General features: G+C 42.4%; 9 protein-coding genes across 14 annotated transcripts; 3 read left to right on the plus strand and 6 right to left on the minus strand.

The window, feature by feature from the left end:
- Positions 1-461: 461 nt before the first annotated feature.
- On the plus strand, positions 462-13,251 carry clcf1 (cardiotrophin-like cytokine factor 1). Of its 3 annotated transcripts, none has more exons than XM_034093337.1 (3): positions 462-730; positions 10,153-10,307; positions 11,263-13,251. In XM_034093337.1, the coding sequence occupies exons 1-3, from the start codon at positions 712-714 to the stop codon at positions 12,541-12,543; spliced, it is 1,455 nt and encodes a 484-aa protein (XP_033949228.1). In that variant the 5' UTR covers positions 462-711; the 3' UTR covers positions 12,544-13,251. The 3 variants fall into 3 exon arrangements, with proteins under 3 accessions (XP_033949228.1, XP_033949227.1, XP_033949229.1); XM_034093336.1 differs by lacking the exon at positions 462-730 and adding an exon at positions 6,956-7,024; XM_034093338.1 differs by lacking the exon at positions 462-730 and adding an exon at positions 7,121-7,214.
- A 22,430-nt stretch (positions 13,252-35,681) lies between these two features.
- slc43a1a (solute carrier family 43 member 1a) lies at positions 35,682-58,278 on the plus strand. Of its 2 annotated transcripts, none has more exons than XM_034092709.2 (15): positions 35,682-35,855; positions 40,584-40,747; positions 41,580-41,763; positions 42,607-42,662; positions 44,017-44,093; positions 50,647-50,739; positions 51,207-51,340; positions 51,467-51,600; positions 52,688-52,834; positions 52,935-52,964; positions 53,062-53,197; positions 53,486-53,615; positions 54,285-54,358; positions 54,763-54,886; positions 54,981-58,278. In XM_034092709.2, exons 2-15 carry the CDS (start codon positions 40,594-40,596, stop codon positions 55,176-55,178), a joined length of 1,671 nt encoding a protein of 556 aa, XP_033948600.1. In that variant the 5' UTR covers positions 35,682-35,855; positions 40,584-40,593; the 3' UTR covers positions 55,179-58,278. The 2 variants fall into 2 exon arrangements, with proteins under 2 accessions (XP_033948600.1, XP_033948601.1); XM_034092710.2 differs by having other exon boundaries at positions 40,589-40,747.
- A 716-nt stretch (positions 58,279-58,994) lies between these two features.
- med19a (mediator complex subunit 19a) lies at positions 58,995-62,254 on the minus strand. The gene is made up of 6 exons (XM_034093109.2): positions 61,901-62,254; positions 60,956-61,078; positions 60,324-60,457; positions 60,086-60,182; positions 59,908-60,002; positions 58,995-59,140 (listed from the first exon to the last, which is right to left on the minus strand). The coding sequence occupies exons 1-6, from the start codon at positions 62,118-62,120 to the stop codon at positions 59,075-59,077; spliced, it is 735 nt and encodes a 244-aa protein (XP_033949000.1). The 5' UTR covers positions 62,121-62,254; the 3' UTR covers positions 58,995-59,074.
- A 98-nt stretch (positions 62,255-62,352) lies between these two features.
- pmf1 (polyamine modulated factor 1) lies at positions 62,353-66,175 on the minus strand. Its single transcript, XM_034092327.2, has 5 exons — positions 65,967-66,175; positions 63,790-63,895; positions 63,574-63,674; positions 62,885-63,080; positions 62,353-62,511 (listed from the first exon to the last, which is right to left on the minus strand). The coding sequence occupies exons 1-5, from the start codon at positions 66,161-66,163 to the stop codon at positions 62,446-62,448; spliced, it is 666 nt and encodes a 221-aa protein (XP_033948218.1). The 5' UTR covers positions 66,164-66,175; the 3' UTR covers positions 62,353-62,445.
- Positions 66,176-66,253: 78 nt separating this feature from the next.
- Positions 66,254-70,684, plus strand: tmx2a (thioredoxin-related transmembrane protein 2a). The gene is made up of 8 exons (XM_034092326.2): positions 66,254-66,540; positions 66,652-66,712; positions 67,338-67,451; positions 68,183-68,259; positions 68,927-69,033; positions 69,688-69,753; positions 69,875-70,004; positions 70,082-70,684. The coding sequence occupies exons 1-8, from the start codon at positions 66,352-66,354 to the stop codon at positions 70,259-70,261; spliced, it is 924 nt and encodes a 307-aa protein (XP_033948217.1). The 5' UTR covers positions 66,254-66,351; the 3' UTR covers positions 70,262-70,684.
- On the minus strand, positions 70,684-82,346 carry zdhhc5b (zinc finger DHHC-type palmitoyltransferase 5b). Of its 2 annotated transcripts, XM_071204632.1 has the most exons (13): positions 82,056-82,346; positions 79,232-80,641; positions 78,684-78,805; positions 78,383-78,540; positions 77,630-77,802; positions 77,387-77,489; positions 77,171-77,262; positions 76,287-76,419; positions 75,209-75,326; positions 74,932-75,038; positions 73,247-74,172; positions 73,133-73,156; positions 72,711-72,776 (listed from the first exon to the last, which is right to left on the minus strand). In XM_071204632.1, the coding sequence occupies exons 2-12, from the start codon at positions 79,378-79,380 to the stop codon at positions 73,138-73,140; spliced, it is 2,100 nt and encodes a 699-aa protein (XP_071060733.1). In that variant the 5' UTR covers positions 79,381-80,641; positions 82,056-82,346; the 3' UTR covers positions 72,711-72,776; positions 73,133-73,137. The 2 variants fall into 2 exon arrangements, with proteins under 2 accessions (XP_033948214.1, XP_071060733.1); XM_034092323.2 differs by lacking the exon at positions 73,133-73,156 and having other exon boundaries at positions 70,684-72,776.
- Positions 82,347-86,476: 4,130 nt separating this feature from the next.
- On the minus strand, positions 86,477-89,995 carry clp1 (cleavage factor polyribonucleotide kinase subunit 1). Of its 2 annotated transcripts, none has more exons than XM_034092749.2 (6): positions 89,924-89,995; positions 89,024-89,298; positions 88,755-88,862; positions 88,526-88,645; positions 88,208-88,345; positions 86,477-88,057 (listed from the first exon to the last, which is right to left on the minus strand). In XM_034092749.2, the coding sequence occupies exons 2-6, from the start codon at positions 89,294-89,296 to the stop codon at positions 87,371-87,373; spliced, it is 1,326 nt and encodes a 441-aa protein (XP_033948640.1). In that variant the 5' UTR covers positions 89,297-89,298; positions 89,924-89,995; the 3' UTR covers positions 86,477-87,370. The 2 variants fall into 2 exon arrangements, with proteins under 2 accessions (XP_033948640.1, XP_033948641.1); XM_034092750.2 differs by having other exon boundaries at positions 89,928-89,992.
- A 749-nt stretch (positions 89,996-90,744) lies between these two features.
- On the minus strand, positions 90,745-93,714 carry selenoh (selenoprotein H). Its single transcript, XM_034093179.1, has 5 exons — positions 93,650-93,714; positions 93,207-93,324; positions 92,217-92,359; positions 91,395-91,509; positions 90,745-91,009 (listed from the first exon to the last, which is right to left on the minus strand). The coding sequence occupies exons 1-4, from the start codon at positions 93,663-93,665 to the stop codon at positions 91,403-91,405; spliced, it is 384 nt and encodes a 127-aa protein (XP_033949070.1). The 5' UTR covers positions 93,666-93,714; the 3' UTR covers positions 90,745-91,009; positions 91,395-91,402.
- Positions 93,715-124,947: 31,233 nt separating this feature from the next.
- Positions 124,948-130,042, minus strand: rtn4rl2b (reticulon 4 receptor-like 2b). The gene is made up of 4 exons (XM_034093256.2): positions 129,907-130,042; positions 128,507-128,733; positions 128,162-128,392; positions 124,948-127,481 (listed from the first exon to the last, which is right to left on the minus strand). The coding sequence occupies exons 1-4, from the start codon at positions 129,953-129,955 to the stop codon at positions 126,624-126,626; spliced, it is 1,365 nt and encodes a 454-aa protein (XP_033949147.1). The 5' UTR covers positions 129,956-130,042; the 3' UTR covers positions 124,948-126,623.
- Between the last annotated feature and the right edge of the window lie 13,403 nt (positions 130,043-143,445).

Here is a 143,445-nt window from a genome sequence, read left to right on the forward strand (position 1 = left end):
ACACTAACCAAAAACCATAAAAACTAAATTACCAAATACAAATAGATAAGAATAATAAACACAGACAAATTATATAGGAACATGCTGATACATATAAATGCATTTGAGAGGAAAGTAATTCCTTGTTTCCTGGGTGATTTGAGAGTGTTAGGGGTGCCCGGTCCTCCTGACTTGATCCACTGTATTACGGGGAAGCAGATTAAGATCAAAGGGCCGCGGTCAATCCGTGTTCAATAGGACGAGGAGCGATATGAGCGGTGACAAGTCCCGAGGTTCAGCCGCTCCGTCCGCCTGAGCTGTGATGCGTCAACCCGGTGAATCACGCGCAGCACCGGGGAGGAGGATACCGACACAAGGAGAGACAGGGATGGGAAGGAGGGGAGGAAAAGGGGTAAAAAAAGAAGGAGGAGGTAGCTACAAAAAGGCTCCGCCGTCATTCAGTCTGTCACATAGACCACACACACCCAGCCAGCGGAGCGTCAATATTCAACCTCCATCATTTCTAATCGATACTTTCATTTATAGGATTACATCGACATCACCTGCATTTTCATCATTTTTTGTCCAGAGAGAGGAGAGTGATTTATGAAAAGTTTTTAGGGGCGAAGTTTTCCACAAGAGGATATTATTATCGGTTTATTTCAGCCTTTAAATTCACCAGTGGATACACTTGTGGGAGCAAAGTGAACGGAATTCCGGAATTGGGAGAAAATGAAAATATTTTGCGGAGGTAAGTAGCCAAACATCATATTTAACTTTTGAAAAACAAACATAAAGACGTAGCCGGACCTATGGACTATACTTTCATGGTCATCTTTCCTTCTCGAATTATAATCTCTTATTGGGAGTTGATTCAGTTGCAATTGTCTTGTCGTTCATAATTGGAAGCATTCTCTTTCAAATCCAATTAGTATTGAAAAATGTGAACCTTTTGGTCAAGCCGTGCTGTTTTTGCAAAAATTGCAATAGATATGATTCTTTCTTGTGGTTTAATTTTGTAGGGTAATCTTTGTAATTTAATTACACATTTAAAAAAAGTTCTGGAAAGAAAGAACTTAAAACGTATACGTTAACAACCAAAATTATTTGTTAACGTGGTTGTAAATCATGTCTTTAAGATGTATGATGAAGAAACAGTGGGTTTTGTTGCTCATTGACAAGCCTCAAACGTTTTTAAAGAAATAATAGACAACAAACTATTACACATCAAGCAGACTTGTCTAACACAAAGGCAAACTTTGTAATCGTTTAAGAGATTTAAAAATATATATATTTTCAAATAATGTCAATGCAGAGGACTGTTGGGTTACCAGACCCCAACAGAGAGTGAGTTTAAAGTGTGTTTGTGTGTGTGTGTGTGTGTGTGTGTGTGTGTGTGTGTGTGCGTGCGTGTGCGTGTGTGTGTGTGTGTGTGTGTAAAAGAAAAGGGGGGCTCTCTTTTTCACAGTAAAAAATGGCAGGGTTGAGGGGGTCAGAGACAGCTAAAGCCCCTGTCTAGTTAGCTGTCACCGATATGAGAAAGTACATGATTCACGTTAGTCAGGGTGTGAGGGCTTACACACACACACACACACACACACACACACACACACACACACACACACACACACACACACACACACACACACACACACACACACACACACACACACACACACACACACACACACACACACACACACACACACACACACACACACACACACACACACACACACACACACACACACACACACACACACACACACACACACACACACACACACACACACACACACACACACATTGTTCCCCCTAAGACTGGTGCGGCTGCTGCTCCTTGTCTATAAAAAGAAGGAAAAGAAGGCGACAGAAAGATGGCTGTGTGATGAAATGATGCGCTGAACCAAAGATCCCCAGTAATTCCTCTCTCTCTTCCTCTTCCTCTATCCACTCCTGCCACCCTCTCACCCTCACCCTCATTATCCCCTCTAGGTGGTCACGCCGTGAGTTCAAATTTGCTGACGGTTCGCCGGGGGGTTCACACACATGTGACCACCTAGACAGAAGAGAAGAGGAGAGCTGAGTGCAGAAAAAACTGTTGCTCCATCTGATACTCAGAGCAAATCAATACAAAGAAACCTCACACACACACACACACACACACACACACACACACACACACACACACACACACACACACACACACACACACACACACACACACACACACACACACACACACACACACACACACACACACACACACACACACACACACACACACACACACACACACACACACACACACACACACACACACACACACACACACACACACACACACACACACACACACACACAAAGTCAAGGCTTATTATTGCTGGGAGGGTTGAATTAGTGTCAGTGTGTTTCAGATAAAAGCGTCAGTGTGTGTTGGACCAGTGAGCTTAAACACACCCAGCAATAGGAAAAAACAAAGGAAGAGAAGAGAGAGGGAGAGACGGGGAAGTGGAGAAGAGAGGAGAAAGTGAACCTTTCACATCTTTTGATTCGCTCAGCCCCATCCTCAATTCTTCACGGTATATATATGGATGTCAAGAGGATTTGTGGAGGAGTTGGGGGGAGGTTGTGTCTGTTGGGGAGTAAAGAGAGAGCCTGATAAAAGTAAATAAGAGAGAAAGAGAGAGGAACTGGCGGTAGAGGGGTTAATGCGGTGCAGATTCCCGATTGACAGAAGTTAGCAGCACCCAGAGGGGAAGAGAGAGAGGAGAGTAGGGGGGAATGATATAAAATGAGACGGTCACGCTTTGAACAGTTACACATGCTGTTTACATTTTTCTCAAATTAACATGGCCCCTCGCTTCAGAAAACTCTCTCTCGCTCTTTCTCCTTTCCCTCTCCCTCCTTCATTTCTAATCCTCTCTTCCTCCTTCACCTCTGTCTCTATCCTTCAAGACCCTCAAATATTTGTTCTCACTCTCCAGATTAAGATCCATAATACCATAATAGACAAGAAGCGTAGATACTACTGTTGAAAGTCCCTCAGTTAAAATTTTACTTTAGAAAAAGTATATTGAATCATCAGTTAAAACATATTAAAACATTCAAAGTAACTTATCATGCAAGAAAAATTGCGCCTGTACATGTTGATTAAATTACTGGATTATTTTCACTTCACACAGTTTTTTATGTTGTGGCAAGTCAGCTTGTTTTTTAATTTGTATATATTCTTGGTGTAAATGGATCTATTCTAATATATTTTTCTTATGCAATGTGACAAGCTTTCAATAATAGAGTGAACAGTAAAATGCTTACTGCTTAAATGTGGTTGAAGTAAAAAGCAGATCATCATAATAATGACAAGAATGATTAGAAGATAACTTCATTAATTTAAGGGGAAACAGCTCACAGCAGACAGTTTATAGAAGACACACTGCCACATGGTACCATTATATAATGTAGCCACTGAATTAAAAGTAAATATTATGATGGAATCAAATAATTTAAAAAAGTGAGCCGCCTAAATAAAATCAACATTAAAAAAGGTGATACATATTAATTAATTAAAGCAATCAAAAGGTTGTAATTGACTACATACTACACTACAGTGGTCTAAAATTGACAAATCACTTGTTTTGTATAGAGGAACAAATCGGCAAATACTCAAATGTCTTAACCGTTAATCCATTATCTGAAATACCATTCCTTTTCTCTCGATTTGTTATAATTGAGTAATCATTTTAGATATATTGTATGTTATATCTCAGAGATGTCAGCGCTGTAACTAATTACATCACGTTGTTACTTTTCCCTTCTGCTTCCTTACTTTCTAGTAGTGGCGGAATATAGACTTTATTTAATTAGCACGTTTTTTTTATTTATTTTGAGGTTATTTAAGAGGAAACCATGAGGTGGAGATGATTAGGAGTGGGGTTACATTAAAACCTGGAGGTCTGAAAAAGGGGAAGGAGGGAGTGAAGGAGATGGAGCCAATTAGTGAAAGGAAGAGAGGGGAGCGGTAATTAGGGAGAGAAAGGAAGGAGAGTTTGAAATGAAGGTTTGATGTTTCACAAAGATTTAGAGAGCGGGGCTCAGATGAAGCGACAACAAAATTGAAACCAAACATGGCAACAAAAGAAGCTCAAAGCAACTGTAATCCCCATATTAAATCTTTTTTTTTTTAAGGCCATGGATTGACTTATAAGGTGAAAAGAGAGGGAGTTTACGACTAGGAATAGTTTTAAAGAGTTTCTGGGTATAAACAACAATTTTATTGGGTTTTTCAAGTTGTTTTCTTTTGCCTTTGTTTTTGGGTCATTGATGTTTTTTGGCAAACCCCAATCTGTGTCCGTGCCAAAGGGGACCAATTTGGTATTCAGCATGAAAAAGCTCCAGAGGAAGGATTCTCATGGGACAAGAGATGGGAAAAGTTTATTTTTTATTTTTGTATGTGTGCATGTTTATATGTATTTATTCAGAATAATGTCTGTGTGTACACACATCTCCAGTGCACAATCTGGATGTGTATGTGTGTGTTGAGTTAGTAAAGGAATGCACGTTTGATCCAGTACAGACTGCACATAAATCTGGTCTTTAACTGTACACAGACACACAACACCGACCCTGACCCCTGAAAGTCAGACCCCCCTCACCCAACGTGCATCTCCGTCCATCGTCCATCGACCTGATGACGTGTGCATAGTTGTTGCCCCTGGCATGCCGCACAAGTGTGAGTCTTTTTTGTCAACAAAGCCACAATAAGCCTCCAGCTCCATCTCTGACAGGTTGGCTGCATCACCAAAAACACATGGAAGATTAGTCAGAAGATGGGTGCACATTTGTAATACAAATGTGACTTAATGTAGTTACATAAATGTTAATAGGAAACTAAAAGTAGCCAACTCAATGAAACGGCTAAGTTACAATAAGTAACACACATTTTTGATACAAATATCTGAAACTGCTTCCCACAGTTTTCTTATTAAACCAAACATTTAGAGGTGTCGTCAGGTGTCGGTGCCACACTTGGTGGGTTCAGTCGCTGAAGAAGACCGGCATTTCAAATTCGTAAGTGAACCTTGACCTTTTGGTGGATTCACACAGTGTTGGTAGAATCATAAGCTCAGTAAAACACACTGAAAACCCTGAAGTGCCATTATTTAATCAGCCTGAGCTACTTAAGGTTTTTCATCACAATAACCTCAAAATGGACTCATAGTATGAACTGAATTGAGACTGTTAAAATCCAGAATGGTAATCAAATTTCATCAAGTCTGGATAGAAAAAAAACACATGAATCAGATTAAATCAGATTTAGGTGTTTTTGATCAAATACATCTTTTGATGCTCCTAAACACATCATCAGTGATGTAACCAGGGGTCATCGGGTGTTTCGGGTCTTTCAACATCATACCATGACTGGCGACCCAGCCATGGTTGATCAGACCATGACTTGTTGAGCCCATTGAAATGTAACATATAGAAATGTGTTTACAGACTCTAAAATTGAATTTGAATGTATTTTTAAACCACTCACAGCATGACAAATTACATGCACGTAGCATGCATCCTGGCTAGATACACTAGTCTCCTCTATGCCTAATGTTGTCAAATAAAAAAATAAAAGTGGGAGGATGTTGCCTGCAGCATGTTGTTCCTTTTCTTATAAACCCACCCTGGATTATGTTTCAACATTTTCTTCCAAAATTCGGCTTGATTCATTTTAAATATTGTCAAAGTCTTATAATATGTTTACCCAAAATATGGCATTAAAATATAATGTAGTCATTCAAATCAATATTGCACTGGAACAAAACTTGTATAAATAAACATCTGATTTGGAGCAGTTTCAAACATCTTTTCTGTTTAAGACCTCTTTCAAGTGGTTGGAGCAATGAAGGAGCAAGTTTTTCCTGGACCAGACCGGAGAGATTAACTCGCACATGGTTTTCCCACAATACCATATTCAGTTGAAGTGCTTGTTCAAAACCTCAAGTGGTGGTGCATGTTGGGAAAAATGAAATATTAGTCCTTGGGTGGATGTAGCGCTACACCCACAAACACTGGTTTACCAAAACACCGTCTGGAGTGCAAATGCCAAGTGTGTTAAGACGCTCTTTGTGCCCCTGAACACAACCTTGCGGCCTCAAATTCAACTCTGCACCCTGACCCTGTGCTTATTTTTATTTCCGACCTATATTATGAGCTCAGAGGTCTGGCGCCCGATGAACCTCGCGTTGAGCTCTGCACTCCACATGGCAGCCAGACTCCTGAGTGCCACATCTGACTTTACACCAGTGAACACACCATAGATAAAAATATGATCTGTTGTGAATAATGGAGCTCCCCTGTGTGTGCATATGTGTAACCTTAATACGTGCTTTAATATGTAGAAATGCACACACACATGCGTGCACAGGGGCAGGTCATGGCCGGCCGTTGCAGGGAACCCCTGTGTTGCTGTAATGCAATCCTCCCACAGAGAATGTTCTGGTTGCAACCCTGCCCTGCGGCGTGTGCTTCCACTGCCAGGTACGCAGTCCCGAGCCTGCAGGGTTTCCCTTGAAGTTGAGCTATACGCCGACTTTGGTGTATAGTTGCTCAATGTAATATTATATAACAACAACACGACTCTGGGTCTGAGTTATCTCAGTTTACGTGTAGAAGAGAGCGGCTGTGCGGAGGAAGCTTTTAGATGTGTCAGCGCTCAATCAAAACAACAAGAGGCTCTTGTCTGGCAATCATCTTCGAGCATATGGAGTGCAGACAAAAGAAAAACGGTTTGAAACCGTCAGAGTTTTGCCATGGAGACTTTTCTTCCTCCGTCTCAAGCTCATTTTTTCTTAATACCTGTTTATTCCTTCTGAATACAACCCTTTTTACAAGCTGTGTGTCCTTTTCCTTCAGGGTTGTTTACTCAGCAATGTCATGTTGATTTCGTAGTGTTTTGATGCTAATGGAGGATGTACGGTGGGAGGTGCCCGTGGCTTGATGAGCTCCAAATGTTCACGCGTCGCTGAGAGATGCTTATTGCTTCTGACAGGTGATGAGGCTTTAGCGGTTGATGAGATCGAAAGGCTTGGCTGACGGGGGTTATTCTAGTTGACTGATTTCAAGGTGTGTGTGGGAGCAAGTGGGAGTTGCCTGGACCCAACTACAGTGCTTTAGAAAATGGGAAGAAGCTTTGATGTAGCCGACAACGAGGGTCAACCGTGGAAGAGTTACCAGAAAAGGTGGAATCTGGGTGATACAAATCTGCTGAAATATATTCCTTCTAAAAAATCTAAAACCTGTTAAATAGCAATAACTAACTCTTAACTTGATGAATCCACAACAAGTAGAGCTTAAAGTATTTTTATTTTTTGTATTGTTTTTATACTTTATACAAAGCTTATTTGTATAGGAATGTCACTGGTGTTACGTGTTATCAGGAAGAAGAGTAACACCAGTGACAATTTGGAGAAAACACTACCATTTTAACAAAATGGCTGCAATGTGTCAGACCAAATGTGGCTTCCGTCAATATCAAAATCGTTTAACTCTTCAATACAATACATTTTCCCATTCAAATGTTCACCCCTAGGGCTATGCAATGAGTAACACTAATGACAGACTTGAAAGACGCACGTAATATTTGAAGATAAAATGACACCTTTAACAAACAAAGTAAGAAGTATCTGACTTTCCTTATGGCTTTGTACACTGCACTGCCTCAAATGATCTCTTGCTACAGGAGGCACTTCAGAGACAGTACATTATTTCAAAATAAAAGCGTTTTGTGTAGCAGTAACACCAATGACGTAATTTTGGGTGACTGACATTTATTTGATATTATTAATAATAATTTGCGTTTTTTTTTTTACCATTTCAGTGTTATATTTAATGCTTGTAATGTTATGTAAATATAAATTAGATTTATTTATTGAAAAAAAAATCTTTTAAATTAAAACTATAGGCTCCACTTCCATGTATGAAGTGACAAGGCAGTTCCTTGAACTTGGCATTTTAAATAAATTGCAATTAACGTATAAAACCATTTTTTATTTAGTACCATTGCAAAGACAATCTCTATTTATTCAACATATATAATGCATGTGAGTATTAGGTCAACGTCATGTATTTTGGTGTCTGCAAAAGTAAGTGACAGCACTTCCACCTTTTCTGTAGAATGACCTTTTCCCTTTCAAATAAGCAGTTGTTTGTTAGGTTGTTTTCTATCACTCTGATGACAAGCAGTTTTAATCCAGTTTACATTTCAAACAGTTTCCCAATCTGTCACTCAGTCTGTCTCTAAAACTCAAGCTAATTCATTTGAACAACTTTTTCGGCAAGCCGGAGCTTGTGAGGCTAGTTTAAAAAGACATTTTGATTTACAACTGCAATTTGTAAGGAGTATATGATAACATCGTTAGGTTTCTACCCAACCCTTGTTGGGGAGTGCATACCAATACGTAAGTGGTTGAGTCAGAGGAAAAAAGGTGTTGACTGTTTTAGGTCAGAACTTGTTTTCTTAAAACCACAGAAAACATGTGAGGGTAATGTTTTGTAGTGTTTAAACCATCCTGTGGGGCCTGTCATGATGGATAGATGAAAGAAAAAAGCAACAGAAGGGGAGAAGGAGAGCTAATCGGGGTTAATTGGCTGCTGTTATTTTGACCCGAGGCAGAAAAGAGATAAGAGTGTTGAGAGAAGGAGGAAAAGTGGGAAAGAGAAAGGTATGCTGGGAAAGCAAGGCAAGTTTAAGTGCAGTGTGATTAGTTTTAAGAGGAAAAAGGGATAACATTGTTGGAGCAATGCGATGCCGAGGTGAGTCAGAGAAAGACAGATAGAAAGTTGACACATTGTGCAATACATAATTCACTCCTGCTAAACAGCAGCATGCTTTGCCCATAATTGCAAGCATGAATCACTGCCTACCGTCTGTGTGTCAAGAGGATGAGAGAGGATGGAAAAGTATGACGGAGAGCAGAGACAACAAAAGAAATATGTGCCGCACTCGGGCGAAGTGCTGTAGATTTGTCTGGAGAGGCTTTGAAAGCATAAGCGTGCAGAGACAGCAAGCATGGGACAAAGAGAAGTGGACGTACATGAAGTTCCTTAATGTTGAAAACCACCTTTCAGCTCCAATTTTCTCTGTTTGAAACCAGAGACAGGGGCACTAAAAGGTTCTCATTGTGACACCCCCCCTCTCTCTCTCTCACAAACACACACACACACACACACACACACACACACACACACACACACACACACACACACACACACACACACACACACACACACACACACACACACACACACACACACACACACACACACACACACACACACACACACACACACACACACACACACACACACACACACACACACACACACACACTACAAAATGATTGTATACACTCACAGCGATGTGAATTTTATCCACATATATAATTAAGACTACAAACATTCTCACAAACACTCACACAGTAACATAAAACACCTACACAAACACGCTGAAACCTAAACAAGAAGTCCACAGCAAACATACAACTGATACAAACACATTAATGTTTGTGATTGTAAAGAAAGCCACATGTCTTTGTTTGTGGGATGTCGGTTGGGAATGAACGTGTGTGTGTGTGTGTGTGTGTGCGTGCGTGCGTATGTGTGTGTGTTAAAGCGGCTGGTGCATTGAACATAGGAGCCATTTGTCTGCCTGTCTGAAGCTATTAAGAGAGGTTTTATTTGAAGCCAGAATAAACCTCCGACAGCCAGAAACCTCTAAAATTAGATTGGAAACGGAAAAAGCTTTATTGGCAGTGTCAGATGACTCTGACCTGGCAATATGTAAACAGACAAGGCCATCGCCATAGAGACAAAGAAATAAACCAGAATATTGTAAAAATAAATACTATAAACAGTGTAAAGGTGCAGCGACTGGAAACTGTAGCTGTGATTTCAGTCTGTTGAGCTCTCACATCATCGGATTCATTAAAAACCAAGCATCCAAGTTAAATAATCACAAAATGTCTGAGACAATAATGTCGGAGATTGATTTCACCTCATTGTTATGATTACAAATACCTCGGCGCGGTGTGTTAATTATCACTTGGACACCCATGATGTGTGTCCCTAAAGAAATACCTCAAACTGTCGGTGTGAACTAACTTTATAATGTCTCCACAGTCCATCAACACCAGCTTGTCCTGCTATTGGCTGCTGCCATGGCGACGGCCCTTGATTCTTCACACAACCTGGCCAATGAGAGGAGTTCGATTGAAAGCACCTACGAGCTGACCAAGTACCTGGAGTACCAGCTCAAAGAAATCAAAGACATATATGTGAGTCTTTTTATGTGATTCTGTTTCGGTATGATATCTCACAGCAAACACACGTTATCATAAAAACTATAAACAGCAATATGTTTAAGAATAACTATCACTGTGGCAACGTAAAAACAATTTGACAATTTGAAAGGTCCTTCGTGGTCAACCGACAGAGAGTTATCCCCTAAATCGGCATCTTCTGTCGAATTTATAGAGCTTACGAGTTCTGTCAACTTGACTCTCAGCGCTCTCATAGTATCGTTTTTGACTGCAGCAGGAAGTTGTTTTTTGAGAAGAAGCTATAAGAACTGACTATACTAAGCTGAGAGACAGATTACAATAGAAGAAGGAAGCGCTGCAGGGCAGGTAATAATACAACAGGATCGAGAAACCTTTTTAAAGTGCTGACAAATCAAGGCACTCTCCAGCTAAAATGATATTAAACATGTATTCTTCGTGAAGACCTAGTTTTGAAAGTGGATATGTGTTCCCCAGTTAATTTCAATTTAGAGAACATTATTTGTATAGTCAGACACTAACTGGGGAACACAGAGCAGCATTTAGCATCCAAAGAGATCATCCCCTCAGAGGTGGGTAGAAAGCAAGAAAAGAGTGAATTTGTAACCGAGCCAAACCAATTTGTAAGAAGAATCAAAGCCAAACAGTGATTTTTGTTATGATAATAATTCAAGTTGACCTCCTGGTTCAAATTTCACACTTTTTACTCGACTTTGTGCACATACATTTTCCCTGTCTGTTGAAAGAGTATCAATGAAACAGCACTCATTTAACCTCCAAATAAAATGAAGTATCCTGACCTTTGGCTTGTTCACAGCCTTATCCATGTTATGTTACGTGGTTTGTTATACGCCACTGTAGCACTGAAGCTGTATAAAGTGTTGTACAAAGTGTCACATTCATCTGTTAAAACTTCTCTTCCTTCTTCTGATATTTGGTGTATCTCGTCCAGCTGACCTACCTAGGCCCTCCATTCAACGAGAAGGACTTCTCCCCCCCCCGTCCCAACAGCACCGCTCTGACCCTGCCCAGCGCAGCCACCCGCCTGGAGCTGTGGCACGGCCTGGAGAACCAGGCCCGGCTGGCCCAGAACCAGAGGGCTTACTCTGTGCTGCTGTCAGCCGTCAGGGAGCTGGCCCGCTCCACCCTCTGCCCCTCCCTCAAGACCTCCCTGCTGCACTTTTGCACCGGCCTGGATGGTCTGCTGGGCTCCATATCCGCACTGATGACCACCCTCGGTTACGCACTACCTCCTTCATCTGCAAACATGGATAGTAACGCTGGAGAGCTGGGGCTCCCTCAGAGGGGGGGCTCCCGACCTGCTCCACTGATGAGCCAGAGCCTCTACAGGGCCAGAGTCGGGACCAGGACAGAGTCTAGTCATGGTAACAACCAGAGAAGAAGCGGGACAAGAGCGGTGACAGCAGAGAGGGAGGATGGCGTCACCGTAGACCTGGTGGGGAAAAGGAGAAGCAAAGAGGGGAGGAGAGCAGAGACGACCGCCGCTGGAGGAAGAAGTGGTGGATCAAGGGAGAGGGGAAGAGGAGGAAGAGGAAGAGGAAGGAGAGGGAGGAGGGAAGAGCCGGAGAACGGGAAAAGGATCGACAGTGAGGAAGTGGACGAGGTGGAGCGGGACGGAGGTGAGGAGAGATGGGGGACGAGAAGGTTGCTGAGTGTCAATGAGGATGGAGAGGACTGGAAGTCTGAACCCAGGGGGGAAGAGTCGCCTGGCACAGAAAACACAGACCATCAATACAGCTACAACATGAACTCTCCTCACATGGACACACTCAGGAAGGAGGATGGCTTTATTGTAGAGAGAAGCAGAGGAGCAACGGCGGAGGAGGAGAAGCAAACAAACATGGAGGCTATCTCGTACTCCTCCACTATCCATCATCAGCGTCGGCCTCTTCGCTCTCTCCTCTCCCCCTCCCTCCAACCTCCCCTGTCCACCCTCTCCTTGCTCTACCAGTTCGGAGCGGGTGAGGAGCACACCCTCCTCTCCCAGCCTGTCCCTCTCTCATTACAAAGGGGCACCTCCCTCCTCTCGCCTCCTCTGACCCCGCTCCTTTCCTCCACCTCCTCCGCCTCCGCTTCCCTCTTGTCGGTGCGACCAACGATGAACGACTTTGCCAGGAAGGTGGAGGGGTTTTGGATATTGAGAGAGCTGCAGAGTTGGTTGTGGCGGTCGGCGAAGGACTTTAACCGCCTCAAGAAGAGACTCAGAGGCTGAGACAATGAGACACAGAAGTGCAGTACATTAAGAAATCTGTTGTTTGCCCAACATCTGAGTGGATCCACATCGAGAGCTTTAAAGGACTACTCCAATGACCATTTGTAATTAATAACTTACCCCGTGGTACCTTAAATACTTGAAGAAAACCTAGTTCTTCTTGCATGCCTTTATGCTGGAAGCAGAATCTAAAAAAAATGGAAAACTCTTGATGAATTGAATTAAACCGGGACTGTGTTTAACAACAGCACAACTATATCAAACCATTCATTTACAAACTCTCACAAAACTCATACAGTTTAATCACATTTTCTTGTATCCAACTAAAACTGGAAATGTATTCAGCACAAGTTCTCTGAGACTTTGACACCATTTTTGGATTCTATGTTCAGTGTAGAGGCATGCACACGGGATAAGTAACTGACATTCAAAAAATCATTTTGAGGCTGAAGCGTTCCTTTAACAGGCAAAAGCACATAAACACATTCATGGTTAACACATTCATTCATACTGTACTGGAATAAGTCAATGAAGCACTATTTGGCAGGTCTCCAGAGGCGCTAATGGAATATAACACACACAAAGCCAACACATTACCAGCACTGTCACCCGCTTGATGTACAACAGCTCATTGAGCGAGACACACTGAGACTGAGCTGAGTTACCGGACAGAAACAGCTCAACAGAAATACCACTGTAGGTGGATACACACACACACACACACACACACACACACACACACACACACACACACACACACACACACACACACACACACACACACACACACACACACACACACACACACACACACACACACACACACACACACACACACACACACACACACACACACACACACACACACACACACACACACACACACACACACACACACACACACACACACAGATACACCGGGTGACGGGCAGAGAGACAAATAGTGCATTGAGGGAAACCGGATTGGGTGACCACCAGATGTATGAATCAGCAAACATTCATTTTCTCGAAAGGAAGAACTTTTCTGAGTGGGTAAAAGACAAAGGGAGAGGAGGAAATGACCAGAGCGATGAAGAGGAGGAGACAAATGGGCAAGACAAAGAGAGGAAGACGGGATGAGACGTGAGTCAGGCAGGGGATGAGCTCTGGAAAAAGCTGACTGAGGAGTATTGCTGAGTAATCTGATGTCAGCTGGTCAGTTACAGTAACTGTACAACAGCAATACACACACACACACACACACACACACACACACACACACACACACACACACACACACACACACACACACACACACACACACACACACACACACACACACACACACACACACACACACACACACACACACACACACACACACACACACACACACACACGCACTTACTTTTGTATTTTGTGCCTTAACAAACCATTCACTTTTATGCTGCTTCTGATTAAGTGCTCACTTATTTGTACACTTTTTTATTGAATTCAGTCCATAGCAACACATATTTAATACAGTCTTAAAGTCTTATAGAATAGATTACATTTCACTAAGAAAATAACACTTGCTGTGTTCAGTGTATAAGGAAATAGTTTGACATACATTGGGAAATACACTCATTTGCTTTATTTCTGAGAACAGATAGAGATCACTCTCTTAAAACGAAGAGCCAGGAGAACGTTAGCTTAGCTTAGCCCAAAGGCTGGAAACAGAGGGAAACTGCTAGCTCAGATCATTCCAAAGGAGGCTGAATCCACCTACCGGCACCTCTAAAGATAATTATTTACCACATAATGTCAACGAAATGTAAAGCACACAAAAGTCATGTAAAATTAACGTCGGCCACATACAACCATGACACTTTTGAATATGTGGTCATTTACACTTGCGGTGGGCAGGTGGCATGAGATGTCCTAAACAAAATGTATTTTTTGCATTTATGTTTGTGTACGGAATATATATAAATTATAATTATTATTAAAGTGGTATTGATCTTATTTTCTGATTCTCAGAAATAAAGCAAAAGTGTCAAACTTGTCCTCCACAAGTAAATCCACACTCTAAATACCAAGCATTAGATAGATGTGTATTTTTTGTTCCTTTTTAAAATATGAAACCGGATACTTTTTCCGTTGGCTAATTACAACTTGTTCAATTTGTTTTTCAGAAACAATATATTGTTCTGTCTTTACAATGTGCCTTAGATGATGTGGCTAAAGGTTATATCTTTATAATATTTATTGAAAAAGATGTTTATTTATTTTTCTCCACTGTGAATATACTGTATTGTAACTGAAGAGAGAATAAATATAGCTTTTGTACAGAGCGCAGTGTTATTGGTCATTGGGGAGCCCATTGGGAGGAGGGAAAAAAAAGAAATACTTATGGGATTTTTGTTTGCAATGGTTTCAGTTTTATGGGGATGGTTTCGGGTGATTGGCACAAGGGGAGAGGAGTTTGGGGTTGGGGCGGAAAACAAAGGCCAGCTCACATTCGTGACAAAAAAATAGAGCGAGAGAGGCGGGGTATGAGAGTTTTTATTTGTCTGCCCTGGTGAAAATTTACGATCTCTCATTTTTCCTTTTATCTCTGTCTTCCCACCTCCCACTGCATCAACCCTCCTCCTACTTAGCTTTCTTTTCTCATCACGCTATCTCACGAAGATCCTCTTCCCCCAAAAAACATCCCTCTGACCTGTGACAGTGAGGGACATACATGAAACAAGCACAGGTACAAACACAGCCCATCATAATCCCCCCGACCACCGGCTCTCTTGTTGTGTCTTCACTCTTTGTCACCACCTTTCACTCTTATAATTTGTACTCTTGTGTCATACTCTTTGTTGTGCTTCTTTACCCGTTATCATTTTTCATTCTTTTTTTATTTTGGTTTTATTGCTCCCGAATACACTTTTTTCCCACATACTCTGCAGCTCCCTGGCTCCCCTTCTTGCCCCAGGCCAGATATTAAAGGATCAATGAGAATATCTCCTCCATTACCTCCGACACCTGCACACAACGACACACACCCGCCATGAAACACACACACACACACACACACACACACACACACACACACACACACACACACACACACACACACACACACACACACACACACACACACACACACACACACACACACACACACACACACACACACACACACACACACACACACACACACACACACACACACACACACACACACACACACACACACACACACACACACACATGTGGACCATATGCTGACAAACAAGTGCACCCCTTAAAACACAGCATGAGCTGAGCAGGATGTGACCTTTATGGGATGTCGATGTAGTCAACACTGACACATCACACATCACACATCACACACACTCTCACTAAGTGGGGGAAAGGGTTAACGCTGACACACATACACAAGATGCTGTATGTTTTTTACATTCAGTAAGCAAAGACTGAGGGTCCGCGAGTAGTCAACAAAGGAAGCTTTGTATGGTCTGTGTGTGTTTGTGATGTGTGTGTGTGTGTATATTGTTTGCCCGAGTGTGGGCTCGCAAGTGCAGCACGTGTGTGAATCATTATCTCTATGTGTCAGAAGTTTGTTGGAATTAGGCTCGTCATGCGTAACAGCCATCACTCAGCGTCTCTCTCTGTCTCTCTCTCTTCCAGCGAAGCAGAGACAAATTGCTGTAACTAATACGTAACAGGATTGCTGAGCCCTGTTTGAATGAGTCAGACGGCTACGTCTTTGATATAACTGATACTGTGAGTGACAAGCATCAACATTATTGGCTTATTCGATTTATCAGGCAGCTGCTGACAGAAAGAGCTATGTTCGACTGGCAAGCCGTGATGATAGATAGATACTTTTTTGATCCCAATTTGGGAAATGATTTCGTTACAGAAGCAGATGTGTGTTCAGAAAATACAAATACTTAAAATACTTTAAAAAGTGGAAAAGAAAATGAACAATTGCGAAAGGAAATGCACAAATAATAGAATAAAGTGGTAAAAAGGACGAAAAGCTGCCATCTAGCAAGGCGCCAACAGATTATAAGACCTTCGACCTCCAACTTGTTGAAAAACTTTTATTTCCTTTCAGAGAGCACCTTTTTGGATCTGATAGATGTGTATTGTGATGGTTGTAGCCAATCGTAGTAATGACAAATAGTAATTGTTCTTAAAATGTTTTAGAGTTTGTATTTCCTGGAAAACAATCAAAATGGTGGTCGTATACACATTTTGTGTCCAATTTAACTGTGTTTATACATGTATAAACACAGGCCTATTGGGATGCTCCAGCTCTATAGCAATGGTGAGCCTGTGTCTTCACCCACTGTATCACATCTTCAGATCTCTTATATGTTTGGACTCGCTCATAAAACCATTTTGAATGTTGTTCACCTGGATGCAATTTTTCCATCTGGAATAATAAAGTGACTGAACTGAATTGAGCAGCAGTTCACTGAGTCCATTTTGGATGAATTCAGCAACTGTGTCAAAGAGTTTTATTTTTTTGATTGCAGCAATTACATATTTTAAATTGGTTACAGCTCTGATTCATGCCACAGAATGGCTTCTTTCCTGAAGGGAAATCTTTTTAAATATATATAATTAAGAATGATGACCATAATGTAAATACTGTCGTTAAGCTTTACGCAAGACACTTTAAACTAACACTGAACACTGAATATATCCCTTAAAGGAAACCTTAAATAGGTTGCTAAAAGCAGTTATGCTTGTACATGATGTGAGGTGTAAAACACCTGTTAACACTTCCTCTTGCTGTTGTTCTGTGTTCAAGTAACTCAAGAAAATATCTATACCAAATAAAGTTACAAATCTGTCAAAGTGACATGAGTGTTGCCTTGTTTCAATGCAGTAACGTCCGCCGTAAAAATATTTTCCTAAAACTATGAAACGTTATCTTTCTATAATATTTAACATTATATATGTGTCATGTGAGGATTTGTGTGTGTGCGATCTAATGGCTGACCAATCTCCCAAAAACCTGTGTATGCCTTTAAGATCGGCAGATGCTCTCGTCGGGTCATTATGGACCTCCTCTTCCTCTCTGTCTGTCTCTCACTACACTCTCCTATTTATCATGTGTTCGGTCACACTCTGTCTCCCAATCTTTTTCCCATATGTCTCTCTGACTTCCTTCGCCGTGTCCATCCTGTCTCAAACTGCACGAGTAGCCATTTTGTGTCACTTTTGCTTCATTTTCTCCCCATGTGTCCCCTTTTCTCTGCTACAATCAAACCCTTTCACGCTTTCCTCAAATTCCCTCGGCCACCCCCGTGTTCCCTCTGCCTTTTTCCATCGTCTCCTCTTCCCTCTCCCCTCCCTCCCTCTCTGTTCTGCTCACCTGCAGCACATAAAAATTCCTCTTTTCTTTCTCCAGAGGATTGTTCAGTCTCTTAGGGATTTACTGCATTCCTCTATGCTTTCTCTCCCTCTTTCTCTCCATATCTGTCTCTCTGTGTTTTTCTCGGTTTTGGCAGCACTACACAACGTTTGATTCAGATATTCTCTTTTGTCTTTTTAACACATTTGTATCCCTCTTCAAGCCCCTCTATGTTTTCTTTCTCTATCCCTCCCTGTCTTTATAATAACACATACTAATCCTATTGCTGTCGTTTCCATGACCCACCCTTTTTTTTTACTCCATAGCGCCCACTTTACCTGCCCCACCTGGCCTCTCCCTGCTGCTGGGTTTCTGCCATGAGCTGAAACATCCCGCCTCCACTTACTTAGCTGGAGGGTGCAGGGTTGGGCTGCAGCTTCTCAGCGTTGTTTTATTATTTTGGGGGTTGGTGGGGAGGCACTCCATGGCCCGGGGCCTGGGATGAGTTTGATTTATGAGTTAATCAATCGGTCGTCCGTGTGAGTGAGCAAAACCGCAGAGGTGTGTGAGCTCTTTCATGTCACTGTCTCATCATGTTGACTTATTCCCTTAGGAAAACACCGGGAGCTGTCATTCCCCATGTTACTCAGCTCCCTGACATGTTTTCAAAAGCAATTAGGGAGAAAAAGGGGCCGGGCGTTCATTCATCTGATGGTTGAATGGGTTGTATGGTTGAGTATGTTTGTGTGCGTATCTCACAAAAGTATTACCTGTCCATGGAAAGTAGTGACATGGCGTAAAAGGTTTTAAAATGTTGGCCTTGGAAACAAACTCAAGCCTTGTTTTGCTATGTCAACAATATCATCTTCACATGGTTGATGTGACAGCAGACAACTTTCGAACATCCCTCACACTGCCAGCAGACTCGCAGTAACATCCCACTGCATTGATGCTCCTCGCCTTTTGAAACTTTGCACAATATCCAGTGTAAAACTGATTTGAATACCTTCAGTTCATTCATTTTTAAGATGATGAGAGATAATGTAAAATATGATTACAAATGAATGTGTTGGAGTGCAGATGTCCCTCTTTTATCACCTAAAACTTCCCCATCATGTTAAAATTGGTCTAAAGAAAAGCTGATGAACTTGTTAAGGCTCAGTTTTTTCTGAGGCTCAGTTAGCAGGCTCAAATCTAAATCCCCTATATATTACAAGACCAAGAAGAAGAGTTCTTTCAAATCAAGCATTATAGCTTCAGAAAAACATTTGCAGTTTTTCTTTCCTTGTGCTTTTCTTTCCCCCGCACTCACCATTTCTCTTTTTTTCTGCTTGTCAGTCTTGCCAATGTTTGCGTTCAACCTATGCTGGGGAGAAAGTGATGAAAGAGAAAACAGGCAAGCTACTAAAGGGAAACACAGAGGGAAAGAAGATCCAGATGACAGACATATGAAAGAGCAGACGTATGATGGCATCTAGAAAGTCTGATAACTGACATGCATCCTGGCAAAAGCCCAGAAGAATAAATTCAAAACAGAGGGGGAAGCGAAACAGAGCGAGGTAAACACATTCATCCATCACAGGTTACATCTCTGCACCTTTCACGAGCCAAGCTATCCTGAGGTGATTCCGGTTTTTAAAGCCAGGAACTTGCCTCTGTGCATTTATTTTACTCAATTTATGACAATCATATTCCTCCCCATCCCTTGTGAGTGAGCAAAGATGGTTTTTTTTGTTCTCTTTTCTTTTCCCCAAGGCCTTGGGTGGGAGTCAATGAGGCATTTTACATGTTGCTGTGTAGCGGTCTACATTGGTTTGTTAGAGACTAAAACGCCTGTTTTGGACCAGCTGTCCACCCACACAGGAAGACTTACAGAGCTCTGTCTCACTCTTTGTCTCTCTCTCTCTCTCTCTCTCTCTCTCTCTCTCTCTCTCTCTCTCTCTCTCTCTCTCTCACACACACTCACCTTCATCCCACTCTGTGACCTGAAAATGGGAGAATGGTGTGAAAGGTAAATAGAAAGCTTTTAAACTGTCTGCGGGACACACAAAGGCAGGAGATTATAGAAGAACTACCGACAATCTCTCTCTCTGTCACACACACACACACACACACACACACACACACACACACACACACACACACACACACACACACACACACACACACACACACACACACACACACACACACACACACACACACACACACACACACACACACACACACACACACACACACACACACACACACACACACACACACACACACACACACACACACACACACACACACACACACACACACACACACACACACATACCACACACACACACCACACGCACACACACATCCACACACTTGTTATTGTCACTTAGTAAGAGACGTTGACTTATTTTCATTTCAATTTTCTCATCTTTACCCTACATTCCACAACCCCACCTTAACCCTAAAAGATAAGTATAGTGATATTTTATATTTTTCTCATTGTCAATAAACTATATATTTAATCTTCCAATAAAAAATAATAACAAGCATCCATCCGCCACTGTTGCGTTGGGTTCCTTTATTATGATGAACATGGGTTGTCGGTTTTGTTAACGGAAATTAAATAAAACAACCTACAAATGCAAGTCGAAGAAATGTATTCAAATCTTTAAAAAGTACATTTTGAGACAACTTAAAACATTTTTTTTGCATATTTGGGAGCGACCATCCGGGCTTGGGGAGCCAGACAGTTAGTTCTCTGTTGATTTCTGGTATGTTCATGGGCTTTGAAGACAACAATAAAATACAAAATATTTTGACCAGAAACCTAAACCAAATAAATGTACATAAATGTTCGTTACAATCCCTCGAGGATTGGTTTGTTTGTCAGCAGGATTACAGATAAATCTAATGGCCTGATTTTTATTAAACTTGGGGCCATGGACAAGGAAGAATGCACTAGAATTAGAATGCATTTACTTTTGGAACAGATCCGAAATTCAGGGCAGACAAAGAAATTACATTTTCACTTTTGTTAAAGTTGCAATAGAGCCTCTTCACAATGTGAATGTAGAAACCTTATTTTGTTCCAACAAAAAATGGTATAAAGGAATACGCAGAAAGAGATTCATCAGCAGATTACCCACACCCTTACTTGTACACTCCTGAATACACAACACACATTTCCCCCAGACTCACAAGACTCGTTCAAGGCTTCCCTGTTCTTCTTTCCTAAAATTCTCACAAACGCTGGACTTTTTTTTCCTATTCCTGACCCACAGTTCACCATTTCAAAAGCATAGGAAATGGCAGAACCAAATATGTCCCCGTTCCAGGCCTGGAAAGTACACAGTGCATATCTTTTTACGGTCCTCTTAAGGACCCTAGGTAATACGATGCTACTTCTTCATTCCGTCACGCTGTCTGAGTTTTCTTTTCTTTAATTCCTTTCTGGTCTTTCACAACTTGAGCACATTAAGACAAGACTGGACCAAAAACAACCCACCAAGGCTTTTTTGCGTTTGCCTGGAAGGACAGACAATGATGAGCAAGGAAGAACGTTTAGAGAAATAAAGACAGTCTGGATTCTTTGTCTTCCTGACCAGATGGATGAATGACTCTGAGCGGCTTTGATTCACATTCTATTTGTGGCAATAGTTTGATGTTTGACAGAGATATCAAACCTGCAGAACCACTGCACAGATATCCAAAGGAGAGATTCCCACAGTCTCTGTTTCTCTCTGTGCTGGCAGTTTGAATAAAAGAAAAATCTCACATCTGCCATGCAAGTATTTACTGCTAGGAGCAAGAACATTGAAAAGGATCCAGAACAAGTTGCTTTGAATAAGTTTGTGCTTTCATGTTGGGTTTACTTGGTAGATGGAACAAAGATCAGTGGCGCTGGTCAGTTTCACCCTGGGTTCCTCGGTTCTGTGTGACAGTCGATGTTTGTCCCTGGGCAAATATCTCAGTGGGAGCTGAAGTAACGAATGACAAGAATTAGATTTTGCGCAACGTGCCCCGGCATGATTGACACTTTCTACAATCAAATCAAAGTGCTGACAGCTGGGACTGATTTCCCACAACTGTTGTGGTTTAGGGACAGAAAACCGAACGAATGGGAAAGCAAAATACAGAGCAACCGAGTAAAACAGAGACAGAGCTTGAAATAGGATTTTTTTTTTCCTTGACATCACATGAGATTATAATTTGGAGCTAGGATGCTATTTGTAATCTGTTACACTGACTGTTGTCATTGTTTTAACAGGAAGAGTGAAGAGTGTAAGTGACCCCCTTTAACATTACACATCATCGGATCCATTGATGACATACAAAATATTGATAAGAGCAACTTTAAGAACTCAGTTTGGTTGAAACAAACCATGTTGAATAACGTTAAACCGCGTTTAAAGACTAAAGTCTTACTGGTCAAACTCGAAGGCAGGACATCGTAGCGTCTGCCCGGCTACATCACACTGCCTCCCTGCTCTGTTTCTTTCTGAACATGTTGTGCGTCTCTAGCCTTGACATAGTGAACCTTACAAATTGGGATAGCAGCAAAGAAAATTCACACCATATAATTGTGTTGGACTTGGATGTACACACAAAAGGTGACATACAACATGTAGTCTTGTTTGTACAGGAAGAGGGGTTCCACTTTGTTGCCCTGCCTAAGATTTCTTTTTTCCTGCTGTGTGTTTAAGTGATTTTATAAGGGTTTTCTTTCACTATCAAAACCAAGTCATCGTATCTTGAAGCGCTTTGAGACACATTTGTATTTTGTGTATACTGAACTGTATTTGTTGGTAGTAGACATACATGTTTAAATGCTGGAAAAGACAGCCTGACAAGCACTGTGTTTGAAGCCCTTCTCTGGCACATATGATTCCAATAAGGGCACAGAAGACTTTAAAGTTGACTCAATCACTGTTGATTTGAACACAGGGCTGAGGTTGCGGCCTCTTCCTGAATTTGCTTTGCCCTCTCGTGGCTCCTCATGAGTCACAACATTTCTACAAAGACACTGAAGCTTGGGATTTAAAAAAAGTGTTCTCTTTGCTGCAATTTGTTTTATAATGCGGTAAAGGAAGATGGGAACTGTGGCTAGGTAAAAAGAGAAACATGAGGATAGTAAATAATTGTCTGAAGGGTATCAGGAGTTAAATGCAAAATCAGAAACTCAAAAACTTCTATCACAAACATGTATTTTCTTAATCTACGTGGGACCTATCTTTGCTTCCCAGTCTCCAAAGCTCTCTGGGAAGTTTCATTAAAGTATGCTTTTAAGTTAATGCAAGATCTTATCACGCATCTCCACTCAGCTCAGCTCCTCTCTCTGCCTCTCTCGCTTCACTTGTTATCACTTCTAATCTTCTTCTTCCTTCCACCGTTTCCCACTGCCTCGCTCAGTCCACCCTCACCCCCCCCCACACACCTTTTTTCTCCCTCTGCTTGATTTACTCAGCCTGCTTCAAGGCACTCATTATCTACTTGGAGTTATGGAGTTCCTTAAAAGGCAGAAATAGAAGAGGGGCAATACTTGAGGCCTGAGACTGTAAGACCTCCACTCTTCTCTCCTCCTCCCTCAATCCATCTTTTGTTTTGCCTTTCACTCCCATCCCTCCGTCCACAGTTTGTGTTACACCAGTAGCCCTGTCGCTTGTTCATGTTTTCTTTCCCTGGCTCATCCATCATGTGCTGTCGCCAGCGGTTGTGATGCTGTCGTGTAATTATCTCATATTTATGTGAATATGCTTGTTCTGTACTAGTGCTGCTTGGTTTTATGCGCACTCAGGGTTCCTTTGACTCCATGCCCTTGGCTTTAAAAGCTTCATGTCATAATTCAAGCCAGAAGGAGACGTTTGATTGGCCCACAGGCCCAACGGCACAGCGGGATCTCTTTGATTTTTCACCACTCCCAGTGAGGGCTGTCATTTTTAGACAAACAATGAATGTGCTAAATTACTTATAGGCATCTATTCGCCTAACAGGGCATAAATGCACCACAAGCAATCTGGAGGATACAATTTATTATTGGTCTTTCAGTACTGTGAAAACATACAGTTTCAATTTGAGGAGCCACACTGGGAGTCTAACCCATAACCACAGCACGGCTGGTGCCATGCTCTGCCCATGAGCTTCAGAGCAGGAGCGTGCACAGAAACAGCAGGCAGGGTAATCACAAACTACACCCGATGCCCTGAAGCTCCAAAAGCCTCCCGAAAGCATACTGTGGCTCAGGCCATGTTCAACCTGGACTCCATTTTCACATCTTCTTTCAATTCTGACCAAAGTCTTATTTGCTTATAATAAATCTTAATACATCTGATCTTTCTTTGCCAGAATGCCTGGCTCTTCGTTCCAAAAAACCTCCCAGGGTCTGCTTGTGCTTTAATGATGGATAATGCAGAAAGGTTTTCAATGTTTTAATAAGGAATCTATTATGCAGCTATTGTGTGATTTTTCAAAAGAGAATAAACCTGTTGTTTGGAAATAAACGTTGAAGTTGTACGTTAGTAGTTGCTACACTTTAAGCCTTGGTTTCGTTTTGCAGCAGAGTGACATCTTATGTCTAACATTGCAAGGAGACATGATGTCAGCGGTGCTGGGGAAATATTTTCCAAGGCCCATAACTTTGACCCAGTTTATCAGTTCATACTGTCCTGACTGAGCACACGCACCTGCAACCTTGGCTGCTGTGCTCTCAGTGTTTTGTCTCCCTGTTCCTGCCTGTTGGCGTCAGCTGATAGAGGTGTTATGATTCTATCTTGTTATGCACAATGTTGATTATTCTCTCAGAACTAGCTAAATACACGGGTCTGGGGTAGAGTTCTTCAGAATTGATTGTGGCATCTCAACCGTGTGGTCAACCCGTGGCCCGTGACATGTCTTGTGAATTATCCGGCCGAAGCTCCAAATAAACCGTCAGTGTTTGCCATCAAAGCTCCAGCTCTCCATCGTGTTGCTCTTTGAGTCCTGACTCCAATTGCTTCAGAAGTTTCCCCCACAAGCGGTACACTACAGCCCACTACAGTCACAGCCCTGTAGTCGATTTTTATTATTTTATTTTCCCTCTCCTTTGCCAAATAGCCTGTACAACATTCAACATTTTGGAGGACCAAGCTTGTATTTCTGATAACTTCCACTGGCTTCAAAATTAGCCTGATTCCCATTTCGTTATTTCATCTCCTGCTGAGTGCCATGTTAAGCCTCTTGCACATTAAGTTAATATAAAGTATGGTTTATGCAAAGAAAGGGGTCTTAGTTGTCTCTCTTGATGTGGTGGGAGCCCCACTCAGCGTTTTGTAGCACCTCATATGTTAACCTGTGGTGGTGACCTGTGAGGCGACTTGTAGTCACACCAAATAAATAGCCTAAATTGACTGTCCTTGTTGTGTTTGTAGTGATTCATTAGCAAGTGAAACCAGACACAAACAGCAGATAGCTCCAAGGGAAACTAATGTATCAGTGCCAATATTTAATTTTGCCAGTGGTGGTTGTTTTGCAGCCAAGAGTGAAATATCGGAAATTCTGTTTTTCCAATTCTGCTGCTTGTAATTAAAGTTTAAACAGCATTACATGAAAGTGGCAACTTCAGGTTTACTGCCTTGGCGGTTGGAGACAAAGAAAAGTGTAACTATAGTGGCCACCTATAATCAAACTTACAGTACAGAAATTACCTACAATTGTAATCACATCAGATAAATAAATAAAATGAAGTTTTCTGATTATAATGGGTTTAAGTCAAAACAAACAGCAAGCCCACATCCTTTTATCTGTTCCTAATACCGTTTTCTTGTTTCCTTGCTCATTATTGAATAAACAAATGAATGACAGGTGGGCTTCAAGGTGTTGAAAACACTGCTGGGGCTGCTAGTAAGATTTGATCTTTTGTAAATCCATTCATATACAGGTTAACTGGCCGCAGCCACTTGAGGGAAGATGAGACGGCGTCTGATGAGTTGTTGGGCAGAATGAGTTCAATGACGGTTAATGGGGAAATACTTTCCAAATTGGATAATCCAATAGTTATAGATGGCTTTAGGAATGAAAAGAAGTAGAAAAGCCACAGAGTAACACAAGGGAACAAAAGGCTGGAAACAAGGCGAAATATGTATTCACGCTCTGTTTTTCTTGAACACAGCACTGGATTACATTAAGGAAAAAGCTCCTGCTCTAAATCTTACCAGAGGGTAAATAACCTCACTGGAAACTCTTTTGTTTCAGCCCACAGAACAGTTTCCTAAATGATTGGCCAGTAGTTAAAGAGGTTAAATAGACTTCTCTTGTAAAAAGTAGCCCCATGCTGTTTTATTGGGCTCTGTTGCCCTCCTGTGGCAGGCAGTAAGGCAGTAAGCGTTACTATTTACTATTAGTGGATCATGACGCTTCAGGAGCTGTGAGTGTGTTTAACCACCTGTGTGTAGTTTGGAGCTGAGAATAGTGATGTGTTCTGGTCTCCTGCTAATGGAATCACAGGATTAGATATGTTTTATGTTTCAGGTACCGTGAGACTCGCCCTCTCCCCTGCCAACCCAACAAGCGTCCTCACATTAATGAAAATTAAGACCACATTGAGTTTGTGAGGATGTGTGTGCAATCACTGATTGCTGTCTGGACCTTATTTAAGTAGAAACAGATTGAAGAATGATAATTAGGTCTAATAAGATGGAATTTCCCTAACTATGTCAAACAGCAGCCGCATCACATTGCTTTTAAAGGAAATTCAGGTCAATTGGAACCACGCACACACACACACACACACACACACACACACACACACACACACACACACACACACACACACACACACACACACACACACACACACACACACACACACACACACACACACACACACACACACACACACACACACACACACACACACACACACACACACACACACACACACACACACACACACACACACACACACACTATCCTGAGCACAAAACGTCATATGAGGATATGAGGCCTTTTTCTGCTATCATCTTCTCCATCGTAAAATAGTTTTTAATGTAAACTGTTTTATGTTAAATGTCAACTTGAGGCAGTAGTTCAACATTTTGGGGGAGATATTTTCTTCATTAAAAAACAATTAATAACAAGATTGATTCCATATCAGTGAACGGTTAATGTGAAACAACATTCAGCAGCTGGTTAGCTTAGCCTTGCACAAAGACAGGATTCAGGGGAAACAGCTAGCCTGCATACCAGCACTTCACAAAGTCAATGCACTTAACCAAGAAATAGTCTAACATAACTCCCTCTAAAAACATAACTTGTTAATTTACTTGTATGGTTTTAGTACAGATTAAACAATCAAGATAATAATTATGTAATAAATATTGACTTTGATGGGTGCTCCTAGGAAACTTTTGTCCCTAACTTTATGCTAAGCTAAGTTTATTTAGAATTGGAGGATGAAACCCTCTTTAATTGTCACACATACATGCATACAGCACACACAGTGACATTTGACCTCTGCATTTAACCCATTCCAGTGCTAGGAGCAGTCGGGGAAGAGAAAGATGTTGTTCGGAATATGCTTATTATAGCTGACGGAAAGTTAGATGAGGAAATCGATACCAGTCTCAAGTCTTTCTATGGTAAATATGAAACTAAAGTATACCGGCCGGGTTACTTGGCTTTGCTCAAAGATTGGAAGCAGAGGCATACAGCTTAAAGGTAACACAATCGGCCAGCACCTCTCAAGCTCTCTATTTACCGTGTTACATTATGTTGGTTGAATTAAGAACATTTGGACCTTTATTTTGGCTGCAGAGTCAAAAAAGAGAATGCTCACTTTATAAAGAAAGTAAAAAACCCTCATAAAAGAAGCCAAAAGTCATTTTACAAACAAGATATAACATGTTCATTAGTGGGCTAACTTTCAAGCTTGTTTCCATTCTTCATGCTAATGCAAGCTTCCTATCTGTTTGCATTAGCCTCAAGTTTAACAGCGAGGTGTGAAAATAGATCATTTTCTCAGCACTTTCTCACATTGTGAGATCAGTGTTGAAAATATAACATTATTCCTTGCTTCTTTTTTCTATATTGTTAGTGCAGTCTCTCAGTTCTCAAACGTGGCAGCTAAATCCTGTCTGATTTGGAGCAGAACTGAGACCTCTAAGAAAAGTTGGCCATGAGAGAAAACAGTGCCACGTCGGGATCAAACACAATCCATCAACGTCTCTAGAGATGGGATGTTGATGCCTGTCAGTCTTTAAATTATTCCAAAGTTGTGCCAAAAGCTCCAGGGCTCCTCTGAATCCAGTCCAACTGCATGTTGTACAGATGGAGAAACTGTGAGACAGTATTGAATCTTATAAGAAGTGAAAATATAAAAGTAAAAGTATTAAAAATGAGAAAGTCAAAACAGAATGCCTATTTCAATATCCAGAGGTTTACAAGATCCTTTTGTCCTTGGCTTCAGTCACTGTTCATGAGTCCACCAACAATAAGAAGCTGGAGAAAAAAAAAGAGATTCATGGCAGAGTACCAAGACAGAAATCACTGCTCCATGGGAAGAAAAATGAAAGCTTGTCTATATTTGGCCAAAAACTTCAGTCATCTTAAAGCTTTTTGGCAAACACACATACAGTATGCTTCATAACCCAAGCCCTGCTGTTTATGGCATTACAATGATATTGAGAAATATTATAGTAAAACCAGTCAAACAATGATAGAAGTAGCGTCTTTATTGTTTGCTGAATTGTCAATGAATTTGGATTCAGCAGGCTTGTATTAAGCTGATCAGAAAGTCTAAAAGTCATCATTTTAAGAATGTATCTTCCTAGTTTATTAACTCAGTTTTCAAGTTTGTTGTTATCAAGAGAGTTGTTTATTAATCGCGCAGTTAGAAAAGCAGACGTTTTTGCAAAGGGTTAAGTAGCTTTTATAGAAATCTACTACTGCTTATGAGGTCATGGGCCATTTCAAAGCACAGCATTTGTTACTGCAGATATTGGAGCCGATAAAAACTCTGCTTTGTTCATGTAAACTTCTAAATTTCAATAACATCTTGGATCTTTTTGGGTGGAGATGTTCTGATATAGCCTCTGGATTTGCGACAAGCCTACTAATACAGAAGTGCAATAAAACTAAATAAATATGTAAATCAGCAAAAAAGGACCTTGTTCAATGGTATTGACCCTAAAATTAATAGATATGGTTCACATAAATGTGTTTCACCCATGATTTTGCTGCTATAATGAGTGAAAATGTATGGTGTGAACAGACCTTGTCATATTCACTGAAATGGAAGTAAATAAAACAAGCACCTCATTCTCTGAGACCCCATTAAGGAATTCTTACTGTGTAGAGAAGGCGTGAGATGGAGAACGTTTTTGGCTGCAACGGTTATTCTGAAATGGGATGATAGTCATTTTTGGATAAAATGATAGGTTATTGTTTGACATCCATAAGAGACAAGGCATTTTGCAGATGAACATACTGTATCAGGGCAGGCACTAGATTTAAAGAAAACTTCCTTAGTTTGTCACTTCATTGTTCTTTTTAGAGGTAGGCAAAGTGAAACGTTGTCATATTTGATCAGGCACTGATTTCATTTGCTACTTGGAGATTTTAACTGGGACTGGTTAACTGCAGTGTCAGAGGATTTTAAAAACCTTTGTATCTCTTTAAATGTTACTCAGATTGTGGACAGTCCTACTCGCCCAAATATTAAGTCCCCTAATAAATCCTCCCTAATTGATCTCATTTTAACTAATGTTCCCCATAAATATTCTTCTGTGGGAGTATTTGCAAATGATCTAAGCGATCACTGTGTTGTAGCCACAATTAGGGACACTAAGGTCCAAAAGGTTAAACCTCGCATTATCATCAAGAGACATAAAACATTTTGTGGAGCAGGGTTTTGTGCATGATCTGTTTGATTTTGATTGGGGTAAAATTGATCTGTGTGCTGATGTTGAAACCGCATGGTCTTATTTTTATCTTGGTTTTATGGAGATCATTGATAGACATGCACCCCTGCGTACATTTAGAGTAAAGGGACGAGACAATCCTTGGTTTTCTGCTGAGCTGTCTAGTCTCCTTCATGAGAGAAACAAGGCCTGGGCAAAGGCTAGGCAATCAGGCTCAGAGATAGAATGGCTGCGTTTTAGGCAGCTAAGGAATAGCTTCACTTCAAATGTCAAAAGTGCAAAGTCGAAGTACTATTTGTCAGTTACCACAGAAAACCTAAATAATCCTAGGAAATTTTGGAAAGCAATAAAATCAATATCAACCGGTGAGATCCGTAATGAGATCCTTACCACAGCATCTGGCTCTATATCGGACAGGGCCACTATGCTAAATTAATTTAATGAGCATTTTGTGTCCTGCGGTTCTATGTTTGATTCTGTCACTAACTCTGCTTCTGTAAACACCACAGTCTGTGACTCTGAACAACGTGGTCTGGAAAACCCTTTCAGTTTTACTCCTTTTACTGTTGATGTTGTTCATGAAGCCTTATCTAAGCTAGATCCTGGGAAACCGGCTGGCCCGGACAACGTAGAACCTTTCTTTTTAAAGATAGCTGCAGATTTTATTGCTCCACCTCTTACTTCTCTTTTTAACCTCTCCCTCAGCACGAACACAATTCCAAAAGTATGGAAGTCTGCTTATGTCTTGCCTTTACTGAAAGGAGGGGAGGCAACTATTTTAAATAACTATAGGCCAATCTCTAAATTGTCAGTTCTGGCTAAGGTTCTTGAAGGCTTAGTGAGTAAACAGGTAAAGGTGTTTTTATGTACAAATGACATCCTGTCTAAACATCAGGCTTCAGAAAGAATCACAGCACCATCACTGCCACAATGAAAGTGGTGAATGACATTACTAGTATTTTAGATAATAAGCAGAGTTGTGCAGCTCTGTTTATTGACCTTTCCAAAGCGGTTGACACCGTTGATCATCGCATTTTAAAGCAGAGGCTACTCAGTATTGGCCTATCCAGCCTTGCAGTGGGTGGTTTGTGAACTACCTCTCTGAAAAGTCCCAATGTGTTCACTTTGATGGGCTGTCTTCTGAGTGGTTAAACATTTCTAATGGTGTACCACAAGGTTCTGTTTTAGGACCACTTTTATTCTCCATATATATTAACAGTGTAGGTGATAATGTGGATGAAGCTACTTTACATTTTTATGCGGATGATACTGTGATGTATTGTGCAGGTCCCACCGTTAAGGAGGCTGTTGTTAAATTACAGGCTGTTCTTAACACTATTCAGACTCAGCTCTCTGAATTAAAGCTTCTTTTAAATGTGGATAAAACCAAGGTAATGCTCTTTTCAAAAGCAAAAAAGACACCAGAGCCTGTTTTAGATATTGTAACTACGCAAGGAACAAAACTTGAAGTTGTTGCCTGTTACAAATACCTTGGTATCTGGCTTGATGATTGTCTCTCTTTTAAACTTCATGTCAATAACCTGCTTAAAAAACTGAGGGTTAGGCTAGGTTTCTTCTACAGAAACAAGTCCTGCTTCTCGCTTGAGGCCAGGAAAAGGCTAGTCACTGTGACCTTTTTACCTGTGCTGGACTATGGGGATCTGGTCTATATGAATGCACCTGCCAATTGCCTGGTCAAGTTAGATGCTGCGTATCACAGTGCACTGAGATTTGTGACAAACTGTAAAGCATTAACCCATCACTGCACCCTGTATGCAAGGGCTGGTTTGCTTTCACTAACTGTACGGAGGCTCAGTCACTGGTACATTTTTATATACAAAGCCATGTTAGGGAAACTTCCATCTTATATCTGCTCCCTGATCTCACGGAAAATTGTAAGTGGCTACTGCCTGAGATCGAATGCTGTGGTTTTATTAAATGTGCCAACTGCTAGGACTGTCTTAGGGAAGACAGCTTTTAGATGCGCAGCTCCTCTGTCTTGGCATAGTCTGCAAATTAAATGGAAACTGAACAATCTGGTGCCACTAAATGTTTTTAAAGCTCGGTTGGATGCTACTCAATCGGAAGCTGTTGGTACCTGTTTATGTGGATAATTTTGTAAATGATGCCGTATGATGTCCTTTTGTTGTTCTGTTTATGCTTTTATGTTTCATGTGGAACTACTTGAACAGGTCTCCCTTGGAAAAGAGATCAATGATCTCAATGGGATTTTATCTGTATAAATAAAGGTTTGAAATGAAATGAATTTCCTAGGGCTCTCATTGCAAACAAACTAAATCACACTTGAAGATTGAATGTAGGGCATTGGTTATGATGTGGAGAAGTGATAATGTTATGGCATAGAATAGATAGACCATGGGTGTCCAAACTATGGCCCGCGGCCCATTTTGAAACGGCCCTCAGCTAATTCAAAAAGAATAATGAAATATGGCCCACAAATTAAACTAACAAAAATATATAATACAGTATTCATGTGTTAATAAGCCCACTTTTGAAATAAATTCAGTCTATTGAAGTTGAAAAAAATGTCTAACAAATCTTAATTGATAAAACAATCCCGATAACTTAATTACATAACAAGCTTGAAATCTACCCTTCATATTTCCTCTTTTTATAAGCAATCTGAAGCTTTTGTTTTAAAGAATGAGCTGCCAACAAAATAAATGAAACCCTATGGTAAGCTGTGATGTATAGGCTGTTGTGTTTCTTAAGCATTTTCAAGTATCAAGCATAATTTATTTGATTGATTTTGCTAACTTATAACTTAACTGATGAGGCAATATACCTCACCTCTAGTGAGCGGCACAGCCCTTCGTGTATTGTTCTGTATGTGGCCCTGAGTGAAAAAAGTGTGAACACCCCTGGCATAGACGTTTCTTATACCAGCTATTTTATTGTACATTTGGGTTGAAGATGCACACATTTTCTTTGACCCATGAGATTCCTTTCTTCGTTTGCAAAGTACTTTTTGATATATATTTGCAATACTTGCCCACTTTATTACTTTGTGTGTTTTCTCCCAAAGCTGGAGTACTGTCCCAGTCACGCAAACATGTAATTTTGTCTTTGATTCAAATCAAAAACATGCTCTCTCGGAAGTCCATCTCCCTATTGTTCATGGAAGTCAGATGTCTTCATTGAACTCATCCGACTGTGTACTGTTTGTTTAAAGTTTGCCCGTCGCTCATGGTGATAAAACAATTTATTTAATCTCTTTAATGAGACGTCTTTGAGAAGAATGAAAGTGTTTCCATGGCCGTGCAGGCAGAATAAATGTCAGGAAACAAATGTCTTTGATAGCCCACTTTGATGTATTATTTTAATACGAATAAGTTTAATCCTAACAATATACTCCATTTGATCACCCTAACTGTTTGAGATAAACATTTCTGAATGTCTGAGTTAAATACAGATGGCTTTCGAGACTTTAATTAATACATTTTGAATTACATTGATTTCCTTTTCTTTTTCCTGAATGTGTTATCTATTAACTAAGTTATTTAAAAGCATTTAAAGTTCTGCTTTGACTCCTCTCAGTGGCTGTGTAACTTAACTTTCTTTATGTAGGCAAAACAAATAAAAAATCATGGCAACAAAAACATCACTTTCAACGAGATGGTTGTGGGTTCGATCCCAGCCCTTGCAGTCAAAATGTCAATGTTTCCTTTGGCAAGATACCTAACCCTAAGTTGCTCTGTATGAATGAGGGGTGAATGGATGAGTGATGAATTGTATGTAAAGCGATTTAAGGAGTTTTTTTTAAATATAGTCCATTAACCATTTACCATGTAGTCTTCAGGCTGTTCCATAACTAAAAATAAACTGGATATGTGTTCATGGTTGACAAAATGTTATCTTCTGGTTGTTGCCTGAATCCCTCTCCAGTACCGCTGCCAGTCCAGCAGGTAGAGCCCTCGACCAAGAGTCCAAATGTGGCATCCTTTGTACATTTTCTACTATGAATATGAAGTATTTTAACAGATCGGTCTCCGAATACATACAGAACTTTTTCTTACATGTAAAGAAAACCGATGCACTGTCGTCACTCCTTGTTATCATTTTAATGTGTGGTAAGTATTTTGATATGTAGATGAAGAAATGATAAAAAGAAAAGTGTGAAGAATCAGTTTTGGCACTTACAAACCAAAAAAAAGGAACATTACCAAAACAGTAATATCTGTAGCCTACTATGATCTGTTGTAGCAGTAAGGCCTTGTCTGCACTATCTGACGGAACAGACTGTAGTTAGAAATGGTCTGACGTCATGTTTTGAAGCATGGATTCTTGAGTTACCATCTTTGTGCACAGTGGAACCTAACAAACCACATTTGGATAAGAGCAGAGGATCCTGTGTGAAGAAAACGTTCATCACTGCTGAGACTTCGGTCAGTTCAGCACGCAGTCTGCTACTCTAAGCCCTAAATTAACATAAAGATTCATTTCACACTGGAAGAATGCTATAAAGACAATATCTTGATGAACCGTTGCACCTAATAAATAGATCCATGGAGCTTAAGATAGTTTGGATCCATCAGAATAATTAGCTGGTAACATATAAAAGGTGTTGAAATGTAACATCCCAAAACTGCAACAATTATGAAGTAAAAATCTTCATAATCTTATAATTTAGCTTTGAATCTTCTTCACTATTATAAACACGGACTCAGGGTTATTACAAGTGTTTTACACTTGCAATAACCCTGAGTCCGTATTGTTCATTGTCTCTACTTTATATCCATGATGGCAGTCCCAACAAAGATTGTACATGAGAGTTTCACAAGGGTTTTTTCTGCATCATGTCCACTCTACTCTGTACTCTAAAATTGCTCAGCTAAACATTTCTACCCGACTTCCCTGCTGTGAGGTATGTGCAGAACAACATTATCAACCTGAGTGTAAGTTGACCTGACTGACTGCATTTCAGTTTGCAGGTGGGGTCAAAGAGGACATTTCCAGGTGTCCGCAGCTGGAGAGGGCTCACACAAATTCCAAAGGGATTATTTTATTAAGAAATTGGGGCCCAGAGTTCCTAAATGTGTCCCCGCAGCTGGAACACATTTTTCATGACTAACTTTAAAGGTGTGACTGTCAGGAGCCAACTATGGCAAATGTTCTCTATGTTAGACATGGAAAACTGGACAGTTCCCTGTAGAGCCCAGCAGGGAGCAGATTTCCCTTTGTGGAGGGAGCACAGTGAGAGTGAATGAAAAGGGCTAATGCTTTTGTGTGGGAACCAGAATTACAAGAGCTGAGCTGCACATACATGCTTACATGCTTACATGCTTGAAAGTCTTACTCATACGGAAAGTTAAGCTGGATCTTCTCTGTTTGTACCTTCACTTTTCAGGAAATCATTTTCTAGATATGTTGTGCTTTATCAACAACAGCCTCTATCAACTATGTATTTTATGAGCTGGACCAGGGTGTTGTGAATTGGGAATCTTGGATGCCAAATATCATGCAAAACCCTCATAAATCTGAGGGTCCTCATGCAATGGCAAATCGCCAGATTTCAATGTTGGCTTCAAAGCTTTTTATCTATGACTTTTTATAATCTTATTTCCTTTATTTGTTACTTAATATGTAGACTCCACCCCAATTCATATTCAAAAAAGTTCATTTTGACTAAAATACCTATTTTACACTTTAACTTACTTGGCAGTAAGTAAAATATCGGAATTATTATTCTACTACTGCTTCCTTGTTTAGTAATGTTATTACATATTAAAGTTAATTTTGTAATAGATAGCAAATGTTTTATTTCTATCATTTGTTTCATGTTTCACATTTGGAGTAAAACCATTAGGTGGTGAATGACTCCACTCCACCCATTGAAAGAGGGAGGGAATTAAAAGTCAAATTAGGAGAAGAGGGGGAGTCTGCGTAAAACTAGAGAAAGAAGTGTGGAGGTTCTTAAAGACTACAAGGGATCCTCCTCCACAAAAAAAGGAAGCAGAGAGAGGCAACGCTTTAATTCACTGCCTCCAAGAACAACACTCATCTGAGAGCACTTTGTCTTCCTTATTTTCTCCTCTCAGTGAGCAACAAACACTTTTACTTGTTTCCCTCTGAGAAGACCCACAACTGACGTAAGTAGCCCATATGAGTTTTTACACTTTGTTGGCATTGTTGGTCAATAATGTGTCTATATAAGGCATATAAACTGTAGTAACGTGTGTGTGCGTTTTCGGGGAGTGACGCGGCAGCATGACGAACCGGCAGCAGTAACTCACACGTGGCATGAAACTGAGACTTTTAGTCCACGTTAGATAGTATAAAACACTCTGTTTGCCTACACAGTCTGTAGACTATTAAAGCTGATAAGGCTGATTCAACTTTTGGGGCGTTCACAGAAAGCGAGAGTGTCATTAGAAAACAGGAAAATAGCCGAAGATGTTTCGGGAAGTGACCATCCAAATGTCTTCTGTTTCTGTGTTTACCTTTCATTGAGGGGAACACCTCAAATGCTGTCATGGTTGCTCATGTGTAATCCTATAAAGTGCACGTAGCTAATTAGACACATGTTTCATTACAGTATAATTGAAAGATAATTGCCTGAAGCAGTGATCGCAGGAGTGTTTGGGTTAGATACATGGATGCCCCTTAAAGTCAGATAATATATATATAAAATACAAAACTGCATTTTTTTATTTTGATGAATCACTTCAACAAACAACTAAACATTTGAAAGGCAACTATATACTTGTGATAATTTACAAAAATTGACATCGTCACGTTCTTGTTCCCAGCACTACCAATCCCATTTGATTCCATACCTCTTTCCCTGTCACCTGCACCAGGTGTGGTGAAATTGGAAACACGTAGTTATATCCACCACTTTTGTTGGGGGGGGGTGGGGGGGGGGTTGCGTTGTGATTACAATTCCAAACTTTCGGACAGGACAACACGTGAACGCCGCAGCAGACTTGCTCCGGGACACTGACAGGTCTTTTCAGCAGTCCTCCCGGTAACCAGAGCCCGGGCTGAGGTCATGCCCGCGGAGAGACAGCTGCTCGCCGGCCGGGCAGCCTCGTTGCTGGACTCCACGAGGAACAGAGGCTCCCAGGGCGCGTGGTTTATTTTCTTGGAAACTTGTGAGAGTAAAGAGTTTGCCCTGCAGTCCTTTATGTCCGGCAGAGGTTGATAAACACAACTGGTCAAGGTCAGAAACATCCCTGCAGGGAAAAAAGAGCAACTCAGGATGGGGGCATTAACAGAAAGACTTGAAAGAAAGCAGTTCACGTAATGACTGAAGATCATGTTTAAGCCAAATTGATACAGAAGACGTTAAAAAGAAATCGTCCTTATCCACCATAGCCTTTATTGTAAAAACTCTACATAGGCCTATAGCCTACAAAAACTCTCCTCTGACAGTGGAGTCACTCATGGCAACATTGCATCAGCTACTGATGGTCAGGTATTTCAGGAAGCAGGATCCTTACACACACACACACACACACACACACACACACACACACACACACACACACACACACACACACACACACACACACACACACACACACACACACACACACACACACACACACACACACACACACACACACACACACACACACACACACACACACACACACACACACACACACACACACACACACACACACACACACACACACACACACACACACAGCGTATTAGCTTGTTTGCATATCTTTGTTGTTTGTAGGGCACTCCTTTTGGTTCTAAGTGACTGCTGCTGTAACACGCAGTACAGAATAGGCGGGAAACAGAGCGAAGGAATCTGGGTAACCATAATAGAAAAGGAGGCATATGGTACATCAGTCCAGGTGGGGAATAAAACATGAGCTGAAATACACACCAAGGAGCAACTGATACCTTACATGCAGACCAATGCTTTGTTGTTGTGACACCAAGTAGCCATTGCTCCATGTTGAATTTAATATGTTGACTCTCTGTGCTATAAGTGTGAATGGTATGTGTATTTATTGTGTGTTGCAGCCACAGCACAGCAAATCCAATCCATGTGACAGTAGCCTCTACTTAGGTCTTCAGTAGACTGTGTCTGTTCATGTTTGAAATCCTGGTCTGTCTAACCGTTCTGCTGCATTTACTCAAAGAGAAAAAAGACAGTTTATCAACCCGATGAAAGAGCATCCGCACCCTCAAATCTGTGCACTTTTTGAATCTTATGGCAGCATCAGACATTTTAATGCTCTATATTTCTATATTCAATCTTTATTTCAGACTCAAGGTCCATATCACATACAAAAAGACAAGACACACATCAATAAATAAGATAAAATCAATCAATTTCTTGCAGTTTTCTGACTGATGCATCTTCTGCTTCAGGCCTCCAAGCGTTTGATTTCAGCCGTGGGACCTTTGTTGCATGTCATGTTGCATGTCATGTCTTTCTTTACATTACTACACGCCTGCACTTTTCTTAAGAAATGCTCAAAAAGAAATCTCAAAAGCTAATTGAATAAATTCACTTTGTTTTTTACAATTGTCATAGTCACTTATTCTGCCATTTGTCAAGGTTTTCTGATGTATTATAGGCCAAACATTTATTTGAGAATTTTAATCCATCATGAAGACAATCGTTACTTGTCCTTATCGGCTATAGCCTTAGCCCTGATTTCAGACACCCATGGGCCACAAGTTAGCCTGTTTACAAATCTACTCTTGTGGTTTAATGATCAGGTTCATTTGTGGATTAAGCATTCACAGGACTGAATGAGCGCCGCCTTGCTCTGTCGCCTCATTGAGAGTTGGGGAGTTGTGTGTGTACTAAAGGGGTTTCCAGACTTGGGTGTCAGTTACACAGAAATCCCCCCTTTTCAAACTGTTTTCAGCACAAGGGCAGTTCAGTGTGCTTTAGATAATCACATTACAAGTGCGAGCACATAGACTGGTAGACACACGCAGAGACAAATCTGTCCCATTAGATCCTCCTGACTTCTTTCGTACAACACACACACACACACACACACACACACACACACACACACACACACACACACACACACACACACACACGCGTGCACACACACGCGTGCACACACACACACACACACACACACACACACACACACACACACACACACACACACACACACACACACACACACAAAGAGACACCCTAATTAGTAACTACCTTGTGTTTCCTGTTTGAGGTCTTGACTTGCAGCCCTTCCTCCGTCTCTCTTCAAATCCAGTGGTTTGACTTTACCTCCCACTGTTTCTCTCCACCTCTTCTCTGGTTCCCGCCAAATGGAATTGCTGGTTACTGTGTGTGTGTGTGTGTGTGTGTGTGTGTGTGTGTTTCTATTTGTTTGTGTGTGTGTGTTATTTGATTTATACAGTCTGATCCTGTCAGGGTGGTGGGCATGACTTCACTCTGTGTTTTGGTCACCCGAGTCCAAGGTTACAGTGACCAATGACCTGACCTGTGTGTTTATGTGTATACATGTACGTGTGTGTGTTTGTTTGTTTGTAGTATCACTGCGGTCGTTTTTTCTATTAGCTGCCTCACCACTCACCTTTTACCCATTAATCCCAGGCAGTTAATCCCCTAAACTAAACTGTGGTTACATGCTGTTTAAAGACTCCTTGAATCCAACTTTCAGATTGAAATGTCGTCCTTTCAAGATGCTATCCCTATTTCTAGAACAAAAGCAGACACATTGAGCGCTCAGCATTGTTTCCTCTGGGAGAAATAGCTGGTCTGCTGACAGCACAGTGGGAGTATTTCTGAGGACAATGCAGTGCAAGGTGTCAGGTACCCAACTGGGATTTACAAAACAATGACTGGTCACATGGGCACTCATTAGGCAAACCGAGAGAAGAATGTCTCGTCTCAAGGGGCTTCATTAGGTCTCCCCAGTGAAGTAAACATAATAATTATGTCAGATTTTCAATGGAGAGTAAATAGATGCTGTTTTGTAAATCTTTGTTTTTGTCATATATGTGGAGCGTCTTACTCAAAATGAATCCTTTTAAACTCGAGTTGTATCAACTTCTCATAAAGAGGATTATTATTCATGAATGATCTAATGCTTCCTTTTATTTTGTTGGCAATATTGTTTGTTTACTGTTCTGTTTGTTCTTGAGGTTCAACCATAAGTCAATCAATACAAAAATAGGCAGAACTAAGCATGTGTTAATCAAAAGTAGCAAAACATTTGCATTTCATAGTTTTCTTATTTTTTTATGAATGTTTATTAAAGGTTCCATGTCATGGCCATTTCATGATTCCATTGTTGAGGTCTACTAGAATAGATTTACATTGTTCAATGTTTCAAAATCACATTGGTTTTCTCATACAGCATCTCTGTATAGTATGTGTATTCACTCTCTGTCCTACACGCCTTGTTGGAGAAAAATCTCCAACGAGGCGTTCTGGGGCAGCAAAGACAGGTCTTTTCTGTGTTAGAGTTTTACTCGCTACAGGGTATACTTTGAGGGTTTGTGACTTTGCAGACCGCTTACATGCATAAAAAGCTACATGACACACAAGGAGACGGATAATAACCGGAAAAGCATGACATGAGACCTTTAAATAAAATAAAAACTTGAGCTTCGGAATTGTTGTGATGGATTTTATTTACAATAGTTGAATAGAAATGGATAGATTTCTGCCTTTAAATAGTTTCTTGTTGAGTTTTGTGTATTTGGATAAAAGCTAATCTAGGGCGGGGCCTGCTGCGCTATGTGGAAGTGGTACATTGTATATACTTTGTTGCTGGACAATCATTTACCCACTAAAATGGCCTTACATCGGAAAATGCTTGTTCTACATTAAATGAATTCTCACATGTGTTTCCTCGCAGAGCAGCAGCGATGGCGCCCTCTCTCCTGCAGGCGTACAGGAGGCGCTGGTGGATGGCGGTGACGGCGGTGCTGGAGAACCTGCTGTGTTCGGCCGTGCTGCTGGGATGGGGCTCGCTGCTCATCATGCTGAAACGAGAGGGCTTCTACTCCCACCTGTGCTCAGGTAAAACCAGCAGCTGTCCATCACTTAACCCTCGATGTGTTTCTCTTAAACAGCTCCCAAAGCATACTCGTCATACTTAAATCACTGTGACACTTTTTGATTTACAGAAGAATTACAGAGGAATGTTATATTTTGTATATCTGTGTTGGTGTTTATAGTCATTTGTATGCTGCACGTTTTTTTTTAACGAGTTTTGTTAACTTGGGTCTATAGTTGACCTCACACATGAGTAATACTATTATTAAGATAACATACTGGACATTTGAATACAAGTGAATGACTTGAGCAACTCAAAGGAGTATATTTTTGTTTATAGGTAGCCATTATATCTTGTTAATCATTAAAAGGTTGCCTTAGCTTTTCTATATTTTGGTATCTTTATCAAATGTGCTAGCTAATGTGGCAAAGAAAAAGGCTATTTACCATGTATTTAATTTGTTTTTAAATGGAAATGTGCAATTATTATTTATATATTTTCAATTTGCAATGTACTCAGAGTCTCTGTGACCCTACATAATGAGTATTTAAAGCTAATGTCAAAAGTAGTTTCCAACTTGTATGGCTTGTGATCCCTCAGTTTGGAAGCAGTGTTATTTGGAAACTCTGTGACACTGATTGCATATGTCTACCTGTTGTAGCTATTTAGAGACATGAGACGGACAATTCTTCCAATACCCAACAAAGGGCAAAGGTTAGAGAAATGTCTGGAGGAAACATTTTTTGGTAGCAAATCTGGTACCTGATTACTTTCTTCTACACCGTCTGTAGACCCAACGCATGGTCTTTCTCTGTTCATATTCTAACTTTTCCCTGTCTTATCTCGCCCCCACAGCGAATGAGTCCGTGTCTTTGGGTAACTCTTCTGAAGGTCACGTTGAGTGGCTCTACTGCGTGGACCAGGAAGAGATGCTGAATCTGGGCTTCACTATTGGGTCCTTCTTGCTCAGTGCCACCACCCTGCCACTCGGGATCCTAATGGACAGGTTTGGGCCACGCCCAATTCGCCTGGTGGGCAGGTAATGATTGTAAAATAGTTGTTTCATATTCAGTATAATTTATAAAAAACCTAAATCTGTTTTTTCACAATTGCTTATTGAAAAGGTGTTGAATTTGTCCTTTTGACTATTTCCTTTATACATTTCTGCAATACTGAAATCTGGAAGGAGAGTCAATTCCTCAACTACTACTGAGATGATGAAAAAAGTTGACGGCTCACATTCCTAAAATGTTGTGTGAGAATGAATACATTTAGGTGTGTGGGTGTGGGTGTGTCGAGTGTGGAAACGTCTGACCTTACATAAACTTTCAGAATAATTTGCCCTTGGTATCTTCAAAGTTTTACTGTAAAATGTTAAACGCGCAAACACACATTCACTTTCTCCTTCACTCATTCTCTGCAGCTATGAATGGAATTGAGTAGCCATATGCTTTGATAATAAGTTGAGAGCAGATGAAATGTGGTAGAAGATACGTTTATCGGTTTAACCACAGACAGTTTAGTCTTTTGCAGATAACTAACAAAATAACTGCTGTTCTGTGAATCCTACTTTTAATGTTTTCCATGTATGGAAATATGGTAAAGCGTATTCCAGTCCATCTTTTACAATCACTTTGTCATACTGAACAGTGTCTATTTTGAATCATACTTTCACTAAATAGCGTAGCAGTTGTATGACTGAAGACACTTACTCCCACAGATAGTGCGGAGTAATCTGTGGTATTTCCAACACGGCCCTCTGGGAGTTTTTATACGTCCTACATTGTTCCTAAAAACACTTAGAATAATTCAATGAAACTTAATGAAAATAAGACGTGCAATGTAAGAGCTTATTATGTTCTTTTTTTTACTTTTGTTACAGTTTCTGTTTCGGCCTGTCCTGTGTTATAATGGCCGGGTCTGTCTACAATCCTCAGGGTGAGTACAAACACATACAGTGAAAAATGCATGTGCCGGATATCGATGAATCAGATGCAAAATGTGACGTAAGAAATGTTTAGATCTATTTCAGTTATCTTTCAGTTTAAGTTGAGTGTCAGCTTTTAGCACACCATCCGTGGTCATGATTACATGCTGCTTGTCTTGAAGAGCAATATCTTCACGTTTACAAATTATTAATAAATAAAACAACTCACTCATAGCTAAGACAATAAGGGCTACATGAAGCATGCCCTAAATAAAAACATTAAAAAACAAATAACACTGATATAAGTGGTGCCATTTTTATCTCCATAGGTCCAATACAAAAAAATACTTCCGTTTTAGTTTTCAGTTTTTCTTTATTTTTAAGCATTTAAAAAAATTATACAATGAAATGTGTTGGACAAGAGAACGAGTTTGCTCAGCAATAAAAAGATAAAATAAGATTTAAAAAATGATAGTGAGGTATAAATAAAGTATAATATTTAGCAGTGTAACGATACATACATATAGAACATATGTATTAGTCCAAGACTAAGGTACAAGTTGATCCAACATTATCTCACAAGTGTAATGACAAGCAGGAATGTGATAAGAATATAAGAAATAAAGCACTGAAAACATACAGGAAGAAGAGCATTTTACAGGGTATTACATTTCCATATACATTACCACAAACATTTTCTCAGCAGTGACACAAAAGGTCAAAAAGTTACCCATTAGTAAACTTCAACACAGGGCAATTGAGCACTTACAGCAGGTGTAATTGGACAGATGTAAAAATAGACCAAACAATCCATATTTAATTTTGTCCACTTTCTTTACACTCCTTTCTTCACAAATGTCACTGTTTGATCTAACTGATGCCTCCGGCTGTAATGGAAACCAGGTAGTTAAGTTTCAGATGTGATTGAAATCAGGATCAGGTTCAACAGTCGCCTCTTACCACACTACACACATTATAAAACAAAGTTACTCAGCTGGTATTAAATACACACCAGGAAGTGCCCGTGAGCTACCGAAAAATGCTATATTTACTTCCTGAAGCCTATTTATTTAACTCCTATATAAACTGATACTGAAGTGTCACATGTCTTTTCTTGAAGCTATTATTAAATGTGCTATAACTACACCAGGTAGTTTATAAAGATGGACTTTGAAGGGTGGGTGTACAAACATAACATAAACAAGCAAAAATATATTGTGACTTAAACTTCTTGCTTAATCTTCAAGTGCAGTCAATAAAAGGATTGTAAAAACTTCGGTGGATGAGGTTGAAGACATGTCCTGATTTTATTTTGAGAGAGTTGATTTTAACTCTTCCGTGTTTCTGTTTTATGTTTTAACGCAGTCCTGTCAGCGCTCATTTTCTTGGCGCTCTCCTTTAATGGCTTCGGAGGCATCTGTCTGACCTTCACATCACTCACGGTGAGACACAATAATAGACCGATACTTATAAGACCAATGTTTTAAAATGAGGCGGATTACATAATCAGTAGCAAATTCTTTCAGATCCTCAAGATTCATCATTAGAGTATTGTATACACTGCATAGAGTTAACTTGTATTCACCTGTGGTACAAATCTGATCCTTTCTAACTATAACTACTGTTAGTTGTTGCTAAAACAGATCCGGTGTTGTTGTTTTTTCACAGAACAATCAAAAACTGGCTTCTATCAATGTGTCTATCTTGTTTTGATAGTAAACATATTTCTTGTGTATTTTTTAAGAGACAGTCGCTCATCTGTGTTCGCTCACATTGTTTTGGTAGACGACGTCCTGCTCATTGATACCTGTATTTTGACGGCTGTTGTGACCTTTGCTGATGTTGTAAAGAAAGATAGACATGAGATAGAGAGGAAAAAAAGAAAAGGAAATGACATTAACCTCTAGGATGGATTGTATTTCAGGAAAACAACATTACAAGGTCGTCTCAGACTCAGAGGCTTCACTTGTTTTTACACTATGTACTGTATGTTTCCCTGACCAATTTCAGTAATGTTGTGAGTGTGTCTTATTTCTGTCCAAGAAAAGCTGCCACAAAAGAACACGGACAGTCGTTAACGGTACTTTAATTGGCTCCAGGGTTTAAATCTTGAAACGTAATAATAATTCCAGACTCTTAGCCAAAAGGAAACACGTCAATATCTCTCTGTTCCTCCATCTGTCAATGTTTGAGTTGGTAAACATACAAACCAGCGCGTGTGAGAAAATGTAAACACGTCTATTTGATCAAAAACTATATAAACAATTCCAGATATCAGCACCGTGAGAGGGTTATTTTAAAGGATATAAATCACAATTTGTTCCATAATTAGCCTTTTCCTTTCTTTTTTGCTGTAGTTACGTAACTCATATTCTGAGAAAGTAGTAATTTGTGTTCCAGGAATAAATGAGCAGGAAAGTTTTAGTAGCTGAGAGTCTCAGCGTGGTCGCAGCCTATATTTGTGTCAGCTGAGGAAACAGTGTGTGCTGGACTGGGAGCTGTGTTTGTTTACACTCACGCCAGGCATGTGTGTTTGTGTGTGATGTGTCAGCTGGTACCAACATTGTCAAGTGTTTTTATTGTTGCTGCCGCCTCCTGTGTCATGGCAGGTATTCCGGTATGTGTGTGCATGTCCCAGAGTCAGAGCAGCACACGACCTCTCCCAAATGGAAACTCCCAGTTGTGTTTCCACCAATAACGGCCCGTTAATGAAAACACACCCTCCCCAAAGCTCGGCCCCTGCACCTCTATTCAAAACTCTCAAGGACATGCTTTCTGTAGTCTCCTCAGTTACCCCTCTCTTATTCCTTTGTTCTTTTTTCCCATGTTCCCACTCTCTTATATTCCACTGTTCTGCACAGCAGTCAGCAGAAAATCAATGCAGAACCTTTTCAACTCTGCATGACTGTGTACACACGTGGTGGCATGGTTATGTACATACAGGAGACGAACATGAAACATGTTTAGATAAGGAAGCTGAGTATAGACAGATGACCCTCGCCGGTGACTTTCCCCCCTGTAGCCTCGCTCTGTGGAAAAGAAAGCAAGGCTCTCAGTCTGGGGATACATTTAAATAAATATTCTGCTCCTTTCAACTGTTACCATATATCTCACTGAGACGGTTTTCAATGTGAATCTGAGAGGGCTGTTTAACTAAAGAAACATATAAGGAATTGTTTGCACCATGTCACAAGTTATGTTAGTTTTTTTATTTGAGAGAATTGAAATCCCAACAACATTGTAAAACGAAATAATTTGCTGTTATGTTGGGTTGTCCATCTGTCTGTCCGTGCGTTCCATCCCTTCAAACATGATCGCTAAGGAAGACAATGAGGGAATTTCTTTAGATTTGGTGCAAACCTTTACTTAAACTCACGGATTATCTGTTTAGAAAAGATGGCTTCAAAGGTCAAGGTCACTGGGACCTCACAAACATGTTTTTGGGCTTACTCAACAATGTATTCATGTTAATTAGTGCAATCTCACATAAATGTCAAGGATGGAAAAATGGCATGTTGATGGAATTAAGTTCATAGCTTTACCAAGTGGATCATATGTTCTGTATATAACCAGGTGGTGCCTTTTCCACCAACAATTTGCTTGTAAGAGTTTTACAAAGGTTGTATTGATACCAGTACATTTTCATAGGCAAACACACCATGTGACACACACACACACACACACACACACACACACACACACACACACACACACACACACACACACACACACACACACACACACACACACACACACACACACACACACACACACACACACACACACACACACACACACACACACACACACACACACACACACACACACACTTGAGTAATTTCCAACTCCTCCCTCCTCTGTGTCCATGTACGACCTCTGTATCTCTAATTGGGTTTGGTGTACCAGCATTGACTGACCGCCACACTGTTGTTGTTGTTACTCTGAAACAAATGATGGCATGGTTCAAAGTCTGAGAGATGTACGCACACATACCCTCATCATTCAAATCATATGCTTTACAGAAATAGCTCAGAACACAATAATCTCTGTTACTGCATAAGGACAACACTTTCCCAAGTCAGTTAATGAGGGCAAACCTCCCGATTCAGATGCTATGATATCTGTTTTGGTAGAATTACATGTAGCACTTTACAATATAGCACAATACAATTTGAACAATCATAATCTTTTTCCAATTCCGGCAGAAATCAGATATCATGATTGCTTTTGCTTAAAGGAACGTCTTGAATGTTGATAATGAATTAATCTGCCTGTGTGACCTTGATCAAGGTAGTCAACTCCTCCTTACCCAGGGCACTGGTGTTATGTGCACATTCAATTTGTGTGTACTAATAATAATATATAAAATTATGTTGCAACTAATTGGCAGAGAAATATATATTTCGAAATGAATTACAGCAAAAAGTCCAAAGGGTTTTACTGAAATAAGGCAGTGATGAAAATGTTAAATGAATAACACACCAGCAGTTCAGCTGAACAGGGGACAAAACGAAACATTTCTAGAGAGCTCAAATAGCCCTATTTAAAATCATACAGAAGTGCAGTTAGTGACACGATTTAAAAACTATTTTGTGTGCTTTTGTGAAGGAATGGAGGAAAAAATGATAAGTAAAAATGTTGAATAGAACAACATAATAGAGGGTTACATTTTTAATAAATGTTCATAAGATGCAAATATCATCTTGTTAAATGTCCATATAATTGTAAATTCTTACACTGACAGGCTCTGACTGAAAGAGTGATCAATCTATTGGAAATGGCAATTTGAAAGCCGTTCCTTAACTGGAAATTCTGAAAAAAAGCTTTGATACATGTCCAAATCTTGTGCTAGACTCATTTACCTGTGCGAACACACCCTTGTGGTTTCTTTGTCACACACACCCTTGTGGTTTCTTTGTCACACACAGCCCTTAACTACCCTTAATGGTGCATGTTAACTATGTATGGTATCTTTTATCGTGTATTTTCCTTTGTCAATGAAGGAATGTGGACAGTCTTCCTGCTCTTACTGTAACTTATGTAGGGTTACCCTTCATCTGCATTGGGGCCTGTCTGATCACATGCTAGTGAGAAAAGTGCTCTAGGCTATTTCTCACTGCTTGTTACGAGGGCTGCCGTCTGCATGCTAACTTTGGTCTCAGCTAGAAAGAGAGGCTCTTTTAAATGTACTCGACAAATGGAGCCCATTACCGGGAATGTGGTTTGTTAGTTTGGGACAAATACAAGAAACCAGTCAAACATGAGTCCCACATTGTGGTTTGAAGTTTCCAGACAGGGCAGTTGAACCACCACCATCTTTACATTGGACCATTATATTTTGTGTTATATAAGTGTATTGCAGCTGGACACTCCGCCAGCGCTGTGAGGAATAAGGGTTTGAATCCATGAACAGTGTGAAAGGGCTGCAGAGGATTGAGGTGGAGAGAAGAAGCATGTGCTAATCAGCTGTGGTTGAGTGTTTCCTGCTGGGATCTCCACAGAGAGAGGGGGTGCAGCTGCAGCTTGGGGAGATCAGTCAAATCTAAAAAAATATTCTCCCACTACCTCTATTTTTTGCTATTTCTATCCTTGCTTATTTTCATGCACGGCTCTACTTCTTTCTCCCTCTCTCCTGTTCCCTTTCTCTTCCCATTCCCCATATCAAAATCTCACTGCTCATTAAGCTACCATTTGGCCTGTTCTCTCAGCGATTAAAGTCTTAATTAAACTCGATGCCAAAGTCTTACAACACCCAAGTGAGCGAGCACAGCAGGAGGAGAGCCTGAACTGATTTGTCGTGACAAGCGAAAGGCCAAATCTCCAGTTGTGTGTGACTTCCTGACTCCGGTTAACCCTAGTGTTGCCTCCACAAAGGTCACGTGTTTCTCTCGTTGGCATTAGCATGCAGAACATGTGCGGCAAAGTTCTTTTTGAAAAATGTATTTATTGAAAACTGCCCTGGATTTGCTGCCCTGGTGGGAGTCCCGCCTGCTGCTGGCACATGCACACACACGTGCAAACACACATGCAGACGCACATTTCACACTTTTTCTTTACTTTCCACCTCACATACAGATTTATCAGACACACTACTGCACCTCTGAAAGCAAACATCAGTTATCTGACATCTAGAGATGTAAGAGATGTATACTGTCCTGTGTGCTCAGAGGCTCCTCTCGGCTACGTTCAACAAACCTCCGCAGCCAGAGAGTCCAGCGCTTTACATCTCATGGTCACAGTTAGACCGTGAAGTATTTGGATTCTCAGAAGCGCTGAAAGGGACGGGTGTTCAGCGGGATGTTTTTCTCATCTCACCCTGACAGTTGGGCTCGCTTTTGAACATCCTCAGGAAAGCTTTTTTTCCTGTTTACCTGCAGACCTCTTTGTGTCAGACTTAAGAGTAGATCTTTCTTCCGCCTGCGATAAAAACACACACACACGAACATATTAGTCTGCCAGCCACAAACAGTCACCACAGCCTAATCTCCAAACAACAGCATGGAACACACACCAACACTTCTACAAAGAAAAGTACACATTAGTTCTCACCGTCATTTAACACTTAAGATCTTACCGGACGTAGGAGGCAGAACAACTCTAGAAATCCTTAAGTGGTTATACAATTCCTGGAAAGCCTTTATTGTAAGTTATTTTAATGGTTTGTCCCCAGAGACTTGTGTCCTGGTGACCTTGGGGTCAGGATGCATACCAGCAAGCTGCAGATTTACGCTGCAGCTGAATTAATCTTTCCACATGTTTTAGTTCAATAAATTAGTTTAAAGTGTATTTTTGTCACAGCGTTCCCAATTTCCCAACTCTGACTTGCCATCATGTGGTCCAGCGTCAGAACGTGATAAGTGAGGAAAGGGCAGACTGGGAGGACAAATGAGGCACACTGACACTACAGGATGAACTCTGACCCAGCGGGGAGATTAGGTGACGTCAGTAGAAGTTTGTAAAACCCTGGTCAGTGTTGAGAGAGAATAGTGAGCTTGTCATGCAGCACACCAAAAATCCCATACATGTGATGTTATAATCGTGATTGACCCTTTTACAACTCTAATCAAAGGACACTGAGTGGGCTGCCAGCACAATAGGTCATTGTTACATTGTTAAGCTTCTTACTACTGAAAATAGGTCGACCTAATATATGATGTGTTAGTGCCTGTTGCCCACCACCTTGTTTCCTTTGCTGTGTGTCATGTGTGCCCCCTGGCTGGGTCCACCGAACACTCAGAAGTTCTTTGATAGCTGCCTATAGATCGGCTTCCAAATGTTTAATCCCAACTCAAAGAATGTGTTGAAAAAGCAGGAATAAAGACGTAAAGCTTAGTCTGCGTTTGAACTATAGGGTCAGTGAGGACAAAACCTGGGTCATGGTTTTGTTTCTTGTTCCCTCACGACATGGAAACTAATATGTCTTTAATGAGTCTGCTCTGTGGGGCGAGAGAAGTGTGACAAGGTGCAAACACCAGAGGCAGGAACCCTTCAAGAGGAACTCCAGCCTGCTTCATCCTGCTCACACAAAGCAGCTTTCTGCCCTCTGCTGGTCAAAATAACATACTGCGTCAGCCCATCTATGTTACATGCCAAAGTATTGTATGTCCTAAGGGCGCCGGAAGCGGGGGGGGGGGGGGGGGGGGGGGGGGCATTGGCCCCCCCACTTTGCAGCCCTGCTCCACATTTTCGCAGCGGCGGATGCCGCGGAACACTGTACAAATCCTGTTTCATTAATTCCCCTCTACTCTAAAGTCGCATCTAAAACGCGATCTGATCTAGCTGTGTATATTTTGTTATTTGTTATTGTTATATTCAATCTCATTAGCTACAGGCATTTTCGTAGCTTGTAAAGGGAAGATGACAGCTCTCACTCGCCACTCTGCTCTTCCACAGTGCCGCTCCCCCTCCGTCCGCTGAAATTATGAAGTAAAGGCGTATAGTAGCCTAATCAGGTGAATATGATTGATCAATAACTAACATATGTTTCCCCTGCAGCTGCCCAACATGTTTGGTTCTCTGAGCTCCACCATCCTGTCTCTGATGATCGGCTCCTACGCCTCCTCTGCTGTCACCTTCCCTGGAGTCAAGGTAAATTACAAAGCATATGTTAAAGATCACTTTGTACAACACAAGAATACATTGAAGAGCATTTTGGGATATATAAAATTTTAGAGCATTATTGCAATATAAAGAAAAATTATCACATTTATTTGTATTACTTCTTGTTCTGACATTCTTAGATGTTTCCTTGAAGTCAAAAACAATGTAAATCTCTGTGCCTTTACATTTCACAGCAGCTTAAATTAATACATTAGCATTAACACTTGTCGAAGTGAAAAGGGTCTTTTGTAGTGATGAACCCACAGATACAAATCTCATGACTGCCACTCCCCTTAGCTCTACATGTTGCTTTAAGTGTTTTTCAGTGAATTAACCATGTCAATGCTACATTCACACTTTCCCCATTACCTAACAAGCAAACATAACAAAAACAACTCAAAGCAAATTCCAGATGCTTAAACAATCTGACAACCCTTCCACTCTCTTTTTACCAGATCATCTACGATGCAGGTGTGTCCTTCAACGTGATCATGTGGGTTTGGGCAGGCCTTGCCGGGTTCGTCTTCTTCAACTGTTTCCTCAACTGGCCCACTGAAGGCTTCCCAACCCCCGACGAGGTAGACTACAGGTGAGTGTGAACGCCAGTTGATCGCCTTATCTCTTGAAGATACCAAGGCACAAGCATGTTCATCAGAAGAGCGGACCTTTACTTCAACCTCAATGTGTGTGTGTTTTTGTGTGTTTATAATAACAGTAAGATCCTCACACTGCAAGAGACGCCTTCATCTGACCAGAAGATTGTCGCAGAGAGACTCAACGAGAAAAATGGAGATATCCGACACTCCACAGAGAAACTCCCTAATGGAACTGACTTTGATTCTGCACCCAGTAAGTCAACAAACACAACTAATATTCTCTCTGCTTTTATATCAGCGCCTGCCAATCTGTGGTCAAATTTGTGGTTTTACTTATGAAGGTTCTTTAGTGAGTAATATGACCTGGAAATATTGCATTTGTAGCTAAGATAAGAGCTGGTTGAATTTTCCAAATACTTAAATATTGCCTCAGTGTTTTCATTCTGAATCCCTGTAACATAAGATTTACTTGACAATCCTTTACAAAAGGTAAGAAGATAATGCCGTCCCACAGTTCCTTCTAGCAGCATAATAGCCTAGTAAAAGTACAATCAAAGAAGTCCTAAGTCCTCGTGATTTCTCCTTCACATCAAAACAGGGTGTAGATCAGCTCTCACATTTTTAATCCTAACTCAAAGAAAATGCAAGAAGAAAGACGGTAGCTTAGTCTGTGTTTGAGCGACAGGGTTACTGAAGACACAACCGGGGTCATGGCTTTGTTTCTTGTTCCCTCACGACATGGAAACACATTTTTCATTAATGAGTCTGCTTCATGGGGAGAGAGAGAAGTGTGACCGGGTGCAAAGCCAGGGGCAGGAACAGTTCACGGAGTCTGGGTTCCCCGGCTCACACAAAGCAGCTGTCTGCCCTCTGCTTGTTAAAAGAACATACTACATCTGGATTAAAAGACTGTTCAGAGTCAAGACAGCCCATATATATACATATGGATGTAAAATGAGGTGCTTGTTTCCCTTCAGATTTTCTTTAAAATATATTTTAGAGGCTCATATGGCCATTTATAATAAAAGTCCTTACAGAATGTTTCTTAAGTTACTTCTGTCTATATTGTAATCATTTAGTTATCCCCCTGATATATCATTAGACCATTTGACCTTTGATCTAAAGATATATCTGAGAAGAGGTCACTAAGAAAGGAAGGCTGTTCCCCTCGTCGGGATGCGACCCCTAAGATGGGAACCACCAATTTATACTGTATGATAAAACTGCTTTTCTGAAAGACTGACAGACTCAATGTTTTACAACGTTTACACTCTGATAAGAAAGGTAATCTCTAATATGCATATAAATGTAAATAAATGTACCTGCGTCTCGTCTCTCAGAGTCTCCTCCCTTCCGCCGGTCTGTGTTCTCGCCCATCTTCCTGTGGAGTCTGGTGACGATGGGGATGTCCCAGTTGAGGATCATCTTCTTCATGGGAGCGATGAACAAGATGCTGGAGTTCATGGTCACCCACGGTGAAGAGTTTCGTGAGTTTCGAACCCCCAAGCACTTTCCCAGCCATTTTATTGTTATCAAGAACTAAAAAAAACATTTACTGACAGAGTGGTGTTTATTTTTACATTTCAGCATCTGACGAGCTCGAGATAGAAAAGAAAGGTTAGTAATGGAATGCTACGGCTTTAATTTGTATAATTTCTCCGGCATATCCTTCTATTTTCTTTATTCTTATTTGATAGAATGTCTTGTTCTTCAGTGAGTTTCTACTCGTCAATCTTCGGCACACTGCAGCTGCTGTGCCTGCTCACATGTCCTCTGATTGGATACATCATGGACTGGAGGATGAAGGATTGCACTGATGAGAAGACTGTCCCTCCAGGCACAGAGCAGAGGTACATTTTTGAGATAAAATAAAACTAATAATTACCAACAGAAAACACAAAAGTGACTAACAATTGAGAATTCCCTTTTCAAAAGAGAAATAAATTGACATCTTTGGTAATCAACCTCTTATTCTTTAGTTTGTATTCTTTAGCCTTTAACAAAGTGTTGTGTTGAGTATTCTCAACGGTACATTATGTTCGATGTTTCTAGTTATGACAGACATAAATATGAATATTGGATGGTATCTTCGAGAATCACAATAATGTTAAAACCCCTCTCTGTCTGTTCCCCATCAGGCAGACCAGTTTACCCACGAGAGACCGTAAGATCCAGAAAGTGACCAACGCCATGAGGGCTTTCATTTTAACCAACCTGCTGCTGCTCGCCTTTGGAATCTGCTGCCTCATCGACAACATGCCTCTACAGGTAGCACACACCCCTCAAAACATCCTGACAGTTCACAGTGTGCCGCTGCCCGGTGTAATTCAAATCTACCGCCGCGCGCACCACAGACACACAGCTGCTGCCCTGCCACAGCACCGGAAATGGAACTGCTGGGAGAAAAACTGACTATCAGAGATGTAACGTTATCTTTGATAATATTTTGTCTCCTCATTTTTCGGAAGTAAAGAGAGATTTTGGCATAGTTTTTATTTATTTAAATTACATTTTCGTCTCGTCACTTTTCATCAACGATATTGTATGTTGATTTCGTTACAGTTATTGTCGGTGCCGTCTCGTCATCGTCTCGTTTTAGTCATGGAAAAAAAGGTTGTTGACGAACATATTTCGTCATGGTTTTAGTCAACGAAATTAACACTACTACAGAGACACCAAACTGCACCATAAAGTCACAAATGAACCAAAAAGTGAGCCACCAAACATCTATCAAGACACACATTACTGTCCATGTACATAACACTATTATAAAGACACAGGATTATCTCTAAAACAAAAAAAATAGAGGCAAAACCACTACAAAGTCTGTGTCTGCGGTCCAGTGCCATAATCACACATTATGGTAGACAGAGTAAACAAGTAAAGATAAACAGTCCCCGTTGATTGTGTTGCTTCTCTTCTCCTTCTCTACCTCAGATCCTGACCTTCATCCTCCACACGATGGTCCGAGGCTTCATCCACTCCTGCTGCGGAGGACTTTATGCTGCTGTGTGAGTGCAGCACTGCTAATTCATCAAGCTACTACATCTAACTCCCTGTTAAACACATTCACAGCTAAAAAGAAGTTGAAAAACAAACCTTAGGGGGTGATGTTTCACAAAGTGCACGCCGAACTAAATAGTTGTAAGTGGCTTCACAATTTAAGATATTTCTATTGAATGATATTTGAGCCACATGTCTTGACAAAGGGGATGCTGCATTATATGTGTCAAACATTCACACCACTGAAACATTCTTTTGACAACAATTAGGAACTAGTCGACAGAGTAAGGGATTCAAAAGGTATACTTCTTTAATGGAGTGTCTTTGTCACTTAACCTTTTTTTTTTGTAAATTGGGGCTCATTTAATTAGGTGCTTCAAACTCTTGGTAACCACTTGATTCTCTCCCACAGATACCCGTCCAACCACTTCGGCACGCTGACAGGCCTCCAATCCATGATCAGCGCTTTGTTCGCTCTCCTGCAGCAGCCGCTCTTTATCGCCATGGTCGGACCACTGAAAGGAGACCCCTACTGGGTGAGGACATACACTCTTCTCTAACTCCACACACTTGCAGCGAGTTACAAAATAAATGAACTTTGTGACTGAAACTGTAACTTTCTTCCATCAGATAAACCTGGGCCTGATCCTCTTCTCCTTGGCTGGCTTCCTGTTACCGGGTTATCTGTACTACCACCGCAGACAGCTGATCAGGGAAAAGGAGGCCAACGACAAGAAGGCGGCCGGACAGGAGATGCAGGCGCTCAACGAGAATGAAACCAACGGATACAAACCTCACACTAACGGGCTCCATGCTGCAGAGGCTTAGAGCGGCCACACAGAGCACAGAGGGCCTTGTAGGTTTATAGGTGCCTTCAGAATGAGCACCAGTAATCTACGCATCCATATACACTCACTGGCCACTTTATTTGGTACACCTGCTCATTAACGCAAATATCTAATCAGCCAATTAAACGGCAGCAACTCAATGCTTTTAGGCATGTATACATGACGTGGTCAAGTTGACCTGGTGAAGTTCAAACGGAGCATCAGAATTGGGAGGAAAGGTGATTTAAGTGACTTTGATTGTGGCATGGTTGTTGGTGCTAGACAGGCTGGTCTTGGAGTATTTCAGAAACTGCTGATCTACTGGGATTTTCACGCACAACCATCTCTCGGGTTAACAGAGAATGCTCAGAAAAAGAGAAAAGAATCAGTTGTCGAAGAATGTCAGAGGTCAGAGGAGAATGGCCAGACTGGTTAAAAATGATAGAATTGAGCATCGTTTAAATGCCACAGCCTACCTGAGTATTGTTTCTGACCATGCCCATCCCTTTATGACCACAGTGTGCTAATCTTCTAGTGGCTATTTCTAGCAGGATAACGCGCCATTTCACAAAGATCAAATCATCTCCAACTGGTTTCTTGAACATGACAATGAGTTCACTTTACTCAAATGGCCTCCACAGTCACCAGATCTTAATCCTATAGAGCACCTTTGTGGTGGAACGAGAGATTCACATCATGGATGTGCAGCCGACCAATCTGTCGCAACTGCGTGATGCTATCATGTCAATCTGGACCAAAATCTCTGAGGAACGTTTCCAGCACCTTGTGGAGTCTATTCCACAACGAATGTATGCAGTTCTGAAGGCAAAAGGGGGTCCAACCAGGAACTAGCAATGTGTACCTAAATAGTGGCCGGTGAGTGTATATTTCGTTGTTCCAGTTGTGTTTTGGTCACTGCTGGTGTACATTTAGCTCACTACAAACCAAACCACAGAGAAAATAGGATTCCTCATGTTTCATTATGTCTTTCAGTTCCTTGTGATTTCGGTCATCATCATTTATTTATTTATTTTGGAAATAAGTGTCAAATAGCCAAATTACTGTGATTTTAAGCCATAGATTTCAATATCTACCACACACAAAGACACGTGCACACAACCTTTGACAGACTGTGTGTTAGGTTGCGGATATCATGGTACTTGAAATTCTATTATATAGTTTTAGAAATCGCCTGATAATCATTACAATCCTCGCTAAAACCAAAGAACAGCTTGAAAATACTTGGAAAGTTGCACTTTTTACTTCAGTATTATTTCAAAAGTGTGCTTAATGAAGCAAACTTTTTGTGTATTGTGCTGTTTCTACTGTACACCCTCTGGTTAAAAAAAACAATACTTATATATGTGTAAAACAGATCATATACGTATCAAAGAAAATATAAAGCGTTTGAACATCTAAATACCAGACTTCTGGTACATGTAAAGAAGCATTTGAGGTAATTTCAGAGCCCAAGTTATTCTCACACACACACACACACACACACACACACACACACACACACACACACACACACACACACACACACACACACACACACACACACACACACACACACACACACACACACACACACACACGCACAAGTTACCAAGTGGATCATATGTTCTGTATATATTTATCCAGGTGGTGCCTTTTCCACCAACTATTTGCTTGTAAAAGTTCTACAAAGGTTATATTGATACCAGTACATGTTCATAGGCAAACACACCATGTGACACACACACACACACACACACACACACACACACACACACACACACACACACACACACACACACACACACACACACACAGATAGGCTGGTTGTAGAGACACCATATCTACCTCCTGTTTCATTTTGTTGTACTGTCTCTCTGCAACCGACCCCCTCGTCTGTTCATCAATGTTTTGTTCTCATTAGGAACTATTAATCATATTATTGTTAAATACCTGAAATTAAAAATGAACCAAGTACATCATTTCTTATTGTGCATTCATCACAGAGGTATTGCTTAGTCAGCCCTTGCATTTCTGGATTTTTATATTTAAATGTTTTTTTATATAAAGGAAAAGTTTGTTTTATGGAACATTCACAAGGAAAAATATGACTGACTTAAAATTCTGGCACACAGTGTTTGTTAATGTTTTTGATCACTTCGTACTGTTTATGCACAGAAATGAACTAGTGTGTGTATAAAATATGTATTTAAGTGTATTTTTTTACTCATGCATTAGCTTTAAAAGGGAAGCGTTTTCTTTCATCAACAGTTATTTTGTAGTGTGCTTATCATAAAAGAAGCTTAGATGATTGATTGTGTATTCTGCGTTTGCTTTTTTTGTAAACAAACCTCCATCAAATTGTTTTTTGTAAATATAACAGGTGTGCCTTGTATTTTATCACATATTCTGCTTGCTTTACTATATATGGGTGCGTACAGTATATTATCAACCGATGGCTTTGGTTTAACATGCTTTTTAAATTTGATTGTTCTGCTTGGATTCCCAAAGTCACATTAAAAGGACACTGTTTCAGCCAGCAGTAGATCAAAACAGAACATATATATTATCCCAAAGTGACAACAAATGTTTGTATACATGTTTGATCTGAACACAGCAACAGTAAAGTGTAGAGTTATTGAATCAATTGTACAATTTTAAATGTTTTGACTATTATTTTCAGTGTGAAGTATGCTTTTAGATGCTTTTCGTTCTGGTCTGATGCATTTCTTTCCTGATTTTTTTTCGTACATAAAACGTTTTAGCTTTTTGAATTCCTGCTCACTTGCCATGAAGGAGATTGTTTTGTTTTAACCCTGTGCCTTTGCTCCTATCTTGCCTTTATTTCAACAGATTTGAATGTCAGATGAATGCCTCTGCCAAACATCTTTCTAGGTAAACCAAAGCCAATGAGTAGCTTGATATGTTGAGTGCATTACAATAAGAGTTGGTGAGGTTCTCCAGTTTGGCTTATGTCATTACTTTCCTCTTGTACAGTATTTTGTAATGTTTGAAACATATGAACTAGCAATTCCAGCAACTACTGACTTGTCTGCACCTCTGCAAGCTTCCATAAAGATCAATAAATAATTTGTCAGACAACAGTAATTTGCTGTCTGAATCCTTAGGTTGAAGTTTAGTCAACATCTCCGATGTCCTCTACTACAACAACAAAAAATCCGTTGCCTTGTCTGTATTAAGACCAACACATAAAGTGGCGTATCTTATTTCCTTACCCTTGGGGGTTGAAGTGTAAAAGTGTGTCTTCTTTCCTTCCATAACTATATCCAGCTTCTGAATTTGTTAAACAAATAAAATAATAATTGTAAACATATCGTTTTGCTTTCCATTGAATGATTGTTGTTGCTGTTGCAGAGTAAACCATGTATCTATGAACCTGATCACATTATCTAAACGCCCACAAGATGCCCTACAAGGAAGCACAAGCAAAGATAATAACCAAAGTTTATTGGATTTTGGCATTATGGTCAAAAGATATCGCAACAAAATCAAAGAGGGACATTCATACAGTGCCAGCTCGCTCAGTCATCCATAACATCAGCGTCTTTCTGCCTTTGACACTGTTCTGTAACGTTGCCTTTCATCATCACACAAAACCACTGCTCCTTTCATTCACCCACACATCATTGCATCCCCTCTCTCATTAAACATACTCCCAATAATACAATTATCTGAAAAACACACACACACACACACACACACACACACACACACACACACACACACACACACACACACACACACACACACACACACACACACACACACACACACACACACACACACACACACACACACACACACACACACACACACACACACACACACACACACACACACACACACACACACACACACACACACACACAGGGCTCCTGTCTATCTGAGGCTGTTGCTGTTGGGTTGTGATCCAGCGAGGCCGGGGTGGTCGGGACTGTGGCGGTTCTGGAGGGAGACAGAGAGCAGCAACACACTGTTTACATGCTTATTTAAACAAGACTGAGCCAAGCCCACAGCTGTTGTGTTCACTGTCTCTGGATGATGTGGGAATTGACATTAGAGCAGGATCTAGTTTACAGTTTAATACCGTATTTAGGGGAATAAATTAGCTTTTTATTAGCTTTAGATTAGAGATTAGTTAAACTGACCAACTATCCATACATATTCCTTTAATAATACGTTTTGGGCAATAATTACATCACATGTCACTTGTTAGAGGCTTTTATCCAAATATTCATCTTGTGCTGAAAATCTGACATTGTGACAGTCAAATTTAATATATTAGGGGGATGTGAACTGTCGTTCCCCAGCGACTACTATGCACCTGGACGTAAAATAAAAAACCTCAAATGCAAATGTTTGGATCACAAAGTCAATAATATGGTGTTAGATATCCGATTAAGGCTTTGGATGTGTTGGAAACTGTTTGTGAACAGGTAAGGCATACCTCTATAAAGCCATATTCTGTAAGATGCTGTTTTCTGCCAGCGACATTTTGTTTTAGCTCTTTTACCATCCTGAAACCTGAAAATACCTAAAAATGTATTTGCTGAAAAACTTGGTATTTGATAAACGTTTTTAAATAAAGTTTAATTATGGGTTTGGTTTGGTTAGGGTCAGGGCACTATATCTCTGTCCATAAACATAAAGACCCACAACAAAACCTATGGGTCAACTTTATAGTTACTGGGTAATTGATATATTTTTCTTACCTTCTTCTTTTTCTTGTCTTTCTTCTTTTTCTTGCGGTCCGGATCGTCGTCCCTCTTCTTCTTCTTCTTCTTGGGATCGGTGTCTGATGGAGTTTCTGCGACGCCAAGAAAGAAGCAGCTTAGTCGACTGAAAAACATTCCTTTGCCTTGGTGTCAAAATGTATAATTGATGTTATACCTTGTGGTAATGGGTCCTGTTGTCGATGGTGTTTGTGCTTGTGTTTGCTCTTCTTCTTTGGAGGCTGTATGTGCATCAATCTGTACTGTTCTGGTAGCTGGGGAAAAGAAACACAAAAACATGGATGCATATAAGAATGATCTGAACACTATAATTAAGAGATTAAAGAAACCTGTAGGTCAGGGTTTGCAAATTAAATAGACTTTGCCATAATATTGTTAATATATGCAGTAAGTACCGGTCCTGTGTGTAGTCTGAAGCCTGTAAGCAGGGCGCCTGTCAGCGGGCTGAAGGAGTTCCCACACACTGGAGGCTTATCAATCAGAGAGCGCAACGAGCTGCCCTCCTGAGCGCCCGGACAGTCGATCATACCTGCAGAGCAGAAGAGAAAAAGGACAGGTTGGAGTAAATGTGAGAAACATCAAAATATAAGCAATGAAAGAGCAAGGTTGTCCTTCATTTGGAACCTGAGCAACTAAGTTGTAACGTATAAAGGATTTCCAGATTTCTTTTTCAACATGCCAAAGACAAGATGTGCAATTAATACATATGAATAATATAACAAAAACATCAAATACAACTAAACATCACTAGCAAAAGTCCAAGAAATGGAAAGTATTACAGATATGTAATTAATGTGTGTTGAATGACATGCGTAGATTGTATAGGAATACCGATTATTATAATCGGTGGCTTTGAGCGACATGACAGCTGATATAATTTTCTCTACACCTGTTTATGTGGTGAGTTTATAGATCAGAACAATGATGGATCCTAAATTATTATACAACATCTACTTATGGAACATCATTTACTTTAAGGTTTGGGCAGCATTTATCATCAACCCTTGACAGTCAGACCATAACCCACCTGGTAACTCTGGCAGGAAGTTGCTGAGCTTCTCCTTCACTTTCTTTCCACAGAATTTGTTGTATGCGTGCTCTAGGTTGTAGTGTGTGATGAGGTTGGTGTTGCCCGTTAACTCGTTCCCCACTAAAACACACAGATTGATATCACGGTCATTTAAGCAAAAACAACAAATCATGAAATATGCAATTCATTTTCTTCGTAATAAGTATCAGCAAAAAATATTGCTAGGTCTATCCACTAAATACATTTACTCAAGTAATCACTTTTGAGAGCTTGGTACTCTGCTTGAGTTTTTATTTCTACCCAATAACAATTCAGCGGCATATTATGTGAAATATTAACAACACTTAAATCAAACTTTAGTTTTACCTAAAAGTCAGTAAGTCATTCAAACTAGATGCACCTTTATAATCTTTGATACAACTTTAATGCATCAATAATTATAATCAAAACATATGATATATGATTCTGAAATGGGCCAATCTACATATTGAGTACTTTTACTTTTGATACTTTAAGAATATTCTGATGACAATATTTTTGTACTTTTACTTACTTATTGTTGTACTTTATTTTGATTGCAGGACACACTGGTACTTCTACCTTTACTTTTACTCAAGTACAAGATCTTTGTATAACCTCGGCTAGCCACATATATAATGCCTTATATTACGTTAAACACAGATGCAAAGTAATGCGTAGAAATCTCAAGTGGATGTTTTTGTGTAACATAAGACATAAAATAAGAATACCTAAAATAGTTGGGCTAATACCTGTTCTGTTAAAGAGCTAACTCACTATTTTAGGTTTCACTCTTGTTGGCTAACATTAGCTAGCATTGTTTACTCACTGCTTGGCAACCTTTGGTGACAGCTAAACTATGTGTTCTAATAAACAGACAAACATAATACAAAGTATAAAACAGATATAACTGTATGCCAGTACCAGGAAGCTCCCGCAGTAAGTAGAACGGTTCATTCATGGCTCCGGGCTTCCGCAGAGCAGGCCCTTCATCCCCGAGCTGCGGTGGCATCTGCCCCGTCATGGAGGCTTGGTTTTGCGGCAGAGGCGGCGGAGGTTTCCCCGTTCCGAAACCCAGAGACGAAGAGCCGGGCGGTCCCTGGGCTTCATTTTGCCCGAACAGAGTTGAAAACATTTCCGTCATATCTATACCACGTTTCTACAAGCAAGTGGTCTGTTGTTTGTTGAGATGTTCACGACAAATCCATCTGTGGTTCAACCTAGAGAACTACTCGACTCTTCACTTCTTTGTGGCATTATTTTTCATGGCCCGAGTACCGTAATACCAGGCGACAACACGCACGTTACCATAATGATTGATGTACGGTGGCCCTCATGGGAATAATCAATGAGCTCACCAAATGGTTTTAGTTTTGACGATATTAAGTTTATTTTCAGAAAACAGTAATAAACAATATATATGTACAGCTAATTTAAAGAAGATATATGCAGGTCAATAAATGAGATGATCACATATCGAAGACATCAGCAGGGCCAAGAGAAGATGTCAACCTTTCAAACTCTGTGACCGTAGCCTAAAAAGGGAGAGAGAAAAGAAGACTTAAAGCAAACTTCCATTTTATAATCCTAAATTGTTCAAAGTGCACATTTCATCTGTGAGCAGTTGCAACATCATTTTAAAACACATCAGTCCTATTTACAATACATTAATGCGTCTTGATAAATACTTTCCAATTAATTATGCAGCTTTTATATAATTGATGATACTTATGTTGAAAATATATAGTTGAATCTATACAAATGTACATATTATATTTAAATATACATTAAGTAAGTAATTTAGCATTTCCTACTAATGCAACCCCTTTTTGAGTGTAAAAACAAACATCTTGATTATGTGTTTTTCTGAGTATTATCCTGTACAGCTATTGTCTCTTTCTCTCTCACCTTCCACTCATCCAAAGCGGTAGAAACAAGTTGTCCAGTCTGAGAAATACTCTCTCTGCCAGCCAGAACCTTCTCTGCCAGGGCAGCATTCTCTGCTTGAATCTTTTTCAGCTCCAGTCGCATGTAGGCCTCCTGCTTTTTATAGTATGGCATCAAAAAGCTGCAAAAGTCCTTCTCAGGAACCCCGCTCGGCCGCCTGAATGAACAAGGGACAGGGTTAAAAATTAACATTTGCATTTGAATCACATTACAAAATGGAAATATTACAGAGGTGATGCACAATGCATAGAATCAATGCACTGCACCTTAATTACAGGTCCTGTTGGTGAGGACAAAAAGCCTCAAATATAGTGTATACAAGTGCCTAGACAATAACCTAATCCATACTGGTTAACACAACAATGCTGGGGCAAATACTTTTGTACTGTTACCCTTTGTATCCACCTTTATGTATCTACTTTTAGGAATTCTTAAAATTTCAATTATGACTATATTTCCAATCTTACAACAATCATCAGTTAGATATTTTATTTAACTACAGTTTACATAGACATGTTTTATAAGCTGTTGCATTCAGAAACACATCAGATCAAAATGCAGCTCAGAAGGTTTGGATTACCCACTGACTCACTACTCGCTTGTTGTCTGCAGAAGGTGCTGGAAGGTGAAGATTAATGCGTTTTACTTACCATGCAGGGGCTGTATTATTCTGGGCGGCGCTCTCCAGTTCGTCTAGCTCATTCATTTTGAACTCTAAGCGGCCTTCTTCAATCAATCTGCTGATGTCCCCCTACACATGATACATAGGCATGTAAGCAAGTGCATACACATGTTTAATACAAACAACAAGACAGTACATCTTACATTTGTTATTATTATTTTCATAAATGTGATGTGCTACATACCTGTATATTTTTCCTCAACTCTTCAATGAACTGCTTGTGAATGCTTTTCATCTTCTGCGGGTTCTTCTTGTACAACGGGCGAAACGTGCTGGCGAATCTGTTGAAACTGTGAGTGGAAGCAGTGTCAGCGAACAGTGACTTTTCCAAAACACCAAACATTTTCTCACCTAACTAATCAAGTACTGAAAGGATATATTAATCTATTATTGATAGACAGAACATTATTCATGACAGCAGTTCCATTTACCGAGTACTTTTCAATTATTTTATCAAGGGAAAGTTACAACTTTTTACAGGGCCTCGGATGTGAGGATTTTTTGCTTTTCTTTATTATATAATTCAAGGCATATATATCTGGGTGTTGGATTGTACATTTGACATATCAACTTAATATTAGTGGTGCACGATAATTATCGGTCCGATATTAGGAATTATGACGTCATCCCGATAAAAGTATTAATAGCCCCGATAATATAAAATATATTTTTTGGGTAAAAAAAAAGAAAAAAGTACTGCGGTGTGGGTGGATTGGGATGAGGGGCGCTTGTTTTTTCCTCGGCTCCTCCCGTTTTGCCAGTACTGTGGTATAGTGGTTTAGGAAGAGGGGATTTTCTCACAAATCATTCTCCCTTCTCATGTCTGGCTGTGACGTAAATGGTGTGCGGCCGTGAAGCCAGGACAGTAAACAAACATGTCGTCGGTAGTATGGGACTATTTAAAAGTTTCAGAGTTAGATAGATAGTTAGGGGCGGTGGTGGCGAAGTCGATTGGGACTTGGCTTGGCAACTGGAAGGTCACCAGTTCAAGTCCCGGCAAGACCAAGTGCTACCGAGGTGTCCCTGAGCAAGGCACCGTTCCCCACACTGCTCCCCGGGCGCCGTTCAAAATGGCAGCACACTGCTCCTAACACTAGGATGGGTCAAATGCAGAGAAACAATTTCCCCACGGGGATTAATAAAGTATATCATATCATATCATATCATAGATAGTTCGCTTGCTATTTGTATTAACAAATGCAATGCAGAAGTTCCACGAGGAGGGGAAAAGGCAACGAGCTATAATACTTCCAACCTGATTAGTCACCTGAAACATCGCCATCGCTACGATGGTGTGTTAAAAGCGTACGTCCGAAGACGCCTGCGCTGCTAAAATAGCGGCGAATCCAAAGCCAGCTGCAAAGGCACCGGGGCTTTTACCTATCGACGAGGCTTTTGAAAAAGGCAAGAACTTTATGTGGAAAAATAAATATGGTCACTTTGAAGAGTCAAAACTGTTCTTGGCTTTGTTTTGTTCATAGTAGTAATGCTCATGTCTTTTTTTTACCACCAGGTGTGCAAAAACTACAGGTACATTTAATATATATATATATTATATTATTATCGGTATCGGTCTTGAGAAGCAGGAAGTTATCGGTATCGGTTTCAAAAAACCAATATCGTGCATCCCTAAAAAGAGGTCCCCTTGGATTTAAGGAACCTTTCTGGGCATATTTCACTATTTTCGGATATTTCTTTAAATGAAATAAAAACAAAAAGACAAAATATCTATTGATGGATCAACTAAAATAACGTGGACATAATGCAAATATACTGAATTGTTGATGCCATGCCATAGACAATAAAACAAATCAAGCAGTTATTATTTACAAACAATTAAAAGTCTAATCTTGTCAATCAATAAACACAAGTCTTGCATTAACTCGAGTAAAATAACTTCTAAAGAGCAGGTATTTTCTACAAGGTTTGGGGATTCTTTGTATTGTTAGTTTTGACTTTTCTCTGATGGTTTTTCTTTTGGTCAGAAACACACCGAGGCAGGTCCCTCATAATTAAGTTGTATGACAATAAAGTATTTAATCTTGGGCAACTTAAATGACAATTGTTTCAATGAATGCTACACAGTCATGATCATCATACAATGCTAAGACCTCAGTCATTTACACCAGCACTTACACACTGTTTTCGTCGCTCATCTCTGTCTTCATGTTAGCTTCGTTGCAACTTCAGAAACATACCTCTCTCACTCATCTCAGTTATATCAGTTTATGCCTTACAGTGTAAATTAGCGATACATAATGATCTCGAAGAGCGCTACAAACTTTAAATATTGCATACAAGGCTTTTTACTGTCGTTTTGGGACATGTTTCCACAATAAACACAAATACTCTTTACGTTACCTGGCCTGCTCGATGAACTTTTCCAGGCTTTTCTGAATTACTTTGTCGAACAGCTTCAGCCTGTTATAACGAGCTTCCGGCTCGTCGGGCAGCTTATCAACTGATTCAGTCTCGGACAGATTTGAGGAAAGGTTTCCTTTAGATTCATTATTTCGAGTTTCAACCTGCTTTTGTGTTGAGTCTGCAATTTCCTCCATTTTCAGCTTCCTCTATTTACGTTTTTGCAGTACCCGCCAAACCTACGGCGAATCGCTGAGCCCAAAACATACGAACTCGGTTTTGTTTTGCGCATGCGCGGATGTAGTAGAAGTCTTGCCAGTTGTTCCTCAGGCTCAGCTGTCATTGCCCCTCATACCCCTCGAGGTGGTCTGTAGTCTTTGCCAACATGGGTCTTATCACAGGACTATTCTCTTTCTTGTACCACTTACCTCAGATTTACAAATGGCTGCTAAAACCGTATTATATCGCCTCGGTTATTATGACTGTCGCCTTTCTGCTGGTCCGAAAGGCTCCAGGTCTGTGCGAGCAACTGGCGACCCAGCGCGAGGACGGCAACTCCTGCGACTTTGACTGGGTGAGCATGCTGGGGATAGTGTTGCAGACATGCTGCTGCTAAATATGGACGGGCCCTGCTACAGGAGAAAGCTAATTTACTCTTTTATTATTGTATTTTTTTATTTTATAGAGAGAGCTGGAGATTCTTATGTTTCTGGGTGCAATAGTGATGATGAAGAACAGAAGAGCAAGTAAGTACACACACACACACACACAACCCCCTTTGTTTATGTGTAAACCAACTATTTATATTGTTTACATTGTAAACATCTCAAAGGGGGCCCCATGGATTAAGCAGATGAGATACTCAATTTGGGAGGAGGGGTGGACCAACATGAGAAATGTGTCTTCTTATTAAGTTGTACTGTATACAAACGGTATACACAGTTATCTAGGGCTACAACTAACTCTTATTTCCACTATTGATTAATTGGACAATTCTTTTTAAATATAAATATTTTGGTCTGAAAATGTCAGAAAATTGTGAAAAATATTAATTCGTGATGTCTTTTATTGTCTTGTTTTGTTGGTCCTAATTTCCGAATACATTCTTTGATGTATTTTTATCTTATAATGTGTAACTTTCAAACTTTTACCCAATAGCTATTTATGACTTAATGTGTAACTGTTTTCTAATTGTTAACCTGAAACCAGAGGAGACGCTCTGCAGCAAGCCACACAGGAAGTGCTTCCCCCAAAACGTTGCTTTGTTGTGTAAACATTCAGTGTGATCCCACCTGCTTTTGACCTTGTTTCCACAACCTGAAGGTTTTCCATGTGCTCCATTCATTGTTCTCTTCTCTCCCTGTTCCTCAGTCACAATGGAGCAGCACGTGGGCAACTTGTTCATGTTCAGTAAAGTGGCCAACGTCATCCTCTTCTTCAGACTGGATATCCGGCTCGGCATCTTTTACCTCACATTGTGTGTTGGTCAGTGGTCTTAAAACTTCTGCCCCACCCACAACATATTGAAGTTATTTGAAGGGATATTAATTATAAGCAGTCTGTCATAAAGGTCACATTACACCTTCTCACACATATTGGTGTTTAATCTGCGTTTTTCTTGTAAATAAACAATAGAAAAGTCATTAAAAATGTAACATGCGCTAATCAAAGTAGCACATCTGCTCGTTTTCCCATAAACGTGTATAAGTATTAATAATGTTTGAGTATAATTAAACTTAAGAACACTACAGGAGACCCTCTAAATAGGGCTTCTAAGGCTTCATATTGACTTGGAGCTATATATTCCTTTACAGTTTCTATAGAATTACTGGTAGATATCCGTAATTAGGGGAAATTGACTTATGTGAGTGCAAAAAAATAGCAGCAAATTGCAGTAGATACCCATTTCTTAACACAACGTGGATATTCCTCAGGACACAGTGACTAAAGCTTAAATGAATTCTGATTCCAGTGTTTCATTTATTTTATACTACTCTTCCACTGAAGTCTTGTAGATTGGCACGTCATTTTCTTTGCTAAATTGACACATGTTTAGTGTCAAACGAAGCTTATAGGGTTTAAATTCAATTTATTAACCTAAGCTGATATTTTCATAGTTTTAATAAATGTAAAACTTACATTTAATAATTGTTTCTTTCACCACAAGCCTGTGTGATGTTAACTTATCAGTCTCTCTCTCTGTGCCTTCTCTTCAGCTTTCGTCATGACCTGTAAGCCTCCGCTCTACATGGGTCCCGAGTACATCAAGTACTTCAGTGACAAGACCATCGGTGTGAGTGTTTCACTACAGGCCACACTGAATTACAGTTTGTTTTTAAAAGGCGTGTACATTCCTTTATGATGGGTTACTACCATTTGGATGTACAGCAGAACCTCAGGCATTTGAAATGTTAGGGGAAAATAACAATTAGTGGGCAATATAACAGAAAATCTAGTATTTGTATTCAATATAATACAAACATAAACAAGCTAACTTCTTATTTACAAGACTTTAACCCACACTCACAACTGCACACTTATGTTAATATATTTAACATGTTCATTAAAATGCTCAACGTTTAACTGTGATATCTTGTCTCAACAGTTAAATGTGTATTTTAATTTGTATTTAATTTAATCTTTATTTTGACCTTGTGTGAATCCTGTTTTTAACTCTTACCTTGTTGCTGCTTCAAACGCCAGAATTTCCCCAAGGGGATAAATAAAGTTCCATCTTATCTTATTCTATTACACAATGCAATAAGAATGTTTTTGCATTTATGACAGGGTCCATGAGACAGGCACATTATAATAGCAGTATGCCAAATTATATTATGTAATTGAATTTGAAAAGAAAATAGTGAAATGCAAGACCTCTCTATCTGATGATGTCCCAGTCGTGGAGGCGAGGAGGTGTAAATGACTGACATACTGATTAAATACTGTTTTTTATTCATCAGGAGGAGCTACGGAAAGACAGCCGTGTCACCTGGATTGTTGAATTCTACGCAAACTGGTCCTCTGACTGCCAGTCTTTCGCTCCTGTCTTTGCAGACCTTTCACTCAAGTAAGAGTCTCAGTCATGGTTTCCCTAGGCCCCTGAACAAGTTAATAAGTCACTTATATAGAAAGACATCTATGTGATAGGATTAGTTAAGTTAAAATACTAGAGAAATACACACTTTTTACTATAAACCTACAAATCACTAGTGTTGCTTTCATTTGAACAAGCAACCATTATATCTATTTCGTTTTTATAAAGTATTTTTGCTTGAAGATCTACTTTATTAATAAACAATTATACGTTTTACATCCATATATTTCTCGCATTCACCCCTACATTCCCTGTGAAAGCATGGTCTTTGATATGAAAAATAAGAATAATTGCATTTATTTAATACCAGCTGCAAACAGTCAACAGCCTCCTGCTACATGATCGTGTTTTATTTGTAGGCATGTATTCCATGGAAGATTGGCTTAATAACTCACTTTCATATACAATACTGTATTTCTGTCTAAATTTGAACATTAAAATAACATTTAAATTCATGTTTTACTTCCTTCAGTAATTATAACCATGATATTGGATTAAACAGATGTGACTGTTCTGCAGAGGTATCAAAGTCATTATGCTCACCAAAAATGGACTAATTTTAGGAAGTGTTTGCCTACCATTAGTTAGGCATGAATGTCTCACGCTTCTTTCCCCTGCGTTCTTTAGGTACAACTGTCCTGGACTCAGATTTGGGAAGGTGGACATCGGTCGCTATGGAGAGGTTGCGGAGAGGTAAGCCTGTCTATAATGATATAGAAGTACAGTAACATACTATTGGTGTTTATGCTAACCACATGTTTTACAGATTCTCTGAGCTATGGTTTTGACTGTCCCATGATTTGTTCCTTCACAGGTACAGAGTCAGTACTTCTCCTCTGGCCAGGCAGCTGCCCTCACTGATGCTTTTTCAAGAAGGGCAGGAACTTATGAGACGTCCAATGGTGGACAACAAAGCAAGAGCTGTGTCTTGGACCTTCAGTGAGGTAAGACTTGTCCGTTACAAACACATTGAGCAAGTTCTGCGACATTGATGCCAACTTGTACATTATTTAATCTCTAGGAGAACATCATCCGAGAGTTTAACCTGAATGAGCTCTTCCAAAAATCCAAGAAGATGAACAAAAGTAAAGCTTTGAAGGAAGAGCAGCAGAACGACGCTCAGCCAGAGGAGGGCAGCGACGAGCTCGAGCCTGAAACCGAAATCACGGAGCAGCCCACAGAAAGCAAGAAAGACCAGTAAAGAGAAAAGAAGAAGATTGCATGAATTCTTTCCTTTTCTTGCTATGCCTTACATTTTGCAGAAGTCCAGAGTATTATGGAACGTAGAGAGGAAAATAGGTTGGACCCCTGCTAGATGTCATCTCTTTACATGGGAAAATAATGACCCAGTAAACTGCACCATGTTCCCCTGGTCCATCTGGGTATTAGGCAGGGTGGTTGCCGCAATGATTTGGGGACATTCTATTACATTTATAACTTAAATTATTTGAGAACATGTGCCTTTTTGTAATGAATGCCTTTTGATACTTTCAGCAACATTTCATCCCTGCGTGTGACATTTAGCTGCCTGTATTTTGTAAAGTGTGTGTTTACTGATGTCTCATGTTTAATACCAAAGTAAGAGTTGAAACTGAAAAAATAAATACACAAATCCAGTTATCAATTTTACCTTTTTTATTCTGAGAAGACATCTTGTTAAAAATTCTTTATAAGGCCATTTTGGAAATGTCTTTAATGTACTCGTTACAGATATTTGTGAAACTCGTTCCATTCGCCACAGCCCACGATAGCGATATTTTATCTCACACAGAAGTATACATACTGTTCTCACATAGTTTCAAATTGTTCAGTGGCCATCATCCTAGGCCAGAGCAGGAAGAAAAGTAACACAGGTTCTCTTAATCTCCTGTGCCATTAATGCTTATTTTCTTGTTAGCACCCACACGTCAACCAGGTGGGCTTTTGACAATATTCTCACAAGTACACACGCCAGAGAAGCATTCAGCACGACAAACAAAAGTCACATGCACACCAACGACATAGGGAACTGGTAGGGATGAAAATCACGGCCATTTGGGTTAAACAATGATACTTGTGTGCTTCAAGCGTGTTCTTTCCCCCAAATACGTGCCACATTCAACCAGCTTTGACATTCTACTGCTAGTAAAACTAAAACCATAACTCTAATGCCCAATCCTAAAACTCAAGCACACCTCCCTTTCTGTAATTACTCTTCAACATGGCTGTGGGTTAAAAAAAAAAAATCAACTGTACCTTTACAGACGTTTTAAAGTCAATCCAAAAAATCTGCGTTACATATTTTTTTCCTCGGAAAAGTGTAAAAAAAATACAAACCAATACAAAAAATTAAAATGTGCATGATTCACTATGAATGGTCTCAAGGCAAAAAAAGAACAATGAACAGCGTCTCTAATTGAAAACCAGTCCCCACTTCTTTGTTTTCTGTTCAGTGGCATATTGCATTCACAATATCATTTATAGTATGATTTTCATAAAAATAATATATTCTTCTATCCATTCAAATAAAAGAACTGAAACGAGTAGAGACTGGTTTGAAATCGTGTCCAAAACTACAAGGTCTGGTGAAATAAATAAGCCCTTCCCTAGCTGGCCATCTGGTAAAGGTTCTGCAAGCATCTTGATAGACTGACAGAGCATTACAGAAAATGAAATAAAAAAACACCAAAAAGACATACCATGGTCTTAAAGCTACTAACAGATTTTGCATAATGTCTTTAGCATCAACATTACAAGCGTACATTCCACAAAGATGCTTGTGCCGAAAACCGTGATACTGAATTTCTTTGTGGCTTTCAGAAAATTAAGCTCAATTATTTGCCATTTCAGCTGTCCCCCAAACGACCATCCTTCTCTTTGGACGATGACATTTCCAGCAAGAGCTCATGAGCGGCTGATGCAGCCATTACATACAAACCGGCAACTGATTTGAAATCGCTTTCATGAATAATTACACAGTACATCTGCCACCCTCATCCATAGTCATCTTCAATACCTGACAAGTTGACCCAATAATAATCTGCAAGATTTTACACATTTATATAAAACAATATTTAAAAAAAAAGATTTATAAAACTAAAATGATACTGTGTTTAGAGGTTGGACTCTTTTTCCATGACTTATCGTTAAACAGGTTGTGTGGTCCATTCAGAAAGTGAAGAAGGTGTTTCTATTGGTCAACAAATCCTCGCGGTCCACTGGATAAAGGCCATCCTCTCCTGAAGGGTCAGACACAGTGGTCAATGTGTGTGCTAATATACCAAATGAAACAGCAAATCATTGGATAACTGTGTTCTGCAGACGTTTATACCCAGCCTTGATCGTACAGTCTATGGCTCACAAAGTGGCTGAATGGAGACGACTTGATCCTGTGAAAAATGAGGTGTCCCCTTATACTCTTTGTTCAAATCTGAAAGGATTGGCCAGTGGCGTTACAAATATAACAAAGTGGGTACCAGACAGGTCTGCTCCTTTAGTCTTTTGCCGTGGAAAAAAATGATTTTTTCAGGAGCCTGCAGTCGTGAATAATGTTCAGCTCAGGTCAGAGACAAGTGGAAGTAGTCAGGGGACGTTTCCCCTCCTGTGATGGACAGCAAAGGATGTCTGTCCCTCAAACCGATATCTCATAAGTGGTCCCTCCGACGCCTGTCACCTTCTTCACTCCGCCACCTGGTTTCGATGTGGTGTGATTGGCCAAGACTGGACGAGAGGTGGATCTGATTGGACAGCCATCAGGAAGGGGAAAGGAGGAGGGGGAGATTAGGGGTGAGGACAGGGATAAAAGGATGTGGAGGTGAGTGGTTCTGCTTCAATACAAACAACAAACAATTACAGACAGCACTGTTTTTCTCTACCATCAATCTTGTAAGGCATTTGGTAACTTGGTGAGTAAGAAAAGGAAAGAAAAAGTTACATGACAAACACATGGTAAGGCATGCTTCCACAGAGCTAACATGCTTTTATTACTAACCCACAAACTGAACCGATAAGACTTACATACACACAACAACTGTTAAACACTTAACAAGCAAACATTGACTGTAAACCACGGAAGAGGAAAAGGAAGACTCACACAGATCAGGGAGGAAGAGGAGGACTGACAAACCAGGGAGAAAGAAGCAGAGAATTAGGAGGAAAAGGAGGAAAGGTAGCAGGCTGAAGGGTCTGGAGACGGATCATTACTCACTGTGGAGCCTGTGGCCCTCCTCCAGCTCCTCCTCCCCCAAGCACAATGCCTCCACCTGCAGGCCGAGGCTTGTGCTGAGGCCCTACCTCCGCTATGTAAGACGGGGACTTGCCAAGGGAGAGGCTGCGAGGTGGCGGGGAGATAGGGGGCTCGAATGAGCGAGGGGAAGAGGATAAGGAGGAAAGGTGACGAGGGGCTCTGGAAGAGTCCTGGTTATGTTGGAGCAGGTGCTGGACCTCAGGAAGCCCAGAGGGGGAGTGGGGGGGCGGGCTGACGGCACGCAGGTAAGCCCTGTGGGGGGAGGAGAAAGTGGCAGAGCCCTGGAGGAGCTGCCCCTCCCTCTGCTGGGCGATCTGAGCTGAGAGGAAGGGCGACGTGTAGCCCTGCAGTGGGCTGCTGGGCGACACCCTGTCATGCTGGCCGGTTACAGTTGCCGAGGGAAACGGAGCACGAGGCTTCTGCGGCGATAGCTCATGAACAGCGGACTCAAACTCTGGGCTCTCAGATGGCGTCAGGAGGCTGTCATAGGACAGGCTGCCATTCCGAGGCGTCTGATTGGCCAGGCTTTTGTAGCTGGTGTCTGTGGTGCCCTCTGATTGGAGCGTGGTCAGGGGGTTATGTGCCGTTTGCGCTGAGCGCAGGCTGGAGGAGCGAGAGCCGCCAGCGGACAGAACCAGAGAGGACGGGTAGGAGGTGTAGGAGCGCCCAGTCAGGGAGTAGCCTGACATGCCCCCGGACATCATCCCAGCAGTCCCGCCAGGGCCTCCGGGGCCCTCACCCCTTTCCCCTCCCCCTCTGCGCGCCCCCATACCTCCCCCCACCACTGTGGTCCCGTCCAGGCTGCTCGGCTCCGAGCGGTAGCTAGACTGACGGCTGGACTGGAGGATGGTGGGAGACGGAGAGTCAAGACTCTCCCCACGGATCATCTGAGAGGAGAAACAGATGGAAGGTAGAAAGAGGAGGAAGTGTGATGAAGATGAATGCAGGGATGAAGAGGAGGGGAGAGAGATTAAAATCACCATGTGTCTTCAGGAATTTATTAAATATTCTCACAGAAAAAGTGTTGGGGAAATATTGGATGCTTGACCGGTGCTCTACTCCAACATCACACTACTGGAGTGGAAACATTGACTGGCTTGAACAGGCACTGACACTGCATGTCAAAGAATGTGTATCAACATAGAAATGGAAATACAAGTACATACAGTACAGGAAGTACACATTGCAGTCAATGCAGTCTTAGGGGAAAGGATAGATCCACTCAAACACAGAGACAACCAGAAGGACACACACAGATACACTAGCTGAGACTTACTGATCGACCGATGGCCACTGAATGGTCAATTCAAAGTAAAAACAAAAAAGAGGGGCATGGCATTAACCACAAAGGAAATTAGAAGGGTGCGGGCATAACAGCCAGCAGACCATCTGTTACAAAAATCAATGGGATATTGTTTCCATCTTTTTGTGCGATAAGGTTAACCACATCCCTTTATGCTTTTTTAAATGTCCTGCTATTTGATATCAACAAGGTTTTATATATTCATAAGTACAAGGTTAGATTTGCATGAGTCTAACATGTGTCTCTTTTTCTAATAAGGCATGACATGCGGTTAGCTTCACTCTACGCTGCTTATTATCTTATGTGAATAGTTGATACCTTATACCTGTGCAGGTGTATGTACCTTGTTGGGGTGTGTGAGTGCAGTGTGATTCCTTCCTGGGCTGTTGAAGGCTGGTCGGTACTTGAACATTGACGGTGTGGGTGGAGCTTCAGTCAACAAGCTGCTCTCTGAGGGGCAAGACAACAAAAGTGACATTTGAAAAAGAGGCGTGTTTGTGATTAGCAAACAAACATAATCTGTTAGGAGGTAATACTTGAGGTTCCCCGGCTGCACTTGGCCGGTTGGCATGTCAGGTGACAGATTCCCTCGTGTGTGTGTGTGTAAGTGTGTGTCTCACCCTCAGTGTCAGCACGGGGCAGACCAGGGTACCGAAGCTCTGGCTTTGGAGGAGGTGGAGGAGGAGGAGGCTCTGCATCAGCTGACTGGCTCTCTGTCTGATCTAGACTGCTTTTGGACTGGAGAAGATGCAAAAATAAGTGTAAGCAGACTTACACCATCAGGCCTATGACTCAAAATCATTGTTAACCCTCGAACACTCTGACAGGAAAAAATAAATCATATGTTACATACACGATTTCTTGAAGGTATGAAAACCATTTAAAAAATCTTTACGGTTTTGGCATCTGATAAACTCAAAATACTTTCAGTATGAATGCCCTCGTACGCAGCTGATAACACATTATTGAGATAGGGTGGGGTTTTCATGAAGTTTAAAGTTTCACTCAGTAAACAGAATACGGTGGCAATCAAGGGAATCCTGTGACGTGTGGCGCAGGATGTAAAAGGTATTGGGGAAAAAAATGTGATCTTCTGTTAAGAGTCCCGTTTGCTTTACATCGGGACCGATAAATGCAAATATATCTCAATCAGTTTTCATATAACGCTCCAAAACTATGCAAATAGTACTCATAACTAGCAGAGCATGGATATCTTAAATAATTCACGGAATCTGGTGATATGACCTCAGGTATTTTTACTTTATCTGTTCGGAAAGATTTAGTGAACCGCTTGAGATCATTTGAAGAATATCAGCATACTTATACACTTATACATGGATGTTGCCTGCTGCAATGCAGACCAGAACATTGGCTTTATAAAGTGTTTGAAAGTGTATGGGATTCTTTGGTTTCTTTTTAATTCCGAAGCTTTTGATCCTACACACCAGTCACAAAGAACTATTGGAAAATAATGATCTGGCAATTTAACATTATAAATAAATCTAAAGTAGTAAGGCCCAAAATGTTATATACATTCCTTTTAGGGGTGTCCCAGATGTAAAATAACAGTAAAAGCACACGCATAAAAGGCAAGCACACAATACCAATAACTCTGTATCTTCCGTGGAGTTCCTACATCTAAACTTCCACATTTAGATTGCTTGTTTTTGCACGTTTGTCAGGTCTCGTGTCACTCACCCTGGTGCTGTGTCGGTCATTCTGAATGCCGTTGTCCAGGACCTTGGCCTCCAGCTGAGCCTCAGTGAGTGCCGGTCTGAGGAACGGTGGCTGCACGTCCATCGTGAGAGGGCTCCGCTGCCGGCCCATGTATCTGAGCGAGGCAAGACATTTACTCCTCAGTGTTATATTTGACAAGAGCAAACTAAGTTCTAACCCAGCAGTGCCTGCCTACATGTACCAGGATTCATTGCGCGCCAGCTTCTGAATTCCTGAGGTTCCCGCCTGCCATATCCTCTTGCAAGGCAGCCACAGCATTTCTAAGGCCGTATACTCCGGCTCATAAAAACACGGCCGAACATCCAAAGTCAGCTAAATCACTGTCCTTCTCATCCCTAACATGCATGCGCACATATTTTGGGATGCCATTTCTTTACTGTTGAAAAAAAGCGGCTAGGTTGCAATGCAAGGGAAGAAAGGAAGGAATTTTATTTTTAACATAAAATGTTTGACTATGTCCCGGCTACCAAGAGTAGGAAATAGCATGTTGTTCCTAGAAGAATAAAATCACTGCCTTGACAGATTGTGCAGCTGCAAAAACAATAAAACTGTGAATACTATATGGCACGTAGTGAGAAATGGGTTGCTAACAAAAAAGAAACTACTTTTATGATCAACAGTGATTCGACAGTAACAAAAAAGGTGAGGTTTCTCCCTTTAAACAGCTGTAGCAGTATTTTGCTCATAATCTAACACCAGAAGCAAATAACACTGAAGGCTTTTGTTCATTCTATTCTATTAACTAAACAGACAAGTAAGAACAATCAAAGAGGAGTGTGGCAAAGTGAAAGGGGAGAGAAAGCAGTGAAAAGAGTTATGAGTGCAGAGGAGAGAGAAAGACTCACCTGGGGGCCTGGGAGCTGCAGAGCACATGAGAAATATTCCTTGTGCAGCCGTTGGTGAAAGGGTTAACACCTCCACGAAACTTCCCCGTCACCTACAGTGAGAGGGAGGGGGAGAGAAAAACGTGACAACAACATTAATGCAAGAACATACAGAAAGGAAACATTTATTTCTGGGTGAATTTAATAATGCGGGATAGGATGCACACAACCAGCTACCTGTTCATTTGTGGTCCTGCCGCGAGAAACCAGCACCATGTGAAACCCAGTGAGGCCCGCGACTGGGACAAAAAACAGACCAGCCACACACATTACAGCCATACTGGGAGGAGAGGGTCAAGGAGGTAACAACAAATCCAGCACAGAAAAACTACCACAATGCCAAAAAGACAAACAAATTAAACGTGTGAAAAGCAAGTCCCTTTAATAGTCCTGCATCTTAAGGTCAGCAGTAAAGGATACGTTACAGCAGCGTGTGGCGTGTCCAGCTGATGGCGGTGGTGCAGGACATAAACCAAGCCAAAACCAAACACGTTAATGATGTGGGTGGTAAGTGATATCAGGAAGAGGAAGAAATAGCGATAATTCCTCCGGCCAATGCAGTTGTTCACCCAGGGACAGTGGTGGTCAAAATCCTGAGAGCACAGGGTCAAAGATTGTGTAAGCACCAGGGAGGATGTGACAGGAAGGAAATTAAAGGTCATATGCAAAACATCAAATAAAACGATTTCTTCCTAATGTTCAAACATGGAAAATTAAACAATAAGAGAGATCTACGTTGAGCAGTGAAGTCATACAAGGGTTATACAAGTGTGTTGTGATATTAGGACTTGCTCATAAACACAGGTATATGTACTGTAACCTCATGAGAGAAGCACTTTAAAAATAAGTGCTGTGAATATTTGGAAACATAAATCTTCAAATATATATTTTGTAATTGTTACTAAAGCAGGGGGGGATGTGTTGTAATAGTTCAACTGAAATTCAAGCAGTAAAGAAAAACATACAGGAAGAGTAAATACAAAGAAAATAGGAAAGAATATTTATAAAACGCCTAAAACAAGACAGGAAAATCTGAAACTGTCCCCCAATTCTGCTACATAACTTTTAATAATATTTGTGACATTTTGTTAAATAATCTAAAATTAGGACTCAGGTTCATGACAATACACTGCACGCGCGCGTGTTTGTGTGTGTGTGTGTGTGTGTGTGTACCTCTACACAGTTGTCGCAGACGGAGCAGTGCGAGCAGCGCGGCGGGCGGTAGAAGCGACAGGTCGAGCACCACTTCATGCGCACCTGGATCCCTTTGATCTCCACCGTCTTATAGAGCGGCGCACGGAAATCATCTTCTTTGTCCTCATCCTCTTCGGCTGAAGACAACAGAAACAAACACTGAGACGGCACTAACATCATAACACCTGGTCTAATGAACTTCCTGCATTACGTTATACTATTTCAGTCTATTTCAAATGAATCGTGCTCATGGGGATTCATTTCGGTGTCATGTGTTTACCTCTGGGGAAGACTCCAGGGTCCATGAAAGTTGCCATACAGAAGTTGGCGAGGGTGAAGAGGAAGATCACCGCAACGTAGATGGGAATGACAAAGGAGATATACTCTGACAACCATGGGCACCTAAACAGAACAGAAAAGGATATTCAATTAAATATAAAATTACAGTTGGACAGTCGATTGCTTTAAACACTGGTGTGCCTGGTATCTCTCAGACTTTGTTCAAGGCAATCTACCCCCAAGCAGCTCAATTGAACTCAAGCGAATGTGATTGTGAAAAAGGAGCTCGGAGATGTGTTTCTAAGGAACCTTGTTAGTACAAGTGTTCCTGAAAAGAGTGCAAGTTTACTAAGCAAACATGCACTCTTCAAGAATAAACGATAGGGTAAACCATCAAGAGGACTTCTGTAAATACTGAGGGATATTCACACGCCTTTAGCACACACCAAGGGTACAGATATGATTGATAACGCAGTGACGTAGAACCCTTTCACCATGTTTGCATTATGTGTTTGTGCATGTGAACGAGATAAGGAAAGAGACACTCACGTGAAGCAGAAGAAGAGGGTGGTGGATCCGACGAGGAACGTGGTGGCTGCGGACACCGGGACATATCGGCTGGGACGAAATGGACGGGGAGGAGCAGAAGCAGGGACACCTACTCCTCCCCCAACCCCCCCACCACTGAACCCAGGCATCAGAGTGAGACGGAACGAAGACAGAGAGAGAGAGAGAGGTAGATTTCTAAAGACTACCTACTGTCAAGGCTGCTTTACAGGTCAAAATGGCGAATATGGAGTTTGTTTGGTGGGAGGGGCCATGACTACAGACTGGAAAAGAAAACACTATGCAAAGCAGCAACTGAGTGGAAACATGAAGGATTCTCTGTATCCACACAGTCTTCTGGCACTTATATAATCAGACTCTTTTTATACAGTAATATACAGCTTGTTGTAAATATTTAATGTGTGCATAATCTTAATAGAGGCTTATAAAAAGAAAGCTATACAAGAGCAATGCGTTACAAAAATATGTGTAGGTAATTCATAAATATTTGTGTATGGCTTTAATGTAACTGTATTTGGTGAGACGATATAAATAAATCTAATCGGTCTGCTTTCTGGCACTAGTGTAACCGTTAAACTTCAGTGCTTGAACACCAAGGCAGAGACACTCGCACACAGGAAAACTAGGTTTCACTTGACTCCTGAAACTCAGCTTTTACATTAATGCTCGCCAACTGTGCTTAGGTTCTGATTATGCGTCTCAGAGAAAATGAATATACAAACAAAAGAGCAGAAAATAAAGAGGTAGTGGGTGGATAGCCAGCAGGCCGAGAGGAGAAGCACATAGAGGAGAACAGGCAGAGGATTGAGCGCAGCAGCTGCTGATGACTTCTGCGATTGTCCCGAGAGGGCTTATTTAGGCACTGGGTGGGTGGAAGATAGAGGATGGCGGCAGAAGGGACAGTTCCAGCGCTCAAACTAAGTCAGCAGGGAAAAACAACTAAACCAACTTCTAAACCAGTTGCGGGAAAGCTGCTTAACAACAAATAAAAAGGTCCAGCTGCAAAATATATTTAAAAAGCTGATAAAAAATGTTTTTAAAATGTGTCTATCTTTGACTTTCCGAAGTACAATCGCTCAGCCAGAGACCCTTAGTTCTTGCGAGACCCTTGCCTCCAGTCTTTGTGTTGTTATGAGGACGAAATCAACTCATTCCAAAAAGAAGTCCTTTGTATGTCATCAAAGCGTCATCGTACTTGGCCGGTTCTGGGTGAAAGGACATCTCCCATCTGCAAATTCTCTGCAGATAGACCTCCTTTCCCATTTTGCATTTCTTAAACAAAGTCATGTGCAGCAGTGGTGTTATGCAGTCTGATGCATTTTAGTCCCGTTTTCCCGCTATCCTTCTGTTGTCTTTTACCGACTGGCTCTGTGGGTCGGCTGTTAGATGCCCCTGTAAGGAAAACAATTAAACAAATGTCAGTGGTAAACAAAAACTAATGCTTTCAATAGTCACAGATGAAATAAGAACTTGATTATTATATGGCAGCGATTTAAAACAACATATATGAGTCAAATTTCATTTTTCAGCATATGCTGTTTTCCTTTGTCTTCATGACTGTAAATCAAACATCTTTGTGTTTTGTTATAGTTGGCTGGATAATAACAGCATTTTGGGCTTTTTTATTAAATAAAGAGCATTTAATTCATTTATAATTACTGATATTTTATTAGCAGATTCAAAGATGTAATAAATAACTTTGGCCTTCCATTTACTAAGTGAATGGACACGTATCCGTGTTTAATTTTGCAAGTTTACACTTCACTGTCAAAAGTAGATTTCCTTGTTAGGTTATATGACACAGACAGAGTTATCTAAGAGGAGCAAATGTTTCACTCTGATTTCACAATAATCAGACGTTACACTTAGTGTCTGAGTGTTTCCCACCATTACTCATATTGTTCAACTGCCTGATGTTGCTAAACACACTCGTGTCACCTCAATGCCCTCCGGTAGTCAAATGAAACCCGTCTTTCCACTTCTTGAAATTCAAAACACCAGGGAATCGACGATCTGGGACGAGCCTGAACGCCTTTGACATACATCAGACTAATTTCCCTCATCTCCAGATGAAATCAAGCGAAGTGAGCACACTGAAAACGGATCCGGAGTAACAGTGACACCTGATAGTTTAGACACACCCCTCTTCTCAACAGTCATCATTGCTCACAAATCCAGATCTTTGAGTATCAGTGTGACTGTTGTTTATCAGCTCACCTGCAAAACAAACAATACACTATAAAGGATGTGAATCCTAAAATCCCCATGTCGAGCCTGTCATGTCACCTCAACAATCTTCCGCTCGCAATCTACATCGTTAAAGTGCCAATGAGTTTACTAAATGTTCCAAGTATCTGTCAAACATCTTGCTGGTGCCTTGTTTGGTTATAAATCAGTTGATTGACTATCACCATCATCTTTTGATCATACAGACCAAAGCGTTTAACAACAGGCCAGGGCAGTGCCAGGAATAAGTCAAGACAGCGAGCACAATAAACCTCATTAAAACACACTTCACTTTGTTAAACTCAATGATAGACGCTGCGTTGTTTCATCTCTGTGTAATATCGCTCAATTCAATAACGATATATTTAAACCGTACTTAAAAATCAGCTAGATCTTACCTTAGACTCGAAAGTTTTTGCGACACTGCTCAATCCTTTACCACAGCTATAATAGTTAGCTAACATTACCTGGCTAGCATAGGGAGCTTTATACTTGCGGAGTAGCGTTTATTGGCGGCTAGCAGGATACATGTTCGGCTAAACAGTGACCAAATAAGGCAGGTAAAACAAGAAGGACATACCTAATGCCGAACAGGCGAGCTGTCGTGCCTGTGGGGTGTGGGTCGTTACGGTCCTCCTTGAGTTTAGCCGCTAGCAAACTAGTTAGCTCGCTGGCTAGGCCGACATCGGAATCCCGGAAGTAGTCCGTCGTCCCTCAGGTGGGATTAACAGCCAATCAGAGAGGAGCAGGTGTGGTCTTAAGAAACAACCCCGAATGATAATGAAGTTTTACTGTATAATTTTACAATTATTGAATGCACCTGCCAATTGCCTGGTCAAGTTAGATGCTGCGTATCACAGTGCACTAAGATTTGTGACAAACTGTAAAGCATTAACCCATCACTGCACCCTGTATGCAAGGGCTGGTTTGCTGACTGCGGTCAAGCCAGCCTCCACTTGGGAAAACACAGTCAAGCCAGCCCGCACGTGATATTGGGGTGCGCGAATATTAGAAGCATTACGGTAAAATCCCAGCGCTTATTCGGTCAATAATAAAAGCACCTATAAAAACAAACCAAACATATTAAATTAAGAAATATGTACTATATAATGTGATCAATAATTATTTAAAACAAACTACGTATAACTACCACGAGTAAATGTAAAATGTAAGGAGTTTCAAAATAAAAGTCCTTTGAAATCTCATATTGAAATCTCATATATGAGCTATCAGCCCTGTGTTTAGATAAGAATAAAACAAAATCTCTCCCTGATGCAAGACTCATCTCACTGCAGGGTGATAGAAGGACACCCCATCTACTCACCCAGAAAAAATCAGGACATTCTGATGTGGAGTTTCAAAATAAAAGACCTTTGAAATCCCATATATGAGCTATCAGCCCCGTGTTTAGATAAGAATAAAACGAAATATCTCCCTGATGCAAGACTCATCTCACTGCAGGGTGATAGAAGGACAGCCCATCTACTCACCCAGAAAAAATCAGGACATTCTGATGTGGAGTTTCAAAATAAAAGACCTTTGAAGTCCCATATATGAGCTATCAGCCCTGTGTTTAGATAAGAATAAAACGAAATCTCTCCCTGATGCAAGACTCATATCACTGCAGGGTGATAGAAGGACAGCCCATCTACTCACCCAGAAAAAATCAGGACATTCTGATGTGGAGTTTCAAAATAAAAGACCTTTGAAGTCCCATATATGAGCTATCAGCCCTGTGTTTAGATAAGAATAAAACGAAATCTCTCCCTGATGCAAGACTCATCTCACTGCAGGGTGATAGAAGGACAGCCCATCTACTCACCCAGAAAAAATCAGGACATTCTGATGTGGAGTTTCAAAATAAAAGACCTTTGAAATCCCATATATGAGCTATCAGCCCCGTGTTTAGATAAGAATAAAACGAAATATCTCCCTGATGCAAGACTCATCTCACTGCAGGGTGATAGAAGGACAGCCCATCTACTCACCCAGAAAAAATCAGGACATTCTGATGTGGAGTTTCAAAATAAAAGACCTTTGAAGTCCCATATATGAGCTATCAGCCCTGTGTTTAGATAAGAATACAACGAAATCTCTCTCTGATGCAAGACTCATCTCACTGCAGGGTGATAGAAGGACAGTCCATCTACTCACCCAGAAAAAATCAGGACATTCTGATGTGGAGTTTCAAAATAAAAGACCTTTGAAATCCCATATATGAGCTATCAGCCCTGTGTTTAGATAAGAACAAAACAAAATCTCTCCCTGATGCAAGACTCATCTCACTGCAGGGTGATAGAAGGACAGCCCATCTACTCACCCAGAAAAAATCAGGACATTCTGATGTGGAGTTTCAAAGTAAAAGACCTTTGAAATCCCATATATGAGCTATCAGCCCTGTGTTTAGATAAGAATAAAACGAAATCTCTCCCTGATGCAAGACTCATCTCACTGCAGGGTGATAGAAGGACAGCCCATCTACTCACCCAGAAAAAATCAGGACATTCTGATGTGGAGTTTCAAAATAAAAGACCTTTGAAATCCCATATATGAGCTATCAGCCCTGTGTTTAGATAAGAATAAAACAAAATCTCTCCATGATGCAAGACTCATCTCACTGCAGGGTGATAGAAGGACAGCCCATCTACTCACCCAGAACAAATCAGGACATTCTTCTATGTACAGAGCATAGCCCTTAAAATATGTGGTCAAACAATCTAGTACTATGAATGAAGTGTGAATGAATATGTGGTGCTAAAGTTTGCATTTGGTAAGTGTTTAAGTAGTTTTGAGTGCAGTTCTTCACAGGAGAAATTAGGTGTTTTGCACTTTAGGTGTGTAGTTTTGTGAATTGTGTTTAGTGTTCTGAGAAAGTGAGCAATTTAAAAAAAGATGTGTGTTAGCAATCGAGAAAAATGTAACATAAATTGTACACCTTAAAAACCATCCATTACAAAATAATAATATTCAAAACTAATAAATCAGAATATACACTTTAGCAAATACCACAAGTAAACTATAAGGACTATAATAGTGCATTTCTGTCTAACATTTGATTTCACTTTTACCTCGCCTGCTCCTTTTTGTTTTTTTGTCCTCAATATCTGCCTCCCTTGTTTTAACACTGTGTTTGGGTCCTACCTTACCATTTTATTTTGAAACTATATATCAGAATGTCCTGATTTTTTCTGGGTGAGTAGATGGGGTGTCCTTCTATCACCCTGCAGTGAGATGCGTCTTGCATCAGGGAGAGATTTCGTTTTATTCTTATCTAAACACAGGGCTGATAGCTCATATATGGGATTTCAAAGGTCTTTTATTTTGAAACTCCACATCAGAATGTCCTGATTTTTTCTGGGTGAGTAGATGGGCTGTCCTTCTATCACCCTGCAGTGAGATGAGTCTTGCATCAGGGAGAGATTTCGTTTTATTCTTATCTAAACACAGGGCTGATAGCTCATATATGGGATCTCAAAGGTCTTTTATTTTGAAACTCCACATCAGAATGTCCTGATTTTTTCTGGGTGAGTAGATGGGCTGTCCTTCTATCACCCTGCAGTGAGATGCGTCTTGCATCAGGGAGAGATTTCGTTTTATTCTTATCTAAACACAGGGCTGATAGCTCATATATGGGATTTCAAAGGTCTTTTATTTTGAAACTCCACATCAGAATGTCCTGATTTTTTCTGGGTGAGTAGATGGGGTGTCCTTCGATCACCCTGCAGTGAGATGAGTCTTGCATCAGGGAGAGATTTCGTTTTATTCTTATCTAAACACGGGGCTGATAGCTCATATATGGGATTTCAAAGGTCTTTTATTTTGAAACTCCACATCAGAATGTCCTGATTTTTTCTGGGTGAGTAGATGGGCTGTCCTTCTATCACCCTGCAGTGAGATGAGTCTTGCATCAGGGAGAGATTTCGTTTAATTCTTATCTAAACACAGGGCTGATAGCTCATATATGGGATTTCAAAGGTCTTTTATTTTGAAACTCCACATCAGAATGTCCTGATTTTTTTCTGGGTGAGTAGATGGGGTGTCCTTCTATCACCCTGCAGTGAGATGAGTCTTGGATCAGGGAGAGATTTTGTTTTATTCTTATCTAAACACAGGGCTGATAGCTCATATATGGGATTTCAAAGGTCTTTTATTTTGAAACTCCACATCAGAATGTCCTGATTTTTTCTGGGTGAGTAGATGGGGTGTCCTTCTATCACCCTGCAGTGAGATGAGTCTTGCATCAGGGAGAGATTTCGTTTTATTCTTATCTAAACACGGGGCTGATAGCTCATATATGGGATTTCAAAGGTCTTTTATTTTGAAACTCCACATCAGAATGTCCTGATTTCTTCTCGGTGAGTAGATGGGCTGTCCTTCTATCACCCTGCAGTGATATGAGTCTTGCATCAGGGAGAGATTTCGTTTTATTCTTATCTAAACACAGGGCTGATAGCTCATATATGGGATTTCAAAGGTCTTTTATTTTGAAACTCCACATCAGAATGTCCTGATTTCTTCTGGGTGAGTAGATGGGCTGTCCTTCTATCACCCTGCAGTGAGATGAGTCTTGCATCAGGGAGAGTACAAGTTCCTTAACATTATACTTAAGTATGGTACTTGAGTACATCTACTTAGTTAATTTACACCACTACATTTATCGCCCAAATCGACGGTCAAATATCTTCATAAAATTAGTTTAAACACAATACGGAGGTTCAATTCCTAAATAGATAGAATCTGGATAAAGTTGTTACTGAGTACAAACCATCATTGATGATACATTGATAAAGCTCAATTAATCACAAATATAGAATATAATAGAATAAACAAATAAAAATGTCATGAAATGAAATTACTGAACTATAAATCAACTTCTTCCTCCTTTGTGTCCTCTATTTCAATAGGTTTTTACTGAGATGCTATAAACCTTAAGGCTTAAGTAAATCAATTGTTAAAATGCATTATCATGTCACACAACTGTCATTAGTTTATTATTGTTTGCTTCCTATGGAAAAGAAAACCGTACGAATGCATGGTGGTAACTTTGCAGGAGATTTAGTACAGAAGCTTGATTAAACAATTTCTTTGCACAGTTTTCACCCAGATGGTCAGCTCAAATCCCCCACAACAGACAAACCTACAACAAAGAGAGCTTGTTACTGTATGATAATAAATGTTTTCCGACAATATGTATGCTTGTAGAATATTTGATGAACTCAAGTGTGTGCTGGCAGGTGTTTACAGTACAAACAACAAAAGCGCTTGTATTGTGGTGCACCTAACAATAACGGACATATTGTAATGTATTTCAGATGTGGCCTACAGTTTAGTGGCCTTTGCCCTACTTCTTTCCAAACACACATGCACACAACACAACACTTCTCCCACTCCACAGACACATTCATCATAGGTTTGTAAATGTTGGATGACTTTTTTGGAAAATACTTTTCCCAGGCTTGATAAAGTTGTAACTAAGTGAAGACACAATCCATTAATACGTACTGGACATATGCACAGAAATATAATCAGATATACTGACATACGGTGCTAATATAGAATAGGTACTCACTCAACCATGGAACTAAATGCAATTGAAACAAAACAGCATTTTTTTTACATTTAAAACATTTATTACTCAACAAAGAAAAACATTTCAAAACAGATTATCAAAAAAACAGTTCCTGCAATAATAAAAACATCGCATTGTCACAAATACCCAAAACGTCTGTACAGAGTTTTATAAAAGAGGGTACATTTACAGCAGCTACTAATTTCAGTCCTTAAATCTTACTCTTTTGCCCTCTGTAGTCCTTACAAAGCATATAGAAAACAAGTAGAAAACAATATTATTTTCAACAGAAATTCACACTCAGTCCTCTTCCCTGAAGTGCGACTTCATTTACTGTCCATGAAGCGGATGTCCATGATAAGCAGAGTATGTCTGGGCAGGGGTCTGGGTGCCGGGGACAGCACCTTCATCACCTGTGTTTGTGTGTCCACATTAGTCACCACGATAAAGCCACACACAGGGCTCTCTACGATACCCTTTCTAGCCCCTTCCTCTCCGTCCTCTGCGCTGCTCACGCTCAGCACATGATACGTAAGGTCTCTCCCTGGAGTCACAGGCACCAGCTTCAGCTGTGTGTCGTCCTGAGACATTCCCAGGGGCAAACATGAGTCCGGGATGGATGGTGCTCCGATCTTGTAGATGCGGACATCTGAGAAACGTACTTCATAGGAAAAGGGGTAAAAGGTCACTCCCCTGAAGCCGTAGAAATACTCGCGGATCTTCTCATCGCGAGTATCCCGTCTGCACTCCTTGGAGCGCTCCACCACGCCTCCGGACTTAGGGAGGAGCACAACCCGTACAAAGTGAGGGAGGTCTCGTTTGAGTTCATTATAGAGCCTTTCATGGTCCAGCACCAGCACCACGTCCACCTCAAAGGCAGAGGCACAGTGGACCAGAGCTTGGTATCCAGAGCCCTTCACCCACCCGCAGGTGTTGATGATGCAGCCTCCCACGCTGGCCTTCCTGTTCACCTCACAGCGCTGGGAATACACCTCGGCCAGGCATGACGTCAGCTACAAATGGTGAGAAAAGAACTGTGAGAAACTTGGAGGCGAATAAAACAAAATAACTGATGACAATGCAGACAAAGTTTGCAGTTTGACAGTGGGCTTTTGTTTTTAAACTCTGATGTTACCCAACAGCCAGAATCTTTATTTTCTTACCTTATTGTAAAGTTTGATGTTTGTCCCTGGGGTAGTAGAGCCAAAGTGGTAGACCAAAGGAGCCTGGACGGAGAAACCCTCCTCCACGTCTGCTGGGCGCTCAATGCACAGTGCCGAAACTGTCCCAGGTACTGACACCTGACGAGCACAATGTTGTTAACTCTTGATATCAAAAAGGAGTTTGCTGTGACTATTGTAAAAAAAAAATCGAGATCGCTGGTTGACTAAACGATGCAAAATATTTAAATATCAGTTGTTGTTATTCCTCTCCTTTTCATAGTCTAGGTCAATGTTAATGATAACTCAAATGTATCTCACCCCACTCTGTCCAACATCCAGTTCCACCAGTGTCGGCCGCCGGCCCACCCTTACAGCGTAGCTTAACAGAAGCCGGCACACTGTTGACTTCCCCACATCTGTAGGTCCAACCACCATAACCTGAGGAATGAGAAAATATTCTAGATCAATGAAAATGCATTTACTGAGATCTGGTACGCTTATATACAACATCCCCAGAAGACAGTATTTTTTTTGTATTCAAACCTACCCTTGGCCCCCTCTCATTGTCCCGTTCTGCTTGTCTTCTCATCTGTTCCAGGGCAGCATGTGTGTTCAGATAGAGCAGCATGGGAGTATCTTTAGACACATAAGCCACCTGATGAAGGAGAGATACATCAAATGTCAAAATCCCAAAGTTACACAGGGTTAAATGTGGTGCCGTATCCAATTGGTAAGCATAATCGCCAAATAACCCCACAAAAAAACCACACATTAAAACATTCACACATTTGCATGGACCCTCTTCCAGTTGCTCACCTCTGGCTTCCCATAGAGATTCACACTGCAGCCTTGCCAGGTGAAAACTGCAATCTTGGCTCCTGCTCCAAATGTGTATTTCTTGTTGCGGTTCAGCTCTGATCCAAACACCTCAGCCATTCCTGTGAGGAGCTCCAGTTCAATTTGCTCCACTGCCTCCCCTGACTCCACCTCAAACCTGAGTTCAGTCTCCTTCTCGAGATCATACCTGGTGCTGACCTTTCCAGGTACTGGGACCTCTTCACTTGTGGTTTCCACACCTTCTGTGGCCATTACTGACAAGAGAAAGTCCAGGTAACAAACACATGGCGATAACAGCACATTGAAAGAAACGTTACAGAATAATAAACAATAGAATATCTTACAACGCCTCTTTTACTGCCTCACTTTTAGTTATATATATATATATATATATATATTTAAGAGTTGCGTATCTTATTTTTTGAATGAGTGTTATATATATATATTTTTTTTTTAAGTAAGAGTTGACTTAATCATACCAAACACAGCCATTGAGATCACTGTGAAGTTGTGAACACATGTACACAAATGTAACGTGCAATTACGATAGTACGTTGTGTAGTGACATGGAAGAAGCCTAAGAACAGATGTGAATTGAAACAATAATCTTGAAAACCAGAAATACCCCCAGTCCTTGGCTGATTGCTGGCTGTAGGAACAGGTTTTATAACGTGAACTTATCGATAAAAACACTATTTATCTCATCGATGGCAAGACCAGCTAGCTAGCCGTTAGCAAGCCGTAGCTAAGTTAGCCCTCTTAACTTCAGCAGTAAAGGTGGAATGAGGATTTAAAAAAAACTCCAAACATCAATAAACTACTCCCATATTGTCAGGTGAATATCTACGAGTGGATTATTTTGTATTGTGCAGTACTTACGGACTTTTTTCAAGGTGTATTGTAGAATTAAATAGGTTTCCAAACTCTGAAGCAACCAACGCTGTGGCTGGTCCCGTAATGATGACGTCACGTCGTCCCCAACCTATCATGTCTGAAGTTGGCTTCAAAACAAGATTTTAAAAATAGTTATACATTTTATCGAGAGAAGAAAATGCTTCTTTCATTATTCCTAAATGTCTTAGGAGCTGAAGAGTGGGTTCATATATGTATTAGGTTATAATTTAGCTTTATAAATCACACACCTCTGAAAGTACTAATGTCCTACTGTACAAATACTCTAATAACTACACAAGTCATGTATTGAAAGAGTTAAGTAAAGGTATGCAAGTAAAAAGAGAAATATGTAAATAAGGTATTAAAAGGGAAATAACAAAATGCAGAAAAATATCATCTCAGACTGTTATTCTAGATCATTGTTCTTGCAATCATAATAAAAGGATATTTGTATATTCATGATTTGTGTTGTCGGAGGTTAGGGTGGTAAAGGAAGGTGTTAACTATTAACGTATAACTTTCTCCATTAAATGCTTGTTTGGTTTGTAATAACTGTCAAAAATATCTAGAGCCTAAAGTGAAAATGTAATATTGTTACATTACCAACATAAAAATAATAGGAAAATGCTCTTTTATTGCTCTTAATATTACCCTCTGAAATCTAGTGGAGTAGAAGTAGACAGTGGCATAAAATAAAAGCCTTGTACAACAGAAAAACATTTTCAGGGTGTTGTTGCAATATACAAAAAAAACGTAACATATAAAAAAACAATTGGCTGGAGTCAAAAACATACATCCACAAGTAATTATGAAACAAGAAAAACTTTATTCACCAAAACCAAATTAAAAGCACAATAAACCATTGAGACATAATAAGAAGAAACATGTTAAAAAAAATAGCAGGACTGGGGATCTTAGAAATGTATTTGCTCAGAGACGCGCCACTAGATGTCAGCATTCACCCAGAAGATGTGAGCTGATGGAGCTCGATCATCCGAGGAGGGACTGAGGACATCTCGTTCGTCGCTCCTCATCATTCTGCCTCCACGGTCACATCCACTGAACTGTCGGCTGTACGTAACGTAAGACACGATAAACTTTCGTCAAACTCTGAAATATCAACAATTCTAACACCACTGTTGTGTACCACAGCCAAAAGACACCTCTAAGGAATTCAGTCCAAGTGAAATTTGCTATAACACAAAACACCAAAATTACTGTATCTATATTTGAGAGTCTGAAAACAACATATTCTAAAATATCTGTTATGAGAAACTGTTTAATCAATTATCAAGTTTTTGTTGGATCGATTAGTCAAAACACGTGTTGCAGTTCTACTCTGCGTTTCTATTTAATAAAGTTGAACACATTTAATTATTAAGTGCATTTCTTGAATAATGTTTGTGGCTATTGCAATCTGTTTATTATTCTGTCTGATAGCTTTGAATGGACAAACCTAGGCATCTACTCAGCCTTCAGAGCGTCCTGAAGAGCAGAGACCACAACATCAGGTTCTGGAAACTTGAGCTTTCGTGGCGGACCTTTCTTTATTCCAGTCCATAGAGATATTTCTTTAGGAATTGGACATTAAGAGTGACATTTGTAAGAGCAATACAGAAGATAACCAACACTTATAATTTGTTTCCAAAGCCTTAGCAGTAAAAACAAATGCTTGTTGAACATTTTTGGAAATGTATTGACTCCGATACTCCAACACTAACTTCAGAAAGTGACTAACATCAACCCATTTCACTAAGTAAACATATGATAGGCAATTAGATAAGGGAATATTATGTCTTTGCACATGTGTAATTCTTTTTTCTCTGGTTGCTTTTAGGCATTTGTGATAAACACAGCTACCTGTTGTTATTTTGATTAGAGTTCAATAAGGCAGAAAAGAGTTTACCAATGAACTAAAATTATGATAATTGTCCAAAGCTAGTCTAAAAGTCATATCCTTAGGCTTAACATTCTGTTTATGCACATTTATTTGTGATATTATTGTTGCTTTGAACACCAAATGAAATGTAATTCATCAACACCAATATCCTCTAAGAGGTGAATATCCTATAACCTAGCAAATACAAATCAAGTAGGTGCATGGCAAGCAGAGGAATAAACAATAGGTTTTGGTTATCAATAATTGTGACAAACTGAATCTCTAAAAGCCCCTACAAATAACTGAAAGTCCAAAGAATTATATAATGACACTCCCTCTTCCCTTTGTCACAACAGATGGCAGAGTTATTCTTGGTTTTCCCATTTTCGTCCTCCTCACCTTTGCCTCCATCCTGCAGAGTGATCTCGAAGCTGTTCCTGCGAGGTTTCTCAGGGTTGGAGACCACAGTCAGATCAGGGTGGGCAGCCAGGAGGGCAGATTTTACCTCCTCAGCATTACGCCCATACACTCGTCAGCTCTTACTGCCAGAACAACAGATCAACCATCAGTCGACGTATGTTCAGCCTACTGTATTCATCAATGACGAGCGTGACTGCTAGTGCTTATGATAAAAACAACTACTTTATACTTATATTCAACATTTTTGAAGGGAACTATCATCTAATAAACTACAGCGGGCAACAAAAATGCAAGACCTTCAAAAGAACAATATTTCCCTCTGAAGTGCAGTGGAGTAGAAGTGTTCCATAAAATGGTAATACCCAAGTAGAGGTGGGAGAAATACTGCAATATTGTACTTAAGTAAAAGCAAAAATAGCAAAGTGTAGGAATACTCTGTTACAAGAAAAAGTCCCACATTCTAAATGTTACTCAAGTAAAAGTTTTGGCATCTAAATATACCTGAACTACCAAAAGTAAAATGTCTGGCTATGCCAATTGGCCTATTTCAGAATCATCATAGATATATTAATGTGTTTATCAAGCTAGTGAAGGTGGAACAAATGTTGGGTAGCATGTGAATTTAAATAACTTAAGTCTTATATGAGTGTTGATAATTGTTTTGTGTTATCAGTAATCTATATCTGCAAAGTAGCTAAAGTAAATGTAGTGGAGTAAAAGTACAATATTCACCTCTGAATTGTAGTAGAGTAGAAATACAAGGTAGCATTACATTGAAATTCGTAAGTAAAGTACAATTACCTCAAACATGTAGTTAGTTGACACCACTGAAAATGGAACTACAGTATCATCTTCAAAAACTACAGGCAGCAAAACGGGCATCATGTTATACTTATGTACAGTATTTAAACCTGATAGTATCGAGGTACTTCCACCACTAAGGGTTTATCCACTCATAATGTGACTCACCAGTGTTCAATGACCACCCTCCTGCCCGGGTCCTCCCCCTCTCCTCGGTCCTTCTCCTCCACGGAGGGCGGCTCCTCCTCCGCCTGGATGTCCGCTTTTCGCTTCGTCCCTCTGCGACCTAAAAACACACATGTAATGTTTGTTTTGATTACACGAATTACGCTTTAAATTAAGGAAATAATGCAATGGTTTGTTATGGGAGCGAGTCAAAGCGTTGAGCTATTAAACACGTGTGTGACTAAAATAAGAGACGGTCTTATTTGTGGTTGTTCTTTAATCATTAAATCCCCCAGAATGGATGTTGTGCTCCACTGTAAGCCTTACAACAGCCTAAAACTATTGGCAAAGCATGTTAACCGTTAAAAGTTGAAACTGATTATCAACTTTAAACAACATACGCCACACCCTGGTCATATTTCCTCATTTTCATTACACTCACTCACCTGCTTTCGACGACATTGGTGTTACAACAATTTCGCGCGCATGTGTCCCGGATGTTCATTCTTCTTCTTTAATGGTTTGGCGGGTTGCAAACCAGTTTGAAGATACATTACTACCAGCAACTGGACTGGAGTTTGCATCGAGTTGTTTTTTTGGGTGGATTATTTTTAGCTGATTCAATTCCTTTCTAAAAACTTTTTTTAAAGTATTTTGCCTGATTTATTTCCTTAAAAGAAATGGCAGTGAAAATTCATGTTTTTGTACTCCCTCTTGGAGTAAAGAGGTGATTGATGCTGATATTGCATTTTCTAAAATTAAGTATACTGTTTCCAGATCGATACAGTGTGCACAGTTTCCATTTGGGAGATATTTTATATCATAGAAGTTGTACGAAAATAGAGACACAACTTCTATCTTTGACTACACATATGTGTGTGACGTTTGGCAGCTAAAATCTCAATAAGAAATATGTTGGCACATGTAACTCTGAACAATCTTTGTTTGTACTTTGTCAGTAACACACTGATACAGTCCAACTGTTACTATCTTAAGTGTAAAGGTAAAACATGACATACAAAGCACATACATTGTTGGTGTTTAACCAGACATTGGGGAAATATGACCTTAGAGTCTGTAGGAGCAAACACAGTAGTGGTGGCTTAAAGCCCACCTCTGCTCCGCGCCGTCCGTTAGATGAGCCTGGTCAGATTAATAAGAAAAGGAGTTAAAAACACCGGCATAAAAGTTATAACAATAATCTGATTTTAATGGTAAAAAGACACCACACTAAAATACAGAGTGCCCTGTAACAGAGCACTCCCCGCTCTACTGCCGTGCGATACAGGTATCGGTAGTGATGGCGAGATGAAGCCTTATGAAGCTTTGAAGCTTTCCAGCCAATTGGTTCGCAAAAGGGTTCATCTCATGAGGCTTCATCATGGGCTTCATCTGAACACAAACCCCCCTGTTGGTCAAAGTGTGTAAAACAGGCAGATTGGACTTCTCAACAGTGTGCTGTTTCTCATACCGAGTTCCCATTGAGTAAAGCCTTAGAATAACTCTAAACAACGAACAGAAAATCATATTTTCATGTTAACAATATTGTTTCTATTTCGTCCCTACTGACCGCCAGAGGCGGTGCTTTAGCACTGGATATGTCCATCGCGCGCATGCGCAGCTCAAGTACCAATAACAACAAAGTCACCTGTGACCCACGTGACACCGGCTATATCAGCCGGTATCGTCAGAGGATCTGTTCCTTTCATCTTCTCGCTGTGCGAGGGTACCGTGGCTACGTTTTTGTAGCCTACAGCGTTCAGGTTTGAACGTTTGATCTGAGGGATTTCTCTGCAAACAGCTGGCCGCGTGCAGCTTCGCGACTGACAGTCGGAGCTACGGGTCGTTAAACGCGTCCTCCAGGAGCTGTGGCCGGCTGTGCGCTGTGCAGAGCCTCGACAGACAGGTTTGTGTCAGCTTGTTGCTGGTGATGGCTGTGTTTCCGCACCCTCTCCCAGCCAAGTTGTTCTGATTACCGTCTTATTGTTTGTGGCTTAGACTTTCTGGTGACGACAGTGTTCCCGCTTCCTCTCCCATAAAGTTGCCCTTATGCTCTTTTGAAAGTTCTGCTTGTGGCGTTGTGCCCGAGCTATTATTAGCATTTGAGTCCCAGCTTTGGCTGCGTCCCTCATTCAATTTAGTATGGAAGCCCAGAGGGTCATACTTTAAACCCATTTTCGTCTTAACATTTGTGTTCTGACTTGGTCGCTTGATTGTTAGCAGCAGCCGCTTGGCTAACACCTTGCTGTTGAGCTTAACTATTAACTCAGGGCAGTGCTCCCGCTCCCGGTAGCATAGGGTTTGATTGCAGTAGCGCTAGATCGTTGTATTACTGCTCCTAGTACTAGACTCCTAGCACTAGGATGATATGCAGAGAACATCTTCACGGCGGGTGCTGTGTGCTCGGCATGTGCGGTTACTACTGTAACCAGGCACGGTTACTTTCTTAGAAGCTCCCGGTAAACGCATGGTATGGTTGCAGTAGCGCTATATTGTTGTATTTACTGCTCCTAGCACTAGGACGATATGCAGAGAACAATCTTCACTGTGTGTGCTGTGTGCTCTGCATGTATGGCCATTAAGGAGGATTTCATCCTCCCAATATTATATTGTCTAGTGGGCAGCCGTCGGCTGACACTTTTAGGCACCGGCCACAGTTACTATTGTAACTAAGGTACTAAGCCGTAAGTACTGGCCATAATTACTAGTGTAACTACGGTTCCAAGCTGTGTAAGTACTGGCCATAGTTAATACTGTAACTACGGGGTTAAGCCGTAAGTACTGGCCATAGTTACTACTGTAACTACGGTTCCAAGCCGTGCAAGTACTGGCCATAGGCAATACCGTAACTACAGCTCTATGCTGTGTAAGTACTGGCCATAGTTACTACTGTAACTACGGTTCCAAGCCGTGCAAGTACTGGCCAGAGTTACTACTGTAACTACGGCTCTATGCTGTGTAAGTACTGGCCATAGTTACTACTGTAACTACGGTTATATGCCGTGTGAGCACTGGCCATGGCTACTGCTGTAACTACGGCTCTGTGCTGTTCTTTTCTTTAGAAGCTAGTTATCTGGTCTTAAACATGTGTGTTATTTGACTTGATCTCGCTTGATCGTTAGCAGCAGCCGCTCGGCTAACGTCTTGCGTATACTGTTAAGCTTCTTTATTTTACCCAGCTAGGTGAAGGCAGTGCTCTCGCTCCCGCTCCCTCTACTGGTAATGCGGATGTAGCTACATCCCTTTTTCTGTTCGGCGAGTAGTAGCACCACTCTACTCTTCCCGTTCAGCAGGTAGCTGGTGAAGGCTGTGTTCCCGCACCCGCTCCCGGGTACGCTGCACCTGGCGTTCGTCTCTAACTTAACCAGTGAAGGCAGTTCTCGTCCCCACTCCTGGTAGACGCCAAACGGCCTAGTTTTTACGTTAAGCAGGTAGCCGGTGAAGGCTGTGTTCCCTCACCCGCTCCCGGTTACACTGCATCTGGCATTCGTCTCTAACTCAACCAGTGAAGGCAGTTCTCGCCCCCGCTCCTGGTAGACGCGGAACTGCCTTGTTTTTCTGTTAAGCAAGTAGCTGGTGAAGGCTGTGTTCCCGCACCCGCTCCCGGGTTATGCTGCATCTGGCATTCGTCTCTAACTCAGCCGGCAGTGTTCTCGCCCCCGCTCCTGGTAGGCGCTGAACTGCCGTGTTTATTAATCCAGCCAGGTGAAGGCAGTGCTCTCGCTCCCGCTCCCTCTGCCGGTAACGTGGGTGTAATTACATCCCTCTTTCTGTTCGGCGAGTAGCAGCAACGCTCTACTCTTTCCATAAAGCAGGTAGCTGGTGAAGGCTGTGTTCCCGCACCCGCTCCCGGCTACGCTGCATCTGGCTACCTACAGAATGGTTCATTCATGTAGCGCCTGTATGGCTTCTCTTGAGCCCGAGGACGGCCACGACCGCTGCCCCTCCTGCCTCGGCCGCTTCTGGCGGTCAGTGGGGACGAAATTCGAGCATCTGAGGGAGGTTCTCACGGTAAACGCCTGCATGAGCTGTAGCTGCATGCCTCGGGTGCTCAGAGTGGCTAGAATCACTGAGGTGGAACGTCTGGCAGCAGCCAACAGACACCTCTCCTTGTCACGTCCTCCTCCAGATCAATTCGTCCGTTCCCGGCGACTTGAGGGAGCGATGGCTATGTGTGCTCCCCCCAATAGAAGGACTAGAAACAGGCTGTCCTCTAAAGTGGATCGGCTAGCTGCCGATAGGGGCATGATGAAGTCGCCTCTTGGCCCTTCAGCCTGGGCCCGGTGTAGGGGCTGCTAGCGGGCCGCCTGTCCCCCCCCCCCTCCTTCGGTTGGCGCCCCTCCTTCGGTTGGCACCCTCCTTCGGCTGACGCACCTCCTTCGGTTGACGGAGAGTCCTCCGTAGCGTACCAGTCGAGCCAGGGGAGCTGTTTAGATCAGCTGCCCTGGAGGCACTGGAGCATGCCGCCCAAGCTAGGCAGACCAGGCAGCAGCACTCGGGTCCTCGCAGACCTGTGCCCACTCCCAGCAGGCCCAGGGGCCGCTCTAGCAGCCGCACTCAGCCGCCAAATTACAGGGGTGGTCTGCAGAGGTCTTAGCGGCCCACTCAACCGCCTCCCAATGACTTTCGTGCCCCATGTCGCCCGCCTTCCAGGCGGCCTCGTGCCCCAGAGCCTTACCGGAGCCCCCCAAGAGGCTCCAGGGTCCGGGGGGCTGGGCCCTGAAATCCCGGGGGTGGTCGGCGGCTGCTTTCCCAGCAGCAGCTCAGTTTCTGGGAAGTCTGTACTTCCGTCCCTTGGGTGGTTTTCACCTTAACCCAGGGGTACGGACCGCAGCTCCGGCCCCTAGCCTTCGGCTGGGTCTAATTGACAGTCGTCAGCGATCCGGCAGGGGCCCTACCTCTGGGCCAAGAGTTGTCCATCCTTTTGTCCAAGGACGCAATCAACCCAGTAAGACCCTCTGCTTAACCAGGGGGTTCTACTCGGCATACTTTCTCGTGAGCAAGAAAGTCGGCGGATTTCGCCCGATCTTGGACCTCAGAGGAATCAACAGATTCCTGAAGGTGCTGCCATTCTATATGCTGACTACTGCATACGCACAGGTGGAGTGGTTCTCAACCGAGGGATGCCTACTTCCACGTGGGCTGGGCAAGAGGGTGCCTTATATCCAGTTCCTCCGGCCCTTGGGCAGACTGGCAGCTGCCTCGGCCGCTGGGCCCTTAGGCCCGCTGTCGTTGCGCCCCATGCAGATGTGGCTGAACAGCCTTCACTTGGACGCCAAGTGGCACAGGCACAGTGAAGTCAGGGTGTAGCAGCATTGCTCCACTCTCCGTCACGCTGGAGGGGCAGGGCCTATCTCCTGGTAGGCGTGCCCATGGGCGCCATCCCATCCCGCCAGGAGACCATCACCATAGGTGCATGTCTCTCAGGGTGGGGTGCAGTGCGGCAGGGCAGGACCGTTCAGGGTCAGCAGTCTGCCCAGCAGAGTGCGCGCCAGGTCAACCTGCTAGAGCTTCGGGCCGTGCAGCTTGCACTCACGCACTTTCTACCCCAACTGGGGGGCAAGAATGTGCGTGTTCTTTGGGGACAGCATGTATATTGTTGCTTAGACAACAGTCCCTTCTAGATAGTGGACGTTCTCACTCCACTCTGAATGTATGTGGCTGCGATTCTGCCCGACATGTTCGGGTCGACGGCGCCACGGCGGGGTGCCACAGGTCGGTGTCCCTCTTTATGAGAGGGGCTTTACGGCAGCGTCCCCCTTGCACCCCGAGGGCTCCGGCTTGGGACCTGCCCTTGCTGCCGGATGCCCTATCATCTCCTCCCTTCGAGCCCCTGGCCCAGGTGGGGCTTAGGTGGCTGCCCACGAAGGCAGCATTTATGCTTGCCATAGCCTCAGGGAAGCGAGTCGGGGAGTTGCATGTCCTCTCCATAAACAATACATGCCCGAGGTGAGACTCTCAGGCGTTGCCCTTTGGGCAAATGTGGCATTCCCGCCCGGGGTCCTTCCACAAACCCACTTCAATCAGCCAGCCCAGCTGGCACGCTTTGACATTCAGGAGTATGGCACATCGAAGTTGCTGTGCCCTGGGGGTGCCCAAAGGGCGTATATCAAGGCTACTGCCTGTATACGGCAGGAGGAGCAACTCTTGAGTTTGCCCTGGTGGCCCTAAAGGAGGTTAGGCCCTCTAATCAGTGGCTGCCCCACTGGGTTGTCGATACCATCTCACAGGCTTATGGGGCCAGTGGCCGCCCCCTGCCATCAGGCTGAGATGCCACTACAAGGAGCGTCTCAACATATTGGGCTGCCCTGAGAGGGGTGCCCCTGGAGACCATCTGCGCCGCGGCGTCGTGGGCGTCTTCTGGCACATTCTCCAGTTGTCATCAGGTCAATGTCGCCACTCCCCATTCTTTGGGCGTGGTCCTTTTGCCGAGCTCCGCTGCTTCCAGTGGTGAGCAAGGGCTTGGATTCTTCATGACATTGTTGGTATAAGTCATCCAGTGCTAAAGCACCACCTCTGGCGGTCAGTAGGGACGAAATAGAACGATAGTTACGGCTGTAACTACGGTCTATGAGTCCCGGATGACCGCCAGAGTTCCCTGTCACTCAGAATTCTTGTGTGCTCGCGAGAAGATTCGGGGAACAGATCCTCTGACGATACCGGCTGATATAGCCGGTGTCACGTGGGTCACAGGTGACTTTGTTGTTATTGGTACTCGAGCTGCGCATGCGCGCGATGGACATATCCAGTGCTAAAGCACCGCCTCTGGCGGTCATCCGGGACTCATAGAACCGTAGTTACAGCCGTAACTATCGATTTATTCCAGTTTAATGATTGTGATTGAAAAGCCTAAGGAGGCTGGTAAACATTGCAAAGAGGGATTTGTATTCCTTAATAATATTCATAAACTTAACCATGTTGTAGCCTGAGAAAGGCTAAACCATATCAAAGAATACATTTATTAACTACATTATCTCATTTAGCTGTAGCTTTTATAAACAACAAAAAAGACGTATTGACGAGTCGTTGAACCAGGGACCCTGCGGTCATGAGTCCACTGCTTTCCAGCTGAGCCACAGCACACACACTAAAGCTCCCTGAAAACACTGCATCCATCCATCCATCCATCTTCTCCCGCTTATCCGTGGTCGGGTCGCGGGGGTAGCAGTTCCAGCAGAGAGCCCCAAACTTTCTTTTCCCTGGCGACATCAACCAGCTCTGACTGGGGGATCCCAAGGCGCTCCCAGGCCAGCGAAGAGATATAATCCCTCCACCTGGTCCTAGGTCTACCCCTTGGTCTCTTCCCAGCTGGACGTGCCTGGAACACCTCCCTAGGGAGGCGCCCAGGTGGCATCCTAACTAGGTGCCCGAACCACCTCAACTGGCTTCTTTCGACGCGAAGGAGGAGCGGCTCAACTCCGAGTCCCTCCCTGATGACCGAACTTCTCACCTTATCCCTAAGGGAGACACCAGCCACGCGGCGGAGGAAACCCATCTCGGCCGCTTGTATCCGTGATCTCGTTCTTTCGGTCATGACCCATCCTTCATGACCATAGGTGAGGGTAGGAACGAAAATGGCCCGGTAGACAGAGAGCTTTGCCTTCTGGCTCAGCTCCCTTTTCGTCACAACGGTGCGGTAAAGCGACTGCAGTACCGCTCCCGCTGCTCCGATTCTCCGGCCCATCTCACGCTCCATTGTTCCCTCACTCGAGAACAAGACCCCGAGATACTTGAACTCCTTCACTTGGGGTAAGGACTCATTCCCTACTTGGAGTGGACAGTCCATCGGTTTCCTGCTGAGAACCATGGCCTCAGATTTGGAGGTGCTGATCCTCATCCCAGCCGCTTCACACTCGGTTGCGAACCGATCCAGTGAGTGCTGAAGGTCGCAGACCGATGAAGCCATCAGAACCACATCATCTGCAAAAAGCAGTGGTGCAATCCTTAGTCCACCGAACTGCAGACCCCCTCCCCCACGACTACGCCTCGAAATCCGATACATGTATATTACAAACAGGATTGGTGACAAAGCGCAGCCCTGGCGGAGGCCAACCCTCACCGGAAATGGGTCCGACTTACTGCCGAGGACCCGGACACAGCTCTCGCTTTGGGAGTACAGAGAGTGGATGGCCCTGAGTAGAGACCCCCTCACCCCATACTCCCGCAGCACCTCCCACAGTAACTCCCTGGGAACTCGGTCATACGCCTTCTCCAAGTCTACAAAACACATGTAGACCGGATAAGCGTACTCCCAAGCCCCCTCCAGGATCCTTGCGAGAGTAAAAAGCTGATCCGTCGTTCCACGACCAGGACGGAATCCGCATTGTTCCTCCTCAATCTGAGGTTCGACAATCGGCCTGACCCTCCTTTCGAGTACCTTGGAGTAAACTTTCCCGGGGAGGCTGAGTAGTGTGATGCCTCTGTAATTGGCACACACCCTCTGATCCCCCTTTTTAAAAAGGGGAACCACCACCCCGGTCTGCCACTCCTTCGGTACTGTTTCCGACTTCCACGCAACGTTGATGAGACGTGTCAACCATGACAGTCCCTCAACACCCAGAGCCTTCAGCATTTCCGGGCGGATCTCATCCACCCCCGGGGCTTTGCCACTGTGGAGTTGTTTGACGACCTCAGTGACCTCCCCCCGGGAGATTGGTGTTGATCCCCCGTCATACTCCAGCTTTGCCTCTAACATAGAGGGCGGAGTTGTCGAGTTCAGGAGTTCCTCAAAGTGTTCCTTCCAACGCCCTAACACTCCATCAGTTGAGGTCAACAACGTCCCATCCTTACTGTACACAGCTTGGATGGTTCCCTGCTTCCCCCTTCTGAGGTGTCGGACAGTTTTCCAGAACAACTTTAGTGCCGCCCGAAAGTCCTCTCCGAACTTCTGCTTTGCCTCGGCCACGGATGAGGCTGCTGCCTGTCGGTACCTTGCAACTGCCTCGGGAGTCCCCCGGGATAACAAATCCCTGAAGGCCTCCTTCTTCAGTCGGACGGCTTCCCTGACCACCGGTGTCCACCAGGAGGTTCGAGGGTTACCGCCCCTTGAGGCACCTAGGACCTTGAGACCACAGCTCCCCGCCGCGGCTTCGGCAATAGAGGCTTTGAACACCGACCACTCTGGTTCAATGTCCCTAACCTTCACAGGAATGAAAACACTGCAACATATGTATTCCTGTATTTATTGATGTTTTTATTCCTACATGTATTTATGCTTGTATCTATTTATTATGACATGTTCCGACCTCTATATGAGTGAGGGTCTGAGCTCTTTTAATTACATCGTGTCACCAGCGGGCCCGGGTACAGGAGGGGTAATATGGTTCTTATTATACATCCATGGGTATTATGAGCGTTGTGGTTCAACGGTTCAACCGATCTAAAGCACTTTCTGAAGCAGTCACGTGGTATCGACAGGCAGCGAGGCTTTGTTTGTCATCGATGACGTCACTGGCCCAAAACGATACAAGCCTCGATACATGCTTCACAAAAAGCTTCGGGGATTACTCGACACACGCTCCGAAGCCTCGGCGCAATACGTAACATCACTAGGTATCGGGACCAGCCAGTCAGCAACAGGGGGCACCGTGCATGAATAAACAACAGTATATATGGACATTTTTGGGGTGGAGAGTCACTGCTTATCCTCCACCGGACTGTACTCCTTTAATTTTCCAGGGAAGGTTTCACACAAACTATTCTTTCTCAAACAATCAAACATTGTACACAGATATATTAGTACTTGAGATTATATTGGCCCCAAAAAGAACCTTGAAAAGGACATGTGTGTGTGTGTTTGGTAAGAGGAAGTGTTTGTGTGTGTGTGTGTGTGTGTGTGTGTGTTGATATCTTGGTCAGGGAGTGTATTGTGTGTGTCAGGGTGTCTGGGAAAGTGTATGTGTGTTGATATCTTGGTCAGGGAGTGTATTGTGTGTGTGTCAGGGTGTCTGGGAAAGTGTATGTAAGAAGGTTTATATATATAGGATTACTTTAAAACAGTCCCAAATAATACATGTTCACTTCAATACAGTTCAAGATAATACCTGTTTACTTTAATACAGTTTAGAACAATATCTGTTTGCTTTAATCCCTCTTTTGATCTCACCTTCAGAGATCAAAAGCATAACCACTGTCATTCTTTTCTACTGTCTGTTCCCCAACATTTATATAAATCCATCAGAAGCTGGGATTTAGAGCACTTTAAACCTTTAGGAACAGTCCACCATAACAACTTCTTATGACAGTGGAGGGAGACCAAAATATGTTAGAAAATGGTCCTTGTCGGCTGAGTCATTGTGCTCGTCCTCCTCCGACGGGTAAGCCAAAAAGGGAATTTGGTACGAAGGGGAAGGAGCAGCTTCTCCCTCAAAAAATGGGTTATTAAACAAAGTTCCTCAAAAAATGGCATATTGAAGCAAAGTTCCTCAAAAAATGGGGTATTGAAGCAAAGTTCCTCAAAAAATGGGGTATTGAAACAAAGTTCCTCAAAAAATGGGGTATTAGAACAAACTCCACACCGGCTATATCCACCTGTTTCAGTGGAGAGTGGAGTCCCCTGGGCCGTCCTGGCTTGCCGTGTCTTTGTCCCCCCGATCCGCTGACGGCGGCTTCTGGGCTGCCTGCTAGAGAGATGTCCTCCCGATCCTCCTCCTCCGGCCCGCTGATGGCGGCTTCCGGGTCGATGCTGAAGAGATGTCTTCACGATCCTCCTTCTCCGGCTCACCTGTTGTCCTTGTGTTTCTCCTCCCCTGTCCAGCTGTGTCTTGTTCTGTGAATACCCTTCTGTGTATTTAGTCTAGTCTTCCCCTGTGTTCCATGTCGGTTCAGTGTTTCCCCTCCATGTTATTCCACGGTCTGTGTTCCTTGTGCTGCTCGTTGGTGTTGGATATTTTGGATTCTGCCTTGTTTTGCCACAGCTTTAGATATATTAATAAAGCTCGCTTTTCGTTATTCTGCATTTGAGTCCTACCTGCTTCACCCATTCGTAACAGAATGAACCGACCAAATTTGGACTCAGCAGATTTCAATGTTTTGGCCCCACAGGCGGAATGTCTTGGGTATTCTCTGGAGTACATTTTTTACACCTGGAAGAACGCCTCATCTAGACGGGGTAAAGAGGCTGCTTTGAAGGAGGCACGCCGGGAGGTTGCTCGCAAGCCCTGGCTCAGGAGCTTGTTGCCGGAGTGGCTACAAACCTTTTCAAGTAGCCCTGAGGAATTGGCACAAGCTTCTAACCCTTTCCTAGGATCCAACTACTGTCCTGTTGAAGGTCCACAGAGTCTCCAAAAAGCCTCTAGGAGACGCAGGGCCAGGATTCCAGCCCGTGCTCCAACAGCCATGATCCCGGCTTCAGTTCCGGTTTCCACAGCCATGGATCCATGCACCAGTACCGGCCCGCAGAGCTATGTTTCCTTGCTCGATTACCTGGCCCACACAGCCATGGTCCAGGCCTCTGTTCTGGTTCCAGCGGCTCCAGTTCCAACCTCAGACCTTTTCTGAGGAACCCGTCTGGCGTTTGGAGATCCACGGAGCCTCCAAAAGGTCTCTGGAAGATGCAAGGCCAGGATTCCAGCCCGTACTCCAGCGGCTCCGGCCCCAGTCCTGGTCCCAGCTGCCATAGTCCCTTCTCTAGTCCCTACTCAATTCCTTTCTCAAGTCCCTCCTCTAGTCACTTCCCTAGTCCCTTCTCCAGTCCCCCTTTTAGTCACCTCTCTAGTCCCTTCCCAAGTCCCTTCTCTAGTCCCTTCCCAAGTCCCTTCTCTAGTCCCTTCTCTAGTCCCTTCTCTAGTCCCATCTCCAGTTCCCTCTCGAGTCCCCTCTCCAGTCACCTCTCGAGTTCCATCTCTAGTTCCTACTCAAGTCCCGCCTCTAGTCAATTCCCTAGTCCCATCTCTAGTCCCTCCTCTAGTCACTTCTCCAGTCCCCTCTCGAGTTCCCTCTCGAGGTCCCTCCTCTAGTCCCTCCTTTAGTCCCTGCTCTAGTCCCTCCTTTAGTCCCTCCTCTAGTCCCCTCTCTAGTCCCTCCTCGAGTCCCCTCTCTAGTTCCCCTCTCAAGTCCCCTCTCGAGTTCCCTCCTCTAGTTCCTCCTCTAGTCCCTCCTCTTGTTCCTCCTCTAGTCCCCTCTGGAGTTCCGTCTCTAGTTCCCCTTTCGAGTCACGTCTCAAGTCCCTACCCAATGTCCTGGTCCGTTGGAGGCTCCGCTGGGGGTCCTGCCAACTCCATGTCCTGTCCCGTTGGAGGCCCCGTCGACTACTCCTCTGCCGGGGGTCCTACCAGCTTCTTGTCCTGTCTCGTTGGAGGTCCCGCCGTCTACTCTCCTGCCGGGGGTCCTGCCAATCCTATGTCCTGTGCCGTTGGAGGCCCCGCCGACTACTCTCCTGCCGGGGGTCCTGCCAACCCTTTGTCCCGTCCCGTTGGAGGTCCCGCCGTCTGCTCTCCTGCCGGGGGTCCTGCCAGCTCCTTGTCCCATCTCGCTGGAGGTCCCACCGACTGCTCTCCTGCCGGGGGTCCTGCCAGCTCCTTGTCCCATCTCGTTGGAGGTCCCGCCGTCTACTCTCCTGCCGGGGGTCCTGCCAATCCTATGTCCTGTGCCGTTGGAGGCCCCGCCCACTACTCTCCTGCCGGGGGTCCTGCCAACCCTTTGTCCCGTCCCGTTGGAGGCCCCGCCGACTGCTCTTCTGCCGGGGGTCCTGCCAGCTCCTTGTCCCATCTCGTTGGAGGTCCCACCGACTGCTCTCCTGCCGGGGGTCCTGCCAACCCTTTGTCCCGTCCCGTTGGAGGCCCCGCCGACTGCTCTCCTGCCGGGGGTCCTGCCAACCCTATGTCCTGTGCCGTTGGAGGTCCCGCCGACTGCTCTCCTGCCGGGAGTCCTGCCAACCCCTTGTCCTGTTCCGTTGGAGGCCCCACCATCACCTGTCTCACCGGGGGTCCTGCCAACTACTGGTCCTCTTCCGTGGGGGATCCTGCCGAAGCCTGTCCCACTGGCTCCGGTTCCTGTTCGGCCGACACCGGGTCCTGCCCGGCCTCCGGAGCTGTCTGGTCTTCGCCCTCGAGCCCGGCCCCCTGAGAGCCGCGGTCTTCTCCCTCGAGCCCGGCCCCCTGAGTGCCGCGGTCTTCGTCCTCGGGCCCGGCCCCCTGACTCTTCCTGCCACCGCTTTTGCCCTCATGCACGGCCCCCTGAGTTTGCCCGCTGTGGCCTTCACCCCTTTTTGAACTTTGCCTTGCCCCCAGGCCGTCCACCCGAGACCCCCTCCTTGGTCTCTGCCTTGCCCCCGGGCTTTCCGCCCGAGACCCCGTCCTTGGTCTCTGCCTTGCTCCCGGGCCTTCCGCCCGAGACCCCCTCCTTGGTCTCTGCCTTTCCCCCGGGCCGTCCGCCCGAGACCCGTCCTCCAGACCCACTCCACCCACCCTGCTGGACCTTTTTTTTTGGGATGTCTGGGATCCGTCCCTTGAGGGGGGGGGTTCTGTCAAGATTCTCAGGTTATGTCACGTTTGTAGTTTTGTCTGTGTTGGTGTTTTTCTTGTCTTTGGGTTTCCTGTCTTATTGTGTAAAGTGTTCACCCCCGTTTCCTGCCTGCTTTCTGTCTGTTTCCCTCCCTGATTACCCGATTGTGTTCACCTGTTGTCCTTGTGTTTCTCCTCCCCTGTCCAGCTGTGTCTTGTTCTGTGATTACCCTTCTGTGTATTTAGTCTAGTCTTCCCCTGTGTTCCATGTCGGTTCAGTGTTTCCCCTCCATGTCATTCCACGGTCTGTGTTCCTTGTGCTGCTCGTTGGTGTTGGATATTTTGGATTCTGCCTTGTTTTGCCACAGCTTTATATATTTTAATAAAGCTCGCTTTTCGTTATTCTGCATTTGAGTCCTACCTGCTTCACCCATTCGTAACAGGTATAGACAGAGAGAAGGAAGAAGTAAGATGTCCCCCGACAAACTAAGCCTATATCAGCAAAACTAGGGGCTGAATCTAATCAGCCCTAACTATAAGCTTTATCAAAAAGGAAGGTCTTAAGCGCACTCTTAAAAACGGATAGGGTGTCTGCCGCCCGAACACAAACTGGAAGCTGATTCCACAAATGTGGAGTTTACGATACGATACGATATTACTTTATTGTCAGATCAAGTCTGAAATTTGACTTGCGTCACAGCAGCTCCGTGTCCAACATCAACAGACAAATATGCATACACAAATACATGAAACACAAACATTTAACATAACAGCACAATCAGTAAGAGAAAAACATGCTCAAAGAGCCTTCAGCGTGCATTTGGTCTGGGATTTAGCTCTGTATTTACTGTGAGGACTGACTGATGCACAAAGGAGTGCTTCAGTCTGACTTTATTGAATGGTGGGACCCTGTATCTCCGATTAGATGGTAGCAGTTAATATTCACTGTTCAGAACATGGTTTGGGTCGGAGATGATGTTGTTGGACAGCCTCACTAGGTTGTTATGATAGGCTGAGTCATAGAGTCTCTGACAGGGTTGACCAACAATCTTTGAGCAGATCTTTAACAGGTGGAGCAGTTTTGATGTTAACGCTGCCGACAGACATTTGTACCAGGTAGTATTGCAGTACTGTAGAATGGACATGATCACAGATGTAAAGAACAACAGAAGAATTTCTCTGCTCGCGCCAAAAGACCTAAGACGGCGGAGAAAATAAATTCTTTGTTTTGTCCTTTTGCACAGATAATCAATGTGATCCTTCCATGACAGCAGATGGTCAATAATTACACCCAGGTATTTGTATGAAACTCCCTGCTTGATCTCATCTGTATGGATGACAATGGGGACTTTATGGGAGTCAGATGGTGAGCCAAAAATGATTTCCTCAGAGCTTGATAAGAAAAGGCTCTGGCTCCTATTGTACTTTTAGAGATTCTAGGAACAACCAACAACCCTGTATTCTTGGAACGCAATGCCCTAGTAGGACAGTAGGGTATAATGAGTTCTTTAAGGTAAGATGGCGCCTGCCCATTAAGGGCTTTGTAGGCGAGAAGAAGAATTTTAAATTCTGTCCTGTGTTCTATAGGGAGCCAGTGTAAGGCAGCCAGAACAGGAGTAATGTGGTCCCTTTTCCTAACTCTGGTTAGTACACGAGCCGCAGCATTTTGAATCAGCTGAAGCGACTTGACTGACTTCTTGGTACTCCCTGATAATAAAGAGTTACAATAATCCAGCCTAGAAGTAACAAATGCATGGACTAGTTTCTCTGCATCGTTTTGAGGCAAGATATGCCTGATTTCTGCAATGTTACGTAGATGGAAGTAGGTGGTCCTTGAAATTGATTTTATCTGGGCGTTAAAGGATAAATCCTGATCAAATATAACACCAAGATTCCTTACAGTCTCACTGGAGGCCAAATGAATGCCATCCATAGTTAGTATATCTTTAGATAATTTGTTTCGTAGATTCTTCGGGCCAAGTACAATAACTTCAGTTTTGGTCGTGTTTAACATCAAAAAGTTTAAGGTCATCCACGTTTTTAAGTCCTTAAGGCAGTCTTGAATTTTATTTAGATGATTAATTTCATCAGGCTTGATTGATAAATATAGTTGTGTATCATCCGCATAACAATGAAAGTTTACAGAATGATTCCTTATAATATTGCCTAACGGAAGCATATATAATGTGAACAAAATAGGTCCGAGCACTGAGCCCTGTGGCACTCCATGGCTAACTTTGGTTTGCGTGGAAGATTCATCGTTAACACGTACAAACTGAGAGCGTTCAGATAGATAGGACCTAAACCAGCCTAAAGCAGTTCCCTGTATGCCAACTAAGTGCTCTAGTCTTTGCAATAGGATATCATGGTCGATAGTATCAAATGCAGCACTGAGATTGAGCAAAACAAGAATAGAGACAAGTCCCTTGTCTGAGGCTATTAGAATGTCATTTGTGACTTTAACCAGAGCTGTCTCTGTGCTATGATGTGTTCTAAAGCCAGACTAAAAATCTTCAAATAAATCATTGTTTTTTAAGTAATCACACAACTGTTTTGCGACCGCTTTCTCAAGAATTTTTGAGAGGAACGGAAGATTAGAAATAGGTCTATCCATCCATCCATCCATCCATCCATCCATCTTCTCCCGCTTATCCGTGGTCGGGTCGCGGGGGTAGCAGTTCCAGCAGAGAGCCCCAAACTTTCTTTTCCCTGGCGACATCAACCAGCTCTGACTGGAGGATCCCAAGGCGCTCCCAGGCCAGTGAAGAGATATAATCCCTCCACCTGGTCCTAGGTCTACCCCTTGGTCTCTTCCCAGCTGGACGTGCCTGGAACACCTCCCTAGGGAGGCGCCCAGGTGGCATCCTAACTAGGTGCCCGAACCACCTCAACTGGCTCCTTTCGACGCGAAGGAGGAGCGGCTCAACTCCGAGTCCCTCCCTGATGACCGAACTTCTCACCTTATCCCCAAGGGAGACACAAGCCACCCGGCGGAGAAAACCCATCTCGGCCGCTTGTATCCGCGATCTCGTTCTTTCGGTCATGACCCATCCTTCATGACCATAGGTGAGGGTAGGAACGAAAATGGCGCGGTAGACAGAGAGCTTTGCCTTCTGTCTCAGCTCCCTTTTCGTCACAACGGTGCGGTAAAGCGGCTGCAGTACCGCTCCCGCTGCTCCGATTCTCCAGCCCATCTCACGCTCCATTGTTCCCTCACTCGAGAACAAGACCCCGAGATACTTGAACTCCTTCACTTGGGGTAAGGACTCATTCCCTACTTGGAGTGGATAGTCCATCGGTTTCCTGCTGAGAACCATGGCCTCAGATTTGGAGGTGCTGATCCTCATCCCAGCCGCTTCACACTCGGTTGCGAACCGATCCAGTGAGTGCTGAAGTTCGCAGACCGATGAAGCCATTAGAACCACATCATCTGCAAAAAGCAGTGGTGCAATCCTTAGTCCACCGAACTGCAGACCCCCTCCCCCACGACTACGCCTCGAAATCCGATCCATGTATATTACAAACAGGATTGGTGACAAAGCGCAGCCCTGGCGGAGGCCAACCCTCACCGGAAGTGGGTCCGACTTACTGCCGAGGACCCGGACACAGCTCTCGCTTTGGGAGTACAGAGATTGGATGGCCCTGAGTAGAGACCCCCTCACCCCATACTCCCGCAGCACCTCCCACAGTAACTCCCTGGGAACTCGGTCATACGCCTTCTCCAAGTCTACAAAACACATGTAGACCGGATAAGCGTACTCCCAGGCCCCCTCCAGGATCCTTGCGAGAGTAAAAAGCTGATCCGTCGTTCCACGACCAGGACGGAATCCGCATTGTTCCTCCTCAATCTGAGGTTCGACAATCGGCCTGACCCTCCTTTCGAGTACCTTGGAGTAAACTTTCCCGGGGAGGCTGAGTAGTGTGATGCCTCTGTAATTGGCACACACCCTCTGATCCCCCTTTTTAAAAAGGGGAACCACCACCCCGGTCTGCCACTCCTTCGGTACTGTTTCCAACTGTTTCACGCAACGCTGATGAGACGTGTTAACCATGACAGTCCCTCAACACCCAGAGCCTTCAGCATTTCCGGGCGGATCTCATCCACCCCGGGGCTTTGCCACTGTGGAGTTGTTTGACGACCTCAGTGACCTCCCCCCGGGAGATTGGTGTTGATCCCCCGTCATACTCCAGCTCTGCCTCTAACATAGAGGGCGGAGTTGTCGGGTTCAGGAGTTCCTCAAAGTGTTCCTTCCAACGCCCTAACACTCCATCAGTTGAGGTCAACAACGTCCCATCCTTACTGTACACAGCTTGGATGGTTCACTGCTTCCCCCTCCTGAGGTGTCGGACAGTTTTCCAGAACAACTTTGGTGCCGCCCGAAAGTCCTTCTCCATGTCTTCTCTGAACTTCTCCCACACCCGCTGCTTTGCCTCGGCCACGGATGCCTCGGGCCTGTCGGTACCTTGCAACTGCCTCGGGAGTCCCCTGGGATAACAAATCCCTGAAGGCCTCCTTCTTCAGTCGGACGGCTTCTTGAGGCACCTAGGACCTTGAGACCACAGCTCCCCGCCGCGGCTTCGGCAATAGAGGCTTTGAACACCGACCACTCTGGTTCAATGTCCCTAACCTCCACAGGAATGCCCGAAAAGCTCCGCCGGAGGTGCGAGTTGAAGGCCTCCTGAACTTGGGCCTCCTCCAGACGTTCCCAGTTCACCCGAACTACACGTTTGGGCTTACCAGGTCTATCCAGAGGCTTCCCCCGCCACTCGACCCAACTCACCACCAGATGGTGATCAGTTGACAACTCCGCCCCTCTCTTTACCCGAGTGTCCAAAACATACGGCCTCAGGTCCGATGATACGATAACGAAATCGATCATGGAACTTCTGCCTAGGGTGCTCTGGTACCACGTACAATTATGAGCATCCTTATGTTCGAACATGGTGTTTGTTATGGCCAATCCATGACTAGCACAGAAGTCCAGTAACAAACCACCACTCTGGTTCAGATCAGGGGGGCCGTTCCTCCCAATCACGCCCCTCCAAGTGTCTCCATCATTGCCCACATGTGCGTTGAAGTCTCCCAGCAAGATTAAAGAGTCCCCTTCAGGAGCCCCATACAGGACTCTTTCCAGGGTCTCCAAGAAGGCCGTATACTCTGAACTGCTGTTGGGTGCATAAGCACACACAACAGTCAGAGTTTTCCCCCCCATAACCCGCAGGCGTAGGGAGGCGACGCTCTCGTCCACTGGGGTAAACTCCAACAACGAAGCACCTAACCGGGGACTTGTGAGTATCCCCACACCCGCCCGGCGCCTCACACCTTGAGCAACTCCGGAGAAGAATAGAGTCCAACCCCTATCCAGAAGTAAGGTTCCAGAGCCGACGCTGTGCGTAGAGGTGAGCCCAACCAGATCCAACTGGTAACGCTCCACCTCCCGCACAAGCTCCGGCTCCTTCCCCCCCAGAGAGGTGCCGTTCCACGTCCCCAAAGCCAGCTTCTGTCGCCCGGGTCTGGTCCGTCGAGACCCTCCGCTTTCACTGCCACCCTTCTGGCAGCGCACCCGACCCAATCGTTGTTTCCCGTAGGTGGTGGGCCCGCGGGACGGAGAAGCGGAGGTGTTGCCCACGTTGCCTTTTCGGGCTGGGCCCGGCCGGGCTCCGTGGCAAGCCAGGCCACCAGACGCTCGCCGAAGAGTCCTCCTTCTGGGCCTGGCTCCAGAAAGGGACCCCGGGCTTCCTCCGGGCCGGGTATCCTCACTTCTTGGTTTTTCTTTCATGAGGTCTTTTGAACACAACTGTTTTGCGACCGCTTTCTCAAGAATTTGAATTCTCAAGAAATAGGTCTATAGTTGGCTAAAACCTCTGGATCGAGGTTGTGCTTTTTAAGAAGCAGTTTTATCACTGCTACTTTGAATGATTGTGGAACATAGCTTGATAATAAAGACATATTCATAATATTTAATAAAGAAGTGCTAATTAATGGAAAAACTTCCTTCAACAGCTTAGTTGGAATTGGGTCTAACATGCACGTTGATGGTTTAGAAGAGAGAATCATTTAATGTAATTGTTCAAGGTTTATGGCTGAAAAGCATTCTAGTTTACTATCTAGTGTAATATTAGAACTTACGTTTCCGGGAGCTGTTGATAACACTATACTGGTCAAAGGCAAGAGGTCATTAATTTTGTTTCTAAGAGTAACAATTTTATCGTTAAAAAAGCACATAAAATCATTACTACTGAGTGCTATGGGAATAGAAGGCTCAATGGAGCTGTGGCTATCTGTCAGCCTGGCTACAGTGCTGAAAAGAAATCTTGCATTATTCTTATTCTCATCTATTAATGAAGAGTAGTAGGCTGCTCTCGCAGTGCTTTCTTATATTCATTGAGAGTAATATGCCAAATTAAACGAGATTCTTCAAGTTTAGTGGAACGCCATATCCTTTCAAGTTGTCTAGACTTTTGCTTTATTTTGTGGGTTTCGGCATTATGCCATGGAGCTAATCTATGTTGTTTTATTTTCTTCTTTTTCAAAGGAGCAACAGAGTCTAATTTTATTCGCAGTGCATCTATAGCACTATCAACAACATGATCAATTTGGGGTGGTGTACATTTTGTATAAGTTTCCTCCCCTACATGCAGACATGCTATCGAGTTAAGTATTGGTGGAATCTCTTCCTTAAATGTGGCTATAGCACTAACAGATAGGTTTCTGCTGCAAGAGCTTTTGACTAATGCTTTGTAGTCTCGTAATAGTACTTCAAAAGTTACTAAGAAATGGTCGGATAAAACAGGATTATGCGGTTCGACTAATAGTTGCTCAATTTCAATACCATACGTCAGAACAAGGTCGAGAGTGTGATTATAGCAGTGGGTTGGTTTATTTACACTCTGACAGAAACCAACATAATCTAATATAGAGTTAAATGCAACAGTAAGGCTATTTTTATCATCGTCAACATGAATATTAAAGTCACCTACGATAATTACTTTGTCTGTTTTAAGAACCAAAGTTGATAAAAACTCAGAGAATTCTGATAAGAATTCTGAATAAGGACCTGGTGCACGATACACTGTAACAAATAAGATTGGCTGCAAAGTTTTCCAGGTCGGATGCGTAAGACTAAAAACGAGGCTTTCAAAGGAGGTATAATTTAATTTTGGTTTAGTATTGATAAGTAAACTTGAGTCAAAGATTGCTGCAACTCCACCTCCTCGGCCCGTGCCTCGAGCAATATGAGTGTTGATATGGCTGGGTGGAGTGGCCTCATTTATGCTGACATATTCTTCATGTCTCAACCAAGTTTTAGTGAGACAGCATATATCAATATTATAATCTGATATTAAATCATTTACCAATATTGCTTTAGATGCTAGAGATCTTATGTTTAAGAGACCACATTTAATATTCCTGTTTTGTTGCACTGTAGTAGTTGTTACATTTACTTTTATTAGGTTATTATGTATGACACCTCTATTAGGTTTTACCTTAAATTGTCCTTGGGCAGACACACACACCGCTAATATTGGGTATTTTATTGGGTTCGGGATTCCTATGGATGACTGCCTAGGAGAGAGCTCAGAGAAGCGTGTAAGACTGCGACTCCGCCTCCTGGTCTCAACTCCAGTTTGTCATGGATTAAGTCCACAAAGCCCTGAAATGTTTGCCGAAATGAGATCTGCACCTTAGGATGAAGGATGAATGCCGTCTCTCTTAATCAGACCAGGTTTTCCCCAGAAGGCTGTCCAATTATTTACGAAGCCCACATTGTTTGCTGGGCACCACCAAGACAACCAGCGCTGAAATGATGACATGCGGCTATACATGTCATCATTGATCAGATTGGGGAGGGGACCAGAGAAGATTACGGTGGCCGACATTGTTTTAGCATAACTACACACCGACTCCACATTAAGTTTGGTGCATTCTGATTGGCGTAAACGAACATCATTACCACCGACGTGAATAACAATCCTACTGTATTTACGTTTATTTTATTACACACACTTAGTGCACCATAGGTCAGGAATGCCCCACCTGACTCTTATAGTCACCTAGTGCCCCATAGGTCAGGAATGCTCCACCTGACTCTTATAGAAACACTTTCAACTTTGCTTTAGTGAGCTAAGGTAATGGACTGCAATACCAGACTCTTACACACACTTAGTGCACCATAGGTCAGGAATGCCCCACCTGACTCTTATAGTCACCTAGTGCCCCATAGGTCAGGAATGCTCCACCTGACTCTTATAGAAACACTTTCAACGTTGCTTTAGTGAGCTAAGGTACTGGACTGCAATACCAGACTCTTACACACACTTAGTGCACCATAGGTCAGGAATGCCCCACCTGACTCTTATAGTCACCTAGTGCCCCATAGGTCAGGAATGCCCCACCTGACTCTTATAGAAACACTTTCTACAGTATTGTATTTTTGTACCGTGACTAAGAACACTGAGAACGCCGCTGACAACTCTACATTTTTTGTAGCAAAGCCAATCACAGATTTTGGTAATCAACAGGTATCTGTTTTACCTTTGTATCATGTAGGACGCCCTGGTGTAGTTGTCAGTGGTGTCCAGGGGCCTATACTACGAAGCTGGTTCAACCTAACCTGGATATGTTTGAGTTAGCCGGTTGGCCTAATCCAAAACATACGCGCTCTCGCTAAACGGTCCTACGACACGGGTTATCAAGTGGATCGCTCAAGCCAGCCGTGTCCTATCTAGTTAGGTGCGCGTTCACATGAAAGGGGTGGTATTTGGAGCATTCGACCAATCACAAACATGGAGAAGCGTACTGACAGCGCAGCGTCATACTTCCTGAATGAAAAGTCAACTATAATATTAGACATATGAAGAAGTTAAATTAAATATCCATGACTTAAACACTTTATCCAGGATCAAAGCCACATAGCTGCACCTGCAAGGTGAATACAACTGGTAAAAGTGTTTGAATGCGTACATTAACAGGTTTATGATATCACTGCCCCGTCTCTAAGACACGATCTGACTTTAATTACATTTGACTCGAGAGTGTTTCGTCAACTTTATGTGTTGCTTAAAATAATACTTCAGCATACAGTATGTGACACTGTGAGTGTTGCACGGCCAGATACGGCTCAGCTGACTCAGATAAGGAGATATATGATACATTATGAAGTGATATGCCGCGGACTGTACTTAATGTACTCTGATCCGGTTACTTATGTCGTGGCAGATATTTAAGTAAGCTTTCTTAACGCTAATGTTATAATAGTCAGATTGCTCTGAAGATGGAGGTGATATTCTATTAATGTTCACGTTCACACAGTCGGTGATTTTTGCCGGCCGTCTTTCCTGCAACGGCAGCTTTTCTGTATTTCCTTTCTCCTGTAATATGACTTGATCGCTTTAAACTCCGCACACTGAGCTCTGATTGGTCAGCAGGCAGTGCTTTCACTGAGTTGAGCTCTTAGCCTGCAACCTAACCTGGTCCCGACCAGGTTAGCCGCTAAGCATAAGTTACCATGGAGATCTAGCCTGCTCAAAAGAGAACCAGCTTCATAGGACCGGAAAGCCGGAGTTTTCCCTGAATTTAGCCGGCTAAGCGAAAATCCTGCTTCGTAGTATACCCCCCAGGTGTCCTCCCTTGGTCTGAATTCGTCCGCTAGCTGTCGGTGGTCCTCCTATAGACCAGCACTCATCACGTCGGGGTCACCATAGGAGCAAACACAGTAGTGGTGGCTTAAAGCCCAGCTCTGCTCCGCGCCGTCCGTTAGATGAACCTGGTCAGATTAATAAGAAAAGGAGTTCAAAACACCGGCATAAAAGTTATAACAATAATCTGATTTTAATGGTAAAAAGACACAACACTAAAATACAGAGTGCCCTGTAACAGAGCACTCCGGGCTCCCCGCTCTACTGCCGTGCGATACAGGTATCGGGACCAGCCAGTCAGCAACAGGGGGCACCCTGCATGAATAAACAACAGTATATATGGACATTTTTGGGGCGGAGAGTCACTGCTTATCTTCCACCGGACTGTACTCCTTTAATTTCCCAGGGAAGATTTCACACAAACTATTCTTTCTCAAACAATCAAACATTGTACACAGATATATTAGTATCAAACAATGTACACAGATATATTAGTACTTGAGATTATATTGGCCCCAAAAAGAACCTTGAAAAGGACATGTGTGTGTGTTTGGTAAGAGGAAGTGTATGTGTGTGTGTGTGTGTGTGTGTGTGTGTGTGTGTGTGTGTGTGTGTGTGTGTGTGTGTGTGTGTGTGTGTGTGTGTGTGTGTGTGTGTGTGTTGATATCTTGGTCAGGGAGTGTATTGTGTGTGTCAGGGTGTCTGGGAAAGTGTATGTGTGTGTGTGTTGATATCTTGGTCAGGGAGTGTATTGTGTGTGTGTCAGGGTGTCTGGGAAAGTGTATGTAAGAAGGTTTATATATATAGGATTACTTTAAAACAGTCCCAAATAATACATGTTCACTTCAATACAGTTCAAGATAATACCTGTTTACTTTAATACAGTTTAGAACAATATTTGTTTGATTTAAGTCTGATATAATATATTGTTTAATTGAGACCTGTTTTACCTCTTATTTTATAATAATTGTATTTCCTTAATTTCCACATCTCCATCAGCACCAACATGTTTTTGTATACAGTATTATTTAGATGTATTCCAGTTTCATTACCATCCCAATACTCCCGCCACACTGAAGCTCGTTTACCTGCTGACTTTGGAACAAGGACCTGTTGTGCCTCGACAGATATGTTAGGTTTAGTTATGTTTTTATTTTGAAAGTAATCTTTCCTGTCATTTCAGATCCCACAGTTCCTGCCTTTGTGTGTTTCCCGCCCGTGAGATTGCTTGGCCCTGCCCTGATTGTTTTCACCTGTGCCCATCCCCCTCACTTATATATAGCCCTGGTGTTTCTTTGTTCCTTTGTCAGTTCGTTATGTTTCATGTCGTGAGCACCCAGGCCTTTTGACTCCTGATACATACCTTGTGATTTAGACCTTTTGTCAAGTGAGTTTTTGTGTTGCTGTACAACTTTGTTTTGGCTTTTTATCTACTTTCTATTTTTTGTGAAAGTACGATTTAGTTTGTGATTAAAGAACATTCTATTTTTGGACATCTGTCTCCGAATCCTGCTTTTGGGTCCTGCGTCCTGTATCTCGGTTCATAACAGGACCACACTGAAAGTGTTTGTCAGTTTACCTTGTTTTTGTCCAACAATCAATCTACACTAAGCAAAACCAGTTTTACTTTTAGCCTATATGAATGCCACATTTTAAGCTTCGAAGTCTGAGATAAATGTCTTCTCAGTTCTTCACCAGATCATTCATATCCACTACTACAGCATATGGCCAGATAAGCTTTATAATCTTGCAAGCCTCTGAAGTGTTTTTCATGGAAAATCATCCCAGTTTCTGTTCCAACAAGATGACAACACAATGGGTTGATGCTTCATCCACAGATGGAGGTGTGGGATGATGTTACAGGGTTTAACTCCTCAGTTTAAGATAAAGGCCACTAGTGGACTTGTTCCTGCTGTTCCTTTTGTTTCCAATCATCAAAATTGATTTGACAATAGAATCAAAGGTTGCATATATTGTAAAAAAGAAAAAGGTTTATAAAGTTCATATAGTAAAGAAACCACTTTTGACACAAAAATGGTCTGTGGGGACCTCTGACTAGGTCTGACTTTTTCGGCCTTATATTTGCGTCATTCCACTCAGCCAAGATGTCCTCTGCAAACAGTTGGACAGATTAATGCTGGTCCCAAGAGCTGCATGTTCCATTGTTTGCATAATTTTCAGATGTAAATTAGCGAGAGGCAGAAAGACAGCATCCAAATAAGGAGAATGTGAGAGTAAACCCTAGAGCAGGCCTATTCAAATGGCGGCCCGCGGGCCAGATGCGGCCCAGAACCAACTCCCGAGTGGCCCAGCCTCCGGTAGCCAAATTCCTACACTAGTACAGACCATGAATGCAACACTCCGCGTTGCATAGAAACCACTAAACCACAACGCAGCACGTTTTTTGAAAGTGTATCTGGTGGTGCTAGTAACGGTGGTCATATGATAGCAACTCTAAAACATGTCTATCGGAACTCTGAAGCGTAAACAAAGACAAATCGGTCATTGATCTTGTGGAGCAGATGCGCGAGTCATTGCCCAAGTCAAGCTGGACCTTTTCGCGACCGACTTGAGTACGGGTTGGATGCTGCATTTTCCGACGCTCCCCAAATACATCACATCCCCGGCACAAATCACGGATGTGATGACAGATTTCATTGCGAGGTTGAAAGAGAACTTTGCCGGTTGATTGGATGGACTTGCTCTGCCCACAGAGGTGATGGGCTTTGTCAGAGACCCCTTCACTGTTGCAATAGAGGGGGACGTATCAACCAGAACAAAGGAAGTGGTCCCCTGCATCGACGAGGGGAAATTTACACTGGAATTTATTGACATGCATTCATCCGTAACCATGGCACCAGAGCAGCGCACTAACGGGCCAGCGAAGTTTTGGAGTGATGTCAAAAAACAGCAGTTCCCTAACGTTCAGAAAGTAGCGATCTGTGTGCTCAGTATGTTTGGATCAACATACACATGTGAATCAAGCTTTTCACACATGAACTCAATAAAAAGTAGCACTCGCTGCTCCCTGACTGACAGCACTCTTCACCAATGTCTTAAGATTGCATTGACATCCTATGAGCCAAAAATCACTGCTCTTGTTCAAAAAAAAAAAGTCAGCGATGACAAATTACAAATGAGGTGATAGTAAGCACCTAGTTTACTATAGTAGACGTGTAGTGTAGTATTCATGTTATTTACCCTCATCCCTTGTTATGGGTTTGTGCAGGGTTTGACAGTTATTTTTGTATTCATTTAAATGAACTTTGTAATGTGTCTGGGTCAATTGTGACCAAAACATATGATTTTTTTGTTATTACTTGAAAAGTGAAAACATTATAGTATTACCTCTTTTTGTTACATTGGAGCTCTTTAACTGTTTGTTAATGCACTTTTTGATGTGCATGTGTCATATGTATCCAATTTTATTTTGTATGTGAGGACATGTATTAAGACTGCTATTATTGTATTCAGTTAAATGCACTTTGTGATGTGCCTGGTTAAAACAAAAAACCTGAATATTTGACTTCTAAAGCAAACAAATGTCATGCTACAACTGTGCACTTTTTTTCAGATTCTGTTAAATTAATGCTAATTTGTTGTGTTTTTATGCACTTTTTGATGTAGATTGTGTGTTAGATGAACAATGAATAAAAATTGCATGTTTTTCATCGCAGTAATATGTGTTGGTTTAAAATGTGTCATTACCCGCTTTTTACAGGCCGCTGAATGTCTGGCCCAGCTGAATTTTGTAGTTATAAAATCTGGCCCAACTGAATGTGTAATTGAATAGCCCTGCCCTAGAGCGACAGACGAATGTGTTTAAGCAAATATGGTGTTACCGGATTAGCAATACTGGATCCATGTGCCTTTCCAAGTGACAGGCCAGTCACATATTTGGGCATAAAGCACATTTTCGAAAGGACGTCAAACACTGCATCTGTGCCAACCTATAATGGATATACTACCCCCCAGTGCGAGGCAGTATGATGACTCACAAGTGCACAAATATGTTCTTTTGTTCACAACAAACTCAGACCCACACTTTATCTTGGCCATGCGGTACATTTGACTATTGCTGTTTTGATTTTTAATACATCTTTCACTTAGCATAACACTCTCTGAAACAGACCAGACACAAAGACACATCTAATCTCTACAGTGTATTTGGATCCCAATCTGTTTTTGGAGTCTGTTGGAGTGTATTATTAGCCATGTGCGTAAAGCTTCAGAAGAGAAGACAGACTGTCTGACAGATGTGCCCTGTCTTCACCCTGCTTTCCTCTTTTACTCCTCACTGACTCAACAAACACCAGATGAACAGAGCAACTGGTTGCCTCCATGTAATGTGATCAAATGCACACATTCACAAACACTCATGCATGCAGCAACAAGAGAAGACATATATTTCATTCATAAACTCTGGTCTTTTTCCCCCATATCTTGCTGCTCTCGGCTCCAGTGTCTTATATTTTGGTTGATGGACTCAAATGAGTTGTTTTAATATAAAAAAACAACTGAGTTAAGTTCACTGGTCAAAAAAGTTCAATTATTGTATTCTATTAAGTTAAATTAACAACTGTTAAGTCACACTGACACACATTACAGTCAGATTTTGCTTTACAGTTAATTTCCCTACGTTTAAGAAAACTGTTTATATAACAGGCCTTAATGTTTATTTGATAACCGTGTGCTGTCCCTTTGCACAATTAGTTTTTTATTTACTTTACTCTCATGAATAATTTCAGGGCTATTCAGATCTACGGTGTGATGCCTTGGAGGAACCCTGACACACAGGTATAAATAATGTAATAATTTGTTTTTAGTATGTATAATTTTGCCTATAATGCTTCTGTGTTAGTACACAAGTAGTACTTTTTGTGCAGGGCTTTTACTCTAAGGGGAGTATTTTTAAATAGTTGTAATCAAAGTTTTATTCTTGAGTTCAGGGTACTTCCTCCAGAACTGAATGTTTTTTCGGGTTGCCCACTGATGCACTTTTGTAGCATTTAATCCAGTGACACACAAACACCAACCAAACAACAGGCTCATTATGACTCAGTAGGGAACTCATGGCAAAGTCTCACTCTCTTTTTGGAGTATAAACAGTGTTTCTATGATTCATTAAGATATACAGAAGATCTCATAATTTCTATGTTTAAGGTTTTTCCTTCCGCTTGCGTTTGTTGAGTTATAACGAGCTGAGGCTCGCTGCTCTGGAAGCTCGTGTTTCCATGCAAAATACAATTAAATTCATAAACACTTCGTGAATATCCATTTGCTCCTCCTGCAAGTCTCTCTCAGATTCTGTGTTTTCTTTCTGGGCCCTCTGACGTCAGTGTGTTCATTATTTTTTTAAACAAAACATGTGTGAGGGTGAACGTCACACAAACTGACGTGCCAACTCATACAAGCCAATACACAGGCTTGGCCAAGACAAGTTTAATCATGTGGGGGAGAGTGTGTGACAGAGAGAGAGAGAGAGAGATTTCTGGAGTGATAGGGATTCAGACAAAGATTGAGTGACAGTCTATGAAAGGCAGGCACACACACAGAAGATTCAAAGAAAGGCAGAGGCAAGAAAAATATGATAGAGAGTTGGGGGAGGATAAGTGGGCACAATGTATAATAAGTGTACATCATCAAAGTCTGACGACTTCAGAGAAATTCTCGCTGGTTGTGTTCCTGCACCGGAAAAGGCATTAAAGATATCCCATGACCACCCAGGCAGGGGCTTTCAGGCATAAAGTAAAAGCGCCTACACTGCCATGAAACAGCAACTTGGAAATATAGGAAGGCTGAGCAAGTCTGTCACGATTCAAGTTTTTGATGTACATTTCTCGAGGTGGTTAACCATGGCAACATATAAGATGTCCCGCTCATGCATTTCTTCCATCTGCACTTTCTCTGTGAAATCATGACCCATAGTTAATGTCCTTTTATATAATGTAACTTCAGAGCTCCTGCCAAAGCTGTGTTACAATAAAACATTTAAAATGTTGTTGAATTTGGTTACCATCTGCATTTAACTATTCATTACCGGCTTAAGAAACGTCCTTTGACATTTTGGACTTCAGAAGTTAAATTACATTTGTTTCCTTTCACAAAAGAAGAAAAGTAAAAACCCTTGATTGAAATATATAACAAATAATCGTTTGTAGACAGCAAGAATGTTCCAACCTTGTTTTCTTCAGCCAATGAGAGGAGATTAACAAAACATATCACACTAGTTTGCCACATTTGTTGATTTTATGTGCTTTTTTAATGATAAAATTGTTACTCTTAGAAACAAAATTAATGACCTCTTGCCTTTGTCCAGTATAGTGTTATCAACAGCTCCCGGAAATGTAAGTTCTAATATTACACTAGATAGTAAATTAGAATGCTTTTCAGCTATAAACCTTGAACAATATTATCAGGAATCATTCTGTACATTTTCATTGTTATGCGGATGATACTCAACTATAGTGATCCATCAAGCCTGATGAAACCAATCATCTAAATAAAATTCAAGGACTTAAAAACGTGGATGACCTAAAACGTTTTGATGTTAAACACGGCCAAAATTGAAGTTATTGTACTCGGCCCAAAGACTCTACGAAACAAACTATCTAAAGATATATTAACTATGGATGGCATTAATTTGGCCTCCAGTGAGACTGTAAGGAATCTTGGTGTTATATTTGATCAGGATTTATCCTTTAACGCCCACATAAAATCAATCTCAAGGACCGCCTACTTCCATCTACGTAACATTACAAAAATCAGGCATATCTTGCCTCAAAACGATGCAGAGAAACTAGTCCATGCATTTGTTACTTCAAGGCTGGATTATTGTAACTCTTTATTATCAGGGAGTACCAAGAAGTCAGTTAAGTCGCTTCAGATGATTCAAAATGCTGCAGCACGTGTACTAACAAATAATCAGAGGTTTTAGTGGAGTTAATATACAAATCCTTTGTTTAACCAGGTAAAAGTCTCATTGAGATTAAAATCTCTTTTTGAAGAGTGACCTGGCAAAAAAATGAAAAAGAAAAATGAAAAGAAAATCTGCTTTTTAACTTTGAGGAAATTAAAAGTTCTGAAAGTAAGATGCTGTTAAGGACAATAATGCATGTGGGTTTGAGGATTTGTTCTGCTTTGAACTATGACTAAAGGCTTTTGTCGCAGAAAGTGAAATTGAGGTGTGAAATTGAGCTGGATGACGAAAAAACATTGGGGCCCTCAACCAAACTGGTTTGAACTTTATAACTTTTGTGTGTGTGCTATTTCTCCCTATTTGCTTATGTAAGTTAAGTGTATGTGCAACACATGAGTGTATCCATCACCCTCATTATCAGGGTGAAAGCTAATCTGTTGAGGGGGCTGATTCTGGGACACATCGTCACATTTTCATTCTGGCGTTTTCCCCATTAATCCCCCTGAATCATAAGGAATCATCTTCACACACACACACACACACACACACACACACACACACACACACACACACACACACACACACACACACACACGCACGCACGCACGCACGCACGCACGCACGCACGCACGCACGCACGCACGCACGCACACACACACACACACACACACACACACACACACACACACACACGTATCACATGACCCAATATAGCTGCCTCCTGCACATGGTGACTACATTGATTGGGTGAGGAGAGAAATTGAGATTGTTGACCTTTACCAAACACACTGACACATTGGATTACACTTCACACCGTTGCACACACACACACACACACACACACACACACACACACACACACACACACACACACACACACACACACACACACACACACACACACACACACACACACACACACACACACGCACGCACACACACACACACACACACACACACACACACACACACACACACACACACACACACACACACACACACACACACACACACACACACACACACACACACACACACACACACACACACACACACACACACACACACACACACACACCATGTATACATCACTTCAGGGGACATTACATTGGCTTACATGCATTTCCTGGAGACTTATCCTAACCCCTTACCCCTAACCATAACCAAGTCTTCACCCTAAAATGAATGATTGCCCTCACGGGGACCTCCATTATGTCCCCATAAGGGAGGCGAGTCCCCAAACGTGACTATGTAAACAGATGTAGGTCCCCACAAGGATAGTAATGCTAGGCCACACACACACACACACACACGCACGCACGCACGCACGCACGCACGCACGCACGCACACACACACAATCTCCTTTAAGGTTTGACAGAAGCACTATGAGTAAACTCACAAAGTCTAGACTAACTTTATCTGCCATTTACGCTCATGATTCTCTCATCTTACTGTGCTCATAGTGCCAAAGTATAAATAATAATAATACTGCTTGTGTTAAAGTAATGTTCAGTAGGCTAAGTGTTGCAATCTTGACTATCATCACAAAGCATCATACAATATGAATATCTGTAACCTTTGTTTTTGTGCCTGCTCACTAACTTTTGCCATTTTTCTTTTTCCTTTGTGGTGTCCCTAGCGAACAAAGACAACAGTGAATCAACAGTACAAAAAAAAAACACACACTTCTCTTTGATTGTTATTTTGTTTTAAGCAAAACACGTTCATAATAAATGTTCCTATCGAAAAATACATCTTAAAGCATCAAAGTATTCCTTCATGTTCTTTGCAGAAACTCAGTCATTTTCCAGGTTGAATGGTATGGACTCACTAACATTAAGAGCTGACAAGAAATCAAGAAATAATGCTGATCACTTCCAGGTTGGATTGGTACTGTGTTGAACTGATCTCGGTATCCAAAAACAGCTTTAATATGTGAGATTAATTTATGCATGACAGTTTGATTGTCATCAATGTCTCTTTATGGTCTTACAACACATATATCCCACTGCAATCATATTAAATCCTTAGATTTATGGAAGGGGTTAGACAAAACAGGCATAGATTCCCATGTATTTTGGAAACAAAACATTTTTTATTAAGTGATACCTGTCCATAAAGGACTTTTTCACATTTAAATCCAAGCTCATCCTCATACATAAGGCAAACAGTCACACTGACAGAGACCAATTGCAGGTCAATGTGTAATGTAACAGGAGCCAACAAGAGGACAGAGACCTGAGGCTTCAAACAACACAAAGGGTTGTGTAGTGATTAGCCCTGGGGTTGTTTTTACCGTTCTCTGTGTCATGTTGGACAACTAAACAGACAGAAAAAGGCCATATTTGTGTACATACACACAGGCACTCATTTTAAGAAGGGAGAAGAGAGTCAAACTGTTCTTCTCAGAACTAGAAACTAGATCACGCGCCAAAAACCCACATCTGCAGAACAACATGTGTAGGTTGTCTGTGAGAAAAGAAGACAAGACTGGAAAACATGGGGGCCAAAAAAGTCATTCCAACAGTTCATTTATTTCATTTACATTCAATCAAAGTTTATCTTCTATTGCCACAAGCTGCCATTCACAGAATGATGCTCAATGAAAAGTAAAAACACAGCTAGTATAAAATACAGAGCCGTTTTTGATGCATGTATTTACAGTTATGAGTGGTATTTACAAGTGTGGGCAGTAGTAGTTTGCCGGCCTCTCTGCGATCAAAAAAGGTTTTGAATCTGAAGGAGAGAGGAGAGCTGCTCTTGGATGCAGTTCTTACGATCCTGTCATCTTGTTCTGCCTTAAGATTAATAACTTAAACTCACTTAGTATCGATTTGCTTTCATTCGCCATTTAATTGATTCTTTTGATTGTCATTCCCTGTATGAATCCACATACCTACTTCTGGCATAATATATTACCAGTTGTATTCATGATACAATGCATGAAATAGTGAGGGACAATGTTAGCAGTGAGTGAGATGTGAGCACTTGCGGATATAGAAAATAGCTGTTGAGGAGTCACAACGCCTGCGTTGCTAACAGCTGTGATATCAAAAAAATCTGATGACTCCACCAGCTGTCTACATGTTCTGTCTCTATAATTTCATTATGTTGTTGTAGGTTTCTGCCTTTGTACTGTCAGTGTCAGAGTCAGTTTCTATGATCTGATCCCTGCTTTTCAAACCTGTACTAATAAGCAGCAGCTACTTCAAAAGTGAAATCCTGTCCTGCTCTATCAACTCGACAGACCTTTGCTCTTCGGAGCTGCTCCCTGCTGTCTCGCCTGTCCCCTGCATCAGTGTAGCGCCTCCTGTGAGTGAAGGAGGTTACTGAAAGGAATCATGATCCAGGTTTTTGGCATAGGTGGAAAGAGCAAGGGGAGAAATCGGAAAGGAAAAAGGAATGGTGAAGGGAAGATTTCAGCCAAAAACAAAATGTAGAGAGAATGTTACAATGGAGAGGGAGAGAAGGTGGAGGAGGGATGGGATGTTGGGAAAGGAGGAGGACGAGGGGAAGGCTGGGTCATCAAAGCCTGGGGGGCACTCCAGCTCGAAGCAGTCGATGGAGGCGTCTTCATTGCCATAGTTGGCCCAGTATTCTTCTTGGTCCAGCTTGGGGAGAGCCACCTCATCGTCTGAAAGTTCATACTTAGTGGAGAGGGTTTCTGTGGGGTTCTTGGGAAGGTACTGAGGCTTTCCAGCCTTCCCCCCTTCTTTGCTCTTCTGGAACGAGGCCTTGGATGTAGATGCAGGCTTGTTCTTGGAGAACCACCAGCGGGTCTTGGTGCTGAAGGTAGTAGTGGTGCTTCCTGCCATTGAGCCGGGGTCAGGAACTGGGCAGAGGGCGAAGTCCATCTCCCGGAGGAATCTGAGGTCCTGGCCGCGACGTTGGGATGGGGAGGTGCACATGAGCTCAGAGGAGGAGATGCGGGCCTTGCGGAACCACTCCCAGAGGGGGCGAGCCTCACAGCCGCAGGACCAGGGGTTACCGTTGAGGCGGAGGAACTGGATGCCCTGGGTGTCCCTCATGGCCTGGCCTGGCAGCTCGGCCAGGGAGTTGTTGAACAGGTAAAGGATGGTCAGGCGGCCCAGGTCACGGAAAGCCCGGCGGTTGACTTGCCTGACGCGGTTGTCGTGGAGAAGAAGGCGGTCTAGGTTGACTAGGCCTCTGAAGACGTTCTCAGAGAGAGCACGGATGCGGTTTCCATGCAGGAACAGATGGGATAGGTTGACCAGATCTGAGAACAGGTCATCCTGCAGAAAGTGGAGTTGATTCTCCTGGAGCAAAGTCAAAATACAACAAGATTCAGTGCTGGGGAAATGCACATGGGAAAAAAAGTTCTTCTGAGGCAAATTAAGGGATGTTTTCCCTCTGTATTGTAGCTGGTGTGTGGCTGAAATGCTGCATTGTGAGTGGGTTTACTAATTTTCAGTTATTTAACTGTTCTTTGAAGAGTTGATTTTGTCTTGGTCTTCTTTTATTTAGCCCTGTTCCTGAGTTATGTTGGATTGTTTTGTTTTATTTGACTTGGAGCTAGAACTGCTGGTAAGAGGAAATGTGTGGGCATACAATACCTTTTGGGTAATGTAGATGTATACTGTTTGTTTGTATGTGTATTGAGTATTTGGCAGCCCCTACCTTTGCTACCATTCTCTGTCATTAATTCCCTACAAATAATCTGAAAGTATTCTGTTGTGCTTAATAAATAGTAAAATGGTAACAGAAATGTTTTATTTGATTTTCCACTGTTGAAATCAAACAGTACAAATGTCTCCGTGTGTGTGGGTGTTCAGCCTGCATGTTGGCAACTAATACATTTGTCCATAAATCAATTTTGCAAGTGTGTTTTATACAACAGGTTTGTGTACAATCATGTGTCGATACTCATGCATAGCTATTAAATATGCATCTTTGCATGTGTGTGTTTATACGCGTGTGAGTGTGCATGCTGATTTACCTGCAGGTAGAGGAACTGCAGGCTGTACAGCTTGTGGAAGAGGTCATGGGGGAGAGTGGCCAGCTTGCAACGATGCATGTGCAGGCTCTGCAGCTTCTCCAAGCCCCTGAAGGCTCCACCTTCCAGACGCTGTAGCGGATTATCGCCCAGATCCAGCTCCTCCAGCACCCTGAGGTTACTGAAGGCCCCGGCTTCAATCCATGTGATGTTGTTGCCATAAAGCCAAAGCACCTGCACAGAGTGAAAAACAAATAACATGGTGATAAAAAGGAAAGACATACAAACGTCTACAAATATTGCCAGTACATTTAACAGCTGCAAAAACACACACTGCACCATCTTTACCTGTGTCTCAAAGCCGAAAGAGTCTGCACGCAGCTCTGTGATGCGGTTGTTCTGCAGGAAAACACGTTGTGAGTCATATGGCACACCGGCCGGCACTATGGTGATGTTCTGAGACTGGCAGCTGACCGTCATGGGCGTAGGGTAACACACACACAGTCGAGGGCATGCCGACACCCCGCCCGGCTTCACCACCACCAGCCACAGAATCAGCCACAGAGTGAGTCCACCTGCAGGAAGATGGAGGAGGTTAATTCTCGAGGAGAAAAAGAAAAACGATTGAAGCTCAGGGTATAAGCTAAGGATCATTGTTGAGTGGTTAGTCCCTGAGATGCACACAAAAGAAAGACAGATTGATTCCAGCCTTCCTTTACTGTCTGTCTGTCAAACCTGTTGCTGTCGTCAGTGATTCTTTTGAACACTGCTGTGCTCTCACCCCTGACTTGTTGAAGGTTTCCAGAACTTTGGGATTCATATATAATTCACAAGATAAAATTACAGAAATCATTGACCCATAACTCCAGATCACTTTACAAAGGTCTCTAGGGCTTTTGTGACACAGTTACACAAATCTTGATTTTTGGCTAGATGAGTAAATCAACATAAATCTACTATAAAGATCTTTAAAAGACAAGAAACGTGAACTCCAAGAGCATCACTGCATTACATTAACCTGGTTTCCTAGTTCTCAGGCAATTTAGGATGTTTCCGTTTGCCACGCAGAGGGTGTGCGTAAAACCTGCAACCAGACCCGGATCAGTTTCGGTTCTTATCAATATTACAGCAGCATCTTGGCACAGCTCGGATAACGGTACACAAAGGGTGCGCTGCGGGAAAAGTGCATGCATTAAATAATGAAGTTCCCATTCATCTGTTGTACGCAAGATTTTCCAGGAGCTCACCTCCTGACCTCTTTACACGCTCTACTATTAGCTGCACTGAATACTGTGAAGGTTTCATGTGTCTTAAGGCAACATGAGATGAAGAACAAAGTAATATGAACATACATTATGTCATAATAATTGCATTTCGAGTAAAGGTGAGCTAGCTCATTAGGGGATTAGATTAGGCTGTTTTGGCAAGCTGTAAGTGGTAGTTCAAACCAAAAGAATTACTTGAATTACTTGTTTTAAATAGTTTTTTGTATAGATCATGATATCACATCAATTCACGGTTAAATTAGACTTTCTAATTTAGATTTTACTGTGAAGTCTTTTATCCTCTTAGTATTTAGTCCTTTCTCATCATGCTACATGCAAATGAAATTCACCCACATTTAACAATAATGATTTAAACTTAAAATAAGTCTTGAACACATTGTAAATCTTGGTAGAACATTTAAAATACATGGAGAATCACCGTGCAAAAGCAATACACAGCAGGTGCACCAGAGAGTAACTCACCCTTAAAGTTGTGCGCTCTGGAGCGCCTCACGGTGCAGAGAGTCTCCATCTCGAACCAAAGCCGAAAGCGAGTTAGCCTGCGAGGCGTGGAAGTGCCTGCTACTGCTATCTCTGCTGAGGTTCAGAACTGGCGAGGAGTTGCTGCAGTTGAAGGCAGTGACGTGCTGGAGTACCTGGAGGCTGTTTATACCCGCGGCCGGGGCTTCGCCCACAGTCGTGGGTAGCGGAGGATCTTCTCTACGTCAGCCGGGAGGAGGGGCGAGAGTCACCGGAGGAAGAGACAAGAAAGGCAGTGATGGGGCGGGCTTTCTTTCTGTCTTCATGAGGCTTACCTAAAACAGTAAACCATCACTCACTAGTACCAAGGGTTATTATATCAGTACAATAATTAAACACTCTATAAGATGAGAACAACCATTTCTTTATAAATGTAAGTAAGCAATGCTTAATCTTGCCATTTTTAAAGACATGCAAATTAATTTCATCAGTTTGATTAGGTAACTCCTGTCTTCATCTTTAAGGACATTGCCAATATGGAGGAAGCCAACTGACTATAAAGAGGTGGGGTGCAGTTTTTGTGACAAAAAAACAAAAATATCTCTGAGATAAAGTATGAATATTTACTGCATAGCTAAAGGCTAGTCTTTGTGTGGATCCACCGTGGCTCACAAGGGGGTTGGAGGAGGACAGAAGGTGAACTTATTTGGCATTAAACCAAAGAATCATCTGTCTCATTCAGTGTAGGCACATTTTGGAAAGAAGCCGAGAGCCTCCTACATTTCAGCACAACAGATGAACATGTAGCCTAAGCAAAGACCAGCGGCAGAGCGAAATTATCCAACGCAGCATATGGGCTGATCACAATGTGTGAGGAGGAGAGGTGACACACAAATTATAATTTCAGTGGGACAACACACACTGACAATTCTCTCCAAGGAATTGTTAAAGCACCATAACACACACAATGTAAATAGCTGTTGTAATAGGTTAAAGTGGCATGCATTAAAGGTCACATATCATGCTATTTTTAGGCAATAGCATAGGTCTCAGATATATAAGAAATATAAAAAACATGTCTTTGAAGTGTTTTGGTCAACAACAACAAAACAGATCACCCATTCTAGCCATGAATTCCTCTATTTCACTTCCTGTTACAACAGTGCTGATTCTGGGTATGAAGTGCTCTCTTGAGAATGAGACCATGTGTCTCAATGATATTTGCACCTGTATAAATAAAGGCTAAAAAAAAAAAGCTTCTTTAAAAAAAACAAAACTGAAACAAAATAAAATAAGAGGGGGCGGAGTTTATGCCGGCTCATGCGGGACCTGGCAGATACTGTCTAAAATGCTGCGGTGATGAAACGCAAGGATTATTAGATCAAGGATTATTTCTGAAACAGTATGGAGCTCAAAGGCTTGCTCTCTTGCCGGTTATACCATCATACGTATTGGGATCATTTGTATTAATGTGGACCGGAGGGAGAGGGTGACGAGCATACATTTCACTTTCCTTTTTTATTTCAATTACAACTTTGGTCATGAAGAATATATTTCTCTGTTGTCCACGTTCATAAAGCAAAGCAGCAGCATCAGAGCACGGTGCAGAGTCTCTAGATGAGTTTACAGTAGTCCCTCGTTCTTATTAAATATCCATGTAGTCGGTTGTATAGAAAACTGTAGTTTCCATAGTTTCCCCACAGCAGCAGACGCACATTCATGACGTCCGCTGGCGCATCATAAACACGTCGGATAGTGAAAGTGCATTCGGATTCTCTAAAGTACCGCAGTCTCTTCTCCTAAGTCCTTTTGAATTCTCCTATCCACTATCCCTTAACCCCATGACGTTTCACTCAGAGGTCAAGGAATAGGAGATAGGGTTAGAATTTAGGAGCTGATTTTTGGATTATCGGAACGCAACCAAAGAGTCGTGATGCACGGCCGGATGTATCTCAGCCAATGACAGCTCTGCATGCATCCCCTGGATATTATTTTATTAACTGCACTCATCGCAACGTGATGTTTACAGAGAGAACAGCTGTGAGGTCCGTGCAGAAAGCAGAGCAGTGTGTAAAATATATATCACTCAGTATAACAGGCCTACATTACTCTCTGTATTTGCTGTAGTTTAGTAGATATCTACAAACAAAGAGTCAATATTTTCCTAAAACCATCTATGTGCTTTACATAATAAAATACTCAACGGCTGTAGCCTGATTATGCTTTAGGAGCTGTAGGTGTGTGTGGTACAGTGTGTAGGTGTGTGTGTTGTACAGTGTGTAGGTGTGTGTGTTGTAGCCTACAGTGCGTAGATGCAGCGGACAGACAGGTCTCAGTTGGTTTGGTGTCCTCTGCTTACTTTTAATACTTGTAAATAAAACTTTTGGCCCGTAATTTATTTCCCTCATTGTAGCGACCAGAGAGGGGGGGGGGATATATATCCAGTCTCTGATGTTACGTTATTATGAGAGTGCTCTGTTTGATTCTGAAATGGTATATATTTATATAAATAAATATATGTGTGTGTGTGTGTGTGTGTATGTGTGTGTCCGCATCTGTAGCCTGTTATTGTCTCATTATACCGCACTGTGAATGAATTAAAAGTAAATATATAAGTCATCATGAACACATCTGTCCATCAGACAGAGGGCTGCTGTGCCTCCTGTCATCATTAATGGACGTCTCTTTAAAATGACCGCTCAGAGGAGAGGAGTTCTCATTTCTCTAACCGCCTGCTGCTTCCCCTCCTCTCTCCTCGGCTCCCCTCCTCGACTCCTCCGTTCGCATCTCCTGTGGGCGGGACTAAGTCTCGAGGATAGGAGTCGTGGAGGGGAGTCGAGGAGGGGAGTTAGAGATATGAGAAAGGGCCATGCTCTCCAGTACAGGTTAGCTCTGAGTGTTAGCGATACTAATGTAAACACCGACCATATTACGTCCACAACAGTCGGGCATTGTTTCTGATAGCAACGTTCCTGATAGTGCTGTGGGTCCGCCGCCGATATTACGTCATATCGGCCGCAAATCTGGATCAGCTCCGTTGTACCCCCGTTTTTAGAGATTTGAGTACAGAGGAAAAGAGGGTTTTATTTTCTGACACTGCGTGAGTTCCCTGACACACCGGGGACACAAATGTATAAAAGACATCAAAAAGTGCATTTTGCATGAGAGGTCCCCTTTAACTTGCTCTTAATTAAACCAGGTCAGTGGTGGGCTAGGTTTACTCACAATACAGTCCTCCCTTTATGATATGGGTCAGACCAGTCCACCATGATGCACATCATCTGTTCCCAAGAGAACACACACTCACCAAAATCTGCTTCACGAAAGGTCATCTGCAACTCAAGCTGTGAGCAGTGCAGGGCATAAGTTGCGCGTCTGGAGTCACACTGTTTCTTGGCGGGAGAGTACTGATTAGTGGAGGCAGACAGCTCACCAGTCAGACTTTAGTTGCCTCTTCGGGAGTCTGTGGGACACTGAAGGTTGCACGATGTGGGTGGGTGCAATGTATTCACACTTTTCTTGGCCCCAGGGCAACTGGGGGAGGCAGCCAGCTCACCAACCAGACTCCATGTTCACACACACACACACACACACACACACACACACACACACACACACACACACACACACACACACACACACACACACACACACACACACACACACACACACACACACACACACACACACACACACACACACACACACACACACACACACACACACACACACACACACACACACACACACACACACTCTATGGATCATGGTCCTGCGGAACATGAAAATGTAATTTAAAAGCTCAATACAATACGAGATGGGTTAGTATTTCAAGGTGGTCGTTTGGGTTGCCGACGTCGCTGCAGACCCTGAAAGTTTGACCCAGTATGGGCACCGGGAGGCCCCTGGGAGAGAGGGCCAATTAGTTCACGGCCTTGGGAAGCGAAAAGTCATCATCCTCCTGACGCCTTTCCAAGCCAAGTCAGAGCATGTAATTAGGCAGAATTGTGTGCTTAATCCATGTTTGTACCAAAGGGGTCATCCCACACTTTGAGAATATAGGGGGCTCACATTGTAAGTGTTGTGGGAAACCGGGGACCTATTGGCATATACAGTAACATAAACTGTATTTAAGCAGAGAGGGAACTACAGGCCCTCACATTGTAAAACAACACTTACATCATGGTCCATATTAGAAATCCTTAGAAGCACAGTGGGGGGTTCTGGCACAACTTTACCTACTACCAATGTGCACAGAGATGGAAAGAAGTTCAGCGATTTAAAATTCCCGGCAACATTCTTGGTATATAGCGCATTTGTTTGTTGCAAGGCTTGTGGCAGTCTTTGGATGTCATTGATGAAGGCCACAAGCAGAAATGCATTAGTCTTACTGTAAGGGAAACTTCTGTAGCAATGGAGAGTCAGGACTCAGAGAGACACGGGACGAGCAGGAGTTCAAACACTGAGATTTAATACAAGTATCGGCCGGAGAAATTCACATCACAAGTCACACAGTCAAAGGTTCTGACTGCTCTGTCAATTCTGACTCTCTTCTCATCTTGGCAGACCTTTAATTAGCTTCACTCAGAGTCATCCCACATATTGGGGGAAGGTGTACATGACCACCTGGAAGCACTGAATTATCTTTATCTGACTCTAGGGCTCTTGTGACCGAGAGTTGACCGGTCATTAAACTGGCAAGGTCAGCCACAGCTGACCGTTCCCATTCCTTAAGACAGATAACAGACTTCGGCTTGGTCGTAAAACGTCAACAGGCCGAAAGGTCAAATATCTTAGGAGTAAGGAGAATTATTCTTTGACACTTAGAAGTAAAGACAAAATTAATCCCTCACACTTACAATAAGGTTGCTTTATATTCTACATACAATACAAATACTGTATTGTCCATTAGGGGAAATTTGTTTTGCACTCCATCCGGCAGTTTCACAGAAGATGAAAATCATACTCCATAGTAAAAGACAAAACGTCAATATCTTTACATCAAATTGCTGCCTAAAAGTGCTGCGCCCAAGGGGTGAAAAACCCCGCTGGAGATTCTGTTATTTTACCCCCAACTGAGATATTATCAAGTTATACTGAACACTTTGATTGTACCTGAAATTTGACTACATGGTAAAACAATCGTAGAGATTTTAAATCTCAACATCCATTAAATGCCTGTACCTTTTTCACATTCTTCAAATCCAAGCTAATGTATGCAGCGTGAGGCAGATATGTGTAGTAGAAGTGCATGAATCAGTCAAAAATGTGGGTGTCATTTGGGACAGTAAAGGTCTGACCAGAGTTTGTTAATGAGACAATGAATCATTTGATATTTAGCTGCAGTGTCAGAAGAGAAGCTTCTCTTTGTAAAGTTCATCATTGCAATCAATTTAAATATATGCCTGGTGAGGTTCTTAAAGGGCTCACAACTAGTTAATTGTGATGTGGGTGTCAGAATGTCATGCTTTCTTTTGTGCAAGCCAATAATTCAGGATTCTTCTTCAGTAAAAAAAGAAGCCCTGTTGCCTTTCCATCCAAAGACTGTTTAAATCACATACATGCAATCCTATTGGACATCATAGTGTATAAAGATACACTACCCAGCTAGAAATGTTTGGTTCTAAAAACATTTTGAGAATGTTACCATTCACTGTTCTAGGAATGTTTTCAGCGGGAAGTTTTATTTTGGTTCCCAGAATGTTCTTCTGAAAGGTAGGATAACGTTTTCTAAAAACATTTCCAGTGAGAACAGCTGTGAGGTCCGTGCAGAAAGCAGAGCAGTGTGTATAATATATCACTCAGTATAACAGGCCTACATTACTCTCTTTATTTGTATGCTTTGGTTTAGTAGATATCTACAGACAAAGAGTCGATATTTTTCTAAAACCATTTAGTGCTTCACATAAAAGTGCGTAGATGCGGCGGACAGACAGGTCTCAGTTGGTTTGGTGTCCTATGCTTACTTTTAATACTGTCACGATCTGTCTGTGTTGTGTTTTGTCTTGTCTTTTTCTGTCTTTGGTTTCCTGTTTTATTTTGAAAAGTGTTCACCTCCTGTTTTGCCTGTTGGTTTCTGTCTGTTTTCCCTCCCTGATTACCCGATTGTGTTCACCTGGTGCCCCTGTGTTTTCTCCTCCCTCCTCACCTGTCTCTTGTTTGTTTGATTAGTCATGTGTGCATTTAGGTTTTGTGTTTTCTGTTAGTTCCTTGTTGTAGTTGGACATTGTTCACGGGGTGAGAGTTCTGTTTTGTCCAAGTTTGTTTCATTTTAAACCTTGAAATAAAGGTATTTTCTGTTAATCTGCATTTGGGTCCTGCTTGCCTCTCTCAATCCTTGACAGAAGGAACTAACCAAATACGGGCCCAGCAGATCCTTTTGAGCAGGAATTTTTTGGCTAACTGCTCTGATCGATGGAGGGGAGCGTCCGGGGTTCAGCAGCGAGAGGCAGCTCTGGCAGAGGCGCGCCAGATGGCTACGGAGAAGCCAGGTTTAGTGAAATTCTTACCTGGCTGGATTTCCTCTCGGTGTGTTATCCCCTGCCTGCTAGCCCCAGCCATGCTGGCTCCCTGCCTCCCAATTCCCATTATGACACCACACGCATCGGTGTGTTCCGTCTGGAGTGAACCCTTACTTCGGTCCCAGCAGCCATGGTTCCAGGCCCAGTTCTGGCCCCAGCAGCCATGGTTCCGGCCCCAGTACAGGCCCCAGCAGCCATGGTTTCGGCCCCAGCAGCCATGGTTCCGGCTCCAGTACAGGCCCCAGCAGCCATGGTTCCGGCTCCAGTACAGGCCCCAGCAGCCATGGTTCCGGCCCCAGTACAGGCCCCAGCAGCCATGGTTTCGGCCCCAGCAGCCATGGTTCCAGCCCCAGTTCTGGCCCCAGCAGCCATGGTTCCAGCCCCAGTTCTGGCCCCAGCAGCCATGGTTCCAGCCTCAGTCCTGGCCCCAGCAGCCATGGTTTCGACTCCAGCCCCTCGTCTCCGGCCGACGCCAGCTCCCCGTGTCCTGTCGGCGTACCGGCCGATGCCAGCTCCCCGTGCCCTGTCGGCATTCAGGCCGACTCCAGCCCCCCGTGTTCTGTTGGCGAACCGACCGTCTCATGTCTCCTCTCAAGTTCCTTCTCAAGTCCCCTCTCAAGCCACATCTCCAGCTCCCTCTCGAGTCCCCTCTCAAGTTCCCTCTCGAGTCTCCTTTCAAGTCACCTCTCGAGTCTCCTCTCAAGTTCCCCTCTCAAGTCACCCCTCGAGTCCCCTCTCAAGTCACCCCTCGAGTCCCCTCTCAAGTCACCCCTCGAGTTCCCTCTCAAGTCTCCTCTCGAGTTCCCTCTCAAGCCTCCTTTCAAGTCGTCACCTCTCGAGTTCCCTCTCGAGTCTACTCTCAAGTAACCTCTCGAGTCCTCTCTCAAGTCACCTCTCGAGTCCCCTCTCAAGCCTCCTCTCGAGTCACCTCTCGAGTTCCATCTCTAGTCCCTTCTCAAATCCCTCCTCTAGTCACCTCTCTAGTCACCTCTCTAGTAACCTCTCTAGTCCCTACTCAATTCCCTTCTCAAGTCAATTCTCTAGTCCCCTCTCGAGTCCCCTCTCGAGTACCCTCTCGAGTCCCCTCTCTAGTTCCCCCCTGGTTCCCCTCTCAAGTCCCCTCTCGAGTCACGTCTCAAGTCCCTACCCAATGTCCTGGTCCGTTGGAGGTTCCGCCGACTACTCCCCTGTGTCCTGTCCCATTGGGGGTCCCGCCGCCGACTCTTCTGCCGGGGGTCCTGCCAACCCTATGTCCTGTGCCGTTGGAGGTTCCGCTGGGGGTCCTGTCAACTCTATGTCCTGTCCCGTTGGGGGTGCCGCCGACTACTCTCCTGCCGGGGGTCCTGCCAACCCTATGTCCTGTGCCGTTGGAGGCCCCGCCGACTACTCTCCTGCCGGGGGTCCTGCCAACCCTTTGTCCTGTCCCGTTGGGGGTCCCGCCGACGACTCTTCTGCCGGGGGTCCTGCCAACCCTATGTTCTGTGCCGTTGGAGGTTCCGCTGGGGTTCCTGCCAGCTCCATGTCCTGTCCCATTGGGGGTCCCGTCGACTACTCTCCTGCCGGGGGTCCTGCCAACCCTATGTCCTGTGCCGTTGGAGGTCTCGCCAACTACTCTCCTGCCGGGGGTCCTGCCAACCCTGTGTCCTTTCCCGTTGGGGGTCCCGCTGACGACTCTTCTCCCGGGGGTCCTGCCAATCCCATGTCTTGTTCCGTTGGAGGTCCCGCCATCACCTGTCTCGCCGGGGGTCCTGCCAACTCCTGGTCCTCTTCCGTGGGGGTTCCTGCCGAAGCCTGTCCCACCGGCTCCGGTTCCTGTTCTGCCGACACCGGGTCCTTCCCGGCCTCCGGAGCTGTCTGGTCTTCGCCCTCGAGCCCGGCCCCCTGACTCTTCCTTGGATTCTGCCTTGCCGTCCGCCCGAGTCCCCCTTTTTGAACTCTGCCTTGCCCCCGGGACGTCTGGGATCCGTCCCTTGAGGGGGGGGGGTACTGTCACGATCTGTCTGTGTTGTGTTTTGTCTTGTCTTTTTCTGTCTTCGGTTTCCTGTTTTATTTTGAAAAGTGTTCACCTCCTGTTTTGCCTGTTGGTTTCTGTCTGTTTTCCCTCCCTGATTACCCGATTGTGTTCACCTGGTCCCCCTGTGTTTTCTCCTCCCTCCTCACCTGTCTCTTGTTTGTTTGATTAGTCATGTGTGCATTTAGGTTCTGTGTTTTCTGTAGTCTTTGTTAGTTCCTTGTTGTAGTTGGACGTTGTTCACGGGGTGAGAGTTCTGTTTTGTCCAAGTTTGTTTCATTTTAAACCTTGAAATAAAGGTATTTTCTGTTAATCTGCATTTGGGTCCTGCTTGCCTCTCAACCCTGACAAATACTTGTAGTTAAAACTTTTCGCCCGTTATTTAAATTCCCCATTTCAGCGACCAGAGGGGGGGGGCAGTGGCGGTTCTAGAACATTTTACATGGGGTGGCAAAGGGGGGGCAAGAGGTCATGCCAGGGTGGCATGGGAGGGCGGACAGTACATGGTATTTTATACTGTATATAACCTAATTATTGTTAATTCATGCCGTGTTCTTAATGCACAAGAGAAACAAGGTGTTCAGACAAACAATCGGGTGCCCTTTGAGTCCCCCAAGCTTACTTCAACAATTTTAAATGAAAGGAAACTACAAAATGTATTTTAAAGCAATGAATTAATGGAACAGGTTGTTTTGCATTACAATGTAAAACTAAATGTATATATATATTTTGTTTTTAAAAAATTGGTTGTCTTAGTAGAGAGACATATTTGCATGTCCCCACTAAGCATTATTACATATTAATTTAATATTAAACAAATCAAAATGGCCAATTATCCCAAAATGTTCCTGCTAATATAATCATATGCTTGTCAACTTTAACTGATCAAAAAGAAATTCTGAAAAATACTTGAATTATCTATGAAATTGCAATATTGACACACGTCCCTCAGTTTGTTTCAACCCCGTCAAGCCATACCATTTACCCTCCTATTAAGTTAAAAATAATGGATCAGTCCATGTGTGATCTACATCACAAAAGTCTTCTGAAGAAAAGATGGCAAAGTCAGTTTCTTCTCTTATTTCAGTTTTTGTATTTTCAGATTAAGATTGACATGCTCAACATTTCAACTCTGTTATATGAATTAATAATAGTAAATAATTGTTTATTACAAAATAAATAGTTTTGCAAAATATTACAATTTTGTAATGTCCTTGACTTCCATGTGGTGCCATATCTTAGCTAAACAAGGTCTCATGGCTACTTTTTGTCAAAAACTTCACCGTTTCATTTTTCAAAGATGTAAAGACCCAAAAGGCACCTGATTCAGAGAATACTCAGAATTATGCTTACTGTAAGTACAGTAAAAGTACTTAGTTATTAAGTACACAAATGACATCACCCATCTCTTCAGAGAGCTAAAGGTGACCTGTGCAGCAACACATTTCAATCAATATTTGTCAATACTAAGAGCTGCTAGATTGTGCTGCTGTGATGGAATATGTAAGGAGAATAAGAACATACCATGTGGTCCAGCTGGAGTCTCATCTGCCTCCTGATCCCTGCCTCTGTCCCACTTTCTGACACTTCATCTTTATTCCAATCCTCACAGCCTACATGTCTTCTTCTTCACTAATGTCTTCATCTCCTCCTCTTCCTCCTGCTCTGACCTTCCTGGTCTCTTCAGTGAACTCTCTTTTCCTTTTCCTTTTCCTCTTTCTGTTCGTCCTGATCACTTCTCAGATATGTATTTGTGTTGTTTTTGAATCACTCCAGCTACTCTGACCTGCAAGAGTCTACTTGTGAAAAGCACTGGTACAAATGCTTGTATAACTTTACACGTTAGGGCCATGTAGCTAATAAGTAGCATATCATAAATACAGGCAGCTGTGTTTAGATCCAGTTTTTACGGTAAAGGATGTATCCTGGTTTTATTGATCTGGTCTCATTGCTGTGATGTGTAGTTTACGTGGATTTAATAGTAGGCTACCGCGTAGTTTAGCAAAGTGATCGATCTCCCAGCTAGCGCTGTCTGCGTAGTATTTTGTAACGTAGCGGCCCGTCTACACTACAGGCATCGAAAAATGCTTTCAACGCTTCTCGATTTTTTTCATGCCTGTGTGTGGACGCAACCCAGTCTCACGGCATTTCGTGTTCACCAACACGATTTTTAATCTATTGATTCGTGTTCACCCACACGATTTGCCCCTTTTTTTTTCGTGTTGCACAGCACGATTTTAAAAGCAATGTATTTCTACTGGTAATGTGTTTCGTGCCTGCAGCACGTCTTTTTCTCCGGTCGGGTCGTGGAAGACCGGAAGCTGTGTGGTTCATAAAAACATGTTCTTACTCAATATCAAGCTACAATTATTGCTTTTATTTTAAATCGTATAATTTCTGACTTTTGTTGCCGTCTGTGAGGAAAGCTCAGAGCCTCAGGATACTGAAATCTGTATTTTTAAATATTTGTTCCTTCTAATTTGTTATTCTTTTCAAAATAACACACTGTTATTTACTCACCAATAACACACAATTATCCTTGCTTTTATTTATTGGTTTAATTCCATAATCTCGGGCTTTTTTGGTGTCCGTCAGGAACTGAATTTCAAAATAAAAATAACCGGAAACAGACGTAGGCCTATAAGGGACATTTCGAGCATCATTGCGATTGTCAACATTTCTGAGTTTAGGATGGCCGAAGACACTACACTACCCATAATCCCCAGCTATCGTTTAGGACTACAGTCCCTGTAAGGTTACGCAGAGCGTCAAACAGCTGTGTGAAATGGAACGAAACCACGCCAGACTATCCAAAACTGGAATCGAACACCCCCCCAGAACTACACATGTTGGCTATTGTGTTTCGCAAAATGTTCTATGGGACGTCTCTACTGAACGTTTTCGTTTTTCCCACAATTAGAAGTTGCCAGTATTAAACACATTGGTGTTATCAAATGTAAAACATATAATTAATAAATGGGTGAAAATCGCTTGTGTCCATAATGCGCAGCATTAATATATACCCACATGACAGCTCATTGCTACTTTGTAATTCTACTCCACTACAATTCAGAGGTTAACCTGGTATTTTTACTCCACTGCATTTATTTGAGTTACTTTGCAGATTCTGATTAATTATGTGAAATATAAACAACCCTTAAATCAGACTTTAGTTACACCTGAGTAAAATTCAGGTAAGGTGATTGTCAAGTGCCAACAATCAGGAGAGATATTTGATAGTTGGTGCTTGAGAAGACTAAACATGTATCTGCAATTGACATGAATGGAAACAAGTAATAAAGTATATTCATTACTCGTTATTCTCTACTAATAGTTAATTAAAGACTGTATATTATGGCTATTTTGCACATCCCTTTCAAGATTTTCAAAGGTTTATTGACATATCATACACAACTACGGTGTAGTTATGCAATGAATGAAAAACTTGGGTCACAGGTTCCTCAACAGTGCATTACAAGACATCTATCAAAATGTGTGTACCTCCACCATTAAACTGTCATATTCTGCACATTTCTTATTCTATCTACATACATAAGAGTATAATTAATGTGTATAATATCAGTTAAAATAAGTGCTTCAACATAGTAACATTGCAGGAAAGCAATATATTAGACGTTAAGTACTTTGTCAGGCTTAATATTTATCTGTAGATAGATAGCCCCAAAGTTTTTTTCTTATTTAAAAGAAGACCTTAATCTGTTATTTAATGTTTAAATAAAGGTTAATCCGTTTTTCTGTTTTGCACCTCCTCCTATTAATATCTTTGTACATCCTGCACTAAACTGTTTTAGTGTAGAGATCACTTATAGTATCTTCTTGATTTTTTATATTCTATATTTCTATATTTATACTTTCCCCCTATGAAAGTATGTACTCTTAATATTTTTTTAATCAAATATAACACATAAAAACAATAATTCAATAACGTGCTTTAACCACTAGGAGGTGCACATCAGGTACACACAGCCATAATATCTTTGTATTATTAGTGCATATGTACAACATCTGAAGATGTATAGTTTTATGCATGCTTTCACATCATTTTACAGCATATTGCTATACTATTTCAGACTCAGTATTTACATTCTTACATTCAAAGAAAATCAGTAATATCTTTAAAAACTACAGTCCTTTTCTATCAGCTGTGCACCGTTATGGTGTAAATATAACCTATCTATGAATTAGATCAAATGTAAAAGTCAGCCGAATTAGTGTTGATACTGCAAGGAGACGTATTGTGTGAAGAGAAATTGAAGATGTTGTTTAATTGTTGATATATTTATGATCCACGTCAAGTATTCAGTTTCGGCGGCATTTCTTCCAGTTTTTCCAAAGGTCTTCTCATCAGGGCTCTCTAAATAAAGAACTACGGCAGATCTGTAATATGTAATGCAGCCGAACCGTGTATTACAATGCCGTTATGTGATGACTTTCAAAGAGAAAAGCAAGAGCACTCGGAATTAAGTATTATTTTATTCTTTTAAAATGTTTTCCGGATTTCATATAATATAAACACCAAATCCCAGCATGCATTGCGGCTAACACATCCAATCAGCGAGCTTAAAACCATAGCTGAGGATCTTGGGTAATCGCTCGAAATGCCTACGTCTGTTTCCGGTTATATTTATTTTGAAATTCAGTTCCTGACGGACGCCAAAAAAAGCCCGAGATTATGGAATTAAACCAATAAATAAAAGCAAGGATAATTGAGTGTTATTGGTGAGTAAATAACAGTGTGTTATTTTGAAAAGAATAACAAATTAGAAGGAAAAAAAGATTTAAAAAATACAGATTTCAGTATCCTGAGGCTCTGAGCCCCATTTATTTTCCTCACAGACGGCAACAAAAGTCCGAAATTATACGATTTAAAATAAAAGCAATAACTGTGGCTTGATATTGAGTAAGAACATGTTTTTATGAACCACACAGCTTCCGGTCTTCCACGACCCGACCGGAGAAAAAGACGTGCTGCAGCCTGCAGGCATGAAA

This window comes from Pseudochaenichthys georgianus, chromosome 10 (assembly GCF_902827115.2).
Source record: "Pseudochaenichthys georgianus chromosome 10, fPseGeo1.2, whole genome shotgun sequence".
Lineage (NCBI taxonomy): Eukaryota > Metazoa > Chordata > Actinopteri > Perciformes > Channichthyidae > Pseudochaenichthys > Pseudochaenichthys georgianus.

Excerpts from the sequence above, each read along its gene's own strand:
- tmx2a (XM_034092326.2), top strand. The coding sequence starts at position 66,352 with ATGGGTCTTATCACAGGACTATTCTCTTTCTTGTACCACTTACCTCAG. Across the intron at positions 67,452-68,182 it reads TTACCTCACATTGTGTGTTG|CTTTCGTCATGACCTGTAAG; the intron begins GTCAGTGGTCTT and ends CCTTCTCTTCAG. Across the intron at positions 69,034-69,687 it reads TTTGCAGACCTTTCACTCAA|GTACAACTGTCCTGGACTCA; the intron begins GTAAGAGTCTCA and ends TGCGTTCTTTAG.
- med19a (XM_034093109.2), bottom strand. The coding sequence starts at position 62,120 with ATGACGGAAATGTTTTCAACTCTGTTCGGGCAAAATGAAGCCCAGGGA. Across the intron at positions 60,183-60,323 it reads TCAGACTACACACAGGACCG|CTACCAGAACAGTACAGATT; the intron begins GTACTTACTGCA and ends TCTTTTCCCCAG. Across the intron at positions 60,003-60,085 it reads ACAGGACCCATTACCACAAG|AAACTCCATCAGACACCGAT; the intron begins GTATAACATCAA and ends TTGGCGTCGCAG.
- slc43a1a (XM_034092709.2), top strand. The coding sequence starts at position 40,594 with ATGGCGCCCTCTCTCCTGCAGGCGTACAGGAGGCGCTGGTGGATGGCG. Across the intron at positions 44,094-50,646 it reads TGACCTTCACATCACTCACG|CTGCCCAACATGTTTGGTTC; the intron begins GTGAGACACAAT and ends TTTCCCCTGCAG. Across the intron at positions 50,740-51,206 it reads TCACCTTCCCTGGAGTCAAG|ATCATCTACGATGCAGGTGT; the intron begins GTAAATTACAAA and ends TCTTTTTACCAG.
- clp1 (XM_034092749.2), bottom strand. The coding sequence starts at position 89,296 with ATGGCCACAGAAGGTGTGGAAACCACAAGTGAAGAGGTCCCAGTACCT. Across the intron at positions 88,646-88,754 it reads ACAATGAGAGGGGGCCAAGG|GTTATGGTGGTTGGACCTAC; the intron begins GTAGGTTTGAAT and ends CTCATTCCTCAG. Across the intron at positions 88,058-88,207 it reads ACATCAAACTTTACAATAAG|CTGACGTCATGCCTGGCCGA; the intron begins GTAAGAAAATAA and ends CACCATTTGTAG.
- zdhhc5b (XM_034092323.2), bottom strand. The coding sequence starts at position 79,380 with ATGCCTGGGTTCAGTGGTGGGGGGGTTGGGGGAGGAGTAGGTGTCCCT. Across the intron at positions 77,490-77,629 it reads ACGCCACACGCTGCTGTAAC|TATGGCTGTAATGTGTGTGG; the intron begins GTATCCTTTACT and ends CTCTCCTCCCAG. Across the intron at positions 72,777-73,246 it reads GGAGGGCCACAGGCTCCACA|ATCCACCTCTCGTCCAGTCT; the intron begins GTGAGTAATGAT and ends CTGTCCAATCAG.
- clcf1 (XM_034093336.1), top strand. The coding sequence starts at position 6,973 with ATGAGCTCCAAATGTTCACGCGTCGCTGAGAGATGCTTATTGCTTCTG. Across the intron at positions 7,025-10,152 it reads ATGCTTATTGCTTCTGACAG|TCCATCAACACCAGCTTGTC; the intron begins GTGATGAGGCTT and ends ATGTCTCCACAG. Across the intron at positions 10,308-11,262 it reads AAGAAATCAAAGACATATAT|CTGACCTACCTAGGCCCTCC; the intron begins GTGAGTCTTTTT and ends TATCTCGTCCAG.
- pmf1 (XM_034092327.2), bottom strand. The coding sequence starts at position 66,163 with ATGGAGGAAATTGCAGACTCAACACAAAAGCAGGTTGAAACTCGAAAT. Across the intron at positions 63,081-63,573 it reads AATAATACAGCCCCTGCATG|GCGGCCGAGCGGGGTTCCTG; the intron begins GTAAGTAAAACG and ends TTGTTCATTCAG. Across the intron at positions 62,512-62,884 it reads CCGCTTTGGATGAGTGGAAG|GCTACGGTCACAGAGTTTGA; the intron begins GTGAGAGAGAAA and ends CTCCCTTTTTAG.
- rtn4rl2b (XM_034093256.2), bottom strand. The coding sequence starts at position 129,955 with ATGGAGACTCTCTGCACCGTGAGGCGCTCCAGAGCGCACAACTTTAAG. Across the intron at positions 128,734-129,906 it reads CAGAGCGCACAACTTTAAGG|GTGGACTCACTCTGTGGCTG; the intron begins GTGAGTTACTCT and ends ATCTTCCTGCAG. Across the intron at positions 128,393-128,506 it reads CTTTCGGCTTTGAGACACAG|GTGCTTTGGCTTTATGGCAA; the intron begins GTAAAGATGGTG and ends CACTCTGTGCAG.